This window comes from Phalacrocorax carbo, chromosome Z (assembly GCF_963921805.1).
Source record: "Phalacrocorax carbo chromosome Z, bPhaCar2.1, whole genome shotgun sequence".
Lineage (NCBI taxonomy): Eukaryota > Metazoa > Chordata > Aves > Suliformes > Phalacrocoracidae > Phalacrocorax > Phalacrocorax carbo.
Genome location: NC_087548.1, coordinates 20,142,206 through 20,286,384, shown reverse-complemented (window position 1 = coordinate 20,286,384; position 144,179 = coordinate 20,142,206). Strand labels below are relative to the sequence as shown.

The 144,179-nt window shown below is 41.2% G+C and overlaps 3 protein-coding genes and 1 long non-coding RNA gene across 5 annotated transcripts; 2 read left to right on the top strand and 2 right to left on the bottom strand.

The window, feature by feature from the left end:
• Nucleotides 1-24,793: 24,793 nt before the first annotated feature.
• On the bottom strand, nucleotides 24,794-65,674 carry LOC135310606 (uncharacterized). The gene is made up of 3 exons (XR_010370673.1): nucleotides 64,892-65,674; nucleotides 35,725-35,926; nucleotides 24,794-27,048 (listed from the first exon to the last, which is right to left on the bottom strand). It is a non-coding gene; the product is annotated as an uncharacterized LOC135310606 (long non-coding RNA).
• On the top strand, nucleotides 53,796-58,328 carry MOCS2 (molybdenum cofactor synthesis 2). Of its 2 annotated transcripts, none has more exons than XM_064438734.1 (4): nucleotides 53,796-54,057; nucleotides 54,413-54,534; nucleotides 56,947-57,083; nucleotides 58,200-58,328. In XM_064438734.1, the coding sequence occupies exons 1-3, from the start codon at nucleotides 54,046-54,048 to the stop codon at nucleotides 57,071-57,073; spliced, it is 261 nt and encodes an 86-aa protein (XP_064294804.1). In that variant the 5' UTR covers nucleotides 53,796-54,045; the 3' UTR covers nucleotides 57,074-57,083; nucleotides 58,200-58,328. The 2 variants fall into 2 exon arrangements, with proteins under 2 accessions (XP_064294804.1, XP_064294803.1); XM_064438733.1 differs by having other exon boundaries at nucleotides 53,800-54,057; nucleotides 56,947-57,093.
• LOC104053630 (molybdopterin synthase catalytic subunit) lies at nucleotides 58,206-62,510 on the top strand. Its single transcript, XM_009515091.2, has 4 exons — nucleotides 58,206-58,326; nucleotides 59,130-59,283; nucleotides 60,732-60,855; nucleotides 62,039-62,510. The coding sequence occupies exons 1-4, from the start codon at nucleotides 58,206-58,208 to the stop codon at nucleotides 62,105-62,107; spliced, it is 468 nt and encodes a 155-aa protein (XP_009513386.1). The 3' UTR covers nucleotides 62,108-62,510.
• A 16-nt stretch (nucleotides 65,675-65,690) lies between the features above and the next one.
• Nucleotides 65,691-135,434, bottom strand: ITGA2 (integrin subunit alpha 2). The gene is made up of 30 exons (XM_064438731.1): nucleotides 135,295-135,434; nucleotides 116,469-116,592; nucleotides 108,357-108,466; nucleotides 107,093-107,184; nucleotides 103,065-103,179; nucleotides 102,544-102,671; nucleotides 101,249-101,397; nucleotides 99,980-100,130; nucleotides 99,387-99,552; nucleotides 98,020-98,093; nucleotides 96,440-96,578; nucleotides 94,251-94,396; nucleotides 93,398-93,541; nucleotides 91,063-91,266; nucleotides 90,132-90,268; nucleotides 88,527-88,666; nucleotides 87,353-87,504; nucleotides 86,173-86,283; nucleotides 85,500-85,582; nucleotides 84,541-84,682; nucleotides 82,791-82,883; nucleotides 81,672-81,748; nucleotides 81,490-81,573; nucleotides 78,626-78,728; nucleotides 77,690-77,800; nucleotides 77,063-77,167; nucleotides 76,629-76,742; nucleotides 74,244-74,333; nucleotides 70,624-70,740; nucleotides 65,691-69,862 (listed from the first exon to the last, which is right to left on the bottom strand). Exons 1-30 carry the CDS (start codon nucleotides 135,341-135,343, stop codon nucleotides 69,773-69,775), a joined length of 3,540 nt encoding a protein of 1,179 aa, XP_064294801.1. The 5' UTR covers nucleotides 135,344-135,434; the 3' UTR covers nucleotides 65,691-69,772.
• Nucleotides 135,435-144,179: the final 8,745 nt, after the last annotated feature.

Sequence of the window (144,179 nt, the reverse complement as noted above, 5' to 3'; positions counted from 1 at the left end):
TCATAAATCTACAGTAAATCATAAATCTGACATAAATTATCATAGTAGAAGGGGAACTGAGATAAAGTTGTACACATTCAGCAGTAACAGCTTTGGATCACCACAGAACATATGTGTATGCCTGACTTTAAGTACTGAAACCATCTACAATCTTCAAGGGAAATATGTGCTTGGGGGACTTTATGCTTGTATCACCAAACCTTTGGAAAAACTGTGTTTTGCAGAATTTTCCAGGACTGAATTTTCCAGTAGTTTTTTCATTTTGGGTTTGTTTTTTTTCCTTTTCCACATTATACAATATTGACAGCATTTGTCACTCTGTCACTGTCAACAGCTGATTGGGCATAGATCCCTGGATACTCACACTGCAGCGCTTCTCTATCATGATCTCAGTCTGTGTACGAGCATGTGTTGAACACATTAAAATGAATCATCAAAAGGGACCAGGTGCATAGAGTGAACAGAGCCATATAAAAAAGCAAGAAAGTCGTAAGTGCTATCATGCCCTGTTTTCCATGAATAAACAAGGGAATACTGCACCATTCCATATTTCTTATGGTTAAGGGTTCATTTAGCTCCCACAGTAATCCAGACCATCCCTAGGCCAAAGTGTTTCATGTACTAAGATCGGGGAGGTGATGGAACTAGCTTAGAAAGTGCTAAATATCCATTAAATAGTTTAGCTGTGGGCTAGGCCCATATGCACTTTGTAATCCATTCTCAAACTCCAGAATTAGTTAATAGTGTTTCTGCTTACACTACAATGTCTCTAATTAGCATAACATTTTTGTTCTGGAGCTTGACCCCTGGTGTTTTGGGATATTTGGCTTCCCCCAGGTCCTGGCCGTTACCCAAATTCTGGAATTCCTGAATGTTCAGACGGACATAAAAGCTGCCAGACTTCAAATTCCAACCAGGAACATCTCCTGCTCTTGTTCTGTACACATCACTGGATTACAGAGAGATGCGCAAGGTTCTTGGGTCCTTCTCTGGGTCTCCATCCCTGTCCGTTCAGCCTCAGCTTTGGATTCAATCTGGGCAATGGTTGCAGTGAAAGGATGCTTTGTGGATTCTCTGTAGCTCTGGCCAGATCTCTGTCTTTTCATAGATGACCTCCCTCAGGTACCTTACTGCTCTAATGTTGATGTTCCGTATGGAGGCCAACCAAATTCAGAAGCCAAGCTCATGGGAAAAAAACTGTTCCACCAGGATAACTTCACCCCACCAGACAGGGGCACAAGTTCTATTCATTATGCCAGAAGCTCTGGAAGTGGTTTTCCAGTGATTTCTTCATAATTTTCTGTTTATTACCTCTAGCATTACTAAGATGCCTCAAATGCCTAACGAAGTTAAAATTAGATATGTAATATTAATTACTTTCTGAACCTTTTCTTCAAGTGTAAATAGTAAAGTGTCTGGCGGTGAACAGCAGTTTGACATTTCATTTGCATTACATTGATATGAAAATCTGCTAAAAGTAAACACAGGAAATGTGCGTTTGTTACCATCTAAAATGTTCCAGCATTAATACTGGAAGGTTAGGATATATCCTGTTAACTTTGCTGGAGGCATAGTGAAATCTTCCATGTTTGCATATTGAAAAGCAATTCTGAGAATTCTGTTGAAAAAAATACTCCTCCTGAATACCAATTATTCCTGTTACTATTATTACAGTTAATACAATAAGCTATCATTGGTGGCTGATATCGTGGGCCTACCATCCAAGCTCAGAACATCAATACCAGAATTCAGAAGCGGCCCACATGCTCCTGGAAATTTCCTCAAATACCCCAGACTCAGCCCTTTGTACACACACTGCAGAGGAACTGTGTTGGTGGTCTCCAACCTGAGATCAACTGGATGCTGTGTAAATTTTGCTGGAAAGATGGGCAACAAATATCAGCTGGACCATTCAGGTATCAGTCATTCCTAACACGAGCTTTTCTGGAGAGTCCTGCCTACACCATTCCTCCCTTTCTTTCCATCTTTATGCTGCCAGGTCTTGCTGAAATGTTGTCATTTTAGTTGATTTGCTGGAAAATGCTTTAAAAACTTGTTGTCTTTTCTAAACAATAAAGGTGAACCAAGTCATCCTCTCATAAAATGATAACACAAAAACAGCAGCTCATGTGAAGATACCTGGAAGCACAAAAGTTAGAAATCTTGCCTTTCTGTTGGCAGGCAGCCACTAAGATCCCAGCCCTAGGGTGGGAAGGGCAGGCATCATCATCCCACGGCTGTGACAGCATAGCCAGCTGCTTGCCAGCCTGCTTGCCCACCTGCCAAGCTACGCGCGCCTTGTGCAACTGAGGATTTTGGCAGCCCTGTCTTGTCTATCCACACCTCCAGTGCAATATTGGGAGAGGGTAACCAATAGCCTTAGGGATGAGGTGCTGAGCTGAAACTATAAGGTCTGGGCTTTACCACTTCAAAGGGCTGACAATAATCCTGTGTGTATCACTAACCATATTTTTGACACTTCGGTTTTTTTATATCCCTGCTGGCAGACAGTTACTGTTCTGACCCTTCCCCTTTGCCACGAGCTGCACAAGATCATACCACCCAATGCAGGGAGCTGGTCCCAGTTGTGACAGATCCAGACCTTGGCCATGCTGCTTCTCAGAAGGGAACAGAAAAATCCAGAGCTCTGCTTGCTCCATGCACATCAACAGGCAGGGACTGAACTGAGACATCAGAATCCCAATGTGACCATGTTGCAAACAGCCCTGCAAACTAGCAGTATGTGTTGGGTCCAACACTTGAAAGTGGGAGGTTGCCAAGGAAAAAACCTGCCTTCTCTTGCCTGTAGTGTTGTATTCTGTGTTGTGCATCTCCAGATCTGGGGTTTGAGGAGACAAAATTTGTAATCCGATGATGAAAAACGAATAATAATAATAATAGACTGCAACTGTAATCAACAACTGTTGCATGGCATCCTTTCCCCAGGTCTGAATCAATTTTTTTAAAGCCTAAGTGAGCCTGCAATTATAAAAATTAGCTCATTAAAAATGTCATAAAAATCAGACAGGGAACTGCACAAACCTGTGCCCACTAGACCCTTTCTCTGCATGATCCCACCAGTTAGCAGGCAGGGCTGAAGCAAGCTTATTACAGCCCAATATTAAATGAACAAAGAGACAGAGTCTGGTTGCATTATGGTGCACCTTGGAAAAACAAAATGTGAAAAAGAAGTATTCTTAGGCAAATTTAATTTTAATGGGCTTCAATGGAAATTTAAAGAATTCATTGCATGTTGGTAGCAGAAACATGAGTGCTGAATTCAGTCATACACCTTTCATTATATTTCTATTTCTAACACTTCATTGTTTCTCAGACAAAGCATTAGCATTTCTTTCATTTCTGTAATAATAAAACATGATATTTATTACTAAGGGGTAGAAACTAGAGACAGAAGGTGGGGAGTTTTCATCCAGGGGGACAAAACAAGTGCTCTGTAAGAGCATTACTTAATGTGGAGCCATGACTCACATGCAATGTCATTTTAACAGCTCTCTGTGTTTGATTTCCTTTTCTTTAACCAGTAGCCTAACACAATGGCACTCAGACTGTGGTCTATGTACCACCAGTGGCTCGTGGGGCTCTCCCAGGTGGTGTGGGGAATTAAATGTTTTGGGAGCTACACCATACCCAACAGATCTTGGGAACAGAACTGAGTGCTCCAGGAAACATTTTTTTTCTTGTTGTGTGAATGGTCTCTGGAGCAAAAAAAAAAGGGGAAGCCATTGGGTTGAAGAGCCCTCTCAATTTAATTTTTGTGTGATAAAAATGCTAATGGTTGTGCTTTTGGATACATTGGATACAGTTTACTTTACATTCTCAGTGTCTACAGCAGTCAGAAAGCTTTAAGCCTTTGCAAGGGAAGACAAAACAGAGCTGCAGATGATGGAGAGCAACATAACCAAAAAGTTGCAGACAGGGCGGGATCCATGCAAGTTTTATCCACCTGACACTTTGGGGAGATTTTGGGCAGTCGGATCTCATTACTTAGGCCAGATTTAATCTTGGCTTCATGCCTCCCAGCTCCTGTGAGGTCTCAACATACTCAAGGGAGAGCTTCCCTGGGTTTCTCCTCCCCTGATCCTCATGGGGGTTTTTTTTGGCAGGTGGGGAGTAGCAGGCAATGCAGCAGAAGGACCTGGTCATTTCCAAGTCCGCATTATGTATCTCCCACAGAGGGACTGCATGCGGCATGTATTGATGATGGACATGCTGCCAGATGTGCCCAGATGGGGCTCAGCAGCCACCATGTCGACCCTGGGAAAAAGAAAGGACACTTGTGGCTCTGCTCAGGACCCTCATGGACCTCGGGGGCAACTTGAACTTGGATAGCAGGTGTGGATCCGTCTAGCCCCTGGCAGCAGCATTTCGGGGTGAACTCCAAAGGAAAGGGTGCCACCTACTGAACTGTCACTCGCGATTCCCACAGCACCCAACTTCTTGGAGAGTCTCTCTGGGACTCGCTGACCTAGCCTAACCCTGCTGCGGCTTATGAGATCCAGTGAGCTCATTGCCTAAAGGGGCATGGCTGCAGGCCAGATAGGGGAAATGTAATATTTAAATAATGTGTGTGCTTTAGTGTTCAAAAATGCAGCAGTTTGGAGAGGGTAAAGAGGATGGGGGAAAATTGGAAAGCTGTTTGCATGTCCAAAATTAGAGCTTGCACCAGAAGCAAGAAAGAGGACAATATAACTAGTTTACATGGAAAGAACACTTCCAGTAAGGTTCATTTAGCCTACTTCTAGCAATGAAGTCTGTCCTGGGAATTTTCCATTGCATTATGATGGGCCTAATTAGAATTGTTATAATCAAATAAGTGCATTTGGCAGAGTAGTGGAAAAGGAGAATGCTACCATTGCAGGGTTAGCTGCATGCCTATCCTTTGCTCATTTTGTCCAATGGTACCTGCTCAGATGTTGGGCTTGGCTTTTTCTCAGGTGCAATTCCAATGGTTTCCCAGGCTCAGAATCAATTTGGGGGTGCTTAGTGCTGAGTATTAGACCCAAATGCCCAACAAGTCCAAGTAGATCTGGGGAATGCAGGTCTTCTACAGACTCATTTGAAAAAAAAAAATTAAAATACAGAAACATGTTCTGGTTAAATTATTAGGCCATGCAAGCCTGTTCTGTACACTCTAAACCCTTCTGCTGTCCCTAAAAGCTAGACTGACTTCAATGGCATCAGTTTAGACCCTAATGACTTAAAAGTTAAGCCTAATGTAGTGATGTCAGGCCTTACAGTATTCCTGCTCAAAATTGCTAGATTAGAGTCCAGCGTGACCCTCTCTTGTATCCTCACTCTTGGTTTCTCTCTTGCCTCAGAGATATTTGGGGAACGCTGGAGACCAGAGTGAAGATGAAATGGGAGCTGCAGGAGGCTGCCATAAAGAGGCTTAGTCTTTTTGAGAGGAAATCTTCCTCCAACTGTTATTTAATGCTATTTTGGCCTTTTATGTTATATGGGGTTTCACAGGAAGACTAAGGCTTCTTTCTCCTTTTATTTAGGGCTTAACTCTGTAAATGTCTTTAGAGCCACAGGTCTTATCTATATTACTGGTATATCTTGCCTGGAAACATTCACTGAAACAATAATTCTGCTTTCACAAAACAGATCTGTTAGGACTAAAAAATTGCTCTTTCTGAGAAGTAAAAACACCTCAAGAGCAAGAACTAAGGGCCAACACCAGAACAAAATTTCCAAAAGTATCAAAACAATCAGTTCTAAAAAAAACCTCCCCAAAAATCAAATGGTAATTTTGATATTTCTCCTAATTTGGCACCAAGAAGTTCCAAAAGGCTTTGCCCCCGTCCCCCATCCACCCCCACACCTCCATCCCCAATGGAGAGAAGAATTCATTTTCTTTCATAGTTGTTCAGTCAGTGTTGAGGACGCTGAGCATCTTACAAGATCATGCTCTGGAACAACTCCACTGCAAGTCAATGGAATGATATTAGAGCAAAACTGGGCTAAAAAAGAGAATCAGGCATGTAATATACCCCAGGGACTCAGAAAGTTCTGGTTTCTTTTCCATAGTCTTACATTGTTTGCACTAGTACCCATGCCACAAATGCCTTCAGAACTTCAATTGTTAACAATAAACCCTTTTAATATAGACATCACTTTAAAAAGGGTGCAAAACAAGTGAAAGCAAATGCATGCTGCTCTACAACCAGGAGATTAGAAGACAACTAGCCAAGGAAATTTAGGAATATTTCATGTTTGGCTTCTGGGCTGAGAATTACTATTTTTTTGTCAGATTTCAAACAGTTTTATTGTAGCTACTAAAACAATACACCACTAAGCCACCAAAATGATATTTCTGGAGTGAAACGAAGTTTCAGTAAAACCTGATACTTCCAAATTACTGTTTGTAATCACTTGAGAGGGATTTTTTTTTTCCCTGTTTTTTTTTTAATCTTCTTGTGAAGTGAGAGGAATGTGCAAACCAGTATGGGCTAGTAAAGCATATGACACAAAGTTTGGCTCTACTGAAGTCATAATTGGAAGAGACTATGATCCACCCACAGAAATAACACAAATCCTTTAACAAGAGACTTAAGAATAGTTAACTAAAGCCAACATAGCAACAAACTTCCCCTGAAAACACACCTTATCTCAGGAAGTGAAAACTATTCACTGCCTAAATTTCAATTAACTTTGTCACGCTTTTCAGAACCACAGCAGTTGCAAGCTAGATTCACGTTATGATGACAGATAATTGCTTTTACAGGTCTGGCTTAGTGGAACTGTGGAAAAAGGCTTGCCAGAGTGTATTACATGAGTGAAAAACATTAAATAGACAGCTAACATGTCTCATCTCTTCCTCTACCTCCTCTATCTTTTTTTTTCATATCTTTTGTAACCTCCCATAGAGGTTTATGTGTGTGCATCTGTGTGTGTCTTTGTGTCTCTGTCAGTAAAAGCCCAAACATTAGATCACAAGTTCTTGTTTATATAAGCTTCAATTTACCCTTCAGGCAGAAACTTAGAGATTTCCAAACACACAGATGCTTGCCACTATCCAAATTCAATTTGAAATGCTCTGCACAACATCTCCTTTAACTTAACTAACCTTGTATTGTTCAAATACTTCATAACGTGTTTTGATTGCCAAACATCATTACTAACTTTGCCATTGTTAACAAAGCTAATTGAAACACAAATAAATAGGATTCCATAAAATGTCAAATCTTATGAAAAAAATCTGTATTAATTTTATTAAATACATAAATCTGATTTTACAAATACTTCTTATGCAAAGGTATTATGAAAAAGCTATCACAAAACCAAAACAAAATATTGCTACCTGGTATGATCTGGACCCTGAAAGAGACCCTACAGAAATCTGTAGGAATGGGCCATCATCTGCCAAGAGTCTCAGGACTATAATTTATTAAAATAGAGCAAAATCTAAGGAAGGGAGGCAGAAATCCCAGGAAACAAAGCAAGGTTTACTCAGGGAATTGACAAAGAACGCTCCCCTCAAAGGAAGATTTGAAAGCCTGTGGAAGATAGAGGGAGAATGGCTGAACCTAGCATGCACCGGGGAATGTAAAGTTTTCAGACCATGACTCGCTGCAGTTTCTTTCCATGTGCATACTGTGGAGGCAGTGCTTCTGTGCTCTAGAAACAATTGAAATAGGAGAGATTCAGGAAGAGAGAATCGCTGTTGCTAACTTCCAAAAAAGCTCATGCTGCAAATAACACAGAGGAGTCTTCAAGATCTCACCCCTTATGAATTCATTTCAAGAGAATACACAAAGCAAATGTAACTTAGTAACAGACAAGAGAAGCAGAAAGTTTGTCATCATTAATCTCTATTTTGCCCCCATGTTGCTGGAAAGTAATGCTACTTTTAACTGCATTTTTTAAAAATTATTTTTCAGACAGAACAAGGTTTAGAAAGTGGCTGCACATACCCTCCTGAAAATCATGAAAATCTGAGTCTGTAGCAATGCCATTATTTGCTAGATTATGTGCTGAATCAGGAAGTGATGTTTTGCATGGAGGTTCTTCTAGAGGATGTCCTCCTGCTCCTGCTTCTTGCTGATCCTCCTGCACCTCCCAGAAAACGGATGTGGGTCCCCAGCCTGCAATTTCCTTCCTATGGAACGGACATGCACAAACTCTTAATAGTAATTAGCTGACCCTATTTTACTGTTGTTAATTTTTCTCTAATGAGCTAGTTGCTGCAGAATAAGTTTGTGGCAAAGCATTTACTCTGCCACAGTGGACTGTGATTCTGCAGTGTTTCTGCCAGAGATGATGTTGTTTACATCTCAATGAAAGGTTGACAGGATGCCCTGGGTAGACTGTGAGATACAGTAGGTAATAGTGCATGCATGGGATGCTGCTGCAAACAGCTGAAATTCTGCAAGTTTACTTCCTAATCTACCCAATAGTAACTTGCTCATCTTACTATATATGTTTGATATATATTGAAAATATGTTGTTCTATGCCCACAGGATATCCATATATTGTCACCCTCTGGCACAAAATAAATCTATTGCAGGAATTGTCGCATAGCTTGAAAACTGTAAGCACAGTGCGTTCTCCAGGATTCATAGCAACATATGTCTGCATATCTTGTTCAGAGCTGTGCCTGAAACATGTTAATGTGTGTGTACGAGTAATGGCATGTTAAGGGGGTTTTGGTTTAGGCACATTTTACCACTGGATTTATATGGGCATGAGGTAACACCTACTTTCTTTTTCCTTCAAAGAGGTAATCCACATGCATAATTGAAACAACTCCTTATTCTGCTCAGTATAAATATGTACCAGATGTATCTCTTATAAATGTTATTTTGTAGTGTGGGATTTGCTAGTACCTGTGAGTTATGTCAACCTTGATCCAAAGGGAAATAAAAATTAAGAGCATTGCACTGCAGGATATGGTGTGTCCTAGACATAGTCACAGGCAAGTCTGTAAGTACAGTAAACAGCTACATTATCATCCTGTTGATCTACTCTGTATAACATGATGGCTTGATTGCTGTAAACAGGAATCATGCCACTAGAATAACAAAATTTATTGTATTGAAGCACTCACATTGTAATTCCACTGGCTTTTAGGCTCGCTGTGGTATACACTCACAGATCATGGGGTTATGATTAGCTGTTCTTCATAGTCTAACAAGAGAATAAAGATATGAAAATGTTGTGAATACATTGCATTGCATCCTTAAGAATTAACTTTAAATATTGGGCTGCTTGCAGTCTGAATGCATTTTAAAAGGACTAATCATGTGACAGTGCCTTGGCTTTAGCTAAATAAACACTCTGGGACTTTCTTCAAAACCCTTCTGATAAAATACGAGTCAACCCTTTCAAAAATACAGACATACCATAGAAAATGTTGCTACTACTTCGGGTTCTCTGAAAATCTTATTTCTAAAAAATGCTATCACTGATGTCAGATACAGACCTTTTTCTCACCAGGTCCAGGTGACCCAATAAAAAGGTTTTACACCCATGTTCACCAGCAGAAAATCCTGTGTGTAATCCAAGAGATACAAAACAAACTCAAGAAAAAACATAACACAGCTTCAAAGCTTTCTGAGATGTTTATGCTCTCATTTGTGCATCTGCTAAGTCGTCTCTGTTTTCACTTAATACATTAAAAAATACAGCAAAAAATAGAAAAGCAACTTGTGAACCAATTACTAACAAGTAAAAGTATAACAGATGCAAACAAAGAGCTGCAGTATTTTTCACCATATGTTTCAAATCAATCTTGTTCCTTCATCAGTTGGAAACAAAGCATGTTGTGGTTCTAACAGTAACTAACCTTGATCTATCAAACCATAGAAAAACTAGCAGTACTTTGACAAGCCATTTGTTCTGTTTATCATAAAAAGTCAATAGGATTAACTACGATTCACTGTTCATTTAGAATTATATCATCTAATTATTCAGATTTCAGCTCCTTTTCTAATTGCCCTCTGGTGTTCAAATTCCTCTATTGCTCATTTACTAGTTTCTGCTCTATTCAGTTGCCATTTTGTTTAACAACCTCCAGTCTGCAATTTCAAGTACACAGGTCTGGAGGTGAACAGGGTGGTGATGGGGAGGAGGACGCGGGGAAAGGGCTGTGCAGGACTGCAGCTGCTTTCCCCTTGCACGCCGCAGATGGTGCAGAGCACTGGGGAGCACCAATGCTGTGGCTACAGTCCCTGATGTCCTCCTGAGAAATCTAACCACACGCACAGGCACCTGCACAACATGGCATTTTTACTGTCTTTAAAACACGCCATTCACCTTGAGGGTAATAGCAAAAAAGCTCTATGTACTTTGGTCACAACCAGACTACCTGAGAACCTCAACATGCATTTTAAAACTAGAGACTCTTTCCCGACTTCTCTCTTCCTCTGCCATTTTTATTTTTTCATTTAGGCATTTATTTCGCTTTTGCACCATAGAGCCCAAATGGTACTCCACATCTTTGTCAGCGTGCAAGGGCCTGAGAAGTTAGCAAGACTGGGGCACTGGAGAGAATCCCACAGTTCCAAGCTTCAGGTGGGAGGCAGGATTGGGTGATCTCCAGAGAGCCCTTCCAACTGCTGCTTCTATCATTTTCCCTTGCAGCTTCCTCGTAAATGCACGGAGGCATGTTAGTAAGAACTGCAGGGGCATTTTTGTCACCTGTCTCCACTGTGTGCTGCAGCGGTTAATATTGTGCAAAGCTGCTTTCAACGTGGATGTTAAGGTCTCCTTTACCACCTGTAAGCAATCAGCTGTAGTGCCAGGATATTACGTGCTGTGCTTGCAAACATCGCTTAGGTTTGTTGAACTGCAGCTCCCTGTGCCCACAGCAGTTTAGGCAGTGCTAGCAGGGGGTCTTCAATGTCACAGCATTTATGGGCACACTATTATCAGGTCAGAGTCTCTGCTCCCCCCTTCACTTCCCTCCCAGCTCCCTGCATGGATCTCTGCTCAGGCTGGTACTTGTGGGGGGTAAATATAATCTCTCCTGCTTTGAGGATGTACAAACTGTAGAAACTCAGCATTGTAGGTCTGCCAGATTCCCAGCTCTCTGAACCATCTCAGCTTGTGTTTGCCAAACTTTCTGATCATTGACTTATGTTCATGAACTCAATGAACTCCGTACCCAAAACCAAGGTGAGAAAGCAGTGACTTTTACTGTAAATTCTATGTTCAGACCTAACCATGACTTTGGGCCAGCTCAAAAACAGGGCTTAAGCACTTACTTTGGGATCTAGGAGCTTAAGTCCAAAACATGACACTGAAAATATCTGTCTACCCCTGGAATACCTCGGGTTAGTAGGCAGTTGACTTTTCTCAATTTAAATTTTCCTCCACAGTTGCTCAGTATCTGCATCGTGTATCTGCATTAACCCATCTTGACATAGACAATCAAACTTAGTTTCCTCTTTATGAGATGATTCAGAGTTATACCTCCTCCCTTAGAGGGAAATGTCCTGACACCAAACTATAAGTTTATCTGGGCAGATGTATGGTCCACCACTATGCCACTGAACTGGCAAGATTTCAAGGTTTATGGGCCCAAACACAATTAGTTTAGTGGCTAAGTGGCTCAGCTCAGTAGGAAAATTTCTGAGTTCTCATTTTTGTTCCCAATACAGTGTCTGCATTTTAGACGAAATAGATAAAATGCAGGAATGGTCACAGAAATGGGCACCAGAACTGTGCTCCCTAGCTGTAAGCCTAACCATTAGACTGTGTAGTCATGCTCTGCCTCTCTTAGTCAGTCTTTTGAATTTTCTGCACAGCAGACCCATTCTCCCAAGGGGGTGAGAAGAGTCCTTTTCTACCTCCCACATCAGCCTAGCAGGATTAGGTAACCTCCTGGTGCTCTCCATCTTCTGGAAAGTGGGAAAAGAGGGATTAAAGTATTTTGGGATGAGGGAAGAATTGAGTCTGCTTCCCCCGAGCACTCTCACTGCTTTTGAAGGGCACGGCACAAGTTCTGGCTACATTTTTAAAGAAACAAATGAGCCCGGCCTAGTTCTTTAGAGACATATACCTTCTAGAGAAGGTCCTGACTGTACATATCAAGTGCATAAACACAATTTCTTGCAGCCCTCAGTAAAGGGCAAGATCTAAGACACACAATATCCTTGGGGTTTCTTTTTTGGCTGGCTCCTGGCAACTGTATGCTGACTGCCATAAGGTAGCTCCTGGCTTAGCTTGCTCTTAGGTTTTTGCTGTCATTCTATGATACCTAAATTTGCACAGAAAATTTATAGACAACTAATTTGGGGTTCTGTTTTTCATGCTGGGGTACCAGATGTCTGAAAGGTTTTGAAAACCCAGGCTGGGTATTTCAAATGGATCAAGCCTGCAGTACAACTACAGGAGTACTAAAATTTCTCCCTGTTTTCAGTCCCTCCAGCCTTTCCTGCCCCTGTCCCACCAGTGAGAGGGAGAATGTAGGCAAGACCTTGGCTCCGGGACAAGTCTCTTGGTCTCCGCCCTGTTATTTTTGTCTTCATTTTCATATTCATCTCTCTCCTCCCTTCCTACCAGGGAGGGCAGCTGAGATCATGACATCAGAGGCAACCCCCTGTTTTTCCTCTCATTTACCTTTACCCTTCCTGTTGGTTAAAACACAATGGTTCCAAAATTATGTCACCCAGAGGAGGCGTGTCCCAGCCTCACCAGGCACTTGCAGTGGCCGGTGCAGAGTACAGCGTTTGTTACATTAAAGATTCACATGAGGATGAATTTGCTGTGTCTGTCCTTGCAGGCAGCAGCAATGCTCCTGGTCAGTTTCTGGTGGCCAAGAGTCATCAGAAAAGCCCTTTGCTCCTGGCAGGCTAGGTAGTGAAGGGGTTGACAGATTGACTCGATGTCCTGTATGGAAATGAAACTGGTTAAAACGTACACACAGAGAGACTGGATTACAACATCCTTTTCTTTTGGTGCCAAGCCAGTCATTAGCCAAGCAAAGGTCTAGCAAGAGTGCCGTAACTATCTAATTACTGATTATAAAACGGGGTCATTCAGAACACTTTCTGGCTCTACTCACTGGTATCATTCCTGAATTGAGGCCCAACATCCTGCTTTACAGAAGAAGAAACCAGTAGCAGAAGCGAATAGCCTAGTGCCTGGGTTTCTTCTCCCATGTAGACATAAAGGGGGTGGCATTACTATACTCCTATGGCTGGAGTACGGCTGGACATAACTGCTTGCTTAGGCTGAAAATGGGGCATACAGTGGTCATTTTCCCTCCTGCTGTATGCAAGGACAGTGGGTCTCTCTCCAAGTAGAGAATATTGGAACTTAACCCCATGCCTTTACATGCATGCTGTTCTTGTCTAATGAAGTTATTACTTCAGGCTCTTTTCTGATGCAGCAAGATGTAACCGGGTCCTCACAGCTTTGCTTTTCCTGAAATAAAAGCCCCAAATGTAATACTGTGACTGGAGTTATTGGTTCTTACACCAGTTTTGACAAGTACCGTTACGGACAGCTCACAGGACTGTGCCACTATCTGTGGATGTCTGATCTGCCTTGATTCTGTCATTGATCATTAACTGCAGTCCTTGACACTGCCTTTAGGAACTGAGGCAGAGCGCTCCATAGTCAAAAGGAGGACAGTATCAGGTCCAAAAGGTTCTTTTTTTTTTTCCACATAGAATGCACATAGAAGCTGCCCATCATTACAGAACTTGATTTTCTCTGTGATTTGATGTTCCTACCCACAGTACAACTCCTGTGGTACCAAAAAGGATATATGTCCCACTGTGTACTCAGAAGATTACCACAGATAAGTGACCTTAACCCTGGTCTGACAGTTTCTCACCCCATCTGTGACTGGCCAAATCCTGCACAGGTCACAGCTCAGGATGGTGGCTGAAGGTGAAGTTTTACATAGCTAAATCTGTCATTTTCAAAGATGGATTAGGAGTCGAATTCTTCTTATTGGTCACCTTACCATAACACAATAAAAGCCATGCTGTATCTTTCATTGTTGAAAATAAATGCAGAGAGATGGCTATAATTAATTTGTTGACTTTATACACAAAGGGCATTGGAGTCACAAAAACATGCAGTGTCCCAGAGTGATGGATTTTGCATCTGGATCTCTTTGGCTGCTGTCTAAAATTACACGCAGGCAGGCAATTTCCTACTGAATCGAAGGATACTAATTTGTATTGCCCATTCCTTGTAGCCATGTGGGATACACTGTACTTATTTAATATGCTGATGACACCATACTGCCAGGAAGCAATAGCTGCTGAGTTGGGTAAAACCCACAAATATTTGATCAGAACATGTCTTTCATCATAGCAATGTAGCCACATTTCAAAGCAATGTGATGTAGATGGTTTAAAGCAAAAATAGCAGTAGCCAACGCATGGTTTCAGTGCTGGGACAAGTGGTAGGAATTGATCTTTACAGTATCCATTCCAAATAATCTTATAACCATGAGCAAGAGCAAAGCACAAGCAATGTGAGCCCAGATGGCTCCACTGCAGGTGAGAAGACATAGATTTTGTGAAAACGTAATTATTTTAGTTAACCAGGATTCCACTACGGTAAAAGTTTGTGGTTTCTCTATCCCTTGACCAAAAATAATGTTACTTAAAGATACTTATGCGTCACCTCAGCAAATAGTAGATACATGCTGGAATTACTATTCTTACTGACAGACTCACTAATTTGAAAAACCATGGGGTTAGGGTTTAAAAGAAAAAAACCTATGATAATTTACACTATTTCAGCATTATGAAAAGGATAAACATCTCTATGAATAGTCTTAGGTTTATATCACTGCAAAGGTGGAAAACAGATATACAGTGCTTCTTTACTAGGAAAATTGATTTGTTCTTAACCAAAACATTATGACTACCACAATACATAATCTTAGTGAAAACAAGGCAACTTAGAATTTTCACACATTTTGGTAGGTTGCATAGACAGTAGGAAAATCTCAGGCTATGGATAAGCCACCTCATGCTAGAAACAGAAACTGGGTTTTCTTCAGCTGGATTTTACCCTAGATGTTTCTTCTGGTTCTTGGCACATGAGCAAGTACTGAAAGCATGGTGTGGGTACAGGGCCGCTAATGATAACTATCCTGGTGCCTGCTCTTCAGGAAATTCACTCCTTAATGACAGCAGGATTGAGTTAGTTTGTACTTACTGGAGAGTATGGTGTGCAAGGAACAAGTACAGAGTGGCCAAGCTAACACACAGCTCTGTGGTAACAAGCCCATGTGACAAAGTCCTAGTTGAAGCTTGCTCAGGGAAATCACCTCCTTCCTAATGAAGAAAAAACAACTGTGTATATGTGCAAGGCATCTATCCATCTTCCAGGGTGATAGCCCTGTTTACACCACAAATCACTTTTTTGACTGAAGTACATGCTCATTAAGAAATCAGACACTATGTATTACAAACAATAGCTCATTAAACCAGTGCCTTCTATATTGCTTATCTTCCTTTTAACTGTTAAAACTAATTTTTAAGAAACTTTCCTTAGCCAGTGAAATCCTTTTATTTTAGGAGATACGGGAGAGCTCCTTTACAGCTGCTGAGGATGAGGAGAAAGTGGCAGCTCTACCTCTTCTGTTGTTGAGGTCTTCAGTGAAAACTCCTAAGCCTTCTCTGACTTAGAGTAACTTGGGTATTCCCAATGGTAAGTATTTTCAGGTAGTTAAGTGTCTGTTTCTATATTTCTGACCATTGCAATTTTTTTAGTGGTTTGGTTCTTTCATGTCCAGAACCCAAAACCCAGGAGTAGTAACACTTGCCTACTGCAAGGAGGTGTTGTGAGGTTTTATAAGTGTTCTGTACTGGAAAAATGTAAACACTATAAAATATAGGAAGCCAGACTGTCAAACCAGAGAAGATAAAATTAAACAACCTGTTCTCTGTTCAAGCATTCAGCTATGCCAACAGCTTGTGGAAACTAGTATGCACCTGTAGCTCTTGGTGAAAAGTGAGGGACTTCCAAAGCTGAGACTGTTAACTTGGGTGCTCACATATCAAATTACATTTTTAAAATTCACAGAGACTTGAAAATGCAGAGCTTATATTCTCCTTTTTTATATAGATATGTATTACTGTGTGTATATATTTAGATATATCCGTGATACATAATTTGTGCATTCTGCTCCTTCATGTCTGTGTTTCAGAAATTCTCTTGCTTCCAGGAACGATTTGCAGGTGGCTGCAGCCTGCTTCAGGGCACACAGTAACATTAATACAAGCTGACTACATGTTGTTTAGTTTGAAGCTGGACTGTTGTAAAAATCCCGAAGCTCAGTGTCCTTCTGCCCTTCCATTCTGTCATTACTCTTACAGGTTCCCTCCTCAGGCCCTTTCTAGGATCCTTTCCTGGTTTCAGTTTGGACTAATGAGCTTTTTTATACATAAGTTTACTTAGTGCAGATGGTATTTGTCCACAGCCAGAAACACTTCCCAAGAAGTACCACAGCTCAATAAATAAGTTCAAAAAGCATCTTAGTGAAAACAAACAGTCAAATGAAATATTGCTTGGATCAAAACAGAGATTAGCAAGTATCAACCCCTATGAGCACCATAACTGTCCCCTTTTCACCTCCTTCCTCTTTGTTTTAACAATTTGATCTGGTACACAAGTGTAAGAGATAGAAAATTGACTTCATTACTGTATAGATATGATTTAATGAGACTTGGTAACTCAATCTGCCAACACCTGTACTGCATTAAAAATAGGATATTGTGCATTTCTCTAAACTGTACCAGATAAAACTGTTCACTCAGGGTGTAGTGTACTTTGCATTGCAGGAGTGTGGTAATACACGCTTCCTACCAAGGACAGCAGAGGGTCCCTGGGGACATCCTGGCCATGGCTTTTTCTATATAGGTGGAATTTCTTCTTTGCATGCATGCTGTTAATTTTATTTAATTTGTCTTCACTTTATTTTTGCATGTAAAGAAAAAAGCAACGCAGGCATACCATTGATACTTCATGTTAATCATAATTCCTACGAAAATATGTCACAGTCCCTTAGAAGAAACAATGGTAGGAAGCAAAAATGAACTGTTTTCATTGTAGCTGAAAGACGTACTATGAAATGTAAATGAACAGCTCGTCATGCATTTTCTTCATATGAATGTCTCATTTACCTGTTTCTGTTAGTGGGCTTTAAGAGTAGGCATTCATCCCTTAGCACTGAAGAGTTTATATCAAGATTTGGCTCCAGCATTTGATACATTTGAAAGGAACAAAGTTGAGATATAATCATAATGAATAACACGATAACATCCCCAAAATTACAGATTGCTGCTAATGTGTACTGCCACCAAATGGTGGATTAAATGAAAAGCACCAGTTTCCCCTATACACAAAGCAAAATGATCACCAGTATTCCCAGAAATTTCTCATGTGGCTTGTTAGAAAAACATGTTTTTATTCATAAAATAATAAATTTGATACGGTACTTAGTATTTCATTAATAGAAAATAGGAAATTAGGTGTTTCAGATCCAAAGGGGAATTATTATTGGATTAAATATAAATGTCTAACCTTTTGAAAACCCTTTCCTCTCCTTCATTCTTCTGCTTCTAGTCTTTGTTACACTGTGCCCTCATTAAGACCTGAACATCTCCTGTCTGAAATGGGATTTCCTGCTTCATTGCCGCACCAGGGAGCATTTTTTTCCCTTTTAATACTTCTCTACAGGTTTTGTTCCCCAAGCCTATGAACATTACCTAGCCAGCGATTTCCTGTCCCTTCATTACAGCAATAAAGACAAAAAAATAACCAAGCTGTATGCCCCCCCACCCAGTCTGCATGGCTTTGTCTACTAAATTAATCTTATCAAGTTCAGGTTCTGGTCCAGGACTCATTCCTTGTGCAAAGCCTGCACGAGACTGACACCAGCTACTGGCTGATGACAGAGCCACAGTGGGCCACTGACCAATGCTCTTCTATATCACAGACATTCCAGTGAACAATTTAATGCCATTCTTTGGTGAGCAGTGTCAGCCTACAGCAACCAGTCACCCTGATGCCCATCTCACCTTGTTTATGATCCTACATTTGCTTCCTAAGTTAAATGTTAAGTTCTGCAGAGCAAAGCCTGTATCTTCTTGTACGCTTGTATGGTGTTAAGCACAGCAGGACGCTGATTGGGACATCTGGGTACTATTACAGAACAAAAAATGAATCACGCCAATAATAACTAGGACTTTAAAAAAAAGCAGCAAAACTTATGGTCAGATTTTGGCGTTTGCAGCATGGGAATGTAAGACGTGCATCCCCTTTCTCATGGTCTCATGCACAGACTGTCCTAATTTTGGTACTTGGGCTAAATTAAAAAACACATGGTAACAAAGACTGACTTATTTGGGGTGAGGGCTACTCTTGTATGGTATTTATGTAGAGAGAACTTAGTGCACAGGAGCTTGGAGGGACTCGCAGGCATTGCCCCAGTACAAAAGTGGTACCACTGGCTCTGACACCCACGCAATGAGATGGAAAGGTAAAGCCTTACCCAAGACACTCTTCTGTACCAGACTTGGAAGTGGGTGCTGAGCCATGGGAAATAACAGCATTCTGCCAGCATGCCACAGACAGCAAAACATTTGAAACCTTCAGCCTGCACAGTCCTCTGGGCAGTACCGTGCTTTCCTATCTGCATGAACAGGATTTATTTATCAACACCTACAGGTGCACTAGAGCTAGAGCAGGGGGAGAAAATTGCCTTTGGCGTGAACCCCTCATTCTCTGAGTTTGGATGGGATGAGAAAAAAAAAGGAAAGGCAGAAGTGGTGAATGAAGAGAAAATGAAGGGCAAGATAAAACACTGAGATTGCTGGTAGCTAGAGAAGGCATATGACCAGCTTGGGATAATATATTTTTTATTTCCTGGCACTACTCTTCACAGCAGTAAAGCTGTCACTCTAGTCCATGTTTGTTGGCCTGGGGGACGCAATGGTGAGGACAGATTAAGGCACAGTGGAGAAAAAGGTGCAGCTGAGATCTGAGCCTGTGTGAAAAACTGTGTGAGATGAACGAGGCATCAAATCTGTCACTGCAGGAGGCATAAAGGGAGACAGCAGTGCAAAAACAGCAAATCTAAGTTCTCAACAGACAATTAAAATAGCAACAATAGAAGAAGAAAATATCTAAATCCCTTTGTCACTATGCACAGAATAATTTGTAAAGATGAAGTTAATTTTTTTATGAAAGGCAGTGCCCAAATTAAATACCTGAAGACAGGTTCCAGTATGCCAAAACCAAACTCTGGTATACTGTTCCAGACGGCTCAGTCTCAAAACTAGACCTGGGTTAACGCAAATGTTAATGCATATACTTAGGCATCTGAGCATACCTTATATTTTGTAGACTTCCAAAGGAAAGTTAATTCGATTCAATTAAAGATAGTTATGAAAATTATATCCTAGAGGGCAAGACATAACAAATACTGAGATCTTATCCTGTACTTGTCTGTGGCAACAACACAGAGTTAAAAAAGAAATCAAGTAAAGGGGAGACTTTACAAAACCATGGAAAAATTAGTCTCAGTTTGCATATCCTCTGGAAAATTTGTCACTGTGATGGTTCAGGATTAATTATAGTTCTGACTCTGCTTTTAAGATAGAAAGCCAAATATCAGTCACAATAAAACAATAAGCATTGTATATAATGTGATACTTCAAACAGTCACAACTACTGTAATGTCCTTAGAGGTCTCTTCCAGACCTTTGGTGCCCATCCTACTACACATATAACCCTTCTGCAACTGTAGCTAACAACGTAGGCTTGAGCACCAGGACCTCCTCCATATTGATTTATGGGCCAAAGGACCATTGCCTAAAAAGCTGGGGAAATAAAGCCTCCCAGAGAGGACAATGGGTTTTCTTTACAAAACATATGTGCTGAATTTCCATGTTTTTACTCTTCTCTGTCAGTTTCACTCAAGATGCATTGCAAGTTAATCGCTTTATCATTTTTCACATATGAATATCACCCATCCTTCAGAATAATCTCTTCCAGATTTCATGAAATAGCAACGTGCTTTTCCTTTTGGGGGGGTGGGGGTGGGGGGGGGAGGGGAAGAAAAAAGAAGAAGCCTTAGCTGAAAATGAAAGACTTGTGCCAGACAGACTGGATCTGCATTTGCAATACCCTTGCTTCAGGGTATTTGGATGTATCCACAGTTTTGATTCAGACCATTAGAGAGACAGAACCCAACTGTAAAACTCTAAGTGAGATCTGAGCAATGCTTAGAGTGTATTTGGATATAGAGTTTTGGCTGACCTATTTAAAGGATGATGTTGTGCAAGCGATTACTCCATAATCTAGGAAAGTGCCAAGACATATTTAGTAGGAAAAAGTAGCCAAGACCTAAAAGTTTTTTTTTTTTATAAAGACTGAAAAAAAGGGATTATATACCACTTTGTAGAGTTTTGCAGTTATCTCTCTGCAGAAAAAGTCACCACTTCTCCTAGAAAAAAACAGCATCCAAATTGGAGCGGGACAATTTAGGATTATTTCTGTAGAAGAAGACATATTTATTGTGGTTCTGAAACAACTGTGATGGCTTCTCTTCCAGTAAGCTGGAAGAGCTTAGTTACTGCCTAGTCATCTGTTTGGGCAACTTCACCTTACAGAGGATCAAAACAATGCCCCACTCCCAGGGCTGTGCTTTCTCTCTCTTTCAGTTCTTCTCTTGGCCTCTGCACAAAACCCAAGAGGGTTCAGCTATTATTATTGTAGTTGTTAGGTTCCTCTGAAACACTGGACCAAAACTCAAGTGCTGTGAGAAACACTGTACTGTATCAGCACACTGAAAGACAGGGTGAGTAAGCAAGGGAAAGGCATCGAGTTAATACCAGACAAGGAATCAGGATTTTAATGCCTTCTGCTTTGTGGTCTGGAGGACTATCACATATTCTGTCTGCCTTTGCTTCCATATCCTAGCTGCTCAGTAAGAGGGTAATGATCTCAAAGGTTGTTGTAAGAATTAGTTAATAACAATAAGCGTGTTGATAAGGTCAACTAGAAGGTTTGTGAAAGAAGAAAGTGATCTTGAGCATGAATGAGCCTTTTTCTGATGCAAAACTGGTTTAAAGAAAACAGATTTAATCAACAAAAAAATGCCTTTTGGTCAAACCAGAGTGTTGAAAAGATAGAAAGTCTATTACTGAAAAAAAGAAGCTCCAGATTAGAAATGCAGACAGTATTTGCTGGTAAAAAGCAAGGCCCTGTTGTAAATATTTGTAAATATTTGCACCAAGCCCCAGATCCACTCAAGCACAGATCCTGTCTAGTCTCAGAAAATAGGTCAAGTTTATAAATGTACTAGCTAACATACGGATAAGTACTACCACACACAGAGCATCACTGCTAAAATACACTAGGTGGGCTGGCTAAACCTGAGATGCTTCTTATTGTGGGATGACATATTCATTAAATTCTATCCATGTTTGCAACAGCTTGATGGCAACGGGCTCATTTTGGTTTCTGTTCTGCGAAAAACATCCCGTCCTTCTGACTGGGATCTTCAACTCTCTAGTAAGGTTCAGGGCAGACCTGGAGACATCTAAGAATAAAAAAAAAAGGGAAAATATTCCAGGAAATTACATTTGGGATTGAACTTTAAATGCAGTCAACATGTACGTGCAAAAACCACTAACTGTGGAAGTCAGTCTTGCTGGGAGGCTGGTGCTGGGGGAGGCTGTGTGCTGCACTGCTCTCCCTGCTGCAGTGCCACAATGCCTGCCTTCTATTAAACTCTCCTCCTGGTGGGGTGGGAATTCTTCTGTTCCTAAACCACTCATGGACAATTCATAAGCATAATGGAAATTAAATTCATTGAATAAAATATGTGCTGTAAGTTAGGCAATTGTCTCTAGTATGTTCTCTAAAAGCTTTGTCCATTCAATTTCAAATGATTCCAAAGACAGATACATGGATATAACTTTTGGTTTCCTCTGGCCCTCCGGACTCTAATATCTGAGTTCTTTACCATCTGTAGCATATTTATTCTCACAGGACCCCTGTGATGTAGAGAGGGACGATTAAATCCATCTTAACCATAAGGAACGAGAGCCAGAACAACACTGGGATCAAATAGGTGATCCAGGCTTGAATAGGTTATGAATCAAAGCCTTCCTGATCATAGACTAAAGCCTTAACTACTGCCTGTTTCCCCCCTGGTACTGTCTTTGCTGAGAGCTTTTTCAAGCTGGGGAATTCTGTAGAGTTGGCAAAAATTCTATGAAAATAATTTCTTTGCTTTTTTACAGTCTATAGGGCCTTTTCCCAGAATGGAAGGTTGGAGGGACCTGAAGGGTGAAATCTGGGATAAGGGGAATAGGTTTACAACCATCACATGAAGGTAACTTCTGTGATATCAGTGAGATAGAAACTCAAGCAAGGTCTCAAGGAGAGAGGGGATAGGAGAATTTCCTTAGGGCAGTGGTCATAAAATTCACAGGAGTGATGCTTTTCACTTTGCAGATATCAAACTTAAGAGCACTACATGGCTATTACCCAGCACAGTCAGCTCTCCTGTCAGAGCTGCAGGTAGGTGTAGTTTTTCAACTTGATTTGTATCTCAGTCCCCACTGCCCCATACTGCCTTCTATTGTTCTCCTATGATTGTTTAGCCCGGAAAAACACTTTTAGTTAGGCAGTAGATCACATTAGACATATCTAAACTGCTGTCCATTATTACTACCTTTCAGTTTTGCTAATATCCAGAAATTCTAGATTCTCTAGCTATATTAGGTTGCATTTTTTGAGGCTGAATTCCCATTTAGTGTTTCCAACCCATAGTCCTTTCCTCTCAGTCTGGACTTTATTATTGTGCCTGGCCTCCTTCATGTTTACCTCACTTTCCAAACATAATTACTGAAGTTTTACTATTCTTTTCCATCAAATCAATATTGACATGCAATGAGGCTAATCCCTGTGACACTATACGAATATTCACTGCCAGCTTAACCTTACTGCCATTAACTGTTACTCTTCATTTATAACCCTTTAGCTAATGAATGCACTGATCAGGTACTTATTCACTTCCCAGTCAATTTACAATAATCTTCCAAGTTTTCAAGAAGCAATGAACAAATTCCTCTCTCATATCTGGCTAGATTTACTCCATATAGATATCATACAAATCACTGATACTGATTTACATGCTGCAATAAGTATTGCACCCAAACAGAGATCCCTCTATCTCTCCCTAACTATCCTGGTATGATCATTTTTATTTTTCAATAATTCTTTGCAGCAAAAGCACATGATCAGGCTGCAAAGTGTGCAGCATATCAAACGAGCCCACTGATGGGGAGCACTGTTAGCCCACAGCAAATGGGCTTATAAAAGGAACTGATAAAGGCTGGGAGGACATACACAGTCAATTACCATGGCTTGGATGACTTATGGCAACTTAACTGTATTTTTGAAATCAGGAGTGATAAATCTATACTGTAAATGCTTACAGCTCACTGTTCCATCGGCCCTGACATTCCCAGTACCAAAGTATGCATATGTATCACGAACCATTAAGAGCAAATATAACATCAGTCTTGCCACTACCAGCATTGTATTGCACTGAATGACACCCTGACTCAGATTCTGATGTGACAGGATTCTACCTGAACATACTCAAAGTGCCTTTTTGTTTGAATTACACCAGATGGAAGAGTTAGAATTGTCCAGTACTTTGGGAGAAAATGTGAGCATTTGTAAGACAGCTTTTAGTGACTAAGTGGCATTTTGTCCTTTCAGTAAATTTTGAAACAATCCTTAAATAGATATTATTTTCCTCTTTTTTCTTTTCTGCTGCTTAAGGTGCTGTTTTTGAGAAAAGGCAAAATGAAGCCATATGAACTTGTGGCAATTGGAATATTTATGGATACCCATATCCCTGTTACAGATTCATGTATTTACAAGAAATCCTTTAAATACGTTGACCAAATGCAAATGCTAGTAATTAGATCTGGCCCCCCTAGATATTCCCATTATTGTTTCATATGAAGACATTTTTCTTAACTTCCCTTACTCAAAAAAGCTGTTATTCCTGGCATGGTATGGTTACCCTATTCTTCTCTAGCAGTAACTGCATTTCAGTGGTGGGTAAAGAAAGATTTTTATATGTAAAGTCTGTAAAACTCTTTGCGATATGCCATGATGAGAGGTACCCTGTACAATACTATTATTTACTTACTGTATTTCATCAGGTTATTCTATTTCACATCATGCCACTCTACTAAAAAAGCCTTGCCAAAAATAAAAGCAGTGCAATGTCATCGAGAAAACAGACGACTCCAAGAGGCAATGTAGCATGCAGATAGCATGGAAGTCCCCTGGAGTCCAGGCTGGTATTGCTATAGCATGTAGGGACATCTGTGGTTTCAGTGTGCATTAGGTGTAAAACACTGTGTTTTCTAATGTACAGTCGGATGAAGGATAAGAACTGAGTTAGATTGTGAAGAATGCATAATATATCAACTTTTGAATAAATATATCTTCAAAACTACTGGAAACTATAATTTAGATTTTATTAGTTTATGCAGATGGATATAATTTGGAAAACTCTGAAACACTTTGTTAAGATTTTTAGCTGTCCTAATGAAAAACATCTGAGTCCTCTTAAACGGAAAGCTTCTATTCAATTATTCATTACTTTGAGAGATAAAATAAAATCATTTGTTATTTCCATTTATTTTACCAGAAAGTCAGTGTCTATTACCTCTAATAATCCTCTTTTTTTTTTTTTCCTAGCTAGTTCTTTGTAATGCTATAAAATGCATCATGTAGTTTTTGTAAAATTTATGGAAGACTGTTGCAGATAAAGAATAAATACAGTGAAGATCAAACTTAGGATCTGAACAATTTTTTATAAGACTTGAGACTGTGACTCCTGAAATCCTAATCATATTCAACCAAATCCTGGCTTCCCAGCTGTATTCCAGAATAGGTCATTTTAAAGAAGGAAACTACACCGAGAACACGACCTAATGAATTTCCAAGTTAAAAAAATCACATCAACACTTTATTACTTGTTTTGCAAATCTTTACACAAACAAACAAGTACTACTGTGATTAATTTATTGTATTCCCAGGGCCTCATAAATCCACAGGCGTTCTGTGACAATATAATAACAAGTTTTGTTTTGAAGGTTGTAGCTAATATTTTAGCTAACAGACTTTCCTTAAGGCTAACGGCGGATTTGTTCCAAGCCCTAAGCAAGAGGCAGTGCATTGCTGCACTGCCACCAGCAAAGACCAGGCCTGTGCTTGTAATTTTGAGAACCACCTTCTGCCTTGCTCACCTCAATGATGTGAGGAGGCAGCGGGCAGTGATTACACTGGTTCTTTGCCCCATAAAGAGTACGTTTCATAGGAGACCAGCCAGCATAGCATGCTGTCCCCTCTTTGTTTTGCACTTCCACGCTTCCAAGCTATCAGATGGCCCTAGATTATTATCCTTACTTTAACTGAAAGGAAAATAAAAACTGTCAGAGATGGATCACATTCTCTGGTAAATCACACTATTCTGGGCACAGGGGAGTTAAAACTGAACAAAGGCAATTCTTCTCTTCACCTTCATAATTCTGGCCTATGCCTGAATGTAGTCTTTCCTTGTCCAACTTAAAACAGTCCAAAAATAGACTAGACTGAACTAGCTCTTCCTAGGCTGCCTTCTGGGGAAAGAACTACCTAGTAAATGCACAATGGCCATAACCTCTGTAGCTGCGGACTCATCAGCAGCTCATCAAGTGCATTGGAATAAGAGTGGTACCTGGGTTAAAGCTGTTAATGTTGTATGCTAAGAGGCAGGCTGCACTCTCTTCACAGCTCTTCTTAAGTGCATAATAGTGCAGTGTTAACACAGAAATAAACACCTATGTTAAAGTAACATAATATAAGTTAAACCAAAAGCTAAGGTTTCTGATTTCAGAAACACAGGGAGCTATACCAGAATAGTTTTACCACACTTCTGTTAAAATCTCATAGGGTATTATTCTCAACCCCCTGTGGCTGTAAGTACAATGGGTAGACTGAGCATTCGCCCTGCATATGCTGCTTGGCTTTAAGTCAGACTTCTTAACAGTATCCCAGTGGCATTTTCCCTAGGCCAATTCCCTTTGTTGTGTTGGTTTTTTTGCCACAGGAAAAAAATATAAGTCACTGAAGAACCACATCAGAAATAGTCTTAAAATTGTGACATATCCTTCATCTCAATAGAAAAGCCCCCAGTGTTTCATCTTAATGAAAATATTGTAGGGCTGCATTGAAATGTAACTTCTTATAAGAAAATACAAGCAAACCCAGAAAAAAATATACTTGCTACCCTAGAGAGAAGTATATTAAACTCCACTGCTTCACTCTATTAGAAATGACTGATGAAAGAGAAGATCAGCAGATGTAAAGCACTAAGGAAGAAGGTGAGGAGGTTCCAGCAGGAAGGAGAAGAGAGAGCTGGGCACAGAATGCCAAACAGCTGCCTGCCCCAATGGCTTGTATGGAGGGAATAAAGGTGGCTTTAAGACATCTGTCCATTCAAGAACACTAAAAGAAGAATCACATAAGACATGTATCTTCCAAAAAGTTCGATTAAGCTAACCCACCACAAGCCTTTGCAAATTGCACTGACTGGGACCTTTTTGGCAAAAATTTGGGTTCTATTACTTTGCAAAGCTGCCATAAAGAATTCACAATTATTTTACCTTTAAATCAAAAAAATCTGCTAGCAACTGACAATAAATATAACTGACTAGCAAACACAGTATATAATGGCAATAATAAAATCAATAAATTCCATATATGCATATTTATAGAGCCTCTTTCAGACCTTGAATATACTCTTGGCTTACGGCTTGATTACTCCATGCTACTTCTTACAAAGTTTTAATCTCCCATTAATGGCCAGAAGTTTATTTTTTGTTTACAACAATTACATGGTTTTTATGGGTCAAGCAAGGGGCCTTAGGAAAAATGCTGGGATGGAAGGGCGGGGGAAGTGCTTTGAATGTCGATGAAGAATTAATTCAGAACTCAGTTCTTCCAGGCTTTTAATGATGTTTTCTTTCCTGAAAGACATTAGAGTTATTTAATTCATGTGACCTCTGTAGCATTGAGGACAATGCTTTGGGTTTTTTTTTCTTTACTATGCTTTCTGTTTTATCTTTTTTATCTGTTATATTTAGAGGTCTTTGTTACTTATCAGATGTGATGTTTAAACTCTGCTGTAATTACTGGCTTTTTCTCTTTCTCACATTTAGTTTATTAATGTTGTTACATCAGATTGTCCAAATAGTTTGAGAATTCTTCAGAGATTGATAGAGGGCAATTAATATCAACTGTTGATATTCTCTTTCCTTTTCCCGTGCTCTGAAGATTTTATCTTTAATCTAGATTAAAGGGATGGGAGAAAGAGAGGAATCCAAGTCATTTGGACCAGGATTTACAATCTAAATGTCTTCAAAGTTGTGCTCAGCTGTTTTGGTTTAGCCTTCTGCAGTGACAGGGACCATCTGAGGACTTTGGATTTGGATCCAGGTTTGGATTCCTTGGAAATGAGCCTCACACACAGAAGCAAAGATAAACACAGAAATGTACACGCAAATGTTCAGACTGGACTGGGCCCACCTCTAGTTGCATATTTATAAAATTAATCTGGTATCATAACAAGGTTTATAGTGGAATAATCATAGACATAAATAGATGGTCAGAGACAAACTAGGAAACCTCTAAGACAGAAACCTAAACCTTATTGCTAGATCAGTCTGGCACATAAAGCCAGGATATTAATTTCATGGTATTTTACGGATGAAGCAAAACGTCTTCTAGAAAAGACTGAAATTTAAAATGCTAAAAGATGCTGTCTGTCTCTAACAAGATACAAGATGGTCCCGAATGTGGGCTCAGCAGTTAAAAGGAGTGCACCAGACCCACTGCACTTATTCATGCACACAAGCTTCAGCAAGACAGTCTCCCAAACTACTGAGGAGTTGCTTCGCAGCAGACTGAAGGCTTTTCTTCGAAAAAAATGTGGTCAACCTGATAAAGCTGACAGGAGCTAGAGAAAGATCTCTTTGACCCCAAAAGTGTGTGAGACTAGTGAGATGCACCTGGTATTGACTAGTGGACAACAATTAAATATTGACAAAATGACAGCAAGGTATATGATGTCACCAGAGATCAGAGGTCAGCCTCACCTCTGGCCTGGGAAGATCATGGAACAGATCCTCCCAGAAACTATGCTAAGGCACACAGAGCACAGGGAGGTGATCCAAGGCAGCCAGCATGGCTTCAGCAAGAGCAAGTCCTGCCTGACCAACCCAGTGGCCTTCTATGGAGGGACTACATCAGTGGACAAGGGAAGAGCTACAGGTGTCATCTATCTGGACTTCTGTAAGGGCTTTGACATGGTCCCCCACAGCATCCTTGTCTCTAAACTGGAGAGATATGGATTTGATGGGTGGACTGTTCAGTGGGTAAGGAACTGGCTGCCTGGTTGCATCCAGAAGGTAGTGGTCACTGGCTTGATGTTCACATGGAGACTGGTGATGAGTGGCATCCCTCAGGGGTCTGTACTGGGACCAATACTATTTAATATCTTCACCAATGACATAGACAGTGGGATCGAGTGCACCCTCAGCAAGTTTGCAGGTAACACCAAGCTGACTGGTGCAGCTGACAAGCCAGAAGGATGGGATGGCATCCAAGCAGACCTGGACAAGCTGGAGAGGTGAGCCTGTGAAAACACCATGAGGTTCAACAAGGCCAAGTACAAGGTCCTGCACCTGGGTTGGGGCAAGTCCTACTATAAATACAGGCTGGGGGATAGAGGGATTGAGAGTAGCCCTGCAGAGAAGGATTTGGAAGTACTGCTGAATGAAAAGCTGGACATGAGCCAACAATGTGCACTCACAGCCCAGAAAGCCAACCGTATCCTGGGCTGCATCAAAAGCAGCATGGCCAGCAGGGCAAGGGAGGTGATTCTGCCCCTCTGCTCCGCTCTGGTGAGACCCCACCTGCAGTGCTGCGTCCAGCTCTGGAGCCCTCAGCACAGGAAGGACAGGGGCCTGTTGGAGCAGATCCAGAGGAGGGCACAAAAATGATCAGAGGGATGGAACACCTCTGCTGTGAGGACAGGCTGAGAGAGTTGGGGTTATTCAGCCTGGAGAAGAGAAGGCTGAGGGGAGACCTTATTGCCACCTTTCACTACTTAAAGGGGGACTGTAGGAAGGATGGGGGCAACCTCTTTACCAAGGCCTGTTGTGACAGGACAAGGGGTAAGGGTTTTAAAGTAAAGGAGCGTGGATTTAGACTGGATATAAGGAAAAAATTTTTCGCCATGAGGGTGGTGAAACCCTGGCCCAGGTTGCCCAGAGAGGTGGTAGATGTCCCATCCCTGGAACCATTCAAGGTCAGGTTGGATGGGGCTCTGAGCAACCTGATCTAGTTGAAGATATCTCTGCTTACTGCAGGGGGGTTGGATGAGATGACCTCTAAAGGTCCCTTCCAACCTAAATAATTCTGTGATTCTATGATCTGTAAATAACCAAGAGAGGAAAAAAATTCCTACAGAATTACAGCACATCAGCTGTAATTCCCCTTTCCTCTTTAGTCAGCTTCACATTTCTTCCTTCTTTTTAGCTGCTTCATGTTTCACCTTGTCTATACTTCTAAATTAGTGTATCACCCATTGTTTGGGTGTGGCGGGATCAAATCCAAATCAGGATCTGAATGTCATGGATCATTTTTGATCTACTGCTGGGCTCCATTCTGGAACAGGGTAGAAAGGCTGGAGCACATGATGATGTGCAGAACAGTTGTTTGCACCAAGGCAGACCTCACATAGCTCTGGCCCCCACCAGGATTTAGGGGTTCCACATTCCTCCCAAAAGCCCAGATGCATATTCTCCTAACCCAAGTCTTTCTACTATCCCCTCATCTTCCTCTCTTCATCTTCCTGTCTTTCACCTCCACAGCTCAGCAGCTCATTTTCTCTCCCCTCTGCCTGCTGCAATTCTGCCTCCCAAACCTACCCCATGTCTCTGCTCCCATCCTCTCTGGTCTGTGGCGCTTGCGGGCAGGCTTGGACCTTGGTACATGCCAGGTAGCTTGCTGTTGCCAATCCCTTTCTAAAAGAAGAATGAATTATTGTGGGGTAAGAGCCCACACATTGCTTGTAAGGACTGTGCCATTGGCATAAGATAATTGAAGGATGGAAGAAAGGTTAAACAAGCCAGGTCTGAGGGGCTGCTTGGAAAATAAGATTGTTGCTTGGACTGTCTGGGGTTAGGGCTGGCCTTGTTAGCATTTGTACTCTGGCCGGTTTCATCTCACCTAACTCCAGGTAGCTGGCCAAGTACCTTTTCAGTGTTAGCTCCTTCTTGAAAGAGAAGAGAAAATCTTTGCAGAGTACTCAGGTAACACCTAACTCCCGCTGAAAAAGTCTCTCTTTCTTAACAGACTATTAAGGTAGCCTAGGGCAAATAGGCTCCTAATTTAAGTCCCTCAGTTAAATTGGGTGAGTCAGACCTTTGCATTCAGCTCATGCCCCACAAACCTTAACTCTACATGCATAAAATTGAGGAAGAATGAGAAGAAAAAGTGTAGACCTGCAGGCAAGAAAGTGATGCAAGTTGAATCCTCTGTGACACTTTTATTCAGACAGTAGTGTAGCACAAGTCATTGCATGAGCTGGCACCATGCATTTGAGTGTTGGGACATATGGTAACCAGAGAAGCCGCAGCACTGCTCAGCGCTACAGGCAAAAAACGTGCCGGTCTTTGTTTCTTACATCCCCAGAGACTAAGCCAGCAAGAAACAAATGTTGAGAGGTCTGAGAGAAAGCCACAAAAATGGGTCCAATAGTGGAACCAGGTCTCCTCCTCTCTGAGGAAGATACACAAATAATGACATTTTCTGCAACTGAACAGTTTGCAACCTAATGGATTGAGAAAAAAAATCTGGGTAGGAAGAGCCCTGAATGTTGGGCTAGTTCCATCTGTGGATCAGCATTTTGTGATCCAAATCTAATACCTGGACAGAAAGCAAAAATCTAGACCATACCTCAGATGAAGAAAGACATGAACTAGATGATTCTTTTCTGTCTCAGGGCTGACTGAAAACACTTAATACCACTGACCATGTGAAACTGCAGTCAGAACAGCGAGCACACAGAAGTATTTTGGCATCCAAGCTATTAAGTAAAAAGACCTGGTTCTGATCTGAAGAATATACACATCAGTGTTAACCCCATTCAAGAAAATGGTGTTAGGCTGCTATAAATGTAGTTTTTGAGAAAAGACATTCACCTTCTATTACTGGTGACCAAGATCATTCAGTTCTTACCTAAGTTCCTAAGAAAAGTGTCCCACTTTTAAAATACCCATTTAATTTGTAAAAACCCTCTGGTCCTCTCATTTTCTCCTCCACAGCCAGTTATTTTATCTTACTGATTAATAAGGGCCCATTTATGGGCTGACAGTTTGACTAGGCAATAAATGTATGGTCCTGAGCACAGGAATCCACTGAGAACTGAAGCACAAGAGTTGAAGAAATTAGCATTTCCTGTGGAAGTCCTCAAAATAATAGATTAATAGAAGAACTGATACTGGAAGGGAGCGTTGGACATCACACAGTCTCAGCATCCGGTCATGGCAGAACTACTTCCAATGTCAGGTCAGGCTGCTCAGTGCCTTGCTCCCTTGAGTTTTGAATGGAGACTCCATATCCCTTCTGGGCCACCTGTTCTAGTGCTTGTCTGATCGATCCCATTCTGAAAATATTTTCCCTAGCATCTTCAAGGAGTAATTCTCAGAGTAACAACAGGTGCCCAATTTATCTTGAACAGATTCGGAGGTCCAGTGCTTGCTCCCCAAATAATAATTAAAAAAAAAATCCAGTCTTGCCTAAGCCCTTCCTGGAAGAGATGAAACAAAATAATTTTTTTTTTCTGGAAATTTAAAAAATGCATGTTACATTATTCTTCCTTTCTCCCCTTGAGAAAGTTGTTCTTGGAAGAGCAGCCTCTTCAGAAACTCGAATAGCTAGAAACTCTAGAGATGCCAGAGCAAAACTAAAATAAAAGGGGCAGATAACAGAGCTACTAAGATTTTTTTCTTTGCATAAATCTGTTGCAGAGTAACCTACAGTTTTGTGTTTTACACTCAGCATTGTGTATTGGAATTAGAACAACAAACATCAAAAGAGACGTCATTGCCATCCATGGTGTGTTGAAATTCTGGGAATATTTACTCAAAACAACTACACTCCTGGCAGTTCATTCTGTTTCAAGGCTGACAGAGTTTCAGTGTCTCAAAAACAGCAAGGAAAATAAACCATTATTTTAATGGGCCCTGGCTGCAGAGCCCTGCGATGGGACCACTTTTTTGTCAGGGTCAGTTTAAATCAATTCTGCCATTGATCCCCATTTCCCGAGAGTGTTTACAATAACTATCCTGTTCTTTCCCCATGACTAAGTGTAACACTGATGTAATGGCCAATACTGTTGTTACATGCCAATAGTTAAAGGCAAGTGGTATGAGAATTACCCAGTTGCAAATTTTACCAAGCAAAGGTACTGAACTTGGAAGAGTTGCAAAATTTATCATCTGTATAATTGCATACTATCAATACATACTATTTTCCTGTCATATACCCTGCCCCACCAGAGGGATTCTAGTCCCCTGGGACTGCTCAGTAAAATGAAAGTGGGGAGCTCCATGGTCATCCCCCGCTCTGGGGAAGACTAGTAAATTCCCAGCATGTCAATGATCAAGGTGTGCAAGTTCTGGGAAAGTTTTGCTGCAGATGTCAGTGACAAGCACACATCAGTGAATATCCACCCAAATTTCTCACCTAAAGACACAATGGTGCTATACTTATATTTCTTCCGCAGAAACATATATGCTTTACTTAACAGTGTGGCCAAAGGCATCTGACTGATTTGTTTTTCCTTAGAATACCTCCCAGTATCACACCTTCCATGAATGCTAGCAGGCATTCCTAGCATGCCTAGGTCTTCTGTGCTGTCATGCCCTCCTTCCAGCCTGACATGTTTTTAAGCTTTAAGATTAAAGTGATTTAGTCTGCTTTAGTCTTCATGGCAATGAAATTATATAAACTGGTCTTAAAAAGCATACTTACTAGCATCATTTTGTGTATTTTAATCATATCTGAAATTTTGTCTTGGGGTGGCAGTACTGTGAAAAATCTCATACACTGGGAAATATTTAGTTTAAAAGATTGTTAACCTATTTGAAGTACTTCAGTTCCTACAGAATGAAGTACAATCTGTTCTTCATAATTTATATTATTATTCTGCTTTCTTTACATTCTAACAGTTAAAGCTGAGATAGCTTCCTCTGCATTTATTAAACATCTACTGCAATGTCTCTGAAGCCCCAGTAGTCTGACTTTAACAATAAAACATCTTTGACAGTGGTCAAGACAGAACTGAAGTTCCAAGATGAATATGTAAAAACAGCAGAATACAAAATATCTGAAAGAAAGATATTCTGCTTTTCCATCCCAGGTCCTACTCCTTGAAAGTGTTGCTCTATCTCATTCATGCGCTGGTAATACGTGGCATATATATATACAGTCCTTTCAAATATTGGTCTTTGAATGTGAGGACTTGGATTTTCTTTCAGAGCTGCCAAAAGCAATGTGTTATGATTTGCCCTAGCCTCCTGAAGAGACCAAGGAGAAGGACCCATAGCTTGAAGAGGTAAAATGACAATCTCTGTTCAGCAACATACAAAGGCAATGCCAAGGTGAAAATCCTTCACAGCTTGCTGCTGTAATTTGCATCATGCATTATAATTTCACAGAACCACAGAATCGTAGGGTTTGGAAGGGACCTCTGGAGATCATCTTGTCCAACCCCGCTGCTTGAGCAGGCACACCTCGAGCAGGGGGCACAGGAACACATCCAGGCAGGTTTTGAATGTTTCCAGGTAAGGGACTCTACAACCTCCCTGGGCAGCCTGTTCCACTGCTCTGGCACCCTCACAGGAAAGTTTTTTCTCATATTGAGGTGGAACTTCCGGTATTCCAGCTTGTGCCCGTTGCCCCTTGACCTGTCACTGGGCACTACTGAAAAGAGCCTAGTCCCATCGTCCTGACACCCACCCTTTAGATATTTACAGGTATTTATGAAATTCCCCCCTCAGTCTTCTCTTCCCCAGGCTGAACAAACCCAAGTCTCTCAGCCTTTCCTCATAAGGCAGATGCTCCAGTCCCCTGATCATCTCCATAGCTCTCTGCTGGACTTGCTGAAGCAGATCCGCATCCTTCTTAAACTGGGGGGCCCAAAACTGGACACAGTACTCCAAATGTGGTCTCACTAGGGCAGAGTAGAGGGGGAGGATAACCTCTCTCGACCTGCTGGCCACACTCCTTTTCATGCATCCCAGGATACCACTGGCCTTCTTGGCCACAAGGGCACATTATTGGCTCATGGTCAGCTTGCTGTCCACATGCACTCCCAGGTCCTTCTCACAGAGCCGCTTTCCTGTAGTTCAGCCCCCCGCCTGTACTGGTGCATGGGGTTGTTCCTCCCCAGGTGCAGGACCTTACATTTGCTCTTGTTGAATTTCATGAGGTTTCCCTCGGCCCAGCTCTCCAGCCTGCCCAGATCTTGTTGGATGGCAGCACAGACTTCTGGTGTATCAGCCACTGCTCCCAGCTTGGTATCATCAGTGAACTTGCTGAGGTTACACTCTATCCCTTCGTCCAGGTCATTGATGAATATATTAAACAGGACTGGACCCAGCACAGACCCCTGGGGAACACCACTAGTGACAGGCCTCCATCCAGACTCTGCTCCATTGATCACAACCCTCTGAGTTCGATTGTTGAGCCAGTTCTCTGTCCACCTCACTGTCCACTCATCCAACCCACACTTCCTTAGCTTGCCTGTGAGGATGCTATGGGAGACAGTGTTGAATACCTTACTGAAGTCAAGATAGACAACATCCACTGCTCTCCCTTCGTCGACCCAGTCAGTCACACCATCACAGAAGGCTATCAGGTTGGTCAAGCATGATCTTCCCTTGGTGAATCCATGTTGACTACTTCTTATAACCTTCTTGTCCTCTACATGCCTGGAGATGACCTCCAGGATGAACGGCTCCATCACCTTTCTGGGGATGGAGATGAGGCTGCCTGGCCTATAGTTTCCCTGGTCCTCCTTCTGCTCTTTTTGAAGATTGGAGTGACATTTGCTTTCCTCCAATCCTCTGGCACCCCTCATGTCCTCCACAACCTTTCAAAGATGATGGAGAGTGGCTCAGCAAGAACATCCGCTAGCTCCCTCAGCACTCGTGGGTGCATCCCATCAGGGCCCATGGATTTGCAAGGATCCAGTTTGCCTAGATGATCTCTGACCCAGTCTTTCTCAACCAATGGTAAGTCTTCCTTTGTCCCAATTTGTCGTCTCTTCTCTGGGGGCTGAGATGCCTGAGAGCCAGCCTTAGCAGTAAAGACTAAGGCGAAGAAGGCATTCAGTAACTCTGCCTTCTCTGCAGCCTGCGTTACCATGGCCCCTTCCTTGTTCAGCAGTGAGCCCACTATATCCCCAGTCTTCCTTTTACTGCTGGTGTATTTAAAGAAGCCCTTCTCATTATCTTTGACATGCATTGCCAGATTTAATTCCAAGTGGGCCTTGGTCTTCCTCGTCGCATCTCTGCACACCCTGACAACATTCCTATATTCCTGCCAAGTGGCCAGTCCCTTTTTCCACATACCATGTACCTCCTTTTTCCATCTGAGTTTCTCTAGGAGATCTTTGGTCATCCATGCAGGTCTTCTGGCTCCTCTGCCTGACTTCTTCCTCCTGGGGATGCACTGATCTTGAGCTCAGAGGAAGTGGTCCTTGAATACTGTCCAGATATTTCCAGAGATAAAGTATTTTCTTTATCTCGCTGGGTCAAAGAGAATTCTGAAAAGCTAAAACAGATACACTTGAGGTACAAATGATATTGATTCTGGTCAGTTACTTGAAGTTAATTCTGGCCCTGTTACTTTCAGCTTCACAATCTCTGAGATCCCAAGAGAGTTTACAAAACAGGATTGTCACATAACAAGAGAGTGAAAAATGGACATGACAGTAGAAGTGATTCCCAAACCACAGCTCCTCACGTACACTGTATCTCTTGTCACACATAGGCTGGGTTGTAAAACCAACTCTTTTATCTGACAACTCCTACTCATCTTGCTGCAGAGAAAAAGCATCACTACATTGAACAACTTTTTGAAAAATAAATCACAAACAGCTCCATTCTCTGTCCATATCCAAGGGAATGATCCAAAGCAAAAGCTCAGATCATCTATAGGCATGTAAGCTGCAGGCTCCCACTAACCATATTAATGTATGTGTGGATCAGCTTGTGCTTCATGCAATCTTTGTAATAAAGAGGCTAAAACTGGACATGACCATTTTTAAATTGGACTGATGCTGGAGCTGTGTGAAACTGAGATGGTAGTTCAGAAGGAAATGTCTAAAAAGAGGCATTTTCCCTCAGTCCTGAGGAGCATTCCCAAGATACTTTTACCAAAGGAAAAGTAGCAACAGAAGCACCGCAGAAAAGAATTATTACCTTGGGGTCACTGGAGGATGCTGTGTAGCATTTGAGCCCCTATTAGGTTTGTTACAGATCACATTAATTTCCCAGGTCTGAGATCTGAGTACTAAGCCCAAAGGAAAATTCCATATCAATTTCTACTTTGGAGAGTTTACTTTTACAGGGGAAAGCCTTATTCCAGATTAGTTGAGTAATCCATAGGCACTCACTTAATGGCAGGAAGTTACTTGATTCTAGAGATTTCTCATTGTATCTTCAAATACCACTTCTTTAGTTCAACTAATTACTTTTGAATTTCTAATTTGTTAAACCAATCATAGGGTCTAGACTTATTCTCAAAATATAGGACAACTTTACTTCCCAGGAACCACCCCTGGGTCTGCTCACAGCCACAGCCTGTGTCTGCGGGTACCAGCACCCTGACGCCAGCTATATAGGTGAGCCGACGATGTGCATGGACAGCAGATGAAACATATTCAACTTCATTATCTTGCACCTTCATTTCTTTGACAACAGCACACCCATCTTTACGCACAATTTTTTAAACTGCCTCTTTTTTGAATTTAATATTAAGAGTACAATTATATTCTGGTATTGGACACCTGAAGCTCTTCTGAAATCTGCGTTCTCTTTTCTGTTCTTAAATTTATGAAACTAAGAAAAGTCGTTATCAGTGTGAGTTTCTACTTACATATAATTGTTATATTGGCAACCCTTAGTTAGTAGACCCATAAGCAATTTGTTTTGTCATAAACCCCACACTGCTGCTGAAATAACTGATCCCACCTTCCCACTGCTTCTTCCCACCCATATGCCTGAGCTGGCATCAACATCTGTGCAGCTGCATGCTGAACTGGTACACGTTCATTGAGAAGGTTTTTTTGGCTGGGGCTAGATGGCTTTCAACAGTTACCACATTTGATGGTGAGGCTGACTACACTAGCTGAAAGTGCTTATGGAATTACATACTATGGCAAGAAATGCTTTTGTAAGCCTTTTAATACAAGGCCAGTAATCATAAGCATCAGGTTGATTGAAGTGTAACTGCTCATTATCAAAAAAGGATGATCACTGACTGGCTATCTGCAATACTTTAAAGGTATTATGAATTTTGACCAGACTTGTAAGTGCAAATTCTTCACAAAAGACTGTAAATGTCCTCATTGCAGAAAGCAAATAAAGCTACGTGAAACTCAAGCTGCAGATACCACACTGCAGACATGGTATGCTTCAAACCATCCAGCTATTTTTACTTCTCACTGTTTAGATATAGAGGCTTAAGAGGAAGTGACAAGACTATTCTTAGGAGTAGCTATAAATTCTGGCCAGCTTGGAAGACCTGAATTTCAGCAGTGGTCTGCATCTAAAATGGAAAGGCAAGGAGACATTCCTTTATTTCAATTAATGTTCACATTCCATTTTTATCAGTTCTGCAGAATTTGACTGAGGAACATCAGCTCTCTAAAAAAGACCCAGGTTTGCAATTCCTAGAACCCTATAAAGTTGCTGTATATTAGTACAGAGTATGCTGCTACAGGCAGCACTTATAGCACTCTCTTGAAGCATTCTGCGGTGTATCTAGACTCATTGCAAAGGTAAGGCTGGTAAGTCATCTCAGTTAATCCACAGAAAACATGTTAGTGATTCTGCTCATAGAAGGACTATTCTTTTAGTAAACAGATAGCTGGGGTTTTTCCCTGTTAATTTTCATTTTAATTATTGAACAGCATTATTCCAAACACTGCACTGGAAAAGCAAGAGCCTTTTAGAAGACTTTAGGGCTCGTATCACACAGCTTTCATGTTGTTAATGCATTTGGATTCAGTCTCTGAAATGGTCCATTTGAACGAATTTACTCTATTTGTGAATTTAAGTGCTAAGGAAGAGAAACTCTTAAGTATACAGGAAGATCTATGCTCTCACTGAATACCTATTAGCAAGAAAGAGCTGATAAGGAAAACACCACATGACAACTCTGTAGTTACTTCTAAATTTTTTCCAGAGTTGCCACTTCCCAGTACAAGGAGTCTTGTGTGTTCAAAGACTGCACTCTGCACATGCATGACCATGCATCTGGATTGCTCATCTACATCACTGATTTGTTCTGTGCCACATTGGTGTCATTATTTTGGTGCCATGTTTGGTACCTGGGTCTCCACGTACTAAATATAAGGAACAGTTCAACTATTAAAACCTTCTTATTTAGAGTTATAAGCCATGTAGGAGTGATCATTACTCAGACATGAGTTGCAAATGCAAAATACCACCTAAAAATTGATGGGACTATTTCACTTAACTTTAGCTGTCTAAAAGTTAGGTGTCTAATCGAGTCCCAGATGATCCCTCTATAGTCAGTGAAGCTCCACAGTTGCCACTAGACAGCAGATATCTTACCCAGGACAAGTATCAAAGTTACATCAGTAAAAGACCTGAACCACTTTCTGAAGCTGTCTCTACCTCTTCAGTAACTACAGGAGAACCCTAGGCAACAAATTAAGGCTCACAAAATAACCCTTGGACAGCTAAAATTAAGTCAAACAACTCCCGTCCTTTCTGACAGACCTCAGCACAGAACCTTCCCACAGAAATCACTGCTACTCTAGCCAGTGTTGTGACCAATCTGGGCTATAGCTTCAGTTTATAGTCTTTTATTTTTCATCCTTATTTTAGTTCTTGTAGATCCTGCAACACTTTTCAAATCTTCTCTGTCAGTACCACTTAGATGCAAGAGGTGGTGACTCACAGGAACCAAATGATCCTGGCACGTAGAGTGTTATTGGCTTCACGATTCTCCTCGGGTATGAACACTATAGAGCTTAGGGAACTGACCCTTTCAGGGTTTGACATTTGTTTGTAAGAGAGCTACATTTTCTGCATTATTTCTGTTGTCTCAGTGTGCTTGCTGAAGTCTCAGGTTCCCTGTTATGCATCATTAGCTTTGCCAACTCGCAGGACACTGAAATTTTGTTTTGTCCTATATTATAAGCTATATTGAGCTAAATTGAGGTCTGACCTATGTTAAAATCAGTTACCCAGAATCTTTAGAAATCTTCTGGTGTTTCCAAGGCATCAGGCTTTTCAGTTGGTGAATATATATTCACCCAATCCAGTCTTCTAGATAGCTGAACAGTACGTTATGGATTAATCAGAACCTCTTTCACTGTAACACTTGTAACACTTACTGGCACTGCTGATTCCTTCACCTTAAAAGTGCTTTGGAAAAAAAACAATGCAAGAAGACAACCAAACAACTCTCATCCCCCTCCTCCTTTCCCCTGACATACAGCTATCATTGAAATAGCAGAGATACTTGCTGGGGCCTATAACCAACAATCATCCATTAATCTTCTCTTGCATTTCTCTTGGCAATATCTGAAGAAAGGAAATAATCACTTAAAGTAGCTCTGGTGCCAAAAGAATATCCCAAAATACAAGTCCATACACATAAATACCTTAACATTTTCTGCCATGCATCTAATTTATATTTAGTGGACATGAAACACTTACATGGAGAACTTTTCTTTTTCAATGCATAGGGGATGCAGGGAGGGATCTTACAGACACTAACTTCTTCCTCTTTCCCAGAAATAGTCACTTGAGGATTTTGGTTCCAGAGGACTTCTGTAAATTTTGCAAGACTAAATTACTGTGCTAAAGGGAGGATATTGTCCTTCCAAATTACTGTATTTTCTTAGAAAAAAATAACCTACAGATTCTTTAAAGTCACTATTTTTCACCAGGATTTCTAGTAGGTTCATATCCTCACAATTTTTAATGTCTGTACCAATGCTCAAGTTTGTTCTCATGCTATGAAACATACTTGTATCTATGTATCTGCATTGCAATAAGGACAGGGTGATCCTCAGCTCAACACTTTTTCTGACTTTTCCAATTCTGTGGCTTTCTGCTGAAAAAAAAATTTTCCTAGGCTTTCACCACTCCAGAGGACTACACTATACCACCATATCTCTACTCTTTAAATAATGGTATTTAGTTTCTCTGTCACCAGGAGAGAGTATTCACTAAGACCAAGATTAGTCCTGAGAGGCCAATTTCTCTAGACCACCCCAACAGTCAATGGAGAAATAGGCTTTGGCGAGGGGCAAGCAAGAGAAGTTGCTAATTTGGTTCTTCTGAATCACTCTTTGGAAAAGTTTTGGGGTTTCCACTGCTTAGAGTCTAGAGAGATTAGCCTCACTAGGATAAAACAGCTTTTGTGAATACCCTCCGAAGCATTTTGGAAGTGCCTGACAAGTCTCTCTTTCCTTCAAAATGCTGTCCAGCTGATTTCAAAGAAGAATACCTTTAACATCACTTCATGTTGTGTGCAGTCACCGCTGCCAAATAACCCTGCAGTCTGCTTGGGTCACCATCCCTATTTAGCCAATATATTGTTACATCCTCCTTATAGCATGTGGTCTGCTGGCCCCTGAAGAAAGCCGCAAGCCTTTGCACTGTTGACAGCCTGATGCTTTGGGAGCTGGGAGGGGAAATGTGATTGTTCCTGTATTGTATTTACATTGGTCAATGTTCCTGGAGTTCAGTGGGGGAAGGAGGTGGACCATCTTGGTCCTGAATCCTCAGCCTAACACAGAGTAAAGCACCAATTCCTCTTTGCCTTTTTAGAGAGACTGCATAACTTCTACAAGTGGTATGGGTGTTGATTGCATATTTTTGTGGATTTCATAAAAATCAGGCTAAAACCTTGGAATTTTTGTTCGGCTTTCAAAGCTAAGAAATAATAAACTTTACCAATTTTAATGAGAGTTCACTTACATTCCATATGAAGCCAGGTTAAAAAAGAATTTTAATTTTGTCTTTTAAAAACTTAGCATCCTCACATCTCTATGTGATAGAAGTTTATTTCGAGATTTCTGTTTAATGTAGAGGTTAGGGAAAGTAAAGGTATTGTTGCCCTGAGAACTAAAAAAGAATAAAACAAAAATTGGGAACTGTAACATTTAGCTGTTGACCCCCTACTCTAGCCCTGTAAGTATAAGGATGGAGTGGCCATTGCTTGATATGTTCATATCAGAAACAGATTACATATTGGTCTGAGAATAAGATGTCAGCTGGTGCCCTCATGTGGATATCTGTGTTGTCATATATAATAGAAAATGAAACTTTTAGTCAAAACAGAGCCATAGAAACTTTAGCATCTCAGTTTTGTACACAGAATTTGGACAGTTTGTTTAAGACAGTCTTTCATTATTTGCTTGCAGTGTGGGCAATTCCATATTACCTATTTGTAAGCAGAATTTCCTAGCTGGATGCCAGTATATAGCCCTTAATGTAAATTTGAAGTACAAAACTGAAATATTTCTTAACTGCACAGCCAGTCTATCTCCCTGACAAAAGCAACTGACTCATATTAAAAAGTAAGAGTTATCAAGTAACTGGCTTTCAGAGTTAATCACACAATTTTTATCCAGGATTTGGAAAAATTTCAACAGAATATAATCTTTATTGAAAAAATGCCTTTCTTACTTTCAAAGAAAGCATTCCATTTGTCAGCCAACACAGAGAAGAGTTGAATATGCACAGGGCATATAGGTGGAAATAATTCCACTTTGATCAATCTCAGTGTAAGATATTATCAGTCAAGATCTAGCCATGTTTTTCTGGAAATGTGTGAAACAGGTGAGCGAAAAACACAGAACACTTCCAGTAAGAACACTGATGCAGTTTCATACATTGACCACATGAAAATGAACATCTGCAGACTGTCAGCAAGAGTCCTACGTAAACGACAGGGTAAGCATGGGAATATGGCACAACGCAAGCTGCAGCCAACTCCCCAGCTAGGGTCAGTGAAGATCTACTCCTAGTGTCTCTTGTGCCACTGTCTCTTTGGAATGCTTATAAAAGTGCATGCATTTTTTACTCTATTGCTCAAAAATGCTAAACTTTAAGCGTAGAATTGTCGTGGTTTAGCGGCAGCTCAGCCCCACACAGTCGCTCGCTCACTCCCCCACCGGTAGATGGGGGAGAGAATCAGAAGGGTAACGCTCGTGGGTTGGGATAAGAACAGTTTAATAATTCAAATTAAAAGAAAACAACAGTAGAAATGCAATGTAAAGGAGAACAACGAGAGGCGCAAAGCCCCGGGGGAGGGGGGGGGGAAGGGAGGGGAGAGGGGGAACGAACCGCCGGAACAAACTGCCCGCGCCGCAGCCGCGCGCCGCCCGCCAACCCGACGCCGTGCCGCCTCTGTGCTGGCGCTGCAACTGCCCCCCCTCAATATACTGGTCATGGGGTCACATGGTATGGAATGAACCTGCCATTGGCCAGTCGGGGTCAGCCGTCCCCACCATCGCCCTGCCCCTCCCAGCCCCCTCCGCCACGCGGCAGAGCGCGGGAAGCTGGAAAGGTAGCCGACCCCCACAGTGAGGAGAATTAACCCCTTCTCAGACAAAACCAGCACATTCTCCACCCCTTATTCCATACCATTTACACCATGCCCAGGTCCCATATGATGCAATACAACCATACCAACCACCACCCCTCCCCTTCCCATCCTTTAACATAATACACAGACATCATTCCCTTAGTTCATGGACCTTCCCTGTAAAATGTCCATTAAAAATGTCCATTGAGTTCACCCAGTCCACGACTCTGGGCTCCATCTGTTGTATCAGTCTTTCCGGGTGGGAGAGATGGTGTGTGGCGTTGGGTTGCTGCATACTGAGTCAGTCATCGTTCCATCACTGCTGCACGGCTTGTTTCATAGTTGATCTTCCATGGGTTGGGAGGCTCGTACTCTGATATCATTGGTACAACACAGAGGTGACACACAGTATTATATACCAGTTCACATTGTGCCATTCAGTTCGTTGACTGTTTTCACCCAAAATCAAATCCCCTTGAGGCACACATCGGATTTCTCCATCCTCCCGCATCACCCACCAAGTGCACCCAGGTCCTCGAGCAAAAGCAATCCCACGAATGGGTTTGCCTTTGCCGGAGGCAGGAAGAACCCAGACTGTTTTGCCCAGCATAATTTTTGTGTGCACTACAGGGACTCTACCCCCTTCCACAGTATGTAGGATTTCTGACTGGGCAGGGCTAGCTCGGTTGGCAGATCCCCTCGTGTTGACTAACCACGTGGCTTTTGCTAAATGTGTATCCCAGTGCTTGAATGTCCCACCCCCCATTGCTCTCAGTGTAGTTTTTAACAGTCCATTGTACCGTTCAATTTTCCCAGAGGCTGGTGCGTGATAGGGGATGTGATACACCCACTCAATGCCATGCTCTTTGGCCCAGGTGTCTATGAGGCTATTTCGGAAATGAGTCCCGTTGTCTGACTCAATCCTCTCTGGGGTGCCATGTCGCCACAGGACTTGTTCCTCAAGACCCAGGATAGTGTTCCGGGCAGTGGCGTGGGGGACAGGATATGTTTCCAGCCAGCCAGTCGTTGTTTCTACCATTGTAAGCACATGGCGCTTGCCTTGGCGGGTCTGTGGGAGTGTGATATAGTCAATTTGCCAGGCCTCCCCATATTTATATTTCAGCCATCGTCCCCCATACCACAGAGGCTTTACCCGCTTCGCTTGCTTGACTGCAGCGCATGTGTCACATTCGTGGATAACCTGTGCAATAATATCCATGGTCAAGTCCACCTGTATGTTGCATCTCTCCCTTGATGGCCTGAGGTGTCATGGGCCCACCGAGCTAGAAATAGTTCACCCTTATGCTGCCAGTCCAGATCCACCTCAGCCACTTCAATCTTGGCAGCCTGATCCACCTGCTGGTTGTTCTGATGTTCTTCAGTGGCCCAACTCTTGGGGACGTGAGCATCCACATGACGTACCTTTACAACCAGGTTCTCTACCCGGGCAGCAATATCTTGCCACAATGTGGCAGCCCAGATGGGTTTGCCTCTGCGCTGCCAGTTGCTTTGCTTCCATTGCTGCAGCCAGCCCCACAAGGCATTTGCCACCATCCATGAGTCAGTATAGAGATAGAGCACTGGCCACTTTTCCCGTTCAGCGATGTCTAAGGCCAGCTGGATGGCCTTTACCTCTGCAAACTGGCTCAATTCACCTTCTCCTTCAGCAGTTCCTGCTACTTGTCGTGTAGGACTCCATACAGCAGCCTTCCATCTCCGGTGCTTTCCCACAAGGCAACAGGACCCATCAGTGAACAGGGCGTATTGCTTCTCATTTTCTGGCAGTTGGTTATACAGTGGGGCTTCTTCAGCACGTGTCACCTCCTCCTCTGGTGATAATCCAAAATGTTTGCCTTCTGGCCAGTCCATAATCACTTCCAAGATTCCTGGGCGACTGGGGTTTCCTACTCGAGCCCGCTGGGTGATCAGTGCAACCCATTTACTCCACGTAGCATCAGTTGCATGGTGTGTAGAGGGGATGTTTCCTTTGAACATCCAGCCCAGCACTGGCAGTCGGGGTGCCAGGAGCAACTGTGCCTCAGTACCAACCACTTCTGAAGCAGCTCGAACCCCTTCATACGCTGCCAATATCTCTTTTTCAGTTGGAGTATAGCGGGCTTCGGACCCTCTGTATCCCCGACTCCAAAACCCTAGGGGTCGACCCCGGGTCTCCCCATGTGCTTTCTGCCAGAGGCTCCAGGTAGGGCCATTCTCCCCGGCTGTGGTGTAGAGCACATTTTTTACATCTTGTCCTGCCCGGACTGGCCCAAGAGCTACTGCATGGACTATTTCTCGTTTAATCTGTTCAAAGGCTTGTCGTTGCTCAGGGCCCCGTTTGAAATCATTCTTTTTCCGGGTCACTTGATAGAGAGGGCTTATGATCAGACTGTAATTTGGAATATGCATTCTCCAAAAACCCACAACGCCCAAGACAGCTTGTGTTTCCTTTTTGCTAGTTGGTGGAGACATGGCTGCTATTTTGTTGATCACATCCATTGGAATATGACGACGACCATCTTGCCATTTGATTCCTAAGAACTGGATTTCTCGTGCAGGTCCCTTCACCTTACTTTGTTTTATGGCAAAACCAGCTTTCAGAAGGATTTGGACTATTTTCTCTCCTTTCTCAAAAACTTCTTCCGCTGTGCTGCCCCACACAGTGATGTCATCAATGTACTGAAGGTGTTCTGGAGCTTCTCCCTGTTCCAGTACAGTCTGAATCAGTCCATGGCAAATGGTAGGACTGTGTTTCCACCCCTGGGGCAGTCGACTCCAGGTGTACTGGACGCCCCTCCATGTGAAAGCAAACTGTGGCCTGCACTCTGCTGCCAGAGGGATTGAGAAGAATGCATTAGCAATATCAATTGTGGCATACCACTTGGCTGCCTTTGACTCCAGTTCGTATTGAAGTTCTAGCATGTCTGGCACAGCAGCACTCAACGGTGGAGTGACTGCATTCAGGCCACGATAGTCTACTGTTAGTCTCCACTCTTCATTGGACTTCCACACTGGACATACGGGACTGTTAAAGGGTGAGTGGCTCTTACTGATGACTCCTTGGCTCCTCAGTTGGTGAATGAGTTTATGGATGGGGATCAGAGAGTCTCTGTTGGTGCGATATTGCCGCTGGTGCACTGTTGTGGTGGCGATTGGCACCTGTTGTTCTTCGACCTTCAGCAACCCCACCACAGAAGGGTCCTTTGAGAGACCGGGCAAGGTAGACAGCTGTTCGGTTTCCTCCGTCTCCAAGGCAGCTACACCAAAAGCCCACTTGTACCCTTTTGGGTCCTTGAAATACCCTTTCCTGAGGTAGTCTATGCCAAGGATGCATGCAGCCTCTGGGCCAGTCACAATGGGGTGCTTCTGCCACTCATTGCCAGTTAGGCTCACTTCGGCCTCCAGTGCAGTTAGCTCTTGGGATCCCCCTGTCACTCCAGCAATGCTGATGGGTTCTGCCCCTATATAGTTTGATGGCATTACGGTGCCCTGTGCTCCGGTGTCCACTAAAGCTTTATACTCCTGTGGGTCGGACGTGCCAGGCCATCAGATCCACACAGTCCAGTAAGCCCGGTTATCCCTTTCCTCCACCCGGCTGGAGGCAGGGCCCCTCTAGTCCTGATCATGACATTTGCAACTCACTTCCTGTAAATGTGAATCAGAAGTCCCTCTATTATGCTTAGAAATAAAATCTGCGCTTCTACTCCTCTGTCTGGGGACTTGTTCACTGGAAATTGGAGCAGCAGCTTTCCTGGAAGAGCCTCCCTGAGTGACTGTTCTTCCTTGCAGTTCACGCACTCGTGCCTGTAGGGTCGAGGTAGGCTTGCCATCCCACCTCATCATGTCCTCTCCGTGGTCACGCAGGTAGAACCATAGGGTGGCCCGTGGTGTGTATCCCTTTCTTTGAGCCAAAGGACGCTTATTCCTAACAGCTGAGACACTGCTCTGTCGAGATGGGGAGTAGGACAGATCTTCTTTGAGTTGCTGGGCCTCTTGGGATAGTTTCTCCACAGCAGAGACAAGCGAGAAAGAGATATTTGCTTCATAATCCCGGAGTCTATCAATCACCTCTGCCACCGTTGGTGTCTTGTCATCTTTCCAGGACATCGCTGCCAATGAGTTTGCATGCGAAGATGGTGCGCTCCGTACAAACTTCTGCCACATGGGTCGTGTGCACTCAGCTTCATCTGGATCTTTGGATGACCGTTGATCGTCCAGGTCACCATAAATCACCTCAAACACAGCTAATTCCCTTAGACACTGGATGCCTTTCTCCATAGTTGTCCATTTTCCTGGGCGATATGTAACATCTTCTTTAAAGGGATACCTTTCCTTCACTCCAGACAGGAGTCGCCTCCAGAGGCTGAGGGCTTGTGGTTTTTTTCCAATTGCTTTGTCAACGCCCCCTTCCCCAGAAAGGGATCCCAATTGTTTGGCTTCTTTTCCCTCTAGTTCCAGGCTACTGGCCCCATTCTCCCAGCATCGGAGCAGCCAGGTGACAATGTGCTCACCTGAACGACTACAGCCTTTTCGCATATCTCGCAACTTGCTTAAGGACAGGGATCGGGTGGTCTCTATTTCATTTATTACTTCTCCCTCCTCTCCCCACGATGGCCCTGGTTCTTCATCATCCCGTTCTAGATGAGTTGATGTCCGCTTCCAATATTCTGTCTTGTGTATGGGGGCAACTGATACTGGTACGGGTTTATTTTCTGAGCTAGCTCCGGTACTTGTCGTGGGGGTTTGAGTGGCTGCAGTGCCTGTCGTCAGGGCTGGATTGTCTACAGCGCCAGTCACTTTGCATTTCAATCCAGAGACATTCTCTTCTCCCTGGGGGCACTGAATACTCTTGAGCAGGGCTCGGTATGCATGGGCCAGACCCCAGCATGTGGCAGTTATCTGTGTCTCTCTGGAGTTCCCAGCGTAACAACATACTTTCTCCAAATATTCTACTAGTTTTTTAGGATTCTGCACTTGTTCGGGGGTGAAACTCCAAAACACTGGGGGTGCCCACTGCCCTAGGTATTTGCCCGTGCTATCCCACATGCCCTGCCACTCGTAACTATCAAGCCTTGGGGCAGATTTCTGGGTGATATTCTTAAGTTGCTTAGTCAAAACCAAAACAACCTGCCCAAAAACTAACAATAAGTGCACCTTAACCACCCAAGGATGTTCAAGATACAAAAAGGTTGTTGTAACAAAGGCACAGACATCATAGAACAAAGTTGCAAAGGTATTATTCTGTATTTCCTCCATATAAAATCTCTCAGAGGAGGAGGTAGAATTGCTAATTGCCTCAACAAGGTGGTATCCGAAGTACAGTAACGGTTTCAGCAAAAACCCCAAATACCAGATAAAGCTGAAAACGAGTGTTTGTGTAACAAATCTTGTAGGCAAAACATTACTAATCACAGCAGAGCACAGCAGACTCAACAAACCAACACCAATCTGTAACACCAACTGCAAAAAGGACAACATGGTGCTGTGACCAGCAGCTGTTGTTATCTCCAACCCTCGAGCCCCACGTTGGGCGCCAAAAAGACTCTCGTGGTTTAGCCGGCAGCTCAGCCCCACACAGCCGCTCGCTCACTCCCCACCGGTAGATGGGGGAGAGAATCAGAAGGGTAACGCTTGTGGGTTGGGATAAGAACAGTTTAATAATTCAAATTAAAAGAAAACAACAGTAGAAATGCAATGTAAAGGAGAACAACGAGAGGCGCAAAGCCCCGGGGAGGGGGGGGAAGGGAGGGGAGAGGGGGAACGAACCGCCGGAACAAACTGCCCGCGCCGCAGCCGCCCGCGGACCCGACGCCGCGCCGCCTCTGTGCTGCCACTGTCCCCCCTCAATATATTGGTCATGGGGTCACATGGTATGGAATGAACCTGCCATTGGCCAGTCGGGGTCAGCCGTCCCCACCATCGCCCTGCCCCTCCCAGCCCCCCCCGCCACGCGGCAGAGCGCGGGAAGCTGGAAAGGTAGCCGACCCCCACAGTGAGGAGAATTAACCCCTTCTCAGCCAAAACCAGCACAGGAGTTAATCAGGATGTTTAAATACAGGCCCAGCATTCTACAGAATCAGCTATATAATCTTTACATCTAAAGTGTAACAAGAAGATTGAAGGCAAACCAGCTAGAGTACTTTAACAGATATTGAAAGAATTAACCATGTGATACAACTAGAATCTAAATCTAAGCTAGAACACCATTTGCAGAATATCCTATCATAATTGTGCTGTATGTGCCCCCAGAGGTAGGTAAAGATACTGATCTGAAATACTGTAAAAACTTCACCAAAACTTCAATTTTCAAACTGAGCAAAGCAGGTACAATTATAAAGAATTTATAGGTAGGGTAGTTGCAATCTGTAATCTGATACTGAAAGTGTCCACCTCAAAACCCAAATTCTGAACTGGTCAGTAATGAGGTTGGTTTTATTTTCATCAACCAGCCACATATCAGAGTAACTCCTATGGAACTCCATTGGCTTCAGCAAATCCATATTGTGAAATGTTTCTTACCTTGTGCAGTGTTTCAAGTTCTTACTCATTGTGATAATTAGAGGGCCAACAATGTAATCTGGGAATATAAACTAAGACTGTATTATCTATCTGCAGGAATTTCATGCCTCCCTGCACAAGGTGCTTTACAAAAGATGGTGAGAAAAGCACACAAGCCAAGCAAAATACTACAGATGAGAGAAATCTTGTATTTTAAAACATAGTATCAAGACACATGACTTGTAGACTTGATTGCATTCAAATTCTTTGCCCTTAAATATACTTTGTGACACAAATTCAGGGTCTTTGCAGGAAGTAATGCATTTTTGACATTACAATTTTTTTTTTTCCATAATGACAGATAACACACTAGATAAATATTTAGATTACACAGATCAAATATTATCTGGGAGTTCAGTACCAGGCACTTTAAAAGATGAGACCCTGTGGATTAAAACTGGTGCTTTCCCTTGGCATCAAAGATTTCAGAAACAGTTTTTACCTTAGCATCACCACTGAATGCCCTAATGCCCTTTCACGTCATTGCTGTAATGCCCTATCCTGTCATGTATAACACAGAGCACATGTTATACTGCTTAATGATCATCCAGAACATCATAGCTAGCTTTATTTGAATGATACTGGTGTGATTGCTGGTTTAACACAACCTTTAGCTATCCTTTGGGGCAAAAGACAGTATGAAAATGAAAGAGGTCATCTCTTTAGGAATACTGTAGTCATCAAAAGAAAAAAGAATAGTTTATACAAAACCTGTGAATTTTTAAAAAATCTCATTTAAGAAGTTACATATTTCACTTACTGCTGTTGCTCAATTAAAATAAAAAGAAATTCTCATAGAAAAGACTTGCCCATAAATGAGACAGTTGAACAGAAGGAGTTGCGTGCCTCTGAATTATCGTTCCAGACTGCTCATACTCTGCCTTAAAGCTGTGCATTCTTTCTCTGTACTTGTGCAAGCATTTATATTGGAAGGCCCTTTTAAAACTGGGTGATCTATTGGTTTAGGGAGCTAAAGATTAATTCCAGATGGGTCATGCTCTTCTAGCCCTTCAAAAAGTAACTACTGCACCATCTGTTTTGTAACAGACAGTTTCAAAGAGTGCCAAGGGGAATGTTAAAGACATTGGTCAAATGGACACATATACCTCACACACAGGAATCTTAGAGGTCATAGTGCTTCAGACAGATTCATATTTTCACTTCTTTCTCTCCATTGTTCCTCCATGGAAACTCAAGGAACCGCTCTTCTTCCTCCCAAAATAGGAAGGAGATGTTTTCCAGATTATTACCAGCGTTGACAAGTATAAGGCCAAATTCAGACCTGAATTCAGTGGAATGACTGGAATTCATGGTGACATATCTCCTATATCTGCCCCGCTTTTAGATCCTCATAGAGTATTCCAAACCACTTTGGGTTTTTTGTGGGTTTTTGTTTTTTTTTTTTTAATTAACTCAGTAGGAGGAGATTAACCCTAAAGTGACTTCAGATCTGGCTGGTTGCAAGAGGTAACGAAGGGATATTCCAGCTCATGATAATTTTTTTAAAATTTTTCCTCATTATTTCAGGAAGCTTGAAGTAAAGGAATTGTGTCCATTCTTCTAAATATAGTGTTATCCATCAATATCTAAATCTCAGGAATATAACAAAGATACACTCAGATCTACCACCAATATAACTTAAACTCTGCACAAGAGTAAAATTGGAATAAAAGACATTCTTGGAAGACTTCCTAAGTATAAATCTTAACTTTAGAGCAATAACTCATGATTAATACCAAATAGTCCTGAGAAAAGATCTAAAACAAAAACCAAAGAGAACTGGAAATCTACTAAAGGTCAGACATTCACTATCTTGTGCAGTCCCAGAGAGTCATTGCTCCTGCAATGCAGTGATATTAAGTAAATCATTGGTAAAAAGAAATAAAGATTAACAACATGTTTCCATTTCATTCCTCTTTGGTTTTTCCAGTGTATCCAGTCTTGTTTTATACAAATCTTTGTAATAAGTTATTACAAAAATATCTTAGAACTAGCAGACTAGTGTACCTACTTAACTTCTGTTGACTTTGCTGTGCCTGTCTCCATGCAACGGCACCCTGCAGAATCAGTGCCTTAGACTGTAAGCTTAGTGCCTGGGTATATCCCAGCTAGATCTTCAAAGTTTGCTGCTCGTACGTAAGAAATAATTAAAAGGAGTAACAACTCCTCACCATTTGCCTCTCTCTGGTATTATTAGAATTCAATTTCTTTTAAGCCACAGTTTATTTGGGTAGTGTAAGTAAATTCCATACGGTAAGATTTGCACTTTTTCAGTATTAAACACTAAGAAAATGAAGAAAAATTGGAAAGTGGAATAGGAAATGTCTGCTTTGGAGGGCTTCATCACAGCTTTTAAAATCAAGTACATCCAGAAGAAACACATTCTGAGAGGCTAATATGCATATTGGTGAGGGAGAATACATACACACCTGTTAGCTAAAGCAAAGGCCCCAAGGCTTAGGACAAGATTTAATATTAAATATTTGACTCAATAAATAATACTTAGAACTAGATGTTATACATTTCAGCTACTCACAATCACACTCCAAACCCAAAGCTGCATGAAGAAAATGATGCCTGAAAGGAAAATCCAAATCAGAAAATATTTTAGAGGGAAAATCATATAGAGATAGCCAATAAAATCATAGAAAAGAGATGGTTTTGAAATCCCACAGAGCTAACATACCTCCTCCACAGCTACAGAACACCTCTCATTTCACCTTATGCAAGTATCTGCTACCAAAAAATCCACAAAAGACAAAAAATAAAAAGGCTATCTCAAAATAACTCATTCTTGCAAACCAAGCAGTGTCGTAGTCACACCGCTTGCTGAGGTTAGTGTTGCTGGAAGAAAAGACCTCCAGAATGAAAAGGTATTTAAGGACAATTTTGTTTTAGACGTTCTCATTACACCCGAACTTAATTCCTGCTTTTGTTTAAGAACTTTTAACCTCTTTTTATCCATTCTAGAAGATAGTTAATACATTATCAGAGGCACAAATCCTACTCTATTCCTGTGCTTTCTAGGTATAAATTCTGTCTTTAACTAAGTCATGCAACAGAGGGATGAAAACTGACCCATCCTTCAAATAATACTCAAGAATTGGCTTTGGTGAGTCATTAGTTGGAGCTCTAATGAAAAAAATCCAGAAACTCACTGCCAGTAACTCCTCTCTCCTTATTCCATAGCTGACCTAACCCTAAATGCAATGCTAAATGTACAGCTAAATCTTTCAAAGCTCACTGTTCTCTGTGCTAAGAGGCTAATTTGCTCCAGCTGAGCCCAGCACTCACCCACTTCACTCTAAGGACAGTCAACTGTCGCACCTCTTTTGCATGAGAAAGTTCTTTTTTAAAAAAACCTTATTTGTTCCTCACAGCAGAGGATTAAGACATGGTGTACTGCGTAACTGGTGCAAAATACATGTTCCACGGAAATAACTGTATTTCTGTTGCATGTTTTTTTTGAAAACTTTTATCACCGTAACTTTCTTTGTCTTTGTATCTCAGAGGCAAGAATTATTACATAGAAAGGTCCGTTTCCTTTCTCAGTCATCTTTTGAAATGACTGGATAGTAGTTCTTTATTTGAGGGCATTTTTTTTTTTTTTTGCTGAGAGCGTTGCACCCAGCTAGGACAGATGTTTTCCACCTGACTGCCTGCCCAAGTCACAATTACTGACCACAAACTCCCTGCTGCTGATCATGGCTGCAAACTTTCCCCTGGTTCACCTGACAGAAGGAGCTCCTCCGCTGCTGTGAGGTTACAAGTGTTACCAGACAAAGAACACAGAAATAACCCCGGCCAGGCCACAAGGACACAGTTTCGGGGCACAGTTGGGCCCTGCAGAACAATTGCTGCGGGTCTCTCTGCAGCACCTGCTGCCATTTCCCACTTTCCCCATTCTCTGGTGCCAAACTGCAGGAGGTTAGCTCAGCATTCTTCCACCATGCTATCTTTCCACGCAGGCAATTTTTGAAGGCGTACAGTTGTCCACAGGGAGACAGATGCCATGGCAATCTCTGCACTGGGACAGGACCTACCCCACGAATCCTGTGTCAGCATTTTGATGGATCTTTGGCTTTTACATGTTATGTGCTATTACATGTGTGTGCAGTGGATGTATAATGTGTGCAAGGCAGTGGACGTGTAACGTTTGGAATCATCTGCAATCTGTATGCCCTCTGGGGACTAAGTCCATGTGAAAACATGGCTTTTAAGGCGCTGCCCCAAAATCACAGGTTGCACTTACGGTGCAAAGCCACAGCCTCTCAGTCCCTGATCCCCCGCCACCCTCCAAAGGAAGGCCGCCTCCCACCTCCGTTACCCACCCGTGCGAGGGGGAGAGTCCCCGAGGCTGCCCGCGCCGCACCGATAGGCCGCGCACGGCCCAGCTCGGCCAGGCCTAACAGCGGCGGAGCGAGCCGCGCCGCGCTCCCGGCCCAGGCCGCAGGGGGCGGTCCGCGCCCTGCGCCTCCCGCCCGGGCGCAGGCGCCGGGCTGACCCGCGGCGGAGGGCTGCCCGCCCGGGACGGCGGCTCCATGCGCTGCCAGGTAGGTGCAGCCTCCCCCGGGGGAGCGGGCCCGGCCGGCGGCGCGGTAGGGCCGCCTCGGCCCGCTCCTCGGCGGCCAGGGCGCCAGGCGGGCGGCCGGGCTAGGCCGCCGGGCCGGGGTCCGCGCTGACTTACACGGCCTTCCCCCACCCCGACCTTCCCCTACTCCCCTTCTGACAGCCGGGGCGGGAGGAGCGCCCCACAGCTTGTCGGCATTAAACAGAGCCAGGGAAGGCTTTTCCTTACGCTGGTTTGGTTTCGATTGTTTTGGTGTTTTCGGGGAAGGTAATGTGCAGTAGCGGTTGTTTTTGGTCAGTAGGCCCCGCTTCCCTGACGGGCGTTTGTTCTCCGAGCAGGTCTCGGTGCTGTATTTCGCCAGGAGCGCGGAGCTGGCGGGGCTGCGCTGCGAGACCCTCTCGGTGCCACGACAGATCACCTCTCTGCAGCTCTGGGAGGAGATCGTCAAGGTGCACCCAAGGTATTGTGCGGTGCACAGAGTTCGATGTGGTTGTGGGTTTTGTGGTAAATACAGATTCAGCCTTTAGAGTTCAGCTGGAACACGTATCTGTACTTTGATACCATGAAAACAGTGGCATTGCCTTGTTTTTGCAACTTGCAGGAAGCATTGTGTGTTTTGGCCACTTGAAAATGCTGTAGCTTTACGTATGTAGGAAGGCTAGGTCTAATAAATGTACCCAGAAGTTGAGCCTGAGGGGTGTTTTAAGACATTGCTCGGGAGGGCTGCAGTGCGGTAGCTGCACTGCACTTGAAAATGGAGCTGTGTTATTAACCTGTGGAGAAGGTGAGATGTCTCAAGAGATCAAGCACAGCCAGGGCAATAAACAAGAAAGTCATGATAATGTGCAGGTGTTTACATTCACTTGTCTTTAACTGTACTGTTGGCCTTTGGTCTGAGCTTACGGCATGCTCTGGAAGGCAGGTCAGGAAGGGAACTGAAGCCCTGCCACAGGCCAGCCACTCAACCTTACAGCGTAGATAGTCTCAACTGCTTTCAACCTCCTCTGCTTTGGAAAAAAAGAAACCAAAGCACACTGTTGGTTGCATTCATAGGGATTCTGGTCCTGAGAGAGCGCTAGGTGTGTGTTGTAAGGACCCCTGTGGCGCTGGTGCTCTATGGGCATGTCAGCAGAAATCCCCCCTCAGGTGAAGGCTGAGGGAGGTATTCAGCCCTGTGAAGAATGAGTCTGGGATAGGCGAAGGTGCAACACCATTTTGGAGGGGGAGGAAAAAAAAAGGTGCAGCCGAGGTTGAGGTCCTCAGGATTTAGTGCTGAATGCACTGAAATTCTCATAACTTTGGACTTAGGTGCCAAAGTCTTCCGTAGCCACCAGCCTCCTCTATTAGATCTACTCTCAAAGGCTATGAAAAAAAATTTCATAGTGGCATCTGTTTCCAAATGAGAAGCTCTAACCAAATGTTAGACCAGGGGCCTTTTCCTCACAGAGAATTGAGACTAAGTGTGTTTTGGGGAGGAGACTACAGGGAATTAGTGTTCTACTTTGCAGCCTATTACTTGGTGTCAAAAGCAGCAGCAACACCTTTTGTTGGTTTGTCATAGTTTGTCAACTTTGTCCTTCTATGAATGATGACTTGGGGCAGTGTATTTTGCATGTGCAGTTACTTCACAGTGGCCTTCTTGGAAAATGCTTCTGCTCCTAGCTTTTCTGGAAAAACTCAACATAATTGTGGGGCATTGACCACAGACTTCTGTTCACATTGCTAATGGATATACAAACTACAGCTTGAGTGTACTTGACAGCGCTCTTCTGTTCCACCCATTTTCCCCAATGAATTAACTTGCAAGTGACATTAATTAGAGCCCATCCTTCTAATGGGCACTTCAGTTCCATAGTTGCGCTCAGTTCCTCAGTGGCTTGCTTTACTTTCCTACAGTCCCTCCCTTCAGCCTGCCCTCTAAGTCACTGCTACTGTGTTTTGCTCAGCCTGTGTCTTGCCTACTTTTGTCTATGTGGCTGATAGGAAATAAGATGATCTTTTTTAGCCTTTTGGCATGCCTGCTTGTTTCTAGGCAATACAGCTCTCTGCTGTCTGTGCCAGATTTTGTAGCCTGAGTCAATAACAGTTATCATGCCTGATCTTCTGAAGTAAAATGTTGGCATTCTTTTTCTGTTATCTTACTGGTGTTCCCCTCATACTCACTGTGTGATTGCACTTAGTCATGAAGGTGACTCCCTGCCTTATGGTATCCAAAGCTGTGGACAATCACAGCAACATCTCACAGATGTGAAGTCAAAGAATACAGAGAAGATCTGCCAGAAACCTCACCATATCCACCCTTTTAGTTCTGTTGCCACTCCTTATCAATAGCAAATTTCAGACCTGTAAGTACAAAAGACTCAAAGCCTCATGAACTGTGAGGTTATACAGCAAGAGCATCTCTTTGACCACTGAATCTTCATGAGATCTCAGGAACAGCATCCTGCAATGCTTCTTGCTGTGTAAGAAAATTGCTCCGGTCCAGCCAGACTGAATCAGAGGAACATTTCCTTCTAATTCCACAATGGATGGTTGCTACCTCTTGAGTTACCTACTTGTTTGTTAGAAGCTGCTGAAGTGGGTCTGGTATACATTGGTTTGTTCTGATGTAGGCCTATGACAAATCCAGTTCCTTGTTTCTAAAAATTATACTGAGTTTGTCTCTCCTTAGCCACCACAAGAAGATCCAAGAGTAGGAGGTAGGTGGGTGTTGTATTTTTGAAAGTGTATTGGAAGCAGAGTTGCATAAGTCTGAGTGGTATTTACCTCAGCTGCCCTAGACTGTGCACCAGTTTGTTGTTTAATGAAATCTCATGGTTAAATGAAAACACTCTATTTAGAACTTATTTGTGCCCCTGCCAATCCCCCGCAGGCTTGCTGTCATCCGGAATCAAGTGGTTTTTGCTGTTCGGCAAGAGTACGTGCTTCTTGGAGAACAGCTCCTGGTCCTGCAGCCTGGAGACGAGATTGCCATCATCCCACCAATTAGTGGAGGCTGAGTCTGCCCAGGTTCTGTTCGGTAGTGTCACTTCTTGTTTAAATTTCCTATGGAGTGTCATCCTCTGCTAACATATCTCATGTATAATGTTTCAATAATCTTTTTTTTTTTGTTTAGGTCTGGAGATGTGATTGCGGTTCTCTCCCTTCACTCCAGTATTCTCTTGAGAGAGCATAACTTGCATTTCCTACTGGAGAGAACCATTCTGCTGACCAGAAACTATAAGCTGGTGTGGAAATAAATGATCATTACATATGCAGTAAATGGAAGAAAATTGCCAGAGAGATCAGGCATTGTTTTGAATATGGGTTTTAGGTCTTGTTATTCTTTTGTAGTTGTCTCTGCTGCCAATAGATACCCAACTTGCCTAAGTAAGATAATAATGAAAAACCTCCTGACACTTTTTAATGAAAAAGATAATACAGAAAAAGAATTGGTGGCTTCTTAAAAAAAACCAAAAAACCCTCCTTTTTTGTTTGTTGCTGTCAAAGGAACAGGCACCCTTAGAAAAGCTTAATTTCTTTTCATGCTTTCAGGTGTCAGTCCATGTATTTACTGCACCTTGTTCTATTGCTGGTGCTCAAAATAATTCCTTTCCTCCACATTCTTAGATGAAATGCTGACTGGTTTCTGCTCAGAGAAATTGTATCTCCTGTGTCACTGAAACAGACTGACAGTATGAGGTCTTGAATGTCCTGGAGAGCATATTAAACTTTAGGCTCAGAACCCTAATCCGTGTTTATCAGAAATATCTGGTTCAGGGTAAGATAGGGAGGAGGAGCTCACACTTTTACCAAAGATTTATGAGCACCAGTGGTCCATGCTGGTTGATTGTACTGTTAAACTGGGACCTTACACTAGTTGTAGTTTTGTCCTACTGGACCAGACTTTCCTACCAGGAAGGAATCTGTGTGCATTAAAAACCAGGTTATTGATATTTGCAATTAATATTCTCTCAGCAAGTCTGCTGAGAAGTGAATTTGCCATGGAGACTGGTCTCTTGGGGTGAGGAGTTAGATGGTGCATGTGTTCTGTATAAATTGGGGCACAGCTCTGGATGAAAAGCAGTTGGCCAATGCTAGTATCACTAAAAACAATAACAGTCTGTTTGGTTTCGGCTTTTCTAGTGAGCTATGGATGAATGTGAAGATGTGCCAAAAGATTTTATCAAACTCAAGTCTGGAAAGCTCTCTGTAGATGAAGTGTCAGAGCTGGTCATTTCACCATACTGTGGGGCAGTGTCTCTGTTTATTGGTGAGTTTAATATTTCTGAGCTGTATGACTGGGTGTGTTAATGGTCTAATAAATGGAACCTAGATTGTCCACACCCCAAACTTGTGCTTCTCAAATAAATAAATTCCTGGACTGAAACCAGTGTGTTTAGAAAGCACATCCTGAATTATTTAGAACAAGACCATGGCAGCTCTTAAATGGTTGCACTGGGACAAAGTGGTGAGAAGCATATGTGCTGGTGTGGCTACCCTAGGGCTGAACAAAACAGCAGCTCTGAAGTACAGGGACTTCGGGAGCTATTCCCCCATCCCCTTGGACACAGCTCATTCAATCTGGGAAGTGGGATGTTGTGGCTATGCAAACCACAGGTCCACACCTGTGTGAAAGCTCCTCCAACTCAGACCTTGGTTGAAAGTAAATTACTGTTTTACCCATGGGCTGGTGAAGGTCAATACTAATAGCTCTGTCCTGTTGCTTAATGTACATGATACAGATCTTGAAATCTTGGGCAAATGCAGTAATAGCACCTTAGCATTTACCACAGAAGATGTCCCAGCCTTGGGCATTACAGACTGCAGACTTGCATGATGTGTAAACTAAACGCTTTCTTGTATTTTTAAGATTTCTCTTGTTCTCTTTATCTCTTTACACAGCTATGATTAGGGAAGGTTGTTTATATTTGCGTAATGCTGACCTTGACCATAGGAGGAGATCCTGGGTTTTACTTAGTATTTGTATGTAATATTATATAACAAATCTATTATCAATACAAAATATATATTTATTTACTCAGTGCTTTTGGTTGATAAATTGTTTGTGTTTAGGTACTACAAGAAATAATTTTGAAAGGAAAAAAGTGATTCACTTGGAATATGAAGCTTATACTTCAATGGCAGAGGCTGAAATAAAGAAAATCTGCAGAGATATTAGACAGAAGTGGCCATCAGTCAAACATATTGCAGTGCAGCATAGACTTGGGTATGTATGACCAGACCCCATCCTTCTGCAAGTGCAATATTAATCCTTGTCTGGTGCATGGCTGTGCTTACATAGTTACAGGACATGGAGGAGTCTTTGTAAACTGTAATGCAGCAAAGCTGGCTGCAAGTTCAAGCTCTCGCTGTGGAGCTGTTTCAGAAATCATCTTTTCAAAAAATGTGTGTATTTGTGTTGTTTGGAGTCTGCATTTAGCCTGCAGGATTGTTGTTGCCAGTCTGATGGTTTGCAAGTAGGAAGAAGGGATTGAGATTTCATTCCAGAAAAGGGGAGACTGTTGATTTGTTTCATCATTTTTTAAAGACGTGAAGCTGGGAGCACTTTCCTTTTTTTTTTCTTTTTCTGTCTTCCATTGAGGTGCTGCAGAATGTTCTTACTGTCAGATTTAAGTCAAATTATGCCATAGGGAACCTGAAAGCTTAGACTATGGGGACAGAAAGACCTGGTAATTGCCAGCCATGTTTGCCAGAGAACCTCCCATTGTTCCTTACGTCTTGGTTAAGCATTTTCTCTTGGGTTCAAATCATGGAATACTAGTGTGTCTGATGTACTCTTGAGTCTTCACTGATCATCACATTTCTCACTGAAACTAGCAGGATTTGCAGAGGCTGTGGGAAATGCTTGTTATCCATTTCTCTTGGCAGAAGGAACTTAGGAGGTGATCACAAAGGGTAATATTAACTCTGAGGTGTCGTTTCCTTAGATATCCTGTGTAGCCAACAGAGGGTGATTCTTTGAGGGCAGCTCAAAGAATTTAAGCGCAGATTTTTCCTAGGAACTGTTTGCCATAAGAGACTTATTGTAGAGGGAGGGTTGGGAGGCAGCTTTTGGGAATACTACCCTTGTGAGAAGCAAAACAAAACCTTGTGCTGCTTCTGTTAAGTTTGGAAAACAACACGCCAAACAGGAAAAACTTCATAATTTGAAATCAGAATTTGTCAAAAATGAAGTTTCATTGCAAAACCTGCTTAGTCTGAGGGACTTAATTTTGTCTTTCACAAATTTTTGTGCAAACTGAGATGATTTTGAAGGTTTTCAGATAAGAACTGGCTGTTCCTAACTTTATATTGTTCATTGTTAAGTAAGCTTCCAGTGAGTTTCCTATGCATTGTTGCAAGTTAGCAATTTTCCCCTCTTCATGCCACAGACTTTATTTTAAAAAAAAAAAAGAAAGAATGGAAGAAAAAAGCCTATGTCTGGTGGGTTTATTTATTCTAAAGTGTGGAATTCTCACATCTGGTACTGATTTTGGTTGTGGTATTCCTTCTTTTAAGAAGTGTATAATCTTTTGGACATGGCTTGACACTTGCTCAGTATGATGAGTCAGGAGAGCATGTGGCCAGAATACTGACGTGACATGGCCACAACTTTTGGGTGCTGTTGATGTTAAGCATTAGCTAAAGCTGCTGTTGTTCCTCTTCTCTCCCTAGTGTGGTTCCAATAACTGAAGCAAGTGTAATTATTGCAGTCTCCTCTCCACACAGAGCAGAGTCCCTTGAAGCTGTAAAGTACTGCATCGATACCTTAAAAGCATCTGTCCCAATATGGAAAAAGGTACGTTTGGGGACAAATTTGGTTTTACGGCTGTGCCAGTCTTAGACAGCTGGGCTAAAGGCTGCTGCTCTTAAGGGATGAATCTGAAGCTTTACTGGCAGCAGCTGCTTCTGATGGGATGCTAATGTCTACATTCAGTTTCCTTTAATGCAGTCAGGCCCATCTGTGGCAGGTAGGGCACCTGGAAGGCCCTTCCTTGCCTATACCATCCAGCTCCTCTTCAGCACCGTCCTGGGGTTGAAGTGAAGGAGCTCTGAGCTTTCCTTTTTTGAGTGCAAATCTCAGTTCTGCACAGGCTTGTGGAAGAACTTTGAGTCACCTCTGCTTTGGTCAGCATTGCATTTTGCAAATAAAAGTGGCATTTCTTGTTTTTCTGTTTTCCTTTTATCCCTGTGGCCTTGGGAAAGCACAAAGCGTTAAGCAACAGCACACAATGAAGGGATGAGCAGAGGGCCCAAAGCTAGTATGGACACACAGACAATGTGTGGAGAGACCAGCCTGGGTCTAGAAAGAGCCCCATTGCATAACAACAGTACTGCATGCAAGTAATGAGCATTACCTCTGCCTTCTCTCCGAGGCAGAACTTGGCATGTGGTAACAGTGATGTTCTCTGCATTACTGCACTTTCTGACACCTCTTTCAGGAGACAGGAGTTCTGTGGTCTCAGAAAGAATAATCAGGGGCTCAGAGCCCTGCTGAATTTGCTCCTTAGGCCTGGACTGCTGCTGGGTAGTTCAGTCTGTCCTGAAGATCTAATACTCACTGTATTTTCTGTATTGTTGCCATTTTCATTTTTTAAATATTGACATTTTGTATATGCTTAAATACTCCCCTAAACATTATGGTACAGTAGGTCAACGTGGCAACATGTAAAAAGGGCAGCTTCAGACATGAGTGCTGTGGCAGCTTTTAAATAATTTCTTCTAGATCTTTCTTGAATTGACTTCAGTATAGATGGGCCCTTCTAAATTTAATGGGGCTCAGCCTGATGTTCAGCATCTGCCCACATGTAAGTCAGTATGTTCTAAGGGTGGTGCCCTCTTTTCTGTTTGCCAGGCAAGTGCTGTGTAGTCCTGTTGTAATCAGTAAATAATAGCAGGATGGCTGTTGCGTTATTTGGCTTGGGTTGTGCAGTATCTAGCAGACTCCCACAATATTTCCCATTCTTTGTTTATATTTGCAGGAAATTTATGAGGATGAATATTCTTGGAAAGAAAACAAGGAATGCTTTTGGGCAAATTCAGAAAAGTAACTACTCTTTTAAAAAGAAAGTGTTGCTGTTCCTAATGAGCATACTGGTTTAGCTTTGAGTTGTTTTTATGGAGAATCTGTATGTTCTTCAGTGGTTGTAATAGACATTTCAATCTGAATAATTTAAGTAGGACTGAATGAAATGAATGAGTAATCATTAGGGTTTTTAGATATTCTTGACTCTCCTTTGAAATCATGTCTTTGGCATTTTAATACGGAGTCAGGATTTAAAACAATCTTCCTTAAAACTCTTGTTTGCAAGGTGTTTAGTCCTCTTTGATATACATTGCTTTAATGACTTTACATTGGTAGTCTGCATTCACTGTCTGCTTGGGAGGTCACAACAGGACAACTGGATTTTTTTTTTATTCTTAAAAAATAAAATCCTGCATAGTTTAATTTTATGTGACTGTAGAATGAATTTGCAAGCTTTATGCTATTTTGACATTCTTATAACATGAAAGCTTCTTGAAGTAGATGAAACATTTTGGTTCAGAGAAGAAAATGTAAACTATACCCCAGAGTTACTAATTTTTTGGTAGTGGTTATGTTCCAGTAGCTCAGTCTCAGAAACATTTTTACTGTGCAGCTGATATTACAAGTCCATTGCATTAAAAAATACAGACAGACCTTGATTCAAAGTTAGATCTACTACTCTACTAGCAACAAAATTGCATTAGCAATAACACGCAAACTCATAACTACTTAATGATGTCTAAACATGATTAATATTGAAGGAGCCTTTTTGGCTGTGTAATTGTTTGGTGCTGCAGAATAAAAAGGGCAGCTATTATTATAAATAGGCAAATAGAAGTTTAATTGGTTTTAGTTGCTTGACTTTGGACATGTTAGGACTCAAAGTCATCGAGATGGATTAGTTTTTCAAAGGCAAGTGAGTTTGTTGAACTTTCTGCAGTTTATATATGCATTTATGATTCTAATACGGGTTTTCTCTTGTTACTGTGTTGAAACCTAGTTAAAAGAGAAAAATACTGTCATAGCATACCTGAGCTTCCACTGGGAACAACGGTCTGCTGGTCTGAGCAAGACAATTTTATTTATGTTATTGTAATGTGCCATGATAGTGTTTAGATGCTAAGAGTTCAAAGTCCCATTACATATGGTATTTTTACTAATGCTGAGAGGAGGTTTTATCTAGTCATCATTATCAATGTAGACAAGGTAGGTATAAAGGAAGGGGAATGAGGTAAAGAGAAGTAAAATGGTTTGCTCAAGTTTATATATCATTACATCACACCACACTTGAGCGTCAGCTGTATAATGCATTTCATTGTGTCTGCAGTAAAAATCTACAAACAGCTGCTAGCTACACAAAATAAAATGAGAAAAATAGGCGAGGATCTTTTTCGCCAGTGATCGCAATCAGTTTTAATACTTAGTGATGGTTACTCTATCTGGATTAAGTAAATGCCACGGAAACATGCTTCAGGCAGAAGCATGGTTAAAATGTGCTTGTCAACTTACTGATACGCTTTCCTCAGTGGAAGTAAGTCCTTCCTCTGCAAGACAGCAGGTTCTCCTTGCATTCTCCTTGCACACTCACACAGCCTCTAAACCATGTGGGCCCTATCATCTAGGCAGAGCTCAGCAAGGTCGAGTTTTGCTTTGCTTTGGAGGTTGGAGAGAGGACCTCTGCTATTTGAATGTCATTTTTACCCCAGGAATTGTACAGAATCCCAAGTACGGATCACTTCCTCTGTCAAAAAAATTCTTTTTGTTTTTAGAAAAGAAAACCACAAACTTTCCCATTTTTGGTGTTCATTTTTCCATGTTCATGTTTGCTGTTACCATGCAACTAATGTATTAATTTCAGAAAAATAATGGGCTATCTTGCCTTGTAGTGGGATGGTTTATGAATGAAGTAAAGCCTATGCGGTGCTTGCACACTGGTGCTGTGCTCTGATAGAGAAAAATAGTGGTATTTAGAACAGTTAAATTGTACTTGTACCCTGCTATGATTGGGGCAATTCCTGTTGCTCTAGTGCCTCTCTAGTGCTGCAGTCTCCCGGAAGACTTCTCTGGGGTGACCTTAACTGCACCTTCCCCATCAGCAATGCAGCTGGGAAGGAGGGTGCAGAAAAGAGGAGAAAGAATAATTGTGTACTTCCCCACAGTGACCAGGAACAATGAATGGAAGAGATGTTGCACTGAGTCACAGCTGAATGTTACAATGTGTGTATGCTGCCATGGTCAAAACAATGAAATGTCATTTTGTGTCCCTAGCTGTGCATGAGGCAAATACTGCTTTGTTCTGGAACAATGATGTATCAGTCTTGTGTAACTTTGGGTTCTTCAGCTGACATCTAAAAGCGAAATGGAAATGCCTCCAGGAGGGATGATGTACATATTTAGAGGTAAAATGTATCTCACTGAAATTCAAATCCATACTTTGAGCTCAGTGTTCCGGCTCCCTCTGTAGGGTTACCCTCTCTGTTAGGGCAGTGGTATTGTACAAGGGCAAATTACTTTGTTCTAAGAAAGCTGCCTAAGGCTATGTCTGGAGCAACTCAGAAGTGCTTCCAAATTTCCAGGCCAGGGATGAATTCTGGCTGTGCCTGACTTCATGTCAGGGTAAGATGTGGCTGCACACATCCTGGTTCCCACACATGCAGGACTAGGCTGCTGGATGAAGACTATCTTGTGTTCTGGTGAGGTCTGTGAGTGGGATGATAGGCAGCTGCAGATCAATATACAATGCAGTCCTAGCTTTCTGGGACAAGTCCAGCTGTTTTTCTGCCTTGGCTAAAGGGGAGGGTAATCTCACCCTGCTGTGGCTCTTCCAGCCGTGTCACAGCATGCTGCAGAGGTAGTGGCTCCAGGTGCAGCCAGATGTTCCCAAGAACACTGCAGACGAGAGGGTTATCGTGATTACTGTAGAGATCTGCCAGATGAGGGGTGTTTGCGGAAGGGAAGCGCATGTCTTCAGAGTGAGAATATGTACTTCTGAAAAGATGTCTTGGTATTGGCTGGCAACATTTGAATACACTGATCCATCCCTTTGTCTGGCAGAATGTCCGTATACTAGCATTGCTTAATTCTAAAAGTTTCCTTTCCTGATTTTGATCTTGCATTCTGCTGTTTGCAAGAGAAGCTCAGTCTGATGGATACTATGAAAACAGTAACTGATGGATTGTCGTGACCTACATGGTGGGGGAGGCAGGACTGTTATGAGGACCCTACCCAGGAGATGGCAGCCGAGAGATAGCTGTGCCGAAGGAGCAGCTTCCACCCTGCCCAGCTGCAGGCTGTGCTGGGAAATACAGGCACTCGCTTCAGCTGTCATATATGAAAGTGCCACTGTTGCACTCAGGAATCTAGCCTTTAGATTGCTTAACTTTAAACTAGATTTTTGGGTTTTCTCTCAGCTTACTTTTCCCATAGCTGTTCAAGGAATTTGTAGTTTTATAGACTAACACATTCATTTGCTCTATCAAAAACATTGAAAGGAAAAAACTGCTAAGACTAATTATTAACAAAGTGAAATCTTCTGTGACAGTAGGCAATGCTACCCCTTTGCCCCCCCAAAAGCTCTCAAAACTCAGTCTTGAGCTCTTCTGTGGAGGTACTTGAAGGAAGAGAGTTAAGAATACACTGACGACTATAAATCAGCTGTTGCTTTGTGTACCTTAGGTCTGTTTTTAAACACAACCTAACCATACAATTTGACCTTATCAAGTGTTACAAAAACTAGCATCCTGATGTATCTTTACAGCAGTTATGTTTTTAAAGTTCCATTTTGACTATTTTAAGAAAAAGAGGCAAATACATTTTAAAAACTGCCAGCACACCTAAGCCTGTGATTGCATATGAATAATGGATCATAAATGAGGGCAGAAATGTTGACATAAAAACTAGGAGTCAACCTTTCTGAGGCTGTGAAAAATATATATACTTTTTTACCTTTAAAGGCAATAAAAGGTTGAGACAATTAGCTACAGATTTTGAGATGCATTTTCATGCCTTCATTTTCTTTAGTCTTTAATTTGTAAGCTTTTGTTGTGCCTCAGTTTTGGATATAAAGGATAATACAGGTCAGTATAAAAGGAAATCTGGCTTTCAGTTCTGCAGAACACAGACTTGTGAAAGATGGAGTTTTGTGCCTTAAGATTAGGGTAATCTGGTTCTGTATTATGGAAGTGTTAAAGGTGGTAGCCTGAATATTTATGTATCACTGTTAGAAGTACGGACAAGTTCAAAGTAGGGAAAAAAAGGAAGCTCTGTGAAAGTGGTTAGTTTCCAGGTGGTAGTTACTGACATGACTGTCTTCCCATTCACAGCCAAGTACCTCCCTCTCTTCCTTTCCCACCGTGCTCCTGATGAAGCATTGCATTTGGCTTTTCCAGATTATGGTGGGGAGTAGCCAGAGCTGGTGTCAGGACATGCTACTGCTGAGCAGTTCTGTACATAGTCTAAAGTGCATGGCCTGAGACTGGCAGAATGCAGTGTAATTTTAGATGCCAGTGATGATAACCCCCGTGTTTATAGGAAGACCTGACTGTGGTAAGGTTTTAACTCTTAACTATTCAACCAGAGCTATTCAAATATAGATATTTTGCACATGAACTAACTTACACTACAATATAGCTTATCGGTAGTGTTATACTCATGACTGTAACCTACAAGACTTCAAGTGCAGCTTCTTTGTATACCTAGCAGAGTCATCCCTTTAGGGTTTTCACTGTGTGCTACTGGAACAAAGAAATATTTGACCCCTTATGTAGTGCTTTTTCAGTAGGATTTCTTCACTTCAGGTTGTTATTTAAAAATAATGAGGCTGTGTTCAGCAGTATTCTTGTTTTTATTGCAGTAACACTGTTAGGCCCTCAGGTAGGCACCACAGTGACACAGTCCCTGCTCCCATAGAGCTTACACGCTAGCTTTCGGAAGTCAGTTTGATTATAAACACTTGTGCACATCCCAAATCTATACATAGGCTCATATGAAACTATCTCTGATTTTAGACTTGATTCTAGTACTTCAATAAGTCTGCAGCTAGATTTCAAGACCAGAATCAGATATAACTTGAGTTTGCTGAAGGTATTCCTGACTTTTCTTGCTGTAGGCACAAACAGAAGCACATGCTGAAGAGCTCAACGTTTCGGAATATTATTTTACCTGTAATGTGCTGTTTTAAAAAAGTAAAACTAAAAAAAAAAACCCAACCCCTTGTGCATAATACAAAATATACATAATACTTCCAGCATTATTTGTGGCTGTGCCAGCTTAAAAGTGCAAGAGACTCACCCATTACAAAAACGGAATTAGCCATTTAAGTATTAATTTTAAAAGAAAAACTAGTAACTTGAAGTGGTTAGGATACAAAAAGCTTACCCATTGCTATGCCTTCCCTTTATTTTGGGAAAAAGTAGTATGTCCAGGCTGGGGGAAAATCCCGTTGTCTGGGACAAAATAAAACCCAGCAAAGACTACTGAACTGAGTCATTGCTACCTGATTGATAAACTGTTAAATCCCCATAGAAGTTGGATGTCAGATACTGACCTGTACCTCCCACCGAAGGCGGAAGAAGGAAATCTGGCTGAATGCCTAAATGTCCCTTGCAAGCAGCACTAAAAATGAAAGATGCTGCTGTCTGCTCTATTGTGAAATTCCCCCACTGGCCTGGAGTGCATGACCCTGGTTATGTAGGAGCTTCCCACACATAGGAGTGTGGGGTTATGTTTTCTTTCTCACAAGTTTACACAAGAATTGAGGCAGACAAATTTTTATCTTTACTTTCAGAGCATTTGCCCTCAGGGTTTATAATTACAAGTCAGGAGCTTATTCTTTAGCTTTATGCAATTGCTACTCTTGTTTTGTTTTTAAATAATTGTTTTGGTCACAAACTCAACTGATGGCAACAGTCTTGTTGGACAGTTGATATCAGAATCTGGATTGTTTTTCAGAATGTTAAAAAAACCCACCCCAAAACATTTCACAGATACAAAATAAATCCAAAACACACATAAAACTACACTGAGCACAATCCAGCAAGTGAGGCTGTTATTTGCCGAAGAGATGGTTGGCTCCTGACTGATTACTGATTAAAAAAGACTGAGTAAAACTTTCAAACATGCTCAAGCCTAGTTCTTGAAGAGTCCCTTAGAAAATAATCTGAAGAGTGCCTAAGCATAATTGCAGTCTAGCTTTGGGGGAAAGAACATGTGACTTCAGGTTCTGAATCAGGCACATTTAATGTTTTACTCTTCAAGTAAATCACCTCGAGTTGAAAACAACCTCACATGCATGGCAGCATACATAAGGACAACACACACATCTTCTCTCACCATCAATTATACGCATAAATGCCAACCATGAGAGAGAAAGGCAGCCAAAAGGCCAATTCCCCTGACTGTTTACAGTCTTACAGCATGGGCCTTTTTAAGACTGAGCTTTCCTTAAAACCAGGCAGCATAACAGCATGTGATAAACTTGAGGTGTGTAACCAACACAAAGTCACCCAGATGTTGTGCTCAGAGCTCCTTGCAGAGCACTACAGTACTTCACTGTATAAAACATAAGTTAACTTCATCAAGACATGAACATGTGGGACCAGATAAAATGTGACAGGTAAGGAGGTCATACTGAACTTTGGTCTCCTGGAAGGCACTGAGATGCTAAAGAAACTAGTGCAGTAAACAATTTACAGAGCTTACATCTTTACTATCCCCTGTGCTAACATGCATACTTCCTCATTCATCATCCCCTTTAGATCACTTCATGCTCTTAGTCTTGCAGAATCTTTCAGTACAGAATTAAAGGCAAGATCTTGACTGCTTCCCTATTTACATCAAAAGCCAAACTGATCTCAGAGGGACTGCAAGCATGAAGCCCAGTGTAACAGTAGCGGTAGTGCTTTTCAAGATGAAATCTGAAAATCAATTGTAACATTGCAGAGAGCATGCTGGAAGTGATTATTAAATTAATATTTTCTTGTCTGAGAGAAAGTATGCAGAAGGCAATTATACATACTATTTGGCAAAACAATATACTTCAGTAATTTAGTTGTGACCTTAGTGCAAGGAATATGGTGAACTTCTGGAATAGTTTGCCCATCCAGTTGTCTGTAGCATCCAGACAGACGTCTTCATACACAGTTCCCACTTTATAGGTTAGTTAAGACAAGGGTTTGCGGTGCAAATTATTTTTCTAACAGTAAGGATGGAGCAAATGAGTTTTCTTCTCCCAGTGTGGAAGTAGTATTCACCACACACTCATCATCAACTTAATAGAAAATGTCCTTTACACATATGGTACTTGTCAACTGAATTACGAACTGATGCTGTTCCACAATAATCTGAAATAAATTGCTCTGTTTCACTCTGCAGTGGATCAGGAGAAAGGTTGCTGGCACAATATGTTACTGTAAACTCCGGACCTGCCAGTTCTAAGGGCTAAGTTTGTTTGAAAGGCAAAAATTTATAAGAAAAGGCACTATAAATCATTTTTGAAAAAAACCAAACTGTCCTGCAGTTACTCTTATAATAGAGTAGAATCTGTAAAATATTCTCATCAATAAAAAGACACTTTCATTAAAAACGTTTAAATGTTACTAAGCTTTAAGGCACTCCAGCTGACAAACCGACTGGATCACAACTACTGTTCGTGGCTCAGATCTCCCCTCTTTATCCACGTAACTCATCATCTTCAGTCTTTTTCCTTTGTGAGTTCTGTAATTTCATCGACATCTTCTATATCCTGTGTCATTTTCTCATACTGCCTCTTGAAGAAGCCAAGCTGTGAGATTAGAATAACACCACATTGCAGTGAGTCATTGATAGTTACATTTCTCAGCTAAACTAAATGTGTGATGGTAGAAATGCACATGTGTGCATGCACACATATACAGTGTTTGATCGTAGACAATTCCTAACTAAAATGTAAGGAGTTGCGCCTTGAACTTCTACCTGGTGCAACTAAATGCCAAAACAGCAGTGCTCAGTAGCTACTTGGTTCCCTGCCAAGATACAGGCATCTCCATGCTACCTTGGTGTGCCAAGGAGCCCTTCAAGCACCAATGGCCTGGCACACAGAAAAGAATTTCTCTCCCCTTAATCTAAATATCCTTTGTAAATTACTTTTTGCCCTTGCCCTTCTCTGTTTTTTTTCTGTTCAGTGTGAATTCTCTCCCTCTTTCATTCTAATTGCCAGCCTTGCCTACTGGGAATATCATGGGAGTTCAGAGCCCAGTTGGGGAGTTACAGAAGGAGGTAGGCAGTGTCAAAAGGGAAAAAGTAAATGCTACAGCCTGTTTTGAACCACTGGAAATGCATTTATCATCCTCGCATTGCCAAATTCTATGGGGACCTACTTCAGAAGTTTGATTTTTAAAGCATTTCTAAATGCTTCCATCGAGGGTGCAACACTAATGCACTATTATTCATACCACCAAACTGCATGTGTGGTTTTGTTCAGCACTAGAGAAGAGAGATTCCAGAGAAAATAGCCCAAATGTATTTATCTATTTCTGCTTTTCAAGAATATAAACACCTACTTACTTTCCACAAAACGGCAACCAATACTAACAGCAAGAGAATTCCAGCCAATATACTGCCAATCACAACACCAACTGGTATCTCAGCTTTCTCATCTGGCTTTATTATTGTAACTGGGATCTGAAAGAAGAGAGATTGTGTGTTAGGGGTTAATGTTAACTCCAAATAAAGTAGGATTTGTGAACCAAATACTTCACTAATCAAGAATAGTTGGACTCCACAGATTCTGGGATCAATGACTGAAACACACAGGCAATTACAGGCCTTTCACTGGTGTCCACAGGTACCTGGTTGCACCACCATGGCACATGGCAGAGCCAGTTAAGGATTAGGGACCCTCATCACCCTTGACCATACACAACAGGCAGAGAAGCAACCTCTTCCACCCAGCTTTCTGCCTGTCCAGGAACAGGAGGTCTTTCAGAGTTGTCCCCATAGTGCATAGACACACCATCACTAGGTAAACCAGACATGCTTACATGCAGGCAGGTAATAGCTTAGTGTAGAGCCTCATCTGCTCAAAACAGGCTTTTGCTGCATCAGCTGGAGAAGAACTACTTCTAACCAAGTGTTGTCAGAGCCTGTTATCTGTGGTGGGCAGCTGTAGGAGGCAAAACTCATCACGGGCCAGACAGCATCATGCACTCGCTGTGTCTGCTGAAATTTCTCCATTCCTGTTAGGCTCCCTTGCCTGCTCTTCCTACCTTCTGGGAAACCACTTGTTAGACCGTCTCATGTTAATCTGTGTTCTCCTGAGTCAACTGCATGAATTTGCTCTAAGATGTACGGGTCAAACAGGAGTGTTTCTAGCATACCTAAGGTTCCTGAACTACAAGCAATATCAGAGAACTCCCAGAACAGTATATGGTATCTGGAAGTTAGCTTTCAGGTGCTATCCCATCTAATTGGATTGGGTATGACCAACTGTACAGTTATATATAACACAGTTCCTCAGGGAGACATGGCAGTAATGTTTATGAACTGTCAAATCTTTGGTTTTAATCTTGGAGCAACAGGCATTTAGCATGAAGGTTTTTTCCTTCCTGAAACATGATAAAAGAAGTCACATTGGTTTACTGTCTCAGGGTTGCTTGCTTAGTGCAGATGTCTGGTGTAATTTAATCTTAAGCTTTCTGGGGAGCTTGCACTGGACTGACATCTCAGTGATTTAAGTCATTTCTGCTGGAAGGCTGCAATGTTGTGCTAGGTGTGGCTATGCGTATTCATTTCATTGAGGCAGGATGGCTTTGTGTATTTCCTAGCCAAATGGCCATAATGATGATTATAGCAGGTTAATGTTCTGTCCTCCAGCTGGCAGTCCTTTCCAACTTGGAAAAAATCTGAAAGCTTTTACACAAAAATACCTAAGCAGCTTCCCCACATAGCATCACAAAGCAATATTAATTCATTTGGCTACGCAGCAACCCAGCTCATCCAAACTAAAGAGCCAATCTCATACGTATGTGCAGTTTGCAGTAATGCTTTCTCTATTAGATTAACAGAAAAGTGGCACTGTTGTAGAGGTAAATTGAGGCCTAAGAACAAATATCTTCCCTGAAGTCAAACTGTGGTCAGTAAGACACCACAGCTGGGTTTCACCTCATCCAGTGTTACATCTGCAGTGTAGTTCCTTGGGTTCTAGTGGAGAAGTACAGGCTTTTATAGGGCCTAGTTCACCCTACTTATTTTCAGGATCATCTTTAGAATGAGATGACTTGCATCTCAGAAATGCCTATTCTTTCTATGGATTAGGGTTTATAGAAGGGCTAACTCTGATGTGGATGGCTAATGTAGATATTAAGTTGGATGAATCCTACCACCCTCGTCTAAAGTAACAGGGTAAGTAGGGAAATAAACTCAGATTGCTTCTGCACTCTCCTGTTCCCAAGGAAGTATGAAGGGCAAAGACTGGGTATTACTGCTGGCCTGCCAAGAACTATATGCAGTGCTGAGTACTGACTCCATCACTGAAGTGTCAGAGCAAACTATCTGCCCTAGGGAGAGTGTACCTTCACCAGCTGGCACGTTTTCCAAGACTTCTCACAGGGCAAGAGGCTATTGAGTAAGGATGAGCTGTAAACCTCACCAAAAGCCACCATGCTTCTTAGGAGCCTTATGGATAACTTTCAAGGCCTGTTCAGCCACTGCCTCAGAGCCATAAAAGACCCAACTGCAGATATTTCACTGGATGGCTGAGGAATTACCTTTTATTTGTCAAGTGATTGACTCAACAGTCATTTGAATAATTAAATTCTGGTTCTCCTGAAATCACCAACAGAACTGGTGGTAATATAAATTGGCAGTATCATGCTCCAGCTGTGGAAAAATACCTAGTAATACATTGTTTATGAGTACCTAAAAAGCCTTTGCATTTAATTGGAGTATTTTATTGTGTATTAATGAGTTTAATCTCCTAGCAGAAATAATACCTCACATAGCTAAGGCACTCAGCACATTTCAAATACAGGCGGGTAATTTTGCTGCAAAAACATGGCATTATTTCCAGTACTACACATATATTTCCTTTGCTTCTTCAGGCACTGGAGGTTTCCCTGCATACAAACGGGTCTATTTAGAGGTTCTTCACAAGAAATGGAGTGATCCATGAGAAAACAATGACAAAAAGTAGTACTGAATTATGGTCTCATTTCCACATTGAGATAAGTCAATATGTACAATCTTTGTACACATTTAACTGACTTTTCTGTTGCCTGTGAATGGGCTATGCTACACATTCTCACAGATATTTGGCTCCCCTACTAACTTACGTTTTGGTCTTCAGTGGCCTTGATTATTTTTATGGCTAAAACAGGCTGGTAGATCTTGTAAAAATAAATCTAAACTTGGTATTGCAAATGGAAGAGTGTTCCTGTCTAGATAGGCCAAGAGAACAAGGTACCTTTCTATTTCAACAGCACCAGAACACAAATGTATCCGTTAAGTGTTGTTTATGTCTGTATACAGCAGATGGAAGCCTTGAGAGAAGGGTTCTATACTGATAAAGTGGTGGTTTAGAGACTTTTCTTGAGATTAGCTGTGTCCATACTGTCCGTATGACAGCCATTCCAAATGCAAAAAATACTCCGCATTCTTTCACAAACGAGGTGAAGTATATTTGCTGGAGACCTGTGCGCAACATCTGTCTACAAACATCAAACCAGATACAATTACAGAAGTAATACTATAAATCAGATCTGTAAACATGTTTCCCAGAGCTCATTTATCTACAACAAGTAATTCTGTTGCAGAAAGAAGTCCAAATTTTGATCTTATCATGAACAGGAGGCTAAATTAATTTCACAGGTTTCTAACTGAGTTTTGCTGATCGTTCTACAGTGTATTTGAGATGTATAGATTTTAACTAAGTCTGATTTATATAGCAGTTGACTGAAATGAAAACACTTTAGTAACATAAGGGAGGTTGTATATAGCCAAAAGAATACATTAATTCAACATAATCACAGAATCATTCAGGTTGGAAAAGAGCTCTAAGATCATCAAGTCCAACTGTCATCAGATTTTGTAATTTGCTATGCACTCCTAAAGGACACTGAAAATTAAGTATTATTACTTTAATACAGTAAAAGAGAGAAGTTGAAAAAATATACTTATCTATCACTTACAGTTAGGGTGTTCTCTCCAATTATAAATAACTCAGGGTTATGTGTATCGATTTTTGCCTCTGCGGAGAGTTGTAATGACTGGAAAGTTAACTGAAAGAGAAGATTAAAAGAACCTGTAAAGCTCTATTATAGGGCAAATCAATTAGAATGTAGACATCCTAAAATAATTCTCTTGTTGAAATGAAGACCTCAGAACCAGAATAAAAATCACGGCATTAAGAAAATTAAAATTATCTTTTTATTTGTCCCAAGCTAACATGTCTGTGACCATAATAATGTATCAGTAATCCAGACTTAATTTTGCTGTTCTTACTTATTAGCAATGAAACTGGAGAACTGGCTTTTTTTTACTGTAACATATAGTTCGTGCAAAACAGAAGGATTTGATTATGTATCCATTTTTACAGTTACTTCAAGGCTGTCACTGCTGCTAGCAGGGAAGAGATGGGGGAAAAGTAACAGTGAGAAAGGGAGAAATAACTCAGCAACAAAAGACAGATGGGGATATATCTCTGGCCTTTGAAAGAAATGGAAACTGGATGTTCTTTCCCTTCCCCGCCCCCCGTCCCCCATCCAATGATTCTGTTTTTCCCCTTTTATTTTTTCCTATCACTATCTGTTTCTTTCCACTGCTGAAATTCTGACATCGCTTCCTCAGCTTAAACAAAGACGACGACAAAAACCTTAAGCCAGTTGCCATTTGAAAATGGACCTTGTGCCAGGTTCCACTTCCCTCTGAGCATGTGTCAAGAGGAGAGGTGGGGAGGGGAGTGTGGCTGTGCAGAGACTGCCAGCTCACTGCTGCTCTTCTGCCCCGCATGGTGGGCACGGAGAGCCCTGCATCCTACAGCACCACCAGGAACAGCCTGAGGTTCACGGGAGCACAGGAGCACTTGCCAGCTGTACCAAATGCAGTGCCTGCTCTGTCAGTTTGCTTCCTCAGCTATTTCTCTATGTCAGGGCCAGGTACGGTGGGCTTGACGCAGTAATGTGAGCAACCGTGGGTCCGCAGCAGCTGATACAGACCAAACTGACAGTCCCTGCAGCACACAGTTATTGCACACCTGCACTGTGGCCATCTGCCCAAGTGTGTCCTGTGCTCCTAAGTGTTCAGAAACCCGCCTCAGCACTACTCAGAGCACCTTGTTAATGACTAAACTCGTCTTTCTTTGCTTTGCTTAGCAGGTACTGGCAAGCCTACTATCCCTTCTTGGACAGTGACTGATTGCCACTAAATAAAAAGGCTGATAATGTGCATTACTGAGTGCTTGCAAGATTATTTGCATTGAACATTGGCAATCAAATAGAAAATAACAAAACAGGAGATGAGAGGAAAATTGTGACATATGATCCTTCCTTCCCATTGCCCAGTGGTAAACAAGTTATTTCCACTCACTCTCTTGTGAGGGTAGCAACCTTTTGTTCACGTCTCCAGCTTCTGCTTACCTGACAGCACTAACAAGTGGTCTTGACTCAGATGATTTGAAAAATACAAACTTTGAAGACAGACAGGTGCTTTCCTTCACACACTTGTATATTACATTATCAAACCTGACCTTTTCCTTTTAAAAGCTGAATGCTAAAGCTGGCAACAGCCCTACTGCTAAATGTCAATACCTGCCATAAGACTTGCCAGACAAACTAAGGAGACTGCGTCATATTCCTGACACTAGGCAAACCCAGAACTCCAAGACAGTTTGGTTGGTTGCCTAGCTAAGAAGCAAACATGGTCTCATTTCAAAAGTCTGGTAATTCATGATGAGTTACATCCTGGAGGACATGTGGTGATTTAAAATGGGAAAGTCAAAATACTATTGAAGGATATTTTTAAGCATCCTGTAGGTCTTTAAGCAAGGACTGTGTTCTTGACACCAACTATAATAAAAACAAAAAAATTAATTAAAAAAATTTCCACACTTCCTCTAACAAATATTACTGGCAGCACTAACAGGCTTTTGATATTTTGATGTGACTTAAAATGATCACTATGTAGGCTGTGGTGTTCAAAAGCTAAAAGCAACATTATTTTCCAGGCTATGATGACGCTGTACTCTGCTGTCCTATGTTGAGTTTTGTGGAAACCATAGTTCCCCTCAAATGAATTTCACAGATGCACAAAATGTTTTTTTGAGCTGTGAAGATTGCATTTTCACAGCATTTTCTTAGGTTTTGTGCTGGACTAAAGGTTATCATCTCCATTTTGCAGCCTCACTACTTACTTTACTTTTAGATTCAAGTTTTCAACCTGAAAAAGCAAACACAACAATGTAAAGTATAGGAAGGTCTTTCTGGATTGGAAGGTCTCTTCACTGAACTTTGAAAAATACCAAGAGTTAGGAATTATTTGAGTATTAGATCCTTCTTGAAGATACAGCTGATACTCACAGCAGCAAAGGTTCCGTTCCAGATTCGGGTGGACACGTTCACAAAGTACTCTCCCTTCAGTATAGCATCTTCCAGTTTGCATGTGATGGTACTGCACTTCACATTCTTACAGTTCTTCCAGGGGAAACAGCAAGGACAGGCGAAAGCATACATTAAAAATACACTTTAATAAATGTTCTTTTAACATCCAGATTTTTTGCCCTTGCCTTTGCCATTCTATGCATACAAATTAAGTGCTTGCAGGCTGTGAAAAACATGCACCTTCTGTCGAAGGCAGATGCAGCAGGTGTGAGGACATCCATGGGCTGCACTCTTGCACTGTGAATGAGGAATGCCGCTCCCACCACAGCTGTCCCCACAGATACAGCAGTGGGCTTGTAAGGATCAACTCTGCATCCCTGTCCTGTGGTACTCCAGCCCTGAGTCTTACTCACCAGTTCTTTGGAAGCTCTGAAGTTCTCTTTTGTGAAAGATGAAGAATAAGGTATTTTCCCTATTTGCAGTGGATTTATCTGAGCTTGACAAGTAACACCTCTGGCCTAGGAAAGATGGCAGGAATGAAATTGGATGACATTGTACTCAGGATTTTATACTTACCATAATAATATATCTTTTGGGATGAGATGGTGGCTGTGAAAGACTTGATTGTGAATTATATAGCACTGGATACTTTAGGAAGCCAAGAAACTGTATGTGGTTTTGGTCAGAATTAAATGGCTTTTGTGGTAATTTTTTTCCCCCTAGGTTGACCAGAAGGGTTTGTCCCTATCTAAAAATTCCATTTTTAGTATAACCTTCCCAGGAACTTGGAGAAGGACCTAGGTGAAGAGATTGTGAGTCATATGAAAAGTCAGCTGTGGACTGTAAAGATAATCCACATCTGCCAAGTAATAGACTAGCGTACTGCTGACATCATGGTCCTCCCCTTCTGTTTATGAGGAAGGGACAGGAGAAAGGGCATAGATTCTCTGAATCTCAGCCACGCTATGAGGGAAATAATTGATGTTTATGGTACTGATTAAACTCCAAAACACAGCAGTTTATGTAATTCAGGTCTTCACCTGATCTGTGGTGACTGCAGTTAGGTACATCAGTAGATTGTCTTTGCTGGTCCGTTCTGGAAGATAGATTTTTACAGATGCCATCTTTACTGGCATACTTCCTGTTGTTACCTGCAAAGCAAATAACTCACAATTAATTCAGGTAGCTATATGCCTAAGCTATTTGATATAGCAAGAAAATTAGAAATCATGGATGACTATGGAAGAACTGGACTCCTTTTGCATTAATGTTTTTTGTACTAAAACACTTTACTAGGGTAGTAATTACATTATTCCAATAGTAAAGCAGAAAGTGTACTGTATAGCTTCAGGTCCCTGTCTGTTTCCTTAGCGAAGCTGGTGTTAACAGTATAAAATGTGTTGAAAAACAGATATTCTGCCACAGCCAATAGGCCTGTTATTTAGTCCTTTAGAGTAGTAGTTACAGGAATGTAAATGGAACATAATTTAAGTTTCTTCCACGTTGCATATTTGGATCTAAGTTTTTCTGAATTATGTAATAAATGCTGTGATCTGGCTAGTTTTTGCATCTGGTTTGAGTGCTTAACCCTTGCTAAACTTCAAGTTTCAAAGTCCAAGCCTGCAGAGACTTGTTTTCCTTTATCAGGTCAGCAGAAGACAAATACGCTTTGTGAAAAAACAGTTGAAGTTGGCCTAAAGTTAAGCATTAACCATCTTCTAAATACGTAAACAGTGCAGGACCAATCCCTCCCCCCATACTACTTGTGCAGTAAGTGCAAATTTCATCCTTAACCTCATGAAGACTGTAAGCATTTACCCCCCAGCTATTTGCAATTTTTTTCTTATTTGACTGATTCAAAAATATCATAAAATCAAATAGTGAAATCAGGAGTATTTTTTCAGCTATGTTTCAGGACCAGGCTACAGGAGGAGATCAGGCAACTTCTTGAACCAGAACCAGAAACACTTACTAACCTTAACTGAGAAGTTGAACGAGGGGCCAATATCTTCAAAATTATTCACAGTGGAAGGAATGTTATGGCCAGAGTAGACTTCATAGAAGTTGACGTTGGCAAGCCTAGTTAACAACCATAAAACAATACATTTCAATTTGGCAGCTGCTTTAAAAACATATGTTACTGGATGTGCCTTTGTGAAACAGGTCAGAAGTACAGTCAGAGGAAAAATCAGTCACTTGTACTGCTGTTTGAATTTTACAAAGTTAAGAAAATACATGGTGTACTGAAGTCCAGGGCTGCTGTTAACATGTGAAGTTAAGACTCAGCTTCCTGCGCTCCATGGCGTTTCAGTGCCATAATGCAAGTTCTTCTCCTGGGCACAAACTGTGACTTTCAGCCTTGCAGTGGTCTCCGTCCTCAGAAAGGAACCCCTGATGATCCCCCTTGGTACATCTGTAACAGTAAATACTAACAGACTCCAAGGGAGATCCTGGGCCCTAATGCCATAGACCACAGGCAGGTATTTTCCACACTGCCTGGGTGTGGAAACACCACAGCACCCTGCTTGTGTGCGTGGTACATATCGCATAGCCCTCAGTCTCCTCTGGGCCACTTTCTTGAGTATTTATGGGTTTCACAATTCAAAATTTACAAAGAAACAAGGTGATTGCAGCCCACCGCAGCATGAAATTACAGGTGTGTGATGGAGGGACGTGATGTGAGGGCCCATAGATGCTTGAGGGGCTCAGCCAGCTGGGACCATAGTTGAAGACAATGAAAGCATCCCTGTGTAGTGCACTGCATCCATATGCTCCTCTGGTGAACCATTCCAGAACTGTGTTTGCTCTTCATCATTAGCTTTCATTAGGAGGCTAATTTGAGCAGTCAAAAAGCAAGTTGGGGAGCCATTTAAAAAGAAGCAGGGGCTCTTATGGTTCGTGCATCAGCTCTTCCTGTAGGACAAGGTTCATTCTCTTTACCAGTGCCACTTTCCCTGTTTAATACGGGTAACATCTGTATGTACAATCCCAAATAAACGTATGCAGTCTCATAGAGGTGCTTCCTGATCAGTGTGCCACTCCATCCTGCCTCGTGGACCCTTTTTGATCCTCCATACTTCCACCCATAGGCCCTTTCCTTGAAGGGCGTCCTCACAAGGACTCCTATGAAAGCCCACATGATGCATTTTCTGCTTCCTTATTGCTCAGATCTCCAGCCCTTCCAGGATGCATAGTATCAACTTCCTTGTCCTTGCAGGAGTTGCTGCTAAGACTGATTCCCACCTCTTCTCCTGGAAACTCAGATTAGGAGATTTTCCCTAGAAAGTCTTCACTTCAGCAGACAACAGTTTTTTTCCTCAACCCTTGTATTTTAAGAGCTTGTTCCTTAGCTATATTACCTGCCTCAAGAAGGAAATATCTCCAGATAGATACTTTCTAAGTGGAAGAGTGTAAAAAATTAGCTAACTCCAAGGGAAGCATTTAAAATTGTACCTTGTCTTAATGTGTATTTCCTTTAGTTCTTTTAAATTGATTTGTCTCCAAGAATAACTAATCCTCTTCTGCCAGTGGGATCCCTTCATGCCTTGACTTGCATATGACATTGCATCTTCTCATACTCGGGTGATGTACCTGAATTAAAATCCCTGTTTTTCCTTGTAGTTCTTGTAGTTATGCTGATCTTTGAATATTTGTTTCCTGAATTTATTGTTGCTGTGCATTTTTAAGCAGCTTCCTCTTTTTCGAAGTTCTGACATTCTTTGACTAATTACTGTTTATTTTCTAACAGTTTATGTTTACAAATTTTGGAATGCTTCAGGATGCAAAAATGTTTTTTCACCAAGAACTGGTGAACAAGTGCATTACATGTAACTACATGTAGTTTATCATAGAGATTCAGTAACTGAGAAAGATACATGAATCTTTTCTTGGATGACAAGTAAAATATCCTGACTTGATCCAAGAGTCAAACCGGTGTATTTTTGTTTCAGTTCTAAGTTAAGTTAAACTGTAACTGAAATCATTCTTGTTTGGAAAAGTAACAAACTAATGACTGTTTCAGTGCATCCCAAATCACCAGGGATTTTTCTAGGGCTGAAGACAACAGTTTGCAACGATATGAAGACCAGTCTTAAAGAGATTTTTGTCTGCCTCTCTCACCCTGTCCTGCCTTTTCTTACAAACTGCCCTTCCCAGGGTAAAGGACCCCTTTTGCAACAGCCCTGACCTGATTTCCATGGGGAGGGGAAAGGGGTGACACCAGAAGGGAAGGGGTAGGTGTGAGCCAGAATGTCTGGGCACGGAGGGTGCTGCTCCAGGTGCCAATGCAGCTGCAGCAAGAGGGGAATCTGCCATGTGCCACTTCAGGTTGTAGTTCAAATCATTATCTCAAACTGCTAACAAGAGTTTATATTTTTGGTCCAGGTTCAGCAGATATGTCGGTAATTTTTTTTTCTTTTTCCCCCGCTTTGCTAAAAGTTTGAGCTGGGGCATTTTTTCTTTTTCTTGTTCTTTTGTTTAGTTTGATCACTTTAACATTTGAGCCAGAGGCCCAACCTTATTATATAGTATATACTAATTATACTATCAAAACCACAAGCACTGTTTGGTTTTTATACCACTTCCATTCATGTGAGCATCTGTAACAATTCGGCAAAGATAAACATGGATCCATGATTTCTTACTACACATTCGATAATTTTTTAAATGTAAGTTTACTGGAAGAGCGTAAGTTTCTGCTACTGTTGATGAAGTGGGAATTTCTAAATGACTTCCAAAATAAAAACAAAGTTTGACTATATTTCCAGTGGCCTTTCAAGACTGTTACTATATTCAAATGCCTTGGCAAAATGACAGTGACTCTTTACATTATTCAGCGTACCTTGTGAAGTGAATTTCTGCATCATATCGCAAAGGAATTGATAAGCTGATCTTGTTGTCCAATTCTTGCTCTTCCTTACTTTCACTGTTCATCAAAACACATTTAAGTCAGGTGTTACAATATTATTTTATACAAATAAGGTGTTAATACTTAACTTGTTTTCATACAATTATATACTTTACCTCAAAGCATGAAAACTTAGAACTGCCACATTCTGAAGATTTTTCAGGTTAAAATCAAAACTAATATCAAACGATACCTATGGAAGAGACAAGGAATACACAGTAAACGAGTTGATGGTACAACATCCAAAGAACTTCCCAACAGCAACATAATTATTCATATGTGCAACAATCTAGAATTGCCCTCTGTATGTGAATTCTCCACTGATTTCCATGTAATATTTCAGTAATTTCTAATATTCCAGAATTGCTATGTTCTCACTCTCCCCTACAAATTGGAATTGTTAAATAAACATAAGCTATTTGCATTTCTAAATTGTGTATAACTGGCTACAAGGTGCGACAAAACATGTTCAGGATTGCTTCAATTACTTGCTTTTATACATTAGCACTAACATAATCTTTGAATTCACTCTTCTCTTCCATTCATTCCAACAGGTCTGCTTTGACCAACTTTTTATATGTAATTAGTTTTTTGGTTTTTTTGCTCCCCTCACCGTAGAACGTCAAGTTTCTATTCTTTCTAACAAGTTTCTTATTGCTTCAGTTGATTGTGTTAAAGGCTGGAAGCCTACTTCTGTTCTGCCATTGAGAAGTAAGAGATTAAGTTCCATAAAACCAGGGACATCCCAAGATTTATGGTATATATGAGAAAAAGGATATACGATCTATGCTAGGGCTGTGTGGGCCACCCACCTCCTCTCAAAGCAATATTGCTTTCGTGGATAGATGAGATTTACAGAGCGGAAAGGGAGCTGCCTGGGGCTAACACAATAGGAGGGGTTTGATAGGAATCATGCTCAGTTCCCAAGAGGCTATGCATGATGCTATCTGCTTCTGCTCTCAGCCCTCACCCTCCAAGAACTGCAAAGCTACAGTAGCATTTGAAAGCCTTGGGTAGGGACAAATGTGCTTCAAGATCCCTTTTCCCTTTAATCTGGGGAGTCACAAAGGCTTAGCCCTTAGTTTGCTTCTTTTAATGTCTCTGAAACCTGAAGGGAAGTTAACTGTTGCCAAATCTAAGAAATCCTCACCAGCAGTAAATGCAGATTTAGGGGAAAACAACAACAAAAAAGCTTTTAGTTATCATTCAAGGTTATTTAAACACACTAGCCGTACCTGTTGTCCTCTTCTGAAAACAGGATAGCTTATTTGGCAAATAACCGTACTTTGTGCTGTTCCTGTCTGACATGAAACTTCAGTCCCATCACTCTGCAGAGGAAACAGACAGATATTAAGTCATCTTAATATCAGGCTTTGGTAAAGTAGAGAAGAAATTCTCAGTCTGCATCTTCAACAGGACATGTACTATGCTAAGGAGTAATACAAGGAGGCATTAGGGCAGTAATTCCTAGAGATGCAGCAGATTAGTGAGGCATAGTCAGGGCCACGGAAGAGGCAGAAGAAAAGTAGGACAAAGACCAGTCCCGTGTGACTTCTTGTGAGCTGTAATGGTCTTGTTAGAATTTTGTGCTGGGCTTGGAAGAAGGAGTACAGGCTAGTGAATACAGGTCACCTCCAGCATTAACTCCTACAGTGCTTTTTTACAGCATTTTTAGAGTACGCTTCCAGACACATTTACACAACCTGAGAGCTAGTTAAGTACTCTCATTGTAGAGATTAGTGTGCAGAGGGGAACTTTATTGTACTTTTTGTAGGAAAACCTACAATATGTAGGAGTTTATCGGCTATATTGCAGAATATTTAGCATGTCATCATCCTACATCAAAGACAAACTCATAGACCATAGGCAGTTATCATCACTTTGAAAAGAACTTATTAGAAAGTACTGTCTTGTTACAAGCATCCCTAGCAGACATTTACCATTCATGAATTACACTAAAAAAAAAAAACCAAACTCAACCCCAAAACACCCCCCATACATTCTCAGATTATGCATTTCTTCCTACTTTCAAGCAGGCACATTTTTGGTCAAAACCTTCACTTGCAGGCTGAAATACTTCCAAGCAAATGGGCTTTTAAAGCAAAAGAAAAATCCTAGCTCCAGTGTGGTCTTTTGGTATGAGTGGAATGACCAATTTTGCTGCACAACAGGATGGGGAGGTAGAGGGGCACCCTTAGTGCTGTGTGGAGTACTTCTGCCAGTTTGTTGTTCAGGAAAATGCTGCTCTTGGGCAGTGATGAATGCTCCTATCCCTCCTCTCCCTTCAGTATAGGGATTGTTCTGGATTTGACCCCTAGGATTATCATGCACCTCTCCAGTAGTGGCCTGACCACATAAGCCAAGCACTGAAGTCTGGATTTCATCTTTCATGAGTTGTTTGTGAGCAACAGTTCAGATTATAGATTTACTGCATTCCCCAAAATAGTATGTGGAATTCCTTTTTTTTATCTTTTCTAAGACAAAATTCATTAGAAGAAGAGCTTCTGGTATAGCAATCATTTCAATTTGATTAACTGTCTAGCTGGAACACATGGCCTTGGCAGTAACACTATTTCTAGATCCAAAGTCTGTGCTTTAGGGCTGCATCACTGATGCTGCATGCTTGATTTATCAAATACAAATTCCCTGTGGCACAGCAACTGCATTCAGGCATGTTGTTGGGAGTCAAGCAGATGATGTGGGTGCCAAGGCCTTAAGTGAGAAAAAGACGACTGAAATACTGAGGTGAGGTCAAATTCGACAGGTTGCCAACTTTTCTGCTGAGTTGGCAGTGTCTCTCCTTGACCTAAATAAACTGATATGCTGAGGGGAACAATTCTGGTATCCAAGAAAAGAAATTGGGAGAGAAGTTTGCATAAACATTCTTTCCTGGGATATGCCCTTATGGAAAGAAAAAAAATAATTCTCCGAGAACCTGGAAAATCAGTGGCAATAACAGAAATGGTGAGGTTTAGTATCACGTACCGGTAAAGATGATGAAGCAAAAAACAAGTTGTCTGAAAATGTAGCCTGGATTCTGGTGTTATATGCATTTTCCTTTTTATTTCTCAATTTCACATTGAACGTTAGTCTTCTGTTTTTGCTGCTGACAACAAACTGCTGTTTGCTGTTGGAAAATAAAGTCCATTGTTGTAAACATAGGTATTAGATAACCTGTGGATCATGAAAATGTGTTGTCTGTAGCCAACAAAAAATAACAAGCACAACAAGACATTTCCTACCTTCTACACACTTAAACTCTCTGCTTTCTAAACCCTTTGACATAAGAAACTCCACGCTGGTGTTTCTTAAAACCAAAAATTAGTGTCTTCTCAAAGTGCAGGACCTTGATTATGTACGGTCAAAATCACTTTGCTGAACTTTCTAGAGCTCTACCCTGATGGGAAGGTGGGCAGAGAGTGGATGGCAGAACTGGGTGGCAGCTCCAGGAACAGGAAGCCCAGCCCTGTCTCCCTGCATACTGTACATGTATGTGTACATCTGCACGGGGGCTTGGAGTATGTGCTGCCTGAATGGCTGACCTCAGCTCCCCAGTGAGGATCCTGCTCACTTCTCCCCATAGGAGGGACTAAGAGGGCTGCTACAGCCGCTGCTGCTCTGCCAGTGTGCTCCCTTTCCTGACAGCAGCCAGACAGACACAATTCTTCTGAATGCTGTGTCCTCATCCCTAAGGTACCAAAAATTGGATTTGTCTAAGCTGACAAGAGTCCTACTTCTATATCTGTGTTCCTATCATACCTCTTTCTCTTGATTAGTTACTTAAGACAGAAATGCTACTGCTTTTTTTTTTATCCCTGCTATGTCTAAGTAGATAATGAACTAGAAAGGTATTCTCATCTAGAAATTCATCCAAAGCCTACAGACAAACCAGATGGTGAAAACTTAGCATCCAACCCCAGCAATCCCACTGATTTAGCTCTTACCCATCATCTGCCTTCCGCTGAACATTCAGAACAAGGTCACAGATGCAAAGTTCATCTTCACCACAGTCTTTAACAAAAGGAATCTGTGAAAAGAAAAAACATCTGAATGACAGGGCTCAACTTCAAAATTGTCTACAGATACAGGAATGCAAACACCTTTGAGGTGAAGCACATTCTTAGTCTGCAGATAAGAAAATCCTTCTGAAAGGCATTAAAAACTCTGACATATGAACAAGTTAACACTGAGTAACGTTACTACATGTCAACTGATCCATAAGAATGGTGCAGGCAGGTTATTGTTAACCCACAACAAGTGTGATGTAATCAAAGGGGGTTCCATCCCTCTTTCATGTACTCCTTTATTGCAGGACACACTAACCTAAAATATTTCATCTTTGCCATAAACTAGAAGTTCACATCAACAGTGATGTGGCTCAACCAACATGCTTGCTATACCATGGTGTCTGATGAGTGTGTGTGAGCAAGCCCATGCAATACAGACAAAGATATAAATGGAACCAGGGGACACCACCCCAGGTCCCTACTTTCAGTCCAGTGACTTACCTGGAACACCAGTTTTCACTTGCGTGTACCTCTTTGGTGTTTGTGGGGACCACACATTATGGACGTGTGTATAGCCATGCATTTTTCAATAGTACATCTGCATACTTACACTATAGGCCACAGATGCAGGAGAATATATATCAAGGACAGGGCTGGAACCAGGATTTGCAAGGCCAATGTCAATGCGCAAACTAAGTGAATTCACTGCATCAGAAGGTTCCTGTAAAACACATGGTTCAGATGATAGCTGTCAGCACAGCAAACAGGTTAAAACTAGTAATTCTATTGTAAATTGAGAATGCATAGTAAGATCATACTTGCTCTAAACAAGAAGTAACAGTACAAAGCTTCACTTCTTGGTCAAAATAATTTTGTGAGATTGCCTAGTGCGGGGTCCCCTTGCTAAACAGCCTTAAGTGCCATTTCTGTGATAAAACTTGTTTTCCTAGAATTCCTGGAGACTCTACTCATCATACTCACTTCTAGGGCTAAGGAATATGCAGATTCTCTGCAGCTGCAGAAGCTGGCCCTCAAATGCCAGCACTACACAACTTTCATTCTCATCAGGCTGTAGAATTCAAATTGCTATTCTACTCTGCCTTGCCATCACAGACAGCAGCTGGGACTGAGTGATACTAAAACATAATATACTTCATGTCTCCTCTGTTTCTCAGTACTGGATGAATACTCTTCTAGCCCTATGGCTCATGGGCTCCACAATGGCACTAATGTGATCAACAAGTCAAAGATATTTGTATTGCAAAGCAGAGCAGGAAGTCCTCTACCTGACCTAGCGTCATGCAGGGGGCTTAAGGCAACTCTCAGGACTGTGTTTGGTCTTTGGTTCTAGAGAAAGATGGAGACGTGTTTTGTTTTGTTTTTTTTTTTCCTCTCTTAGGTGTACAGCTAGGGCTAGCATGCACCAGAAGTCTGCCTGAAATATTCTTTTAAGAGAAGACATTTGCATGTATGTCTTAGTTCTTACAGAAGAGTCTACTCAGAGGGAAATTAAAATCTACTGAAACTATGGACTGTGGGCTTTGTGTTATGTCAGAGCAGAATTACATAATTAACAACTGCCTCTTCTATCCTAAAAAGCTGTGCTGAACCTGACAGTTATTAGTTTCTTTGAAATCAGAATATTACTAAGTATTTTTCAGTTGCGGGGGATTTCAGAATTGTAAGTCAATGAGTACACCATACATGAAATTCATCTTACAGACATAAAATTCATCAATGTCTTCCTCTGATCATTTTTGTCACGTAAGACTGCTTGTAATTGCACTTACCTGTACAGTGAAGATGTCATGAACACAATTCTCCTCATGACGTACCACAAGATCCCTCTGCATGTACCTTTCATTATTTTCCTTGAACAACCCTCTGGAAGTCACTCTAGAGGACTGGAGATCTGCATCCAATGTTGCATTGTACTTTATAGCTACAAGAAGAATAACAGTACATTTTTTGCTGAGTATGACTGCTCATGATCTCATTACTATGCTCAACATTACAGAGTGACCAGGCTTTCCAAACCACACTAAATATTTTACTTTTTTCATAGCTTGCTAAACACAGAGCAGTCTCAAAATGATAAAATTTTCTCTTGTGTTTTCCAAAACAGTCAAACAGGTTTAAATCCTGACATAAGTTCTCATCCACAGAGAGCACATTAAATGGCAATCAATCCAGTCTCCACTGCAGACATCTGAGCCTGCAGCTTGGGCAAGAAGCCAGTCAGCAGGGCCAGGGTTACGCTAGATAAAGGGGCCTTCCAATCATATCCCTGAACTCAGAGGAGACTAAAAAGAATCTGCATCTTCTCTTCAATCACATAATAATTTCTGTCTTCTCTTCATTTTATGACTAATATGCTGTGGAAGTTCACTGTTATTTTATAACTTAAAATCACGAGTTCCTAAAGGCACTATATATAGCACTGCAGCAGTCCAACTGGTGTTATCCATGAAGTGTACATTTAACTAAATAGCTTCATGAGCGGCCAGCGCTGTTCTCAGAAGTATTTGGTGCTCTTTTGTCCTCTGAAAATAAGAGCTTCTCTGCACTGACATCTGCACTAAGCCTATGGAATTTTTTTTTTCTCCTGAAGAGTGAAGAAAAAGGTCTGAAGAGAGATGAAAAATCTGCAGTGCGTTGTTGAAACCAGCAGGCTGAAAAAAAAAAAATCAGCTTCTCACTAATGACATTTTCTGGGGTTTGTTGAACAGCAAGGATACAGCTCTCCTACATACTGTTAATTCCTCACTTTTCAAAGATTACGGAGCCAGCGATGAAAGTAGGTCTTAAAAACACTTTCTTAAAGCTTAAAAAAACACTTAAGTTTTATACTGACTTTACCTTTCGTAATGTTCAATCTAATATATCTTTAGAATTTCCACTTCACATTTGAATAATGGATGTTTGAAGAAATTAATGTAAGACAAGTCATTGAAATACTCTTACCCACTTGATTATTTCTCTTAGCAGGTCTAAATGTAGCCTGAAAACATATTTTGACAGCTATTTCTGTGTTCTTGTTAAGCAGACTGATTTTCTCAGGTTTAAATGAGGCAGTTACGGACACATTTGCAATGCTTTGTGACCTGAAAAATATTTTAAAGGTTACATGTGATTTTCAAAAGCACTGGGTAATGTAGAAGCTGTTGTCTACTACTATTTGTAAATGTAACATTACACTGGGAACCAAGAAAATCAAACATTTTTTAATGGCACTAGTAAAATTATTTTTCTTGGATATAAGTAAATTTGTTGATGCAATAGCTTTTAGTAATGACAGTAAATTATCATGTCAAATTAATGGATAAACAATGTCCTTATCCTAATGCTCTAATCCTTCCCTTAAGATAAGTGAAAACAAAACCATTGTCCTGTTTTCCCAACAAGTAACCTTCTGCTCCTTTAAGGAAGTTACTGAGCTCCTCTGAAAAGGTGAAGTTAAATTCTTCATTTTAATTAATACTTTTATTTTTCAGAAAGAGAACTTTAATGTAATTAATCAAGATTTTGAAGAACAGTTTCAAAGGAACCCTGCATGTAAAAACAAACACTTTAATCAAAAGTGAAACCCATTAATCAGACCAAATGCCAGAGTGAAATGAGCATCTTTATTAATCAAATCTAAATAAACGCTGGTACTCCAAGAAGCATAATTTTGTTTAATGCAATTCCCACAAGCACCAATTCTGTTGTGGGTCAAAGGTCCACACTGCCCATTCATTTTTAATAATCTTGTTTAATTATGAAATAAGTAGCGATTCAGTGATGTTTTTCTTCTTACAATGGGGAGCCTAAGGCAAGAAGACAGGCGACAGATAGGAAAGCAAGCTGCATTTTAATTTAGCTCCTCAAAGAAGCGGTGGAAAATACACAGGACTTGGAGGCAGAAGATATGGATTCTGTGAAGCCTTTCACAAAATAAAGAAAGTACTCCGATTGCTCTGGCAAAGGCCACATGCCAGAAAACATGGGTTTCTTACCAGAAATAAGTGCTAAGTCTCCTTCACTGCTCTGTCCTTACCCTGCAGGACAACTCCCTCCCCCAGATCAGCCTACCACCAGTAAAGGTCATGCAGGTTGTCTGGGAAGTGGTTTCATCTGTCTCAGGCCCAGCTATCAAAATTATACCGTGGCTATTGAAGTAGAACCTACTGTTACAAATACTCTCAAGCAAGCTGCACTTCTTGCTGCTGCCCCTTCCCTCTGGACATTGTGCCTGCACAGCAGCAGTGGGCAGAGGTGTCTCCTGGCCCTCCCCATCCCTGCCTAGGTCCCTCCTGGCAGTGCCCACCACCCGGCTTTCCCCCATGTGCCCTGGCTTTGGCCCCCACGCTACCTTTTCTTTCAATGGTTTTATGATACGTGCCTAGAAGAGGTTTAGTCTAATGCTGTTTTTCAGCTAGCTATGATAGCAGCATTGAGGCAATAACCATGTTAGCTCTGAACACATGGAACGAAAGAGCATTTTGGTTTGTTTGTTTTGCTGTTTAACTAAATGCTCAACTTGCATCCAAATCATTAAGTGCTTCCTTTCTAAAAGAGTTTACCAACCATAGCAGAACCACATTTCCATCAGCACCAACTGATACATCAGTAATGTCATCGTCATCTAAGTCTCTATGGCCATCTACGGATCTTCCAAAGAATTGGAGCTGGTGTCCAAAAGCAGAATCCGATCCTAAAATTTTCTGGGAAAGAGTTTGACAATGAGTTTGCCACAGAATGGTTAAGTCTGTATATAGCAGCCTAAGCAATGGATTTTCACTGATATTCCCAGTATACATAATATATTGTTTAAACAAAATGCTTTTGTGCATGTTTTCTCAGATGTTTAAGCACTTTTTCCTCCTCTATTGGAGCAGACAATGCACCACGTTTTTCTGTCTTGGGAGTAGATCAACTGAGTGCTGTATGCCAGCTAGTACTTACTGCAAACTTCTTCCATCTCACATTGAGCAACTCAAAGAATGGGAAGCTTAACAGGACTCCTAACAAATACTTTCTGCAACCAGAAAGTCTGCATGGAAGGTGGCATTAAAATTACCATTACATCAGCATACAGGATACGCAAAGATGCTTGAATGTCTTTTCCTTTAATACTACATATCTATAATTTACAGAGCTGGGATTTATCTAGTCTTCATTGCCGTACATCAACCTTAAAAACCTGAATAATAGGTATTAAAAATGTGTAAGAAATCAGCTGACTTCATATGCAGACACCAAAAATTATAATAGGCTCAGATGGAGCATCTTCCAAGTCTCTTTCCTCTATATGCATCAGTTATAAGCATCACAGCATCAACCAGGGCATGCTGACAGCTGCAGTAAGGAGAGGCACAAAACTTGAAATAAGCCATGAGAATAACAGTACTCCCTTAGAGGGATGAAACAGTAGCCAACTTAAGAGAGCAAATTGTTCTGCTTTCCTCTAGTAGATCTAAAGGCACTGAGTATTGCATTATGCAACAAAGTTATTTACCTGAGAATATTTGGTACGTATCGTCTTTTGAAATCCATTGTAAATGTAAATTGCTCCAGAGTTTTGGTTTTCCAGTGGTGCACCTATTACAACATCATTAAAGCCATCCAAATCAACGTCTGCAAGCATTGCAATCGCTGATCCAAAGCGAGCGTTTTCTGACCCCTGTGGACCTTCCAAGAGTTCTTGCTGATCCAAAATTCCCTTTAAAAAAGGAGAAAGAAGAAAAAGCAAAAACACAGCTATCATTGCACCAGATTAGACATAAGAGCAGTATCTACGTGCATTGTTTTTTGTTTCTGTTTTCCAGTACATTCCCCTTGGACTGCTCAACCCTGAATTCCTTCCCCATTGTATTGCCCATTCAGTTTGCGTTATGTCTCAGAGTCTTGGCAAGCATTACACAGCAAAATCAAAGCATGCTATGCAAAGCACTAGCAGCAAATATAACCATATGTATGAAGCTTAAATGCTCTCACTGTCCTCATCTGACTGTTCTGAAAGTTTCACAATACATTGAAAAATACAGTTTCCAGTTTTGGATTACAGGTTTTTATGCAGAGGGAATGGAAATTATGTAACTGGACATAATTCTTTGAAACAGAAATGGAATTTCCTAACTAAACTAATGCAAAAAACATGTGTCCAAATGCTAAACTCCTGACCTCTCCAGTGCCAATGAAAAAAGAAAGATTGGAGATCTTTATAGTTAAATAATCACATTTACACTAGCTTAAATTCAACTCGCTGGCAAATATCGTTCTCATCTTCAATCTCAGTTGTCACACTGTGCTTAAAATTTTGGAAATACCAGCCAGGTTATTTATTAAAAGTGACTAGAAAAGTATTATTTGCACAACATGGACAAGTTGCACAAACCGAGGTTCTTTAAAAAAAAAAAAATCATTCTTTCATTATTCCTAATTTTTAAAGAATTTCAACCCTAACATTTGACTGAGACTAAATGTTCTAAGGATAGTCTTCCAATTTATGCAGTTTTCAAAACATGAAAAAAAAATTCCTTCATTTTTCTGTTCTTCCACATTTCATGTCTAACTCCACAGTCCCAAAGACCAATGTCAGTTGCCAGCAGTACCACTTACAGCACCTCTGTCTACCTTGAAATTGCCTTAGGTTACAGTTTCCTGTTGCTCCAGGGTGATCTGATTGAGCTGCCACAGAAGAGGAGGGTCCTTCCTTTCTATTTATTTGATCACAATTTATCTACTAAAAAGGCCATGTTCTGTTTTCTCTGATGGATAGCAGGTATTAATTTACTTTGCATATCCAGACATCCAATGATTGATTGAGAGGCTATTCAAAAGTGCCAGAGGCTCAGGACTGTTAATTACTATAAATATTCTGAAAACACCTACTACAGGTCTGAATAAAAACAGTCAGTCAAGCATCAGACAAATAACATAGCTTCACTGAACAAAGGAGATAACGTAAGTAATAGCAACCATCCAGCATGAAAGTCTATGAAACAATGCAGAAAACTGGCAGAAGAACATTTATTAGAACTGTTTTGTGAATACTGTTAAGTGTTGAAAAGGTTTGCCAAAATCAAATGGCAAACAATTCATTAGCAAAAGCCTCAAGCTAAGTTTTTCAGAGAAATGGTCAACCTGGTGTTGTATTTGTGCACAGTGCCTGGCATAGCACCTCAAACCAGGACCAGGGAGCCTCCTAGAGCAGCAGGTCCCTGGTCACTGACAGTGCTTAGCTACTAGGTTTCTTATTGACTCCATTTTGGTCTGTTCCAGCTGGCTTATTCCCAGACTACACGCACAAGCAATTCTGGGGAAAGTTTGCAGCTGCTCCTGAAAAGCAGAATGGGCGAGATCACACTGGGAAGGGCTCCATATGCAGTCCTCTAACCAGGCAGGCTTGGTGCCATTTACCCCTGCCCTTATGCCACACCCTGGGAAAAGCACATGCTCCATTTCTTGTTACAAAAACACCACTTGCAATATTTCTAACACTTTGAAAAATATACTTTAAACAGTGACTTAGAGGCCCTGAAGAGATCCAGGGCCAAAGGCATACGTGTGGCCAGTCTGCTTCAAAAGAAGCTAGCCCTAAGCACTGCTGGCTTGAGTGAGTCTGCCACACCAATTGGCCATGGGGCCAGGGACTGCTCCTGTGACCACTCTCTGATTTAACAGAGCAGACACTACCGCTAAGTAGTATTGCAGTTTGGATTGCTTTTTCCTTGGTAAAACTGCAGTCCAGGGAGCAACAGTAAATCCTTCCAGCTACAAATGAAAATATCAGTACTTATGGATGGAGAGGCAGGAAGCTGACTCCAGCTTTGCTACAGTGTCATTCTTACCTTTGTGATGGAAAACATATATACTCTCCCTTCCTCTTTCTTCAGGTCATTCATAAACATCGGTGCACCCACAAGCAGCACATCTGTCACTGAATCCCTGTTAATGTCCACTGAACACACCACACTGCCAAAGTAGGAGCCAATCTGAAATCAGTAGTAAGTGAGTCATGTTTTATGTGGATTTTGCAGTGCATAATGTTTTAGCACCCAGCTCAGAAAACTTACACCCAGAAATAGTCCAATACTAATGAATGAAACTTCCCATTGGAATGAAATTACTATATAACATACTCCAGTGTTTGAAGAATCATATCCTTACCATGTGTCCACTATTCTTCCCAGTAGCTGCTGCTGTGGCTTTACCACTCAGCAATAAGAATGCCAACAGAATAAGCTATGGGAGCTATATTTTTTAATATTAAACTGTGCACATGAAACTACCCAATCCCTGATTTACTCTCAGATTTGTTACAGACAAAATCAAACCCATCTAAATTCACTGCTCTTTTCCAAATAAAGAAGAGAATGAGCTTCCAAACCTCTATTTTAACATCATCTACTTCACAATTTCTCAGGCAGAGTGGAGCTCACTGAGTCTCTCCCAATTAAAAGTGCTGACACATTAAGTAGCTTTGTATATTGTCTTCTACCACTAATTGGACGACTTCCTAAAACACTGTTTAAGAGTTACAGTTAACTTCATTGAAATAGTCTAGTGGCAGAGGAAAGTTCAAATGCATTCTAAATGCATTGCAAGAAAGAGGAATTTTCAAAAGAAATGCACTGCACTTTACTGCTGTGTCAATGAAAACAGATGCCTGCAAAATGTGCGTTCATGACCAAATATACTTGCCTGCTCGCCTTTCTGGGACTGCACAATTGTGATATTACCATTGCTGTCAACATCATAAACCACTACTCTGCCAGTGTAGTTGGATCTTGGTGCACCAGCAACAAAATAGACAGAGCTCTGAGTTGAGAGAGCAGCAACAGAATAACCTGGGGAGAGAAGCCAACATTTAACACGTGTGAGAGACCATTAACTACAAGTCATCAGTTGCTTATCCATTTATCCATAAAGGCACAGAGGATGAGTCAATCTGGTATGTTAGTCGCAGAGAATGATGCTTCCAGGTGGGAAGTTAAGTTGTTACATATGGATAAAATTTACAATAGTCTTCTGGAGAGAAGAATGACACACAGATCAAGTTGAAGCAGGTTTGAGAATAGCACTGACAATAGTTTAGCCTATTCGATAAAGTGTAAACCACAAAAATGTCATGCTTGTGAAGGGAATAGGAAAAAGAGTGCAAAGAGTATGCTCGGAATGAAGAAATAAAGAAAAACACGAGATGAACATTTGGGCCGGCCTTCCAACTGGGTAGGAACACCTAGCTTCTGCAAAGCTTGCAGTACATTTTCCCACAGCTCCCCAAACCACAGCTGAGTGCTTTGGCTGAATAGAACAGGCGATATTAATAGCTTGTCAGCTGAAGGGCTTAGGTTGATTGAACTTGTTTGAACATTTTAATCCTCATTCCCATTATACTAACATTATTTGCTTTCAGGCAATATCTTTTAATACCTGCAAATATTTTAAACATGTATTAGCACTATAAATCTAGCATTAGTACATATTTTACATTTCTGTGGTTTAATTACAGCAAATTTATTTTAACAGAAGAAAACAAAATCATCCTTTATAAAGACTATAGCTAAATTGAATAACAAAATCCCAGTAATTGGGCAGCATATGCAGGTCTTCAGCAAGCTGCAGGACAGTGTGAGGAGCACAGTCTAAAAGGATTATGCTTTGGTCATTACATATACCATTTTAATTCAGATTTGTGTTCAGACACTGTTTTTTTAGGGAAAGAACATAACTGGAAACTAGAAGTTCAACAGGCAACAACCAAACAATATTTTATTCTGCAAGTTAAGGCCACATGTTCCTAATTAATACAGCATACAGCCATAAGAAGTGAGAGGGTGCAGTGCAGAATAGGGGCCAATCTAGCAAGCTCTGATGTGCTAGCAGCCTTTTACCTTGGGCTCTCCCAAGCTGGTGAGGGAGAGCTGGTATGGAAAGCTCTTAGTGGGTGACAGAAGGAGGTGAAAGAAAAATGAAGGGGCAGAAAAGGCAACAACCTTGTTTGGTCCAGAAACATTAAGGCCAATAATCTAAAAGTGCCTTGTGGGGAAGTGCTGAAAGGGAGTGACCTGACCTTTTAAGAATTGTTCTAGAAAAGGGAGGAATAAAAAGTTGAAGAGGTCACACCTGCAAAAGAGCTACTGCTCATTAGGTTAGGTTTAGCTGTATTCATTGTGTCAGATGCAAGTAATGTTGAGCCACAAGGGAAAAGAAAGAGCATGTTAGTTGCAAAAATAGCATCTCATTAAATAACATCAAGGATAAGAAAGTAGTAGGTGCTTAATGTAGTACCACTACTTAGGGATGAATTGCCAGAGCAGGCATGTTGTAGGTTTTCAGAAAACATTTCTATGAACTGAGAAGACAAACTGAGTGACTGTATTGGGTCACAAAAACATGCATTGGAGAATATACGGGGGTTATAAACAAGACCTCTGTTAAACTGCAGCAGTATCCCTAAGACTAAAAACTGAACTGGGAAAGGCCAAGAAAAGAGCAAGCACAGATGAAATGACAGCAAGTCAATCAACTACTCATCTACGTGTAATCGGGGAAGTACATCCAAATATTAAAACAGAAGGTACCCATAACGATCAGTATGATACATTAAGCAGCCTTTTCAAATCCCATGACTTCTTATGACTCTGTGACAAAGCCTGATTTTTTTTTTTCCAGCTTACACATTGATATGAGTAGAATTATAAAAACACAATCAAGATTTCATTCAATGTACTGTTGACCAGTAAATAAAACCTCTTTTGGATGCAAAATTCTTTTCATATTCTCAAATCAGCTCCTAAAAGGAGTGTGGCTAGAGCAAAATTTCCCAAGTTCTATAATATCTTAATAAAGGTTTGATACATTTTTAGATTTATATTTCAGCCCCTTACCTAGATAAGAGCTATGATTTCTGTCCTGTAGAATTTTCTCAAACACATGGCCTGGAAAGATGGTGACTCTGTCTGAAGACTCCTGAACTACTGTTCCACTCCAGTCATAGGCCCCAACAGCACCCAGCAGCAGAACATCCTTTAAAAAAATTAAAATCAACATTTAAGACTACCTATTTCAGAAAAAGCACAAGCAAAGCTGAAGTTACCACATGTAATTTCCTCCATCACTGTGTTTAGGGCAATGATGTACAGTTTAATGACTGCAAGCAGTTGACTGGAGCTGCTTATAGTTACCACTTACAGGCAGGACTTTACTGCCCTATCAAGAGGGATTATCACCCCTCTACTGCAAGAGGATAAGTGACTGCTTTAGCTCCCAGGACACTGCAACTCAAGATAAAATGTGTTTATTTAAACACTGTGATAGTTTCCCAAGCCTGTCCACCCTGGGGTTGGGCTTGCTAAGTCTATGCTTTTATGCACTCATGATCCTCAGAAGACTAAGGATTAGACAAACAAAACTGTAAGAAAAAGCTAAAGCTCCCTTTTTGCCAACAGAAGTGCCAATGACAGCACACAAAAGCTGATACAAAGTTTCATTGTTTAAGTGTATTGTAAGGAGATGTCCTTAAGACAACAGTTAAATCTAAAATCAAAATTAATATGACTTATTATACAGAACACTTAATACAGAAATACTTAATCTTAGACTTGTACACATAAACCAAACATAGTTCAGACTATTCACATTATTAAAATTCTTTAGTGAACTGAGATACTGTTACAGAGAACTGCTGTAAAAATAGTACGTGTCATTTTCCTGAAGAAAGCCCCAAATCTTTCTTAATTTTTGCCATTTCCTAGCATCAACTGCTTGGTAAATTAAAGCTTCAATTTGTGCAAGTACAGAAGACTTTTAAAAAATTATTTAATTCATTTTTACGGGCTGTGAGAATTTTCAGTTGAAAGCTGCTTGAACTACACTTGAATTTTACAAAGAGGATCTATTTGGTCAAGATAATCTTAAAAATTGATTAGCAAGAAAAATATACCTGATTTATTATTCTTTCTAATTTCCAAATGAAATATGCTTTAAAACAAATATTAACTTTATAAATATTAGACAAATTCTTTTCAGACTTGATTTATTCACAAAGTGGTGACTGCCTAGAAATACAGCAGCTTTGCAATATGATTTCAATTCTTCTGAGTTATTCAACTACAAAATACTAACTTGGAGCAATTGAATTTTTCATGCTACGTAAACTCAGAAATCACTGAAGTCATTGGATGAACACATCTCAAAATCATTACATGAAAGAAACTTTTACTCAGCTTCACATATTAATTAATAGGGTTTTTTTGTTTTAGGGATATACAGCATCTATTAGAAGAATTTTTTGTGGTATTCAAATAAAAAAAACCCAAACAAGCAAACAAGAAGAGGATTATTTGGCATTCTCCTGCTTGTAAAAAAAAATCTTAAAATTGTATTTCATTAGTCTTTTGCACTTCTAAGCATTCATGTCTACACAATTACCTCTGTTTGTATCATTAAATGATTAAAATTCACATACCTTTTTTTGTGAGTAATATGCACTGAAGCCCACCTGTGACATTTCCATTTGGAATGTATCACCTTGATCTGTACCTGGTGAAACAAATATTCACATATGGTTAACCCCATGGAACCACACAAGAGATCCAATGTTGCTGTCTCCGAGTGTAGCTATATAAGGACTGTATGTTATTTTTTCCAAATCCACCGATCCTGCTGAAACATTTCCAACGTTTACAAACATCAGGAATCTGAGAACTAATAAACTGTGTAGTATTTGGAGGATTTAATGGCAAATTGGTAAGATGGAGCCATGATGCTCTAAGTCTCTTCCAAAAAAAGGCAGAGACGATGATAAAGTTGGCTTGAACCAGTCTGCACAGCATTGCCACTGTGGCTAATCTCTTTTTATGTTTCTTAGGAAGCACTAACAATACACTGAAATTAGCTTCTTTAATAACTGCATATTCACAACTTTCAAATGAATTTTTATTATCATACAGGACTTATAAAACTGTTGTAATTGTCTTGAAAAATACTGTGATGTGCAGCAATATTTCCTAAGCTAGATGGATGGGGACTTGAGTAACAGAAGTTTAAGGGGAGTACAGAAAACCCAAGACAGGGAGCTCACCCAATCCCCTTGACTTCATTAGCAGCGTGGGACTGGTAAAGAATAGACAGAGGTGAGAGAGAAGGGAAGATTTCATCTTGAGCACAGGAAGACTGCAGCTGTGAAAAGCTCCTTAGGGAGGACTGAGGGCAGGTTACAAGTCTCCCAGGCATGGTCTAAATCTGATTTTAGAAAGCTGGCTTTTGGGAGGGGGGATGAAGTGCCTCTGAGTTACCTCTACAGCCCCTTCGCCCAGACAGCACACAGAAGACTGTGGGTGATGCTGGGGGTAGAGCCTGGTAGATGCCACACGTATAGCATTACTGAGCTTTCCAGTTCTGTTATCAGTAACCTAGTCTTCTGATTTGCTTTTTAAGTTCACAGTTGCTTAGCATTAACAGAAAAACACAGGTGAATCTGACAAGCATAAAGATACCTTTAGTCCTCTGGCGGCAGTAGCTCCAAATACATCTGGACACATATGGACAAGCCCCCAGTGGATGCCTGAAGCCCAGGACCTGACTGAAATTTTCAGCATCTGGGTAATATTTCCCACAAACTGCAGAAACTTAACTTGAAGCTCAGGCTCATTAGGGGTGGGGTAACTGGGGGAGTATCTGTGCAAACCAGAGCCCTACTGAGGAGTAGGGAGCAGCCCACACCTCCAGCTGCCCCTCATTTTCCCAATACTACACTAAGGTGAAGCTAAATAAAATCCTTAGCTCATCAGCTGGGAGAATCTGATCTAATTTAAGAGACATTGAGTATTTTACCTTCTATACTAAAAATGCGCTCTCCAAGTGTTCCTGCTTCTTCCAGTAGTGCAGCTTCAGATGACACGTTAAAGAAATACTTGTCTGTTGGATGACTAGCAATTCCTTTGATTTCTTTAATTAAGTTTTTAGTATCAAGTTCATGCCTGATTAAGTACCCTAAAACCTGGGGTAAAAGAAGAAGAACAAAATAAGAGTGAAGGAAATAATTGTGTTACTCCATTTCCTCCTGTATCATATGAGTAAATATTCTGTCTATTAAACAAAAAATTAGCTTCATTCATATTACTGAATTGTTTATTAGGCTGTATTCCTATACAAGGGACCATTCAGACAGGAAAAATACATAAACCAAGGCAAAGGAGAAAACTACTAAAGTTGCTTAGGTAATATTGGTTTTGATTTTTCAGCCAGTTAAGGAAGACCAATATTTCACTAATTCATAAAGATTAATTTTGCTTAGTTTTAGCCTCACCAGTGTAACAATGCATGCATTATATACAGCTTACATATGGAATACACACTTTCATACATACATAACAAAATGATCTTTCAAAGGCTGGAATAATATATACAATTATAGTATTACTTACAGCAATGCCAAATCTGGTTATATTGTCTTCATTGCATTTACCTATCACTGTTTTCAAGTTGGACCCATCATGTGATTCACCGTCTGTCACAACAACCATTACTTTAGTGGCTGACGGACGTCCTCCCGATTCAGGTGAGAAGGCATATTGTCTGTTATAAAATATGGTATTTATCACATGTCAATTTAAAATGGATGGAATTTGGTATGTATACTGTAATGGATATGTCTATCACAGACTTAGAACAAGGTGCATCTGTAGTGCTTTTTAGTTGGAAGTTAACAATCTGCAATAAGAATTTCCAATTTTGTTCCTGATAGCTCTTCAAGCAGTGCTTTGAGAAGAAGCTATCAGAAGTGTAATCAAGGTGGTAAGAAAAAGGAAAAAAACAAGGAGGACTGGATGGTATTTCTGATAGAAATGTACATTCCAGGCAAAACATATTTTTTTGTACAAATGTTTCTAAATAAAAAGCGTTTTTGTCAGAACTATTAATGTTTTGTAACACCAGAGTAGCCATCAATTGGCTCCACCAAGTTTGAAAAAAAAAGAAAAAAGGGGAAGAGTATTAATAATAGGTTCCTTAATACTACTGCAAATATCACTTCCAGTGAAGACTAAGTCTGTCCCTAAACAAGATTATCAAGGCCATTTGACTCAGCATGTATTTTGGCCTAGAGACCTGTCCTTGATTCAACTGCAAAATAGCATCTTCCTACTGAGAAACAGACCTGGCTTGTATACGTATTCAGAATTATGGTACATTGTTTTAAGTTATTCCTATTTTTCACGCTGCTGGTGCTGCAGAGACAAACTGACAACAGACAAAAGCTTTTGTTTTCTCTGCAATCAGCCAAAGCCTGACCTGCAAACATGAATGCTACTGGTCCCACTGAATCCCTGGATAAACTTTTCTTCTTTCAATGGTTTTGTATATTTCTAAAAGCTTGTCTTTCTAAAGTGTTTGATGCGCTGTCATGTTTAGACATCTGTGACAGCCCAAACAATTCTGTTAGGTACCAGAACTACTTTCATGTAGAGTTTAACCCAATCGTTAAAGACATGATTTTCAGCAGGTCTAGTTTACACAACCCTGCACTGTTCTTCACGGGGCACTGTAAATGCACCTGAAGGATTCTGCCTAGTGCAGGGAATCTCCTCAGAGGCTCTAAAGCATGTGCACCCCCAGTGGGAATGAAATTCAGGATGTGCCCATTGCCTTGTAAGGTAAACTATAATAGTTGCACAGTAATCACCGATGTGTTTTACCTTGCATTGTCAATGGCTTTGAAAGTATTTGTCAGATCTCCTCCTTTCTGAAATGTTGCATTCATTGCTTTAACAACTTCATCCTTTGTTTGATATGTATTCAGGTTGAACACCACACGGGGATCATTAGCATACTGAATTAAACCCACCTATGCAATAAAGAAATTATGTTATATTATGATGCATTACAATCAGTTACACAGAATTATGATGCTTACTTATTTTTCAGGTTGGAGTAAAAGATCTGCAGATGCACGTGGGGTTATAATTTTCTTTAAACATATAAACCCAATTACTATTAACATGTTTGGAAAGCAAAGAAAGCTAAAATGGTCTTGCACCTTATGTCATTTATTATGGACTACAATATGTTAATGCAAACAATCTGAAATAGTAGGCATTAAATGTTCGCTTGGTTACTTCTGGAAGAGCCGATGGATAGCAATAATACAGGGAGCTCTGGGAAAAATGAGAAAATAACAAAAATTCTACAAGCTGACATCACCTCAGTCTGATCTCTTCTAAGGAAATCCTAAAGGTTAGTTACTTAACAACACTGCAAACCCTATTTATTTTTAATACAGGTGAAGCTAAAGACATATGCTAAGATGTTCATTTAGTATGAAAGAAAAAAGAGAAGATGCTCAAGGTGAGGTACAGAAAGGACTGAGCAGGAAACCTAGCTTTTAAGCACCTCACTTCCAAAGTCGCCCAAGGAAGAAGGCAGCCTTTGGGAGAGAGATTTCCAGTGCCCCAGTCTTTGTTCCCAGAACTGTTTATGGAAAATGGACAACTGTAAAGACAGAAAATGTTTAAAAGAAAGGCAATAAAATTTTCCTTACCATCACCAAATTAAAAGGAAAAAAGGACGTAAAGATCAGACAGTAACCAAGCAGGAAAACCTAATATTTTAAAAACACACCTGTTTGAAACTAAGACCCGTATGAAAAGCCCACAAAAACATCTATGCTACTTTTATTACATCCCCACAGACTACATTTTAATTACTTTTACAGCTAATGCATGAAAAGAATCTGACTAGGTATAACCTAGACTTCTATTTAATTTACTTTATGTTGCCAATCAAATTACTAATCCCATTTGAAATAGGTTAGCTGTGAGCTAAAAGAAAAGCCCAGTACTGAAAGATACAGGACAGCTGCATAATCTGTGGCTTTGGGGGGAAGTACTGTAGTTAAGCTAAGGCACACTTGGTTTCCTTTAAAATTGATAATAAAACCCATTGCCTTTTTTTTTTGTTGTTGTTGTCATTCACAAAGATGTCTTTGACTTACCTGGGTTTTGTTAATTCCTATGTCTAAGCCTTGCACAAATTTTTTCAAAAATGCCCGCACTGCATCCCAGGGATAAATGCTGTTTGACTCATCGCAAACCACCACCACATCTATGACAGAGGAACACTCTAAAACAAAAATAAAACATGTAGATTAAATGCACTTTCAGGCTCCATATATTTATAACTCTTCGGCTAAATCCAGAGGTGCATATTTAGGTCTCAGACAGGCAACACTTTAGATGAGGAAGGTTTTGCCAGAATGAGGACTCAATAGAAGTATATGCATATTTTGAGCCTGCGCTGGTGCAATGTCTCTGACTTCAGAGGAGTGACTCCATCCATATTTATACCAGCATTGGATCACGATTTGTCAGTCCTTACATGTGAATCACAGGACTTTGCTTTTTGCACATACTTTTTTTTTTTAAAAATCCCAACTTAAGAGTCCCCAACACAGTGTATCTTGATTTCGTTTTATATGTTTTTTGAATTGAATCTGTTTTGCACATGTTGCCTTACTTTGAACAGCAGGAGAAAAGCTTCTTAGGATCTGGAAACTTGGACTGATTTCAGAACAGACTCCTGTTGCATAGTACTGGCTTCCACACTGCTGTGCCCACAAGGGACCACAAGTCTTTAAAAATAACAACAGAAAGAAACTATAAAAATAACAAATACTTGTCTCACCGTATCCATATACAAAAGCACAATAAGCAGAACTACAGGCATATAGGATCAGAGAATCCCTTGCAACCACAGTGACAGCATAACCCCTTTCAAAGACCTTCTCATTGAAAGGTTTTCCTGTTCATGATCATCCTAGTGCCTCCTGCAAGCTGTCCCCTCCCGACTATGTGCCGCTATACTATCTACGGAGTGTGACTTGGTCTGCAAGGAATCTGTCCTGCTTTAAGCCACCTGCTCTACAAACTGTTGGTTTAAAAGTAGGACTGGTATTTGCACACCGCTTATAAGCGTGCAGAGAAGTACTTCCACTAACCAGGAGGTGGCATCAGAGCCATGAGCACGCACGTCGCGGCAAACACGCAGAGGAGCTTTTCTTGCGGTTTGTCGCATTAGCCACCTCCACCAGTGCGACCAGACTGTAGAGTTTTGTGGCCCATGCGCACACACACGCCCACAACCCCCCTTATTAATTTGAGAAGCCTTGTTCCCAAGGGAAATTCACTTTGCCAAAATATTTACAAGTTAAACTTCATCACCCCTTCCAGTGAGGGTGCAGCCTCACAGTATGCTCTGGCCTTTTTAGCTGCAGCTAAAAGCGGAAGGAAGTTGGCCCTGGCCTCACGTACCCCTCGGCTACATGCTTCATTGCCTTCTGGGAAAAATGACCTTGCTCTCTGCTGAAAATGATCTCTGTAAAAAGACTTTTAGGTTTTTAGCTGGATCAACCTGCTGGTTGCATGACAGCCACACCTCAGCCACACCTCTCACGCTAGAAGGATAGGTACAAAAGCACCTAGATAATAAAGACGGATAATCAGACAGTACTTTGTCATGAGGATATTTGGAGGGAGAGGTTTTCTGTTTAAAAGAAAATCATGTTAGAAACTCAAGGGAAAAAAATATAATCTCTACATAACGTCTGTCCAACAGTTCTGAAAGAAATGATAGCTTCATTCCGTACACTTTCTGACTACCCTATCCAGTCAGGACAGCCTGGAAAACAGAACATGCACCATCTCTATTGAGGAAGAGAAGAGAAGGTGAACAGTACTATTAACATTTTCTCAGGAATATTGGAAAAAGGGTAATTAAAGGTAGAAGTAAATGGAAAATGAACCAAATCACACACGGATTTACCAATGGTAGACCACATCAAGCTATCCTAACATACTTGACAAGACAACAGATTTGCTAGACAAGAGAAAGGAAGTATATCAACTTTATCCAATATTGAGATAAGTGGTCTTTTTAGCCGCTACATGGGGCATGATTAGTTTTACTGGAAAAAAATGGATATTTACAGAGGTGAGAGGTACAAAATAAATCATCTATATTGGTAACTACAAAGCTGGAGGAGAGTTACTAGTCTTTAATTTAAAGTTATTTTTAATTTAAAGTTCTTTTTAGATCAATCTCATTTGCCCGTTTTCTAGTTTTCTTCTGTATTAGTGGTAACTCAAAATGGCGATGTTAATCTTGGAGCAAAAAATGTAAGTGTTCTAATAAACTTTGCTGATCTTGATGGTTGGACTTGATGATCCTAGAGGTCTTTTCCAACCTTAATGATTCTATGATTCTTCACTTTAAAAAAAAAGGAAAAGCTCTAATGTTCTAGCATTTTTAGTCAGAAATTTAAGATGCGTCATTAATGCAGGGGAAAACTGGGAGATGACATACCAAGAACTGCTGAACTTCAAAAGTGTAATATTAGAAAAGGGCATAGACTTGTTCTTAATGACTAATGTTAAGAAACATGGACATAAACTGGGAGCAAACTGAGCAGAAGATAGAGGAGCAGACAGACTGGGCACTGCCTTATTGCAAGGCAACCATAATCATGCAGCCAGCATGCAAAGCAAATGTGGCCTTAAGATATGTGACAAGAAGCCCTTGCAGTTGAGGCAGAGAAATGCCAAATACACTACATAGTGCCCTGGAAAGACTCATGTGGAATACAGCATAGATCTGCTCATTCATGTTCAAGAAAGGTATATTTTGAAATGCGCATTTCAGCCAAAAAACTCTGCGTTTGTTTAGTAAAGCCAAGGACAAAGAAGAACGATTAGTGGGTGTTAAATACAGAAGGTAGATTTTACATGTAAGGAGATGGGAGCTGTTCCTTTCAACTAAAGGCACAGCACTACCCTAAGAACAAACAGATAGAAACTTAAGATCAGAAATCTGGAAAAATGTTAACCATCAGTGAAACTCTTAAGCACCTTTCCAACAGGACTAAGCATGCCTCAGAAAAACGTAATGAGCATGTGGAAATGACTGCTCTGTAGTTAGGATACCGGTGGGAAGCAATCACATGGCATCCAACAGCTGAAACAGCAGGACTCACGAGCTATGGCACGGACACGACAGGCTGGGTCACGCTCCAGCCAAGCAGCCCAGGGACGCAGCACAGACTGGTGCAAGCAGATGGAGGCTGAGAGAGAAGCAGTCACAGGAGGAAGGACCACAGTGAGCTGGGAGGAGGAAGCTCTGAGCATAGTCCACCACAGAGGCCAGCTGCCAGAGACAGCATCTCAGAGCAAAGTCCTGGCTGGAAGCAGCTTGCAGTTTCAAGCAGTCTTCTGCCTGCTGTCCAATTCTTGCCACAGCTAAGTCATAGGACTTTTGATATTTGTTGTTCGCAGATAAGCGCCTGTCTCTAGTATCCCATTCTCCTTATGTCAAAAACACTCCGGCCACCAAAGACGTGGCTAACTCCTCATGTCTTAGCATTAAAATTTTTTTTTTTGTTACTTTTTGGAATTTAAGGAGAGTCAATCAATAACATATGGATCAGGAAATTCTTTTTACCTGAGTAAAGTTCAAATATTATTAGAAAATACAAATTATTCCGTATGAGATGTTCTAAATCACTGCAATTGCTGATACTAATTAAAAGTGGGTATGCATGGGGCAGTATTAACAATAACTAAAGGTATTATGCAAGGGACAGAACAAGATTTTTTTAATCAATATCTTCTCAAACCAACAATCAAGAGCAGCACTGTTGCTGTTTTTTGAAGTTATGATTAATTTTAACTCCAACAGAACTGCTGGAAAGGTTGGAATTAGACCTACTTCAGTGAACTGGGCTATGTGGTAATGAAGATAATAAACATTTCAATACTTCTGCAATTACTAGGAAGTTACAACAGAAAAATGCAACGCTTAAAGGGAGCCTCAAAGCTCTTTTGTCTGTAGTTTATTGTTTCACTTAATTACTGCACATGCCTACAACATATGTATCAAGCTGGAATACACTAACACTGCAACAGTTTTCATGCTTACGGTTAAGATTGTAAAAAAGCATATTAATCAGGCGTTAACATCCTTTCAATTATGAAATCTGTTTTACAGGCTCTAAGGAGAGTGGTTTGCAGAATATACATGTAGCAAATGCATCCTCCTCCAGCCCACCAATCAAATAAAACATATTCAAGTTACACGGGGCTAGAAATCCTAACATCTCAGGAGAACAGTCACTGTGCAAGCGCATATGGTGGAGAAGACACCCCATACTGTCTTTTGAAAGCATAATCAGAACCATACAAGACTGTCTTAAAAGATGCCCTTGGTGGAAATAGCCTTGCCTATGTTGTCTGACTTACATTGCATAACTTTTAATTACATGCCCTTCCACAGGAATTTAGATAAATGACAAAGGAGAAAATTTATAAATTTCCCAATTTTGGGCCCTAGGTAGTGACAGTGGGATGGAATATTTTAAATATGCAAAATATGTATTAATCTATGTTGCATAATAAACTACATTCAGCTTGGATTTATAAAAAGTGTGGAGAATTCTAGTTTCTTCGTTCTCCTCAGGAATTTCTGTGTGTACTGAATATGTCCTTGATACATACCAAAAATCCTCCTGTTTTTGAGTTTTGTATCAGAGTCAAGCCAAGATTCATGTCTTCCTTTATCTCAGTCACGTTTGGAATATTTATTAAAGCTGAAATAAGAGGAGATTAAGTAATGACAGAATGGTAAATAACAAGTAGAAGTAATTTAGTAAGTTCGAATTCCTTTTCGAAAGCTTGATTTATGGACTCTAAGACAGCTTTTACAAATGGCTGTATACAATTCTGAGACAAAAGAAACAAAAGTTAATCTTTGTCAAAAATTTACTAACCATTAACTATAGACATAATTAAGTATGGCCGTTTAGAGTACCTGTCCTCCAGAGAGCTGAAGGCAAAACACAGGAAGAAATGGTCTACCTATTAAGCATTTTTGGCTGGCTGAGTAGCTGCAGCCAAGCAGCTACTGTTACATTCTTGAGGACACCAGACTCCTCTGATCCAGTATCAGGCTTTAGACAAAATCCTGGAAGGAGCGGTGGAGGACAGAAATGCTCCGCACCACAAAGAATCATAAAGTAGGCATCTCAGCACACTCTGCTGCCCTGTATTTTCACTGTATCCAAAAGTGAATCCCATTTCGTACTTAGTTTGCAAACACACAGTGGCAGAAAAGGCTTCATACCCACCCACACATCCGTCCCTCATGCACTCCATATTTGCAAGTCCCCCTGGGTATACCAGCATGGACCACCCCCGACCTGATACCCAGACCTGAAGCCCCCCTAAGCGAGCTGGTCCAGCTGAGAGTTTGCTAGAGAATACACATACACACACATCTGGTTTGGGGAAGATCTAGACACTTGCCCCCTGCAGCAGCCTGCACCAGGCCTCCTGGGCTGTGACCCACGGTCCCGCTCCAGCTGCCCCCATGGAGCTCCTCACTGATGCAGAACCCCTGCGCCCCCCCCAGCAGCTGGTTTCGGGACACACACCGTTCCTGCCCCATTACTGGAGGTTCAAGACCCTAGCTGCTCCAGCAGCTGATGCCAAGACCGCACTGGCTCCAGCAGGTGGCACCACTGACCGGGGTGCCCACAGCCCCCGGCCCGACTACAGTGGCAGGCGCCAATTTTCTCTCTCACACGCACATCTCACCAGTAGCTAGCACACAGTCCTTGCATCACACTCACACTCAAAACACACACGTAACAGGCTAAGATTATGCACAGAGGAAGCTAAGATTTAATAAGATAGAGTGGCATAGTTCAAAAACAAGGAAAAACCAAACAACTGTAGTGAGACATTAGTCATTACAACTTACCTTGTAAATTCAATTTTTTACATGTGGTTTTGGACGTACCAACAGGACATGCATAGATATCTCCAGTTCTGTTAGCAGGATAGCCACTCCAGGGTGAGCCAACCAACAACCTAAAGTAACAGGAGCTTCATTAGGTCTTTAATGATACTGGAAAACTCCAGCAGCACTACTGCATAGCACAGTCTAGGTAACAGGTAAACAGGCTTTTAACCGATACAGCACCTAAGGCACTCGGGAGTCTCCTCCACAGCTGTTCAGCAGCTTTACTTGCATGTTAATACACTGGATTCACCAGGAGGCACTTTGGTAGAGAAGCCCCTGGGGTTTAGGCTGCCTCAAATATTTATATTGTTGTTTCTGCGACATTATGTCACAGTGTCAGGAAAGATACAGCAAAGATATTAATATATACAGATGCACACAAATTTAGAAATATATACATATACAGAAAAACCTTCTTATCCTGTTAGTTAATGGTTAACCGAATCCTTTTAAGCTATTCTTTCAGCTGATAAGAAGCATTTCCTACAGGATCTGCTCAGCAACAGACAAATGCTTATGTCTGAGCTTGAACATTACCACGCCTTCACAACTCTGAGTCAGAAAGAAAATACTGCAGTTCATAAGACTGCTGTGTGAAGTATTTAGTCCTGAACATGAAAATTAAGACTTATGATAATTTGTGCCTACAATATGAAGTGATTCACTTTGTCTGACTCATTCCTTTGTCTGCCATAAAGTGCTCCCTCCAGTATCTACTCCTCAAGATCCCTTTCATTTTTATCTGAAAGCCTTCACAAAACTGATTATTTTACCCCCTGGGAATACTACTTAAGAACATCTATTTTTCAGCACAACCCTCAGAGAGAGTGAAACCACCAGACAGTATAGGGCCATGTAGGGCTAGAAGAGAAGGGCAACTCTTCATACAGCTGAACGTGCAGTGAAATAAGGGCAAGGCAAAACATGACCAAAGGCAGATGACCTCAAGGGATATGAAAAAAATGAAGCAGATTATTAGAAAGCAGGGACTGTGGGTATTTGCTCCAGCAGCAATGTGACTTTCTTTTCATACAGAACAGTCTATGGTAGTAATTAATGCTTTTATGGGACAGTAAAAGGACAAGCAATGGCACCCCAATAAAGAATATGGGGTTTCATAAGAAACCACCTTTTTTAGTTGGTCAATAGATTGCTAAAAGCAAAACTGTTATCCTCTAAAACTTTATAGGTAGCTAATGCAAATATGTTGCACTACAAAAAGAACACATTTTAAGAAATTATTATGTTCCAAAGCAATTGCTATATATCATATTAACTTTCCAGGGATCATGTGATTTTATTGCTGCAATTTTATAACCAGTTGGAATAAAATACCTTTGGTAAAAATACATAGTTTTAGAGGCACAAGCAAGAGTTTGAGTCCTTTTTAGCTTTCTCAAAGAAAACACTGCTAACTGCAATTTTTAAGTGTATTTCTTCTCAATTAAACACAGACTTAGAGCACAAACACTGTTATTCTGTTTTACCAGTTTGCTGGGGGTAACTTCAGACTATCTTCTGTGTGTGGCAATATTCTAAAAATACCTACCTCCTTCTCAATTACCTTGCTGAAAAACAGTGATTATGCAGGCAGCAGGAACAGGATTTTGTGTACTTTTAGTATCTCTAAACCTGCAATTCAGGTTCATATAAATACCTCTCTATATAAGAAGAGCGTATGTTACACTAGCTGTGAGGAAGCCTCTGATCTTCTTGTTTTTTTGAGGAATATAGCCTTTTCTGCATAGCTCGGGACCAGACTACCTGAACTCATGAGAAACTACTCCATCGGTCATGGTCTGATAGATGATACATCCTGCAGACACTCGCAGTGACAAAGAGGGCTGGAGTCACTCAATAGTGACTGACAAGAGGAAGACATGGTGTTACAATCTCCCCCCTTGTTAGGTACTACAGAGTTATTTACAGTTATAAAATGCTAACTTGGCCAATGGGAGAGAGGAAGCGCTAACAGTTTTCGTGGAAACAGGAAACAGTTTTAAAAAAGATGGCAGAACTGCATGTGTAATATCTGAAACTGGAACAGCTTTTCAGCATGAGCTGTCAATGTGAACAGTGCACTGTATACATTTTATAAATATTTGTAAGTTTTTTCTAAGTTTCCCAGAAGGCAAATGTATTTCAGACTCCCTGCAGGAGGACAGCTACTCTTCGAAGAATGACCTTAACAGATCTTGGAAGTAGTCCCTGCACCACTCTGTCTGGTCACGAAACTTGCTGTAAATCTCTGCACTGCACCAGCATTGCTCTGCAGCCATTGGTTATCCTGAAGTAGAAAGCACATAGTTTCACCCACGAACAGAGCGAGAACGAGAGCAGGAGATACGGAGGAGCAGCATGCTTGAGCGCTAGCTGTCCCCAAATCCAAGCCTAACTCCAACCCTCACCCTTGCTATTGGCATAGAGACAAAATCCACAGAGTTTAGAAAAAGCAATTCTCTCCCTTTCAGCATGCATATTTGCACTCACTCTATGGGCTTTATGCTGCTCAGCAGTAATATGGGCTCTGAAACCCCTCTTTTCCACAGCCTCAATATTAATTCCAACCCAGACATCTGTTTATACCAAGGAACCTTCACTATTTATACCCAATCCACTTCTAAAACTTAATATTTGCAATTGTGTTTTACTTTTCCTAGCCCTAAAACTAACCACATAGCTGTTGCATGCTACAAACAGAAAAACATAAGACAAACAAGACAAACTCTTACAATTTTAATCCCAAACCTAAATCTATGCCAACTGTGCCTAAAGCAAGCTCAATTTTGTCTTTTATTTAGCTTGCACTCTTCATACTTTACTGGAAATTATTATATTACCTTACCCTTTGCTGCATTAGCCTTCCTTGTAGATTTGTAGGGTCCATGAATTTCAATGCCATAACTATGTTGTAGGCCAAAAAATGCCACTCTCCACACAGAATTTAATACTTAGAACTATTACTGACACTGTGATTTTCAGAAATTAATACAGCTAAACTCTTTCCCTTATCTGACTTAATTAGTCTAACCTGCCATCAATATGCTCCTGAGAAGAAGTTATTAACTAATTTCTGCCAAGCCTAGCCCTCTACTTTTAATTGCCAGCCTTAAAGGTCCTATGAAATTGTTATTTCTCTCGTATCCTGAGCCTTACTTAAGCTTAATACTAGCCTCAATCTATATTAGAAACCAGCAAATCCTATTTGCCTTTGAAAATTAACATAAACCATTACAGTAGACAGTTACACAATACTGCTCTGGGAAAATGCATGTGTATCCTTCCAAAACATCAGAAGCAAAGAAGGCAAGGGATTACCTGACTAGCATCCTGCTAACTAAAAAAAATATTTTTTTACTGTGAGTGAACAGGATGCACATGAGGCAAAGTGAAACAGAGTGTATTAGGAAAGAATGCAAGAAATGAATTCTAAAATACTTGAAAATGCTTGTTTCAAGAAAACTGTATCATGTATAGTGTACTAAAGTTCTTTATGAGCTATGAGTTAAATATTTATTTTTACAAAACTTCCTTATGTGTCCTTGTAGGTTGTCTTTACACAATACTATAGTGATTAGCATATAATATTGCCACTGATTTTATTGTTCTGTTCCTTAACCAGTCTCCAACACTGTATACAGAGCAATGGAACTACATGAAGTCAAATAAAGTTCAGCAGCAATGCCATACCACACAGGCTGCAGGAATGGCAGATCAAAGTGCAACAGGAATTATTTCTGGGAAATTACACCATGACAAAAGCTAGTAACGGGCAAAGTGTGATGTAGCAGAAAACAAAATCAGAATTCACGATGAAGGGCTGAATTGCCAGCTGTTGTCAGAGCATGTTTTATATTTTCTGGGGGTTTTTTTGTTTGTTTTGGGCTTTTTTTCCCCTCTTCATGCATTTGCTCTTTAGTGTGGTGTTTTGGTTTTTTTTTTAAACACAGAGATGGCTAATAAGACATACAAAATAAAAGTAGAAAGGCTCTATTAAATCATCTGGCCCTTTTCCCTAAAATTACAGGTAGCGATGAATAGATATGAAGACCAGAAAATGCTTCACTCACATAGATGCTTCTCTGCACACCCTAAAACACTTATTACCATCTAAAACTTTTGATCCTTTGAACAAAAGACTCAAAACTTCAAAAACTACAGTGAGCCATGGCAAAAGAGTTTGACTGACAAACTCAAAAGGCCTAGAAGACAGAAGCCAGAGCTGTTTCTCCAAGCAGGAAAAAGTCAAACTGTAGGGCATGCAGTCAGGGGAAGCAAAAGCTGGGCAAAGGACTCAACATTAGCAGTGGTGCTGGCACTGAAGACATGCAGCTGTAACAATGGGAGCATTTTGATTAAAAAAAAAAAAAGTTGGCAGAAATTACCCTCCTCATTAAAATCAGATGGCTTTGAAAATGTCTTGATTTCAAGAAAAGTTGCTAGAGAAATGTGTCTTTTTGGCAAAACATCTTACTGGTCTGAGGAGGCAACACACCGTCTCAGGAGAAGGCTGCTGGGCTTTGGTGACTTGTGAGCAGTATGAAATGATTTTTAAAACTATTTAGTAGTGCAATGATTATGTGATACATCAGTAAGGGCAGTGCATATTAAGGTGACATTACTGACATGATATAGAATGAAACATCATATTTTAAAAAAAGAAAAATCCTGTAACATATTGCAAAACAAAATTTAAAAATTCGAAATCCTAAGTACGCAGACACAACTGAGCAGGGTGGCTGCAACTTGATACCAAACAGTACCTCAATAGCAGACTGAGATTTTAGCTCTGTTGTGGGACATATCCACAGACTTAAGACATATCTGGGTAGGAAAACATGTTAACAGCTATATACATCTATTCAATCTTCCTCACCTGAGACAGACGTAAAACCAAATCTCAGGAGTAAGTACTGTCATCTCTGCAGAACGTACTCTCAGCTGCTGTTCAGGGCATGCACATTCAAGACAGATTTGACATAGTACAGGCTGCCTTTATAAAAGCTTATGTTTATAAAATAACAGATAATTTGGTCTTGATTTAAGGTTCAAATACAGATGATCTCATGACAGGGAGAACCAGAGCATAAACTGAATAATGTTTCTGTTGTGGCTAATTACTTGCATGGTGGACTGCCTAAACTTTTCTAATTGATGAGTTTCTTTGGTGTTCACAATTTTCCTTGAGTTCATTAAAGAGCTCTTGTTTTGAAATTCCCACCAGACACCATGAAAAGCTTGAGATGTGCTTGACTTGCAAGTTTGTCCTTATTTACAAGCATCACATGCCATCAATGACCATGAATGCACAGCAGACCAGTGTCCAATTATCCTGGATCATCTGACTCTACACAAAAAGAGCTCCCTTGCTGGTTTGTGTCACAGCTTCCCAACACATACCAGCCCCGTCTAAAGCCCTGTGCTCCTGGTTGGACCATCTTCCCTCTTCTCTCTGAACTCATTGCCAAGCAAAAGTGATAACATACTGCTGCATGCAGTCCCAGTTCCGCAAAAATTTTCCTCTCTATTTTCTATAGCACTTAATGCCTCAGTAGATGTACCTCCCAGAAATACAGCTGAACAATATAACTAGCATCTCCTGGTTTTTTGTGTCTCTCTCCTTTCTGCTCTTAGAGAGTATAGGAAGATTTTTAAAGCTGTATTTGATATAGTACCATGTGATCTTATTAACAGAAGCAAGGTCTAGCAGGTGATGAAATTTCTGGTGGATCTCAGATTCTGGATAACCTCTCCCTTGGAGACAGGTGCCACCCCAGCAATGTTTGATGTGGTGAGCAGACCTACTGTGCCTGAACAGAGTTTTCAAGTCATTCTTGCTGCACAATGACAGCCTCTTCATAAAAGAATATGATGATAAATGTTCCCCTCTGACAGAAAGCAGCATCCTGATTATGCAAAGCTCAGGCTGTTTATCTTAGGCTTACTTCAGGCATGTCAACAAGTGCTCTGCATGTGGACTGCAGCCTCCATATCACTTACAGGAGAAACCAACTCTACCGAACAGCTTGAGCGGTGATTTTTTTCTTAAATAATGCACACAAGAAAAAGCTCTATTGTCCCAAAAAAAGAAAATAGCCTAGAAATGAAGGGAGCAAGAGAGTAAACTATGACTGACTTTTTAAGATAGTCTAATGATTTCTTGAGAGGAAGACTGAAAAGAGCTTTATTTCACTGAAGAGACTCTAACAAGTCATGGTTACTTGAAAAAGAGCTGACAAAACTCCCCTGAATTTTGGAGCTATGGTCAGACATTGTGCAGTGAATAAATCAAATGATGAAGTACCTAGCTAAAGAAAAGTTTCCCAGATTCGTAATATTCATATACTTGGGAGAAGACAGGAAAAGTTAATCCAGAGTTACTTTCTTTTCCAAGCTCCACCACACATTATCAAAGAAAGTGATAGTGGAAGAGTTTTTATATCAGAAGTAAAAATAAAGCAGAGAAATATAAAACATTTATAGCTTGGATGAGTCTGGAACGTAGCGCTCCTTGTTGCAAGCTCGTAGAAAAAACAAGAAGGATAAAACACAAGACATAAGTACTCTATGTGTGAGTCAAAGCATTTAATTAACTTCAAGCAGACATTCTTGTTCTCCTTGAAGTTGGAAAAGGTAAAAAAAAGAAAAAAAAAGGAGATCTGGTCTATGGGTGACTAAACCCATAGTTAAAACATAGTTAAAGCAGGCAGAAATTCAGTGAGAAGCCACCACAACATCAGGTGAGGAGCAGCGGTAGGTTGGGAACCTACACAATGGAGGGAGAGGAAACGCTGACCTGACCTTTTGGTTTGGAGGATACAGCTCCACTCTCCTCTTACTCTACCTCCTGGGCACTGGTAATACAGTAATACTGGAGACACAGGGAGATCTGGGTAGTCTTACATCTTGTATATGCAACCAGTTGCAACTGCACAGGGTCCCTGTGCAGGGCTACACATAAATGTCTCAGCTAGCTCAATATTTTAGGATAGGCTTTTCCAAACGTTATCTGTAAAACGCTTTCCATGGATTTCAGATTTTAACATCTTACTTCTTTTTACCGAAAAAAGTTCAGTTACATACTATCCATCCATCATCACTTAAGCAAACATGCCAGTCCGTAGCTATTTTGGTTCTGACCCCATTTCTATGGAGAATGACACATCTAAAATGTTGTCTCAGCTTATGATAATATATGTAACTCATGTGACTTTCCGCTATAGACTTAAAACCACGTATACACAAATAACCACTTAAAGTAGTTGAGTAATACTGAATTATTTATAGACATATAGTCCTTGCTGTGAAAGACGCCTTAGGCTTTGCAGTTGCTGAGGCTGCAGAAAAGGAGACAATGTGTCTTCCACAAAATGGGCTTACTCTGGGTTAATATTTTAAAGTTCTTTTTGAAACCAAATTACTAGAAAAAATATTTTACTAATTACTCATCAAGCCCAGTGTTGTGGCAACAGTGGATTTCACATCAAATTTTATGGCTGAAGAGATGCAGCAGACACAAGGCCTTTGCTAGGATTGTGTTACTGTATACATCTAAATATGCTGACCCTTGAGGAGTGAACACTTAATACCATTTTCTGCCCGACAGAGTATAAATTTAAGTTAACTTAATTTTAATATTAATAATTAGAACTTCCCAGTCCTAATCATTTCTTTAACCTGAAAAATATCCCACAGAAATGTAATGTGTAACAAAGATGCTATTGAAGGATTGAAATTAGAGTTAAAATTCTACAGAAATTGTGAGTTTGAGGAAACTGGTGTATTGGAGATGAAAGCAGAAGATAAACGTAAAGACCTCAGATTGCATTGTGTAAAGGAAAAAAGCCTGAACCTTCACATGCATATGCCTTATATTTCATAATTCTCAATAATATTTCAAGTTTTGTTTTAATAATATATGTATTTATTCATAAAGATATAGCTCTAATATAAAAAGGAATTAACCAGAACATATTTAAATGAAGTGCAGAATTATAAAAGAAAAGTAATTGCAACATTTTCACCTTAAGCTTTTAGCTGGGCATAGAACAAGCTATTCAAACTGCTTACCATTTGCCTTGTTCGTTTATAAATTGCTGAACTGCATATCCAAACTGCTGTCTTGATGGACCTGAAAATATTTTTGCTTCTAGGAGCCCAACATTGTAGGCTTCACAGCAGTTATGAAGAATGCCTGTTAACAGAAAGATTATGATTATCACAGAAGGAATTAAAGAAGAATTTTGATCCCACTGAAAAAGGTTCTTCATCTGTGTCAGCTCTCCCAATAAAAGAAAATAAAAGGTAGCCTTTGACACGTGCAAGCAAAAAAACCCAGTTTTTTTCCTACCGTACCCATCTGCCCACATGTAATGCCTGTCGAGCACTCTTTACAGGTAATCTTGTGGGCAGGGATCAATGACTCATTCACTGTTTGCCTTAATAAAAGTTGCAGCATTACTAACGGGAATGTTTTACCTGAAGGGAGGCAAGAAATATGATTCAGAGGTCTGTTATCCTCCTTAGGTAAAGGCATAATTAGCTTTAAGCTTATGGCACAGCAAACATCAACAGCCTGCTGAGGTACATTACAATGAAAATGAACTGACTGTAACTACCAATGCTGTTTGTATTCTACTGTATCTGCAACTTAATGTTTGAAGCACTGAAACAAAAATCACATTATCTACTGCATCAGAAAAAGTACATTTTTGAGTTATTTCATTATCATGCTAAAAGCCTTTGTTTTCAGTCCAAACAGTCTGAAGAGTTGTCCAAACAGGAAAACTTAGAAATACAAACATGTAAGATAGAATTGCATTAATAAATCATGACACTTAACACCAAAACTCCACTTTGCTGTGGTCATGGTATTAATCGCTTTTCCTTGGGCACTTGCATGCTTAAGAACAAGGGTATCGCCACTCCACGCCATTTTGCAGTGTGGGCTGAGGGCAAGGTCCCAAGTATCTCAAGTTTACAGGGCATGGGAGCCCACTCCTCATGATTTCTTTCTGATCCAGTGCTGTAGGTGGACATCTAGGACAATGTCCACTACAGAAACTGCAGGGGAAAGGCCAGCATCCCCTAACAGTTAGGAGTAGATAACTTCTCTTCCAGATTGGAGGTGAGATCCCAGGAACAAGCTACAGCCCAGCTGAGGAACACCTTAGGGCTCCTGACAACCCCCCAAAATAGCAGCAATGGAAGAAATCAAGACCTGTAGTTGCACCATGCAATTACTGCCCAAGGTTCCCTGTTGATGCAGCTTCATGGAGTTGCTCACAGGTTAAACATCCCTCATATTGCCCCTCCCTTCCTGTGTGCCCGGACAGAATGTGTTTTATCTGCTCTACACACAAAATATGCCTCACCATAGTTATTCAGTATGAATCATTGTGTAATAAAGTGTCAGCTTTTATGATAAGCCCTTATAACAAGGACCCTTTCAGGAAGGATGTGCCGATCTTTGGCGTTTTAAAAATATAAGCTTAAATTCTAAGTGTTTCTCTAGTTTTGATGGGCAGAGCGCTCATTGTTGGTATCACTCTCTTCCAGGTCCCAAAACCAGTTTTGGAAGAGAGGTTAACAGGGATTGTATCAGCATAAAACAGGCCATCACAGTAGCTCAGCTGTAATAGTAACAAAAATAAAAACATCATAGTAAGAACATTAAAATCACAACCACAGGTCTGTAGGCAAAGTTCATGACACACAAAAAATGTAATTGAATTTTGTACTGTTGTCCATAGAATACGAAACACAAACATTACTAGCAGAAGACTAAATGCAACTCACATAATTACTATTTTTTTTACCACAAACTCAAAACAGGAAATCATATATTAGTGTTTTCAAACAACCACTATCTATAGCTGGCCGCCGGAAAGCAAGCAATCACCCTTTGCTAAAAGTATAGTTCCTTGAGAAACATCCTTAGAGATAAATATATTCCCTGACTCATGTTATTTAAGACTAGAGAAGAGAATGTATACAGACATATCACGCTGTGTTTTGCAATACTTTTGATGCTAAACACAACCACATATTCATAGTTCAAGTCTGGGTTTTGGGGAGTGGGAGGAGTTGAAATAGATATTGACTACTGCCAGTAATTCTTTTGTGATCTAATATACTTGCATTTTATCAAAATATTCTGCTCATGTCACATCCTATGTTTATTTTTGGGTCTGTTGTTTTCAAATTATATTATCCTCAGTCAGAAATCAAGCACAATTTAGCACTGCCCCATTCTTAGGGGCTACAGGAGGCTATACCACAATGCCATCCCACATTTAAATACAGAGGAAGAACAACTGTCCATGTTATATGGTTCACATGGATATAAACCCTGGCTTTTGAATGAAGAGCCAAAAGTATCCTAGAATGATAAACATTTCCAGTCTGACCCCAAATCCAATGACATCTAGAGAAAACCTCTTGACTGCCTGGACGCTGTTACACAGTTACTAGCAAATCACACTGCTAGACAACTCGTAAATTTGCTAAATATCTTCTAAGTGCATTGGCCAACTTCGGTGCAAATGCATGGAAGAACTTCCAAACTGTGTCCAAGGTCAGGGATTTATTTATTTATTTATTTTGCTGTGGCAAAAATTTCCAGAACTGGATAAAACTACAGAGACCAGATGTCACAACCAGCAGCCTGACGGGAAGTCCCCATGCTGGTTAAAGTTCCCCTAGGGTGCTGTGACAAGTCAGATGGAGCCTGACACAATGCGTGCTTGGTTACACGTTGCCTGCCAACCTCTCCCCTTGCCCTCCCACAGGTGCTGCAGCATCCCTCCCTGGACTTTCCGGGGCTGCTGTTGTGCTCCTGCTTTCTCCAAGGTAGGGGCTGATTCCAATGAGCAAGGACACTGCCTGGCCCAGCCTGCTGATGAGTCGGCTCCTTACAGCTTCTCTGGGCCTTATCACAGCTTAGGGAAGCAATGCTCTTTTTTCTCCCCAGACTCCCATCTCACCTCCTCCATGAACCGTTTCACTCCTCCTTCCCACTGGGGCTTGATTTTATTATTTTTAGTAATTTGCACCACTGCAGCATCAGAGCACTGCTCTCTGAAGTCAAGAATTTCTGCCTGGAATAATGGGAAAAGTGTATACCACACCACAGGTTTCTTCTCGAAACTGCCTCTATCATTGTCACTTTCTGGCCAGGCAGCCAGTCAAGGACAGCAAAAAGAAAAGAGCGAAAAAGCAACGAGAAAACCCAGCCTCTGAAGACATGATGTCATCTGCCATATTCTTGTGGATCAGCTTGGCCTCTCACTCATGACTGCTTTACAAAATCAAAGTAGAAAAGCTGGCAAATACACTCCGACTCACCACAAACATTATCAAGTGAACAACAGTTTCAATCACAGTAATTTTAAATTCCACATTTTTATGATCATTAGCAGGTTTTTGATTTTTAGATCTACTCCACTGAAATCTTATTAGGTTTGCGCCTAGCAAGTATATACTTGCAATAACTAGGCATTTTCCTGCCGTCTTCCACCATCTTATATAGCGCTTACAGTATAAGGACATCTTTTATCCATTTTTATATCTATCTAGATATAACATTCAGAACAATAAATTCGAGCATTTGTAGCCAAAAAAGAGAAAATGCTAAGTTTGCTTCAAACCTATTTTAAGCCTCTGCCAGAATAAGAGGGTCTCTTATGCACTAAAAGAGTACCAATCATTGAAGCATCTAGGTTCAAAGTTCTGTATAGTCGGCTGGAAAGACTCAGTATCTGTTGCTGCCTTCAGGCAATGAACTTTGATAATTCAAGAATCTTGAAATAAAGAAAACTAATTCATTATCTAGATTTTAATAGCTTTTGGTGACAGACTTCTACTCTGTGACGTAAAAATCACGATGAGAGATTAATTGGTCAAGTAAAAGTCCACTTCCTAACTTACGTCTGTAAATGGCACTTTATTTATAGTCAAATAAACAGACTGCACGGAACAAAGGAAGCCAGATACAAGCCTAAAGCTTCTGAAAGCCTCTCTGAAGACTTGAAAACCAGCAGTTCCCCTCCACTGACTGGGTAGGGGGCATGGGCACTTTGCTTTAAAGAGGGCCGCTTCACTGAGCAGAGTAGCTCCCAATATAAAGACAAGAACAGTTAGGAAAAAAATCCTTAATGGGATAAAATGAACTGTAAGCTTTCCAGTAATCTCCAGTATCCCTTTGAATGGGATGTTTTTCCTGAGAACTATATTTCAACAACTGCATTATTGCTGCATATACCACACGAGCTGCAGTGTAGGAGTATAGCTGCTTTTATACTTCTGCACTGCCATTTTCTTGTTCCTAATAGGACGAAAAATAAGACATGTTCTGACTCTGCACCTTTAAGCCTGAAGGTGTGGGAATTCTTCCTTAACTCTAAATGACATGTCTAATGATGGCTATAATGCCTTCTGTTTGCTGCCGTTGAAGTACAAGCTGAAGCAAGTTTACTGAAGTAATAGCTCATATTAGGTACACCCAGCTCATAATCAATTTGGTTTTGTAAGCAAAGCTCACATCTTAAAGTGAGCAAGCAGAAAATGGCTATTGGGTAATCAATCATTTAATGTCATTATTATAGTAGTTGTCTGATTGTAACCCCTTATTCATATTAATCCATGTAACAACAAGAAAAAAGTTTATTTTGATGAGAAAAATGAATCAAATTTGTGTGTTTGATTACTTGGTTTGTGAAATAAGTTTATAAAATTTTAATAACATACTAAAATATTATTAATCTGCATTTTGTGTTATAAGTGTCATAATAAATGTGTCATTTTGTTTTCGCTGTAAATCGTAAAACTGAATTTTCATTCACTTTATACTACATTGCAAAGGTGGTGTTCTAATTTAACATGGCAATACATGACAGAATCATGCAGACTCAGTTATACCAAGTCTTATCTCTCATTAGAACATCCAGTCAAACAGAAGCATTCACTGCTGCTGTTATTCATAGCCTGGATCAAACAGGTCTAGCCATCACAGTATAAAGAAAAAACAAAACACAGTGGAATTTGGCCACCGAGTCTATAAGGATCCACCTCATGTTAAGCGTTAATTTTAGATTTATCTAGTGTTAACTTTGCCAGTAGGAAACTTCATCACCTTTTTTCATTAATGGTATGTTAGTCTCTTATTCAAATGACTATTAGCTATAAAACAGAAAAAGTTCATTATACAATCTAGCTAAGTGACTGTTCATCTTTGTTAGCGAACATTCCCACCAGTAACAATGCCAGCAGAGGGAACAGAATGAGCCCCTATGGGCAGCTCTCCTCTGCTCAGTAGCACGGCCACAGCTATAATTGCTGCCCCCGTGCCATATCCAACAGGGCAACGGACCCTAACAAACCCAAAGTCATCAGCATGCCTGGGTTTGGGGGTGGAGGGGGTAAACATGTAGTCACTAAAGAAAGCAAGGCCATGACCTGGCATTACGGTAAAACCAAGGTAGTATTACAGGCATTCTTGCATGGGTTTTTAGTCCATGAATTGTTTTGGAAAAAATTTCAAGAAAATCCTACTGGATTATTGTCTGCTTCCTGAAGCAGTTTCATAGATTGGCAGACAGTAAGATGTGTACAGCCTGCATTGCCTTAAGTGCTCAGGCTAGCATTTTTTTAAAGTATCTATTATTTCCAGAAGAAGGCTTTACTTTGCCCTTTATGTTAATCTGCTCCATGAGAGCCACTAAAAATTCCACAAAGAAAACTTTCCCCTTGGTCTCAAAGATTTATTCCTCCAAAAAGCACACACTGGCAGGGCCCTGAAGCCTGTCAGACCCTGCTGGGGGCAGAGAAAAAGAAAGAATAGGAGAGATGAGAGAATGCGTAACTCTCAGTTTCCGCTAGCTTCCTCTCACAGTGAATTGTGCACTCTGGTTCAAGCTTTCTCCGTGGCTGAAATACTTCTAAGGGCTCTCTTCAGGGTGGATTGTCTGGTGCTTTGCATTGTGCAAGGTCACACGGGATCTCCTCAGTTGTCAAGGAACTTGTAAAGGAGCTTTTGTCTTGCTCCAATACCCAACTGAATTTTTTTTTCATCCTCTGCATAAATTTGCTGAAATTGGATCACAGATTCCAAGTTAGTACAAGGGAGTACAGGCACCTACAGATACCGTTCACACTACAGTTACCTACTGTCCTTGAAATATTAGGCAGAAGGGGGAATGATCACAGGAAGGGAAAGTAATAAAGTTATGAAAGAGGGTAGTCAAGTAGTATTTGCTTCATATTAAATACATTTAGTGTTACTTTGCTGCTTTTTTATGAAAGGCAAGAACCTTTTTTTATAAGAGTATAGTTACTCCCTTATTATCAGAACCTATGTTATCAGCAATAATCCAACTGGAATTAGTCAAGTATTCTTACAGAATGGACAACCTATAATTTGAACAGCTTTCATAACACACTGTGTTTTGAAGGTTTTATTGACAAGACTGTGAATACATAAAGAATAAAACAAGCAACATGCAGCTATTTTATTCTATTGAATTGCAGCACAGATATTCTTCATTGTGGCTTTCAGAAGTCACTGGGCAATTCTCACTGCAATGAGCTTGTTCAGGGCAGAAATCTGCCCAGAAATGAACCACTTTTTTTTTCTTAACGTATTAGTCTTCAGCCTCATCTGCTTTACTATATTGGTATGTGCATTGTGTGCATAAACAGCTAGTGTCATCAAACCAAGTTTTTTTCATGTAAAACAAGTAACTCTATATTGGTTACACTGTCTGAGGCTTTTTTGTAAATAAATCCTCTTTTTGATGTATCTTTAGGTACTCAGACGGGGCTTTGTGGAATCCAACCCACTTAATGCAGCGAAAATAGAAGACTACTTATAATTCCATCTGGAAAGGTATATAAACCTTTACCCAATACAGTCAATATAAGTGAAAAATATTTTCTCATTAGTTTTCTCCTGTATATTTACCTCTCTATTTTTTGTATTTTTTTCTTCAGTATGCACAACCTCATCAGTATACACACACAATGGCAAGCAGATATCTTCATCTCCTGAACTGAAACATCAGTTTTATAATCACAGTTAATCTGTTTTTATTTTAAATTTAACATATTTCTTATTGAGGACAACCTTCTAAATAAGGCAATGTGAACCTCTGACAGGAATCAAAAGGAGCAAAGAATGTGACTGGCAAGACACTAAATTTTTTTGTACTTATAATTCTCACTTCAGTTACTTTGTTGATATTTCATTATGTTTAGAGAAGCCTTACCAGGTAAGTCTTCGTTTTACTACTTCATCTATTACTTTTACTTTCTTTTAGCTTGAGACTGACATTTTCTTCACAACAGCTACAACATCTCAAACTACTTAATAATGAACAGAAATTAACAGCGATTATAACTTTTAGTGTAAAAATAAATTATAGGCCACAAAGAAAAAATCCAAACCCCACAACAATCAAAAAAACCACACCCAGAAGAAAGGAAAAACAATGCCTCATTTAGTAGCAAACCCTCCCTCCCGCCCCTCTTCCTCCCCTCCTCTCCCTCCCTCCAACAAGTTTTCTTGGCTTAGCTGGCTAACTGCTTCTTCCTGGAAGTAGGTCAGCTTCCAGCCCGAAAGCCTCCGAGCGTGTGAAAGCCTGAGTCATTGCCTTTCAATTACAACTGTTTATGACCCAAGAAGCTGCACTGAAGAGTTACCAATAACCTGCTGTAAAAGCAACCCAAACATGATACAACGTACAAATTGTGAATGAAAAGTTGGAGAGACTGGGACATGACGAGGTGCTATTTTACTGTTCCAGCACTGCTGCAGAGTAAGAGATCTAATTAAAATTTACCCACAACTGCATTAGTTACTCTTAAAGACTTATCTTCCTCTTGATAACTCCCCTGTGGCACACACATTGCTCTCCTTGGCTCTCAGAGCAGAGAAATAAGCTGCTCTTCATCTGGAGTTAAGAAATCTCAACAACCTACTGTACACGCAGGGACTGATTCCAAAGTAATGCTTAAGAGCAGTTCCTGCAAGACTGACAACTTCCTTTGTGTTTTTAATAAAGACAGGAGGAATTCAAGCCTACTCAAATTTATTATCCTGGCATGTTTCCATTGTTAAGTGGGGAAAACTTTCTTTTACAGAAAAGTCACTTAAATTCCATCTTTTTAAGCCGACCTGCAGTTTTTCTTTTCTTTTACATTAGTACAACAGGAACTGTTTCAACCTTGTCCTTATACTACCAGATACCACAAAGATACTGAAAGTACCTAAGGCTAACAAGCCTGTACACAGTTATATTTTTTTTATACGCAATTATGTCACTGGCTTCACAAATAATAAAATAAACCTTCATGTGCTTCCCTGTGATAAAACCAACTTTTCACGCAGCATTTCACTCCAGCAAATTCTCTTCCCTTGTGTCCACGTTATCAGTTGTTGACCCTTTTTTTAAACCAGCAATATTTCCAAATATAGTCAGAGAAGCATGAACCATGTTATGACTGTGAGGAAATGCATGTCATCACAGAGAAACCAATGTGACTGCTATCTCTATTTGCTGCATTTGCTCGTCTCAGCTGCTATGAAAGCATGTTTGCACACAGGTATCAAGAAGGTGACAAAGAAACCAAAGGCATCTATATTTCCCTACTCATATCATACTCTAGGCTATATGAAAATTCAGTGTATTATAACATATTAATGTATTATATGATATTACAGTTACCTGTGACGTACAAGGCTGAATTAGAAAAAGGCTGAGGGACTTGCCTTCACCATCTCTGTGCTGCTCCAGTGTTGCAGCTGCAGCATGAGGACTGTGGTGGCTTGAGAGTGACCTTGCCATCACTCTGTTTAGGATACTGTGTTTAAGACCCTGTTCCTCCCTCACAGCTTCGCAAGAGCTAGCCGGAAGCTCAGCTTTCTGCACTGTACACAGACAGCCCCAGAAACAAGAACAGCTTCAGCTGTAAGAAGTTGCTACATCAGCTTCCTGCAACAAGAAAACCTCCAAAGTGCCACAGGATATATAATACAATAGTTGGAAGAGCTATAATTATCAGAACTTTTATTTTCCTATAGCAGAGAACAACTGTTTCTCTCCCCTGATTATAATGGGAGCTTATGGCTAGGCAGCCTGAATGGTAGGTAGGTGGTCTCAATCACTCACCTGAAATTCCTCCTTAATGCACATTGAAATGATAAATTCTGGCACCAGATGGGGCTTAGGCGAATTTGGGCTCATTAAAATCAAGGAAACTATCCAGGAAGCCCAAACCTCAGTAGATGCCTAATCCAGAATGGACTTAAAATTATATGTCACCTAGGTTTCATAGCACAAAGTCATATAAAGATTTATAATATGATACAGGTGTAGAAGTACCCTGTCCAAAGGAAAGTATCCCACACTACTCTGATATCATGGCCAGAAGCAATGACTACTTCCTTCATAAATAATTTCTGCTCTAAATAATTAAACCATTTAACTAAATAGCTAAATAACTTCTCTTTATACACTGCCTATTTACCAAATGTGAACTGCATGAGCAGTCCAAAAGGGCCCACTCGGAACTCCTCTCCTACCAGCTAAGTGCCCCAGACGTTAGGCCACAGGCGAGATGTGCCTTTGCTTGTCTCCTGGAAACACGAGTACGCGTCCTGGGATGAGCTGAGACCTGGTTCCAATTGCAGAGGTAAAGAGCACTTCTTTTTGCTTTATTGCCTGCTAGCAAAGATGCTTCTGGACGAGTTTGGGAGGCAAGCCTACATTGCCATGAGGCTCAAGGGAGAATTAAACCCACGTTTCACAGATGACTATTACCATCACTTCTCAGGGAGCTACTTCTTGAAAAAAGCTGAACTAGACATTTACTGCTCCTACTTTTTCCGCAGCCCTGACCTCAAGGGAAGGAGGAACCTAATACAGGTGCCTGAGAAGGATGAAGTTCAAACACTCCCCTTGACCCTCCTGAGCCTTCCTGCTTTGCAAGCAAATATTTTTCATGTCCTTCAAAAGCAGCTAAATGTCTCTGCTGGGGCCAAGCCATGGAACTCTGCCACTCTGGGGCAGGAAGAGCAGGTTTAAGGCGAAGTGGGCTGCAACATGCACTTTCCCAGCCCTCAGCCCGCACACCAGACTCTGGCAAATCTAGATGTCTGTGGTCAGGTGGGTGACAGGCTATGTCTAGTCAGAGTTTGGAAAGAAGTTACCGTTTTTGTAAGATGCAGCCATTGTATATTTGGAGGGTCAGAGAGAAGGGCCCATGTACATTTAGGAAGAGTTTTCTGGAGATAATACTTGCTTCCACAAAAGCAGAACAGTTGCTTTTTGTCTTCAGAGAAGCGAAGTCTATTGTAGCTGTCAACTTCTCAGAAAGACAACTCCAGAGACTTGTATTTTTTTCCTGTGCAGTACGGTGAACTGGCTTTGGGCAGTTTGGAAAAGAAAACAGAGAGAGTAGAGACAGCAAAATGAAATGATACTTCACTAGAGTCAAAAGGATAACTATTACTAGCAGAGCTACTAGTGGACTGCTAGCGAAGCAGCGCTGCTGGATTTTTCTTCTGTTTATTGTTTTGCCCATCTTTATAAGAAAGTGTTTTAATTTTCAGTCATTTCTGCTGTTCTAAATTTGACCTATATGTATTTCAGGCATACTTAAATGGGAACTCTATTTGGTGGCCATAGTTAGACGAACTGCTAGGCCACTAACATTTTTTTCACTTAGGAAAGGTTAGCTAAATTCTCATTTGAGAAATTTCAGCTAAATTGGAGTTTAATATCTATAAATCCAATCAGTTCTATATGCATCTGAAGTACTGCACATAAATATAACCAAATTATATGCCACACAATAGGAATGCTGGATTAAGTGGCTCTCATGTTCATTATTAGAGCACTACTCTTATTGTCTTACTAGAATTTACTGTTAAGAAAGTAGAAGCAGTGAAAAAATATTTAATCAAATGCTATGCCCTTTTGCTATTTGAGCAATTACCATTCTTCTCAAACAGAAAATGCAAGCAAGGATACAGGCACAGAAACATTGGAATCACACGCTCTCCAATGCAGTGGTATTTGGTAAGCATTTAGGACACATTAGGCACACAGGGACAAGATACTCCACCTGCTTCTGCTTCAGACAGGTGCCTATCAAGTGGATTCCTCTATGTTTTACTTTCCTTATTGTACCACGTTACTATTAACAAAGCAGGCCACTAACTCTTGACACAGGTTGCCCTGATTTGGACACCTACATAGACATTTAGCTCACTAAGAGAACAGGACTGGCCAAGAGTAAATTTGGGCTTAAAGTCCAGTAATTCACTGATTTGTTGTTTTAGCAGATAATGCAGTTAAGTAGGATTTCTTAGCTGATGTGCTTTCACAGTTGAAGGGAGACATGAACACAACAGTCACAAGAACTGAGAAGTTATGAGAAGTGACTGCTCTGCATGTGGAAAAGCTAGACACTCTGTTGGCTAATCCAGCTGGTTTACCTACAGGCAGCTGCCTTAGTCCAGGCAGCATAGAGCATGGCACAAGCACCCACCCAAAAAATGCTGACTTCACAACTTCTCAAAGCAGCACCCACCACTGCAACAAGCTCATGTGAGTTGAGCGCAGGTCAACTACTCCTCATTCAGATAAGAAATCTGATCTTGCCATCGGTGGAGGTAGTCCTTTACTGGATAATCTAATGGGTCAGGCAGCTTCGGCATCTGTGGTCCTATCACTGTATACAGCTTTGTGTCACAGCCTTAACATGCCATGGACTGCTGCCAGCTTTCTTGTGTAAGGGCCACTTATATTTGAGACAGATAGCTAGACAGGTAGATAGACTGGGCACTAGATAAAAGGTAAAAAAGCTATTTCAACCTTTCTCCACAACCACCCCCATCCTCAAACTCCGTTATTTCCTTAGGTATGCTCTCTTCCAAAAGTGTTTGTTAACAATATTTTTCCTCCAGATTTCTTTATTGTCTGTTCTTCAGAAATCAGCAATCATGATATCCTGAAGAAAATGGAATTTTTGGAATTTTCTGCTAAGCCATAACAATGAACTATGTGAGCCTGGCAAAACAGAACTGACTGCCAGAGACGGGAACTGAGAGAGAGGGAAGCACTGGTTTTACAACTATATCCTTGGGGAGGGTTGAGAGACTGATCTAAGCAAACATCCTGCCTCAGAAGACACTGAGAATGGGGTCATAAAGTGTATGTTCAAGGAGAACAACTAATTGCGATGTTGGTAAGAATTAAAACAAAGTGCCCATTAGGCGAACTATCCTCATTATAATACTAAAACTCAGGCCCATAGGCCAGGAACCACCCCCCCCCGCCAGTAAGTCCCTTACCCTCTGAGCATGTGTGGTAAATTAAAAATGAGCTGTACCTTTATATCCAAGCAAGAAAGAAATTAACCAATTATTAGCTGAGGCGTGTAAATATTAGCTGTGACTGACAAGTTTAACTGTATAAATGCCTTGTAGTTTCTCCGTGCAGTGTGCTAGCTTTGTGGGTTACCACCTAGCATCCATCTTTGTGCAAAGATGAGTTAAATAAAAATACCTCCACTCTTTGGGTAGTTTGGTGTTTTGCACACTGGGCGAACAAACTCCCTTTTCAGGATAACAATCATATTAGCCAAGGAGATTTGTAAAATTAAAAAAATACATCCTTTATGAAACAAAAGAAGAATCATTAACTTGGAAGCAGGATTAAAAGGGCAAAATAAATCAGGAATAAGGGAAGAGAGTCCCACCAGGGCTGTGCGTAACTTCCAAGCCCTTCGCCCTGTCTACAAGTAATTTGAAAGGGACAAAAGAATCCGTGACATTCATCATGTGTGACATTCAACCATGCAGATGCCATTTGGCTATACACAAAACATCTTTGCTCATATGGCATTCAAATACTGTTGAAAGAGTTTATCTTACTTCTTTGCCTGCAAAGTTCCTCTTTTACATCCTGAAAAATACACAAGTCTCATTAGATTTTTAATGAATAGGCACCTCCAGGAGAAAATAAAACTAACTTAGTCCTCTGATGATCCTGAAATGCTATTCAGGAACTAAATAAAACTAACAATTAGTAGCACCCAGAATACTGAGTTTATTTGCTAATTCAGAACTCCCACCCTGATGTGGAAGTGACAAAAATGCTCACATAGCGTATGTTGACTCCGCTAGATGCCTTTAGTATTCTCCACCTCCAGAAAATGAGTGCAGCATGAGCAGGAAGGACATTATTGCATATTGCTTTACAGGTATAATCACTCACACTCAGCTAATATAGACAGAAGGTATCATTTATCCCATGTAATTCATTCATTTATTTTTATTATCCTTTCATCGGTGACTTAAAAAGGGAGTATGTTCATATAACTATTTAGCACAGATACACATCAGGTTTCACCTGAAGGTTTAGAAATCAAAATCCTGCTCTGTTATCTTTTTTTAAACAGAAATTGAAACCAAGGCTGAGACAGTTCTCTGATGTCCTTGACTAATTTGAATTTGAATTTGATTTACACAAAAAATAGGCTTATCAACTTGCTTTCTCTCACCTTCCAGGGTCTGAAATCCTAACATAGCACAGTATCACAGAGCCAGAGATCACCTGGTGAAAAAGACGTCCTAAACATTAAAACTGCTAATGTCCGAAATGTCCTGGAAATGTCCTAAACCAAGCAGATAACGTGTTGGTATGCAAGTGCATGGCTACGCAGACGAGATTCCAGCCTGTGTCCTGTCTGCATTTCGGCATCGTCACCATGGAAATGGGAACTGGCCTGCACAGAGCCTAACAAAGGAAACCTTTAGATGAAAAAAACAACACTGGATAGAGACTGCCCAAGACTTCTGCTGGGGAAAATTACTTGCTTTACTCTTCTGAAGATGCATACACTCCCTTTTACCTCTATAACCCTGAAGGAAAGTATGTGATTCACGTTTAGCTATTTGGACATTAAGCTATTACATTGGCTGTTCTAGTTATTAGCCCTCATGAAAATATATTACATGAAAAACCCCGCTTCCCTTCATTCAAAATGAACAATAGTGAAGAAAGACCACAATGAACAACATTTATATAGTGGCTAAGAAATACAATAAAATCAAGGATTATCAGTCCTGTTACTTCTTTCACTCCTTTAATGACAATTTTGTGTCACTGAATCAAAAAAACAAAGAACAATTCGAAAATTGTTTCAGAGCCAGACAGCACATAGTTAAAACTTGTTGGTAAAGTTTCATGTTTAGTTTGCCCAAATTATGCACAAATAAATATTAACCGTTAATGTGTTTAGGAGCGCGATGGTAATACCCTGTACGTGTTCTAAAATAAACATTATTTGTACAAAATACAAGTCCTGTAATACAGTATGAATGAAGCCTTACTTCAGTGTGCAATGCTGTGAAAGGCAAAACTCCAAAAATAATACATTAATAACATTCCTACTACCTAACAAACTCAAAGTAGGAAAAACTAGAGATAGTTTTAGTTTAAGAAGAATTCATGTTTGGGTCCTGCTTTCAAGCAATCTCCAGATTTCGGAATGATTTTTAACATTAGTGTTACTCACAAATATAATAATAAAACAGAAAAGTAACGAAAGATGATCACAAAGGAAAAGGCAAAAATTAAGATGGGTGCTACAGTCTTACAGGTTGTAAGTTCGTGTGCGTGCACATGTATGTTATGATCATACACTGCATTTTCACCTGGACTTTGGCTTCCTTTATTTTACCGAATATGCAACTGTCACCTGCTATCCAGTTATCAGTTTAGTCCCTGCTACTCAGTACATTGCCTTGTACTTTTTGTGTATACTATTTTAACCTACTGAATAAGCAGCTCAGCTTCCTTTTGGATTCTTCTCTCCATATCTTGACCATAGCATCTAAGTATTTGCGAGTGACAGAGAATTTATTTTTGAGCACTCAAGTGGAATAAGAAATCATCCTTAGTTCCATTAAAAAAAATAATCAAGGTCAAAAAAACCACTTTTGGATATCTAGCAAAACAGCTAAACTTTTTTTTTTTTTTTTCAGAATACTTAGCACATTCAAAATACAATTTCCATTGACTTCATTCACAGCTGTGAATACACAGCAGCTTTGCATGTCAAGATGCACTTTCACAACCAGCTTAAGCCAGTGGAAGTGCTGGCTACCAGTGAAAGGGACTTTTCCAGCTTCCCTCCCTCCTCTGGCCATGACTTCTCTCCTCTATGCCAGTGCTAACACTTAAATAAATTGCTTAAGTGAACAGGATCAGTTTAGCTCGTCTCCAAAACAGACCTGGCCCAAAAAAGGGAAAAAATTTTTCAGGCAAATGGGTCCCTGACCTGTTCCCCAGACCAAGCCCCAGTGGTAGCACAGGGAAACTGGTGGGAACATGCAATCAGGAGTGGACAAAATGTCCTTGCAGCGTCAGCCCCACAATCAGGTCAGCTTAACCAGGTCATGAAAACGCAGCTTCAGTTTTGAGAAACCCTGGCTGAGCAAAGAAAAAGAGGGGAACACAAAAGCTCCAACCACGTGTCAAAGATTTGATTTAAATGACTCGCCTGAAATTGCACTGGGCTTTTGTGACAAAAAAAAGGGAGAGAAAGAATCCAGTTCTGCAAGGGGAAAAAAAATATATATATTCTTTTCCCTTCATCCTTTCCTCCTCATTCAGAGAGCACCTTCTAATTTCAAAGCTAAGCAAGGCAGGAGTCACACCCTCTTCTCTGACGACACTACCTTCCCCTGTCCACAGACAGTGACAGCAGCAAGGCTGTATCTGCGGACCCAAGGGACCACATGATGCATTGATGGGCAGAAGGGACAAATCCAGGTCGCAAACTTATTTTGGGCACTTCTTAACTTTTGCATGTTAAATTCTGTTCTTTTATTACAACCTTCATCCCAGTTTAAACAGAAGTGATCTGAAGAAAAAGACTATGATAGTGGTGTCCTCTTCCATCCATCTATGCAGCTTTACAGCCCACTGCCAACAGGGTATTTTTCATCAGCAAGGGTCAGTTATGTACCAAACAGAAGAGGGGTTACATTTGGAAATTCTGGATTCTATCCAATGTGTGACAGAAGCTCCCCCTTCCCAATTTCAAAGAAGGGCTGCCTTCTCCTCCAGGCTTCCTGGGTCCCACAGGGAGGCTTGAGGGCTTGGGGTCCTCAAGTGGTACACCTGTGGTCCAAAGGGCATAACCCTCATTTAGCTGTGATTTTTCACCTCAGAGTTAAATAGTGTGAAGGGTGCATGCTTCATAAAGTGGGGATTTTAAGAACCTATCAGAGTTATACCATTTACGCCTGGGGTTGCTGGACAAAGGTGTGCAGTGTGCTTGAGCATGAAGGCCTGTTAAGATAGTATAGGTGAGGCCACACTAAACTTGGTTTCCTCCTGGCATGGTGCTCCAACACTACCACTCGAGAATTGACTCTGATGTTAATTACTTGCATAAAAGGGAGAACACAAAGATTCACCCAGAGTCCAGGAATCAGCTAACAGCATGGAGTATGGACAATCAGCAGGACAGGATCCAGAAGCAAGCTGGAAAGCAGAGTGCCTCAAACAACAAAAGAGATTGCTGTAAAAATACCACATAACATGAGGACACAAGAGAGTTTCTGTGTTTGCAGGTAGACCTAGACCTCACACGAAACCAGCTATACCCCACTACAACTCCAATAGGAGACAAAGTCTGACTGAGCTCCACACCAAGGATGGACAGAATTTATGTTAGAATCAAGCTGATAAAAAATAGATTTCTTTCCAAAAGAATGCATTTTTCCAAAGATTTGTTAGTTGGCCAAAATTAAGTAGATTTTCAAGACAAGGTAAACAGAACCTTCCTGCTAAATTTCAAGCATATCCTCTGAAGCATGAGGGTACTAGAGCTTTCCAAAGAAAATGTTACTAAAATTGAGCCCAGGAAAGCTACTGTATTTTCCACTGGCCTCACTCTCAGAAAGACCTGGGCTATTTTGGCCGTGATTTTTAACAACAAGCTAAGGAAAAAACTGGGTGCTTAAAATTTAAATTTAAAGATCTAGATGTGGCAAACCTATAAGCAGCTAAAGGCAGTGTGTTACAACATAAAGCATCAGGCTTTGTTGCATTTTTTTCTCTATTAAGTCTTTCACTTGTTATTCCTCTTAACATAATCTACTTCTGTGTGCTATACACTTTTTGGTCAATGAGTAACAAGGTTGGTAGCAAATATTATCAAAATGGCAGTTCTATCGCATTTCTATTCCTTTCTTCTTGTAGCATCTACAAAGTTTTAATGACTTTCCAAACACAAAAGTACATACCAACAATGAATAACCCACGCCTTTACTATCTGTTGCATTACTATTAGTTGAATTTGAAGACGCAACAAAGCAATACCCCTATGCGGTCCATTTAATAAAGACGATAATTCATATACTTACATAAAAATCAAGATTATTTTAAACTTGGAATATTTTCCTGAAGTCTTGACTAATTCACCTAAGCTAGCCAATTATATTCAAGAATACAGCCTTTGAAAGTAAAACAGTTCATTAGAATTCAAATATTTAAAAATGCTTATGGGAGGCCTCCAACAGTACCACCACAGCGGGACTCCAGATCACTAAGGGAAAGTGCTCCTGCCCTGAATCTTTATTTGCCCTGCTCCTTCTACAAGCTCAAAAAGGCCTAAGTGAGTACTAACTCAGCAATTACATCCGCTAACATCAAATGTCATGACACATCTGAAATCAGAATTATCACAGCTTTCAACTGTATAAATGAAGACAAATCATGGATAGTGCCTGAACAAAGAACTATCCCACTTCGGTCAGCCTCATTGCCAGGGGAACCTCCTCTCACAAATTAGTCCCTCTGCTTTCAGCACCGCGCTACAAACCTTTGTGAGTCCTCAGACCCCATGAATTACAGGGCATGTTGATGGTCCTGGTGTGCAGTGACTGTAACCGGGAGAATAAAGGATGGATTAAGCAAAAGTGCAGAGTGAAGGCTTTGCCCGTCGATACTTTTATTTTTTTTTTTCATTTTATAAGAAACTACCAGGTTGTTTGTATAATGTATATCTCACCACAGGTTAATATTTTTGTATTTGATTTCATACCCTGTAGCCGCACATTCCAATGTGGTGTTTGCTATAGTTACTGAAAGAACAAGTTGGAACAGCTCATCAGTGAAAACTCGTATTTATGCTGCTTCTTCCGTGACTTGCTAATTAAGAGTCTGTGAGAGCATAAAGTAATATTAAAACCCTGAAAGTGCCTGGGAACTTGCTCATGGCAAGTGAATATGGTAGCTTATAGTTCCCAGGAAAACATATGTAATGGTAATTTAGTCAGCCAAGAGAAGGAGGGGATAGTTCAAGTTTCCCTGTCTTTTTCCAAGGAGAGACATCTGCCCAACAGGGTGGGAACAAACCTAGAGGACTCTTGCAAATTAGGAACAGCATTCACAATGAATAATATACTCTCCCCTTTCAAAAAGGCACAATCGCCTTAAGCGTAATTTCACACATCAGACGGCACCCATTCCCCCCCCCGCAGCGCGCACACGCTCCATTTTATGGAAAGGTGAACTCCACGCAATCCAGGAGTTCGGGGGTTTAACCTGCTTCAAAGACGCCGCCTCACATCGCGCTCCACACACGGCCACCAGGGCCGCTTCTGCCGCGGACACCGCGGAGGGGCTCGCAGCCGGGCACCCACCGCCCGGCCCGGCGCCGCGGTGAGGGGCGGCGGCCGCAGCCGGAGGCCGACCCCCGCGCCCCCCGCTCCGCACCGGGCGCGGCCGCCGCCCCTCGCCCGCGGGGAGGCGGGCAGACAGACCGACCTTCCCAGAGCGAGCTGGGGTTGGGGGTAAAGACAGACGGGCGGACCTACCCAGAGCGAGGAGGAGCAGCGGCGGCAGCGCCGCGCCCGCGGAGCCCATGGCGCGGCGCGGCGCGGCGCGGTGCGGTGCTAGGGCCGGGCCGGTGCCGCTCCCAAGCTGGCCGCTTCCCAGTGCAGCACTGAGCGCCACCTGCTCCTCGCCGCCCCGAAATACCGCTCCTCCTCCTCCCCCTCCTCCTCCTCCTCCTCCTCCACGCCCCCTGCGCGCCGCGGGCGCGGAGCTGCCCCCGGCACCGCGCCCGCACCGCACCCGCACCCGCATCCGCACCAGCGGTGCTCCTGCAGACTCTGCTGCCGGGCGGTCCCCCTCGGTTCTCCCCCAGTTTCAGTCCCTAGAGAAGACACCCGCCGCTCGCCCTGGCTGGCGCTGCTTCTTTCCGAGTTTGGGATTCTGAAAAAATGTAGAATCGTGGTAAAACGTGGATTTATGTAACACAGAGTGGTTGTCTTCCTTGAGTATTAAATTGCACATTTAATGACGTGGAGTCTGTATCTTCTCCTTTAAATGAAATCCCTGCAGAATATGCCATCAGCTATGCAGGTGTGCAACAGGATCCAGCAGCCTTGCCACCCAACTGATCCGAAGTTGGCAATGACGGTGATGGTGTATTGCCTATACAAAATACTGCCTACGTTGGCTTAGGTCCCAGGCCAAAACCCAGGGAGACAATGTGAATCAAAGCCAGTGAAAATAAGGAGCCGAGGATTTCAACCTGCTAAGAAATCAGAAAGAAGTGCAAACTGCAGGGTACCTGTGTGCTGTGCAGCTTTCAGCCTATCTGTTCTTGTCAGAGCTGTTTGAATACTGTATATTCAGAGCATTTGAGAAACATTAATTTTCTCCAACCCACAGTTCTGGTACATATAAAAGTCTGTGGTGCTACCTTTTCATATGGGATGTAATTTATTTTGTAACAATGATTTCTGCTGAATAATTTTTAACTTCTTGGCATTACCATTGTGTAATGAAAAAGACAGTTTGCCTGGAAAATTGAGATAGAAATTCTTCCTTCCTTCCCCCTTCTCAGCATCTAGGTCATGGTCCTTTGGTGTGACACAGACTATAGCTTTTATTTCAGGAGTGCTGTAAAAGTACATGTGTCCTTTCAGTTAATTTATTTTTTTTTTTAACATTCTGAATCTGAATTTTAAGTCAAAATAAAGAAGCCTGTCAGTAGGTGGGATTGTTCAAGAGGTATTTGGACATTGGTTCTTTATGGACATTGTGTATTTCAAGAAAGCTTTGCCGCAACATTAAAATCATTGACGGAGTACAGCAGGGAGCTGTCCCAGTATAACTCAGATTGTTTTCTTTCAAGTATTTACTCTTTAAGGACACACAGACATGTAACTCTTCCTAATGCATGAACCTGCACATAGACTCACTGTTTGTGAGCACCTCCCAAGACACCGTCACTTCCGAACTCTGAAGCCCTAGGTCAACCATTACCAGAAATGACTCATGTGTCTCTCGGAGCAGTCCCTGAATTTCCTCTTTGTGGTGTCACAGAACCTCTGCAAACAGACACTTCAAGGTGCAGCTACCTAAGGCAGAAACGTCAGCTTTAGTACCAAGTGTGACCCAGCGACCAGCAGGCAAATTGTGATTCAGAGACCAGCTCTAGCCTCTTTGCTTCCCACCTGCGCCAAGTGTATACATGTGTATACAGCTCTGGACAAGGAGGAAAATCTGTGCTTCCACAAGGAAGAAGAACACTAATTAATGGATACTAATGAAAGGACAATAACAAAAAAATCTCCAACATAGAAAAAAATGGTTTCTTAAGAGATGAAATAAGCCTAGAAACCCCCCTCTGCCCCACCCTAAAATAACCTCCGCAGGCTAAGATGTCTCAGTTTCCTAAGGAACAATGTTTTTGATTCAGTTACATCATTCTAATTATAAATATACCCTAAGGATACGAAACTTTCTTCCTCATCCAGACACAATGTTGAAAAATACTTTCTCACACAAAGCCTCACACAAAGGCTGGCTCCCAGGGTGTTGCTTCTCAGACCAACATTTGTCTGAATCTACAAAGAATAGGTCAGAGGAGAATAAATACTGTGAGAATTAGTGTATTCGTTAACAATATTGCCTTTAAAAAGCATTTGATAACAACCCTCTCATATAATCCTGAACTGTATATTGTATATTATAGAAAAAAATCTTTTTTACATTGTGCGGATTTTACCTTTTTGACTCTCCTCAGCTATTTCATACATATTATACTTATTCAGAAAAATTATTATTGATTATAGTTCACCTACACTGGTAAAAAAATCATTCATAGAACAGTTTGGTTAGTGCTCTTTATCTTTGCAATTTATGATTGGGCCTGACACACAGCCTTTGCTCCACATGTAGTTTAATGGTGTGTTTTGTAGTGCCCTGTTGTGTCTGCTTGTCACTGATCACAGGGACACTTGCCAAAAATGCCATATCTGCCCGAGCTGATTTGCAAAGTTTCAGGCTTGGTTCCATGCAAATATGGATTACTTGCACATTAGAAGAAACTATTTTGTTGGCAAGGGCCAAACAAACTTTTTTCTTCACAGTAAGGACTGCGGTAAGCAAGTAGCTTGATCAGTTCCACTACAAAAAGATCACTGTAATTTTTGCATTTTTAAGAAAAAATAAAAGATGCAGAGGGAAGATAGTGAGCAAATATTTGAATTTTAAAAGATTCTTGTGAACACATGCTTGATAATCAGTTTTATTGTGAAATTTTACAATTAATGTGTGCTATCCTAGCATTTTAATGTGATGACAAAACGTGCAATTAATGCCAACCTTCTCAGAAAAACATTCAGGTATTTCCATTTTTGTCATCTGTGAGGGGTAGCCAAAGATTCAGAGTTTCTGTGGTGTGTAAAACCGAGGAGTTTTTTGTTAATGTATTTCTGGGAGAGGCTCTTGCGAAGGTGATGTAATTTTCACACAGGAGGCCAAGGTGTATGGTCACTCCTGTAGAGGTGATTTGCCTGCAGTTGTTAGAGGGAAGGGCTACCAAGTATCAGTTATTATTTTTGGCAGACACATGATGTATGTAGCAAAATGTTACATTAAGGGTTGCAGGGAAATAAAAAAGAATAAGCTACTAAAAAAATCAAATCTAAAAAGGAAATGTTAAAATTAGCTGTGAGGATGTAGTTTAGACATTACTAATAATTCAAGTTCTGAATTAAACTGGAAAAGGTCAAAAATACACAAATGAGATTTTAGGAATTATTTAGGCAATGAGTAGAGAATAAAACAGCACTTCAATATGCTACTGTCCAAGGCATAAATTTTTAACACTTTGTGCAATTTTGGTTCAATCATCTCAAAATCCTACAGTAGAACTAGAAAAAGTTGAGATAGAGTAAGGAAGGTGGGGGATGGCTTCAATACCAGGGCTAAATAAGTGAATTAGGATTCTTTGCTCTGAAGAAGAGAGGCCTTTAAAAGGTAAATATAGTAAATATAGACTAGAGGGGCATGGATCAGGATGAAGGGGTCAGCTGTACTCTGTCTTTTACAACACGTGAAGGAGGGATGTCTGATGAAGCTACCAGATAGCAAGATCAGCACAAACAGAAGACAATTTTTCTCCCAGGGACCATGCAGGTGCAGATCGCAATGCTTAAGGCTGGGGGATGTTTAAAGTTCACCTGGGTTCCCAGTCAGAGTCAGGGAAGAGAATTCTGCCGAGGATTGCTAAACACATTGAAACCTTCCCAGCCTGTGATGACATTGAGCTGCAGAAAGGCAGGAGGCTGGAACAGTGGTTGTGGGAAGCTCGTCGCCTGCATGCCTTCATCTTATGCTTTTCCCGCGGTATCTGCTTTGGATGATATGAGGCAGGACTTTGTACTGCACAGACCTTTGGCCTGACCCAGTTTTGGTTCTTTTACATGTTTCTGCTTTTGGGCCAATTTATAGTTTTCTATTCAATTGACATAATTATAATGAATAATCAGGAAGATAGACTTCTTAGTATGTATAAGGATTGGTTATTTTTAGTATTTAGCTCATTCTATGATTTAATTCCAAGCCATTATTGAGACTATCACAGCTCATTTGACTTTAATAGATATATTTCTGCATTCTTAATATTGTATTATTGACAAGATAGTTGCTTTCCCCTACTGAGAATCTGCATAGAGAGCAGAAGATCAGTGACAGTTGAAAATATCCAGTAGTCTTGTTTCACTTTGAAAGCCTCTGCTTGCAAAGGGTGGACAGATAATTCAGGCAGCAAGACTCCCTCTATGTAGGTTTCAGAAATACCCACACTGCTGACTTGAACAGAAAACCAGTCATATAGTTCAGGAGGACTGAGGTGTCAGACACGTGAAGTAGTACATAATATGTAGAGTAACGTGTAAAATGGTGCAGTGAGTCCTTTCCTCAGGCACACACATATGCACAGCCTGTGTGAAGGCACTTGAGCCCCACGTTTAGCGCTTGTTCCTGAGCTTAGTTTTCACAGCTGAAAAGCCACAAGGTACAGCAGTTAATGGATCATGCCTGCCATAGGTGATATATTCTTTCTGTCTTACTCTTTGGCTGTGCGTTTAAACCAAGGTTAGGTCTGCACTCAGCCTCCCCTTTGCCTGGCTGTGCGCATCCAGCTCCACCTCTTCTGGTGGCACTAGCACTTGTACAAGGGTGTAAGGAGTCAGTCAGGGGGTTGGCGTGGCTGAAAGCTAACACACACCCACACAGACAGACACAAAAGAAGTTGCAGATGGGTTACAGAAGCAGACAAAAGGCAGATCAGTTTAAAATCCATAGAGTTGCCTCCTTGTGCTGGTTTTGGCTGAGAAGGGGTTAATTCTCCTCACCGTGGGGGGTCGGCTGCCTTTCCAGCTTCCCGCACTCTGCCGCGTGGTGGGGTGGGGGGGGGCACTGGGAGGGGCGGGGCGTGGTGGGGACGGCTGACCCCGACTGGCCAATGGCAGGTTCATTCCATACCATGTGACACCATGACCAGTATATTGAGGGGGGGCAGTTGCGGCTCGGGGGTGCGCGGCGTCGGGTTGGCGGGTGGCTGTGGTCTGTTCCGGCGGTTCGTTCCCCCTCTCCCCTCCCTTCCCCCCTCCCCCGGGGCTTTGCGCCTCTCGTTGTTCTCCTTCACATTGCATTTCTGTTGTTTCTTTTAATTTTAATTATTAAACTGTTCTTATCCCAACCCACGAGCGTTACCCTCCTGATTCTCTCCCCCATCTACCGGTGGGGAGTGAGCGAGCGGCTGTGTGGGGCTGAGCTGCCGCTAAACCACGACAGTCTTTTTGGCACCCAACGTGGGGCTCGAGGGTTGGAGATAACAACAGCTGCTGGTCACAGCACCATGTTGTCCTTTTTGCAGTTGGTGTTAAAGATCGGTGTTGGTTTGTTTAGTCTGCTGTGTTCTGCTGTGATTAGTAATGTTTTGCCTACAAGATTTGTTATACAAACATTCGTTTTCAGCTTTATCTGGTATTTGGGCTTTTTGCTGAAACCCTTACTGTACTGTGGATACCACCTTGTTGAGGCAATTAGAAATTATACCTTCTCCTCTGAGAGATTTTATATGGAGGAAATACAGAATAATACCTTTGCAACTTTGTTCTATGATGTCTGTGCCTTCGTTACAACAACCTTTTTGTATCTTGAACATCCTTGGGTGGTTAAGGTGCACTTATTGTTAGTTTTTGGGCAGGTTGTTTTGGTTTTGACTAAGCAATTTAAGAATATCACCCAGAAATCTGCCCCGAGGCTTGATAGTTACGAGTGGCAGGGCATGTGGGATAGCATGGGCAAATACCTAGGGCAGTGGGCACCCCCAGTGTTTTGGAGTTTCACCCCCGAACAAGTGCAGAACCCTAAAAAACTAGTAGAATATTTGGAGAAAGTATGTTGTTACGCTGGGAACTCCAGAGAGACACAGATAACTGCAACATGCTGGGGTCTGGCCCATGCATACCGAGCCCTGCTCAACAGTATTCAGTGCCCCCAGGGGGAAGAGAATGTCTCTGGATTGAACTGCAAAGTGACTGGCGCTGTAGACACTCCAGCCCTGACGACAGGCACTGCAGCCACTCAAACCCCCACAACAAGTACTGGAGCTGGCTCAGAAAATAAACCCCTACCAGTATCAGTTGCCCCCATACACAAGACAGAATATTGGAAGCGGACATCAACTCGTCTAGAACGGGATGATGAAGAACCAGGGCCATCGCGGGGAGAGGAGGGAGAAGTAATAAATGAAATAGAGACCACCCGATCCCTGTCCTTAAGCGAGTTGCGAGATATGCGAAAAGACTGTAGTCGTTCAGGTGAGCACATTGTCACCTGGCTGCTCCGATGCTGGGAGAATGGGGCCAGTAGCCTGGAACTAGAGGGAAAAGAAGCCAAACAATTGGGATCCCTTTCTGGGGAAGGGGGCGTTGACAAAGCAATTGGAAAAAAACCACAAGCCCTCAGCCTCTGGAGGCGACTCCTGTCTGGAGTGAAGGAAAGGTATCCCTTTAAAGAAGATGTTACATATCGCCCAGGAAAATGGACAACTATGGAGAAAGGCATCCAGTGTCTAAGGGAATTAGCTGTGTTTGAGGTGATTTATGGTGACCTGGATGATCAACGGTCCTCCAAAGATCCAGATGAAGCCAAGTGCACACGACCCATGTGGCAGAAGTTTGTACGGAGCGCACCATCTTCGCATGCAAACTCATTGGTCCTGGAAAGATGACGAGACACCAATGGCGGCAGAGGTGATTGATAGACTCTGGGATTATGGAGCAAATATCTCTTCCTCGCTTGTCTCTGCTGTGGAGAAACTATCCCAAGAGGTCCAGCAACTCAAAGAAGATCTGTCCTACTCCCCATCTCGACAGAGTAGTGTCTCAGCTGTTGGGAATAAGCGTCCTTTGGCTCAAAGAAGGGGATACACACCACGGGCCACCCTATGGTTCTACCTGCGTGACCACGGAGAGGACATGAGGAGGTGGGATGGCAAGCCTACCTCGACCCTGCAGGCACAAGTACATGAACTGCAAGGAAGAACAGTCACTCAGGGAGGCTCTTCCAGGAAAGCTGCTGCTCCAGTTTCCAGTGAGCAAGTCCCCAGACAGAGGAGTAGAAGTGCAGATTTTATTTCTAAGCATAATAGAGGGACTTCTGATTCACATTTACAGGAAGTGAGTTGCAAATGTCATGATCAGGACTGGAGGGGCCCTGCCTCCAGCCGGGTGGAGGAAAGGGATAACCGGGCTTACTGGACTGTGTGGATCCGATGGCCTGGCACGTCCGACCCACAGGAGTATAAAGCTTTAGTGGACACCGGCGCACAGGGCACCGTAATGCCATCAAACTATATAGGGGCAGAACCCATCAGCATTGCTGGAGTGACAGGGGGATCCCAAGAGCTAACTGCACTGGAGGCCGAAGTGAGCCTAACTGGCAATGAGTGGCAAAAGCACCCCATTGTGACTGGCCCAGAGGCTGCATGCATCCTTGGCATAGACTATCTCAGGAAAGGGTATTTCAAGGACCCAAAAGGGTACAAGTGGGCTTTTGGTGTAGCTGCCTTGGAGACAGAGGAAACTAAACAGCTGTCTACCTTGCCCAGTCTCTCGAAGGATCCTTCTGTTGTGGGGTTGCTGAAGGTCGAAGAACAACAGGTGCCAATCGCCACCACAACAGTGCACCGGTGGCAATATTGCACCAACAGAGACTCTCTGATGCCCGTCCATAAACTCATTCACCAACTGAGGAGCCAAGGAGTCATCAGTAAGACCCACTCACCCTTTAACAGTCCCGTATGTCCAGTGTGGAAGTCCAATGAAGAGTGGAGACTAACAGTAGACTATCGTGGCCTGAATGAAGTCACTCCACCGTTGAGTGCTGCTGTGCCAGACATGTTAGAACTTCAATACGAACTGGAGTCAAAGGCAGCCAAGTGGTATGCCACAACTGATATCGCTAATGCATTCTTCTCAATCCCTCTGGCAGCAGAGTGCAGGCCACAGTTTGCTTTCACATGGAGGGGCGTCCAGTACACCTGGAGTCGACTGCCCCAGGGGTGGAAACACAGTCCTACCATTTGCCATGGACTGATTCAGACTGTACTGGAACAGGGAGAAGCTCCAGAACACCTTCAGTACATTGATGACATCATTGTGTGGGGCAGCACAGCAGAAGAACATTTTGAGAAAGGGAAGAAAATGGTCCAAATCCTTCTGAAAGCTGGTTTTGCCATAAAACAAAGTAAGGTGAAGGGACCCGCACAAGAGATTCAGTTCTTAGGAATCAAATGGCAAGATGGTCGTCGTCATATTCCAATGGATGTGATCAACAAAATAGCAGCCATGTCTCCACCAACTAGCAAAAAGGAAACACAAGCTGTCTTGGGCGTTGTGGGTTTTTGGAGAATGCATATTCCAAATTACAGTCTGATCATAAGCCCTCTCTATCAAGTGACCCGGAAAAAGAATGATTTCAAACGGGGCCCTGAGCAACGACAAGCCTTTGAACAGATTAAACGAGAAATAGTTCATGCAGTAGATCTTGGGCCAGTCCGGGCAGGACAAGATGTAAAAAATGTGCTCTACACTGCAGCCGGGGAGAATGGCCCTACCTGGAGCCTCTGGCAGAAAGCGCCAGGGAAGACCCGAGGTCGACCCCTAGGGTTTTGGAGTCGGGGATACAGAGGGTCCAAAGCCCGCTATACTCCAACTGAAAAAGAGATATTGGCAGCATATGAAGGGGTTCGAGCTGCTTCAGAAGTGGTTGGTGCTGAAGCACGGCTGCTCCTGGCACCCCGACTGCCAGTGCTGGGCTGGATGTTCAAAGGAAATGTCCCCTCTACACACCATGCAACTGATGCTACGTGGAGTAAATGGGTTGCACT

Coding starts and splice junctions, on each gene's coding strand:
- LOC104053630 (XM_009515091.2), top strand. CDS start 58,206: ATGGATGAATGTGAAGATGTGCCAAAAGATTTTATCAAACTCAAGTCT. Junction 58,327..59,129: donor GGCAGTGTCTCTGTTTATTG/GTGAGTTTAATA, acceptor GTTTGTGTTTAG/GTACTACAAGAAATAATTTT. Junction 59,284..60,731: donor GCAGTGCAGCATAGACTTGG/GTATGTATGACC, acceptor TTCTCTCCCTAG/TGTGGTTCCAATAACTGAAG.
- MOCS2 (XM_064438734.1), top strand. Junction 54,535..56,946: donor ATCGTCAAGGTGCACCCAAG/GTATTGTGCGGT, acceptor AATCCCCCGCAG/GCTTGCTGTCATCCGGAATC.
- ITGA2 (XM_064438731.1), bottom strand. CDS start 135,343: ATGGGCTCCGCGGGCGCGGCGCTGCCGCCGCTGCTCCTCCTCGCTCTG. Junction 78,729..81,489: donor GCAGAAATTCACTTCACAAG/GTACGCTGAATA, acceptor GTTGTTAACTAG/GCTTGCCAACGTCAACTTCT. Junction 76,743..77,062: donor TCAGAGCTTCCAAAGAACTG/GTGAGTAAGACT, acceptor TTCCCCTGGAAG/AACTGTAAGAATGTGAAGTG.